The sequence below is a fragment of the Gobio gobio genome, assembly GCF_949357685.1.
Source record: "Gobio gobio genome assembly, chromosome: 5".
Taxonomy (NCBI): Eukaryota; Metazoa; Chordata; class Actinopteri; order Cypriniformes; family Gobionidae; genus Gobio; species Gobio gobio.
This window is the reverse complement of record NC_137101.1, coordinates 14,854,616-14,998,794: the sequence shown is the minus strand read 5'-3', so window position 1 is coordinate 14,998,794 and position 144,179 is coordinate 14,854,616. Positions and strand designations below refer to the sequence as shown.

At 39.0% G+C, this 144,179-nt stretch overlaps 8 protein-coding genes across 18 annotated transcripts in view; 5 read left to right on the top strand and 3 right to left on the bottom strand.

Annotated features, from left to right (window-relative positions):
• The window catches only part of grip1 (glutamate receptor interacting protein 1), a gene marked incomplete at its 5' end in the record, with an annotated part of 312,615 nt that extends 284,048 nt beyond the window's left edge, over nucleotides 1-28,567 (top strand). For 2 of the 11 annotated variants that reach the window (XM_079816494.1, XM_079816493.1), the window contains 10 exons: nucleotides 1-47; nucleotides 4,361-4,505; nucleotides 6,602-6,741; nucleotides 7,402-7,587; nucleotides 13,378-13,546; nucleotides 16,222-16,260; nucleotides 16,549-16,660; nucleotides 25,357-25,590; nucleotides 25,672-25,818; nucleotides 25,919-28,567. The exon at nucleotides 1-47 is cut by the window's left edge and continues 99 nt beyond it. In XM_079816494.1, the coding sequence (XP_079672620.1) occupies nucleotides 1-47; nucleotides 4,361-4,505; nucleotides 6,602-6,741; nucleotides 7,402-7,587; nucleotides 13,378-13,546; nucleotides 16,222-16,260; nucleotides 16,549-16,660; nucleotides 25,357-25,590; nucleotides 25,672-25,818; nucleotides 25,919-26,179 (1,480 nt within the window). In that variant the 3' untranslated portion in view covers nucleotides 26,180-28,567. Of the gene's footprint in view, nucleotides 48-4,300; nucleotides 4,506-6,601; nucleotides 6,742-7,401; nucleotides 7,588-13,377; nucleotides 13,547-16,221; nucleotides 16,261-16,548; nucleotides 16,661-16,825; nucleotides 16,871-25,356; nucleotides 25,591-25,671; nucleotides 25,819-25,918 lie in introns of all 11 variants that reach the window. The other 9 variants (XM_079816502.1, XM_079816496.1, XM_079816499.1 and 6 more) reach the window with 6 other exon arrangements.
• Nucleotides 28,568-34,528: 5,961 nt separating this feature from the next.
• LOC307126174 (uncharacterized protein) lies at nucleotides 34,529-36,901 on the bottom strand. Its single transcript, XM_079816580.1, has 2 exons — nucleotides 36,122-36,901; nucleotides 34,529-35,736 (listed from the first exon to the last, which is right to left on the bottom strand). The coding sequence occupies exons 1-2, from the start codon at nucleotides 36,694-36,696 to the stop codon at nucleotides 35,064-35,066; spliced, it is 1,248 nt and encodes a 415-aa protein (XP_079672706.1). The 5' UTR covers nucleotides 36,697-36,901; the 3' UTR covers nucleotides 34,529-35,063.
• A 12,386-nt stretch (nucleotides 36,902-49,287) lies between these two features.
• Nucleotides 49,288-50,344, top strand: LOC307126100 (paraneoplastic antigen Ma2 homolog; the record flags this gene model as incomplete). The annotated part of the gene is made up of 2 exons (XM_079816475.1): nucleotides 49,288-49,386; nucleotides 49,496-50,344. 2 exons carry the CDS (start codon nucleotides 49,288-49,290, stop codon nucleotides 50,342-50,344), a joined length of 948 nt encoding a protein of 315 aa, XP_079672601.1.
• A 10,984-nt stretch (nucleotides 50,345-61,328) lies between these two features.
• On the top strand, nucleotides 61,329-70,416 carry tmbim4 (transmembrane BAX inhibitor motif containing 4). Its single transcript, XM_079817417.1, has 7 exons — nucleotides 61,329-61,551; nucleotides 62,152-62,260; nucleotides 62,362-62,467; nucleotides 65,355-65,388; nucleotides 65,489-65,606; nucleotides 66,017-66,062; nucleotides 68,851-70,416. Exons 1-7 carry the CDS (start codon nucleotides 61,461-61,463, stop codon nucleotides 69,055-69,057), a joined length of 711 nt encoding a protein of 236 aa, XP_079673543.1. The 5' UTR covers nucleotides 61,329-61,460; the 3' UTR covers nucleotides 69,058-70,416.
• Nucleotides 70,099-71,529, bottom strand: vhll (von Hippel-Lindau tumor suppressor like). The gene is made up of 3 exons (XM_079817418.1): nucleotides 71,320-71,529; nucleotides 71,104-71,238; nucleotides 70,099-71,006 (listed from the first exon to the last, which is right to left on the bottom strand). The coding sequence occupies exons 1-3, from the start codon at nucleotides 71,513-71,515 to the stop codon at nucleotides 70,834-70,836; spliced, it is 504 nt and encodes a 167-aa protein (XP_079673544.1). The 5' UTR covers nucleotides 71,516-71,529; the 3' UTR covers nucleotides 70,099-70,833.
• Nucleotides 71,530-85,601: 14,072 nt separating this feature from the next.
• wif1 (wnt inhibitory factor 1) lies at nucleotides 85,602-101,180 on the bottom strand. Its single transcript, XM_079816695.1, has 10 exons — nucleotides 100,920-101,180; nucleotides 100,636-100,775; nucleotides 98,157-98,265; nucleotides 97,478-97,618; nucleotides 94,856-94,951; nucleotides 93,776-93,871; nucleotides 91,303-91,398; nucleotides 88,301-88,396; nucleotides 87,968-88,063; nucleotides 85,602-86,464 (listed from the first exon to the last, which is right to left on the bottom strand). Exons 1-10 carry the CDS (start codon nucleotides 101,056-101,058, stop codon nucleotides 86,334-86,336), a joined length of 1,140 nt encoding a protein of 379 aa, XP_079672821.1. The 5' UTR covers nucleotides 101,059-101,180; the 3' UTR covers nucleotides 85,602-86,333.
• Nucleotides 101,181-103,008: 1,828 nt separating this feature from the next.
• lemd3 (LEM domain containing 3) lies at nucleotides 103,009-117,714 on the top strand. The gene is made up of 13 exons (XM_079816693.1): nucleotides 103,009-104,293; nucleotides 108,366-108,406; nucleotides 108,521-108,590; nucleotides 108,711-108,787; nucleotides 108,961-109,040; nucleotides 109,277-109,422; nucleotides 109,516-109,617; nucleotides 109,703-109,805; nucleotides 114,710-114,885; nucleotides 115,110-115,191; nucleotides 115,344-115,449; nucleotides 115,759-115,837; nucleotides 115,922-117,714. The coding sequence occupies exons 1-13, from the start codon at nucleotides 103,024-103,026 to the stop codon at nucleotides 116,083-116,085; spliced, it is 2,496 nt and encodes an 831-aa protein (XP_079672819.1). The 5' UTR covers nucleotides 103,009-103,023; the 3' UTR covers nucleotides 116,086-117,714.
• Nucleotides 117,715-118,744: 1,030 nt separating this feature from the next.
• msrb3 (methionine sulfoxide reductase B3) lies at nucleotides 118,745-133,693 on the top strand. Its single transcript, XM_079817226.1, is given in 9 exon segments — nucleotides 118,745-118,856; nucleotides 122,043-122,245; nucleotides 123,663-123,752; nucleotides 127,353-127,461; nucleotides 129,012-129,089; nucleotides 129,224-129,252; nucleotides 133,199-133,296; nucleotides 133,381-133,470; nucleotides 133,473-133,693. Coding segments are annotated over 8 exon segments (696 nt in total). The 5' UTR covers nucleotides 118,745-118,856; nucleotides 122,043-122,127; the 3' UTR covers nucleotides 133,557-133,693.
• Nucleotides 133,694-144,179: the final 10,486 nt, after the last annotated feature.

Genomic DNA, 144,179 nt, shown 5'->3' with positions numbered 1-144,179 from the left:
CGAAGACCTGGTTAAACTCAAGATCCGCAAGGACGAGGACAACTCAGGTACCTCTGAGCCTCTGCAACTACACACTCCACACGGACACAAATGTACACTAAAAACCCCCATGCAAGGACAGAAGAGCCTCAGCAAAGACTTCTAATGTGAACGTATTTTTGCCAGGATCAAGATAAAGAATAAGCTATTAGGACCTGACTGATTAACCTCCTCTAATGTAATATGGTTTCAAACAGATATGGCAAGGACAGAAAAGGACAAGATAAGAGAAAACATGGCAGCATTATTAGCTATGAATCCCTTAAGTACAGAATGCAGATATGTATCAAGTAGAGCTGGGTGATACAACTATATTTTGTTATTTTTCACCTTATATGACCATATAATTCAATATATTTATATTAGTTCATGTATGTGTGTTAAGAAAAAAGGCCAGAATGGGTTTTCATTTACATTTTTGATGAATTGAATTGTTGAATCAAATTAATGAATTGATTCATTGAAATGGACAGCTTGGAATTAATCACAGAAATGAATCGATCTTACCAGCTCTTTCCTGCATTTTTTTCTGGAGTTTAAATCAGAGATGTCTTTTTAATGTGATGTTTGCAAATCACAAGGATAGATCAGGAAATGAGTAATGACACGCTCTTTAGAGAACTTAATGAAGAGTTAAACGCACATTAAAATCGTCGTGATATGCACAGTGTTGCCTAAAGGGTTAGGGTTTTACACATAAGTAAATGAATAGCACTTTAAAAAGATTACCGACTTTCAAAATTGAACATAAAAGTTTTATTTGACAAGATATCGAGATTAAATGGCCTGCTAATGCTACTCATTTATGGGTCAATCCTGTTCATTCTCAGAATAAATTCATCACAGTTTTAAAGGGGTGGTAAACCACGATTTCACTATTCTAACTTTAGCTAGCGTGTAATGTTGCTGCTTGAGCATAAACAACATCTGCAAAGTTACAACGTTCAAAGTTTAAAGCAAAGGGAGATATTTGCTTTTAAAGAAATCAGTTTCTAAGAACTACAGCAAACGGCCAGTAGGCGACTACAGACATTCCTCCAGGGTTGGTGACATCACCAGGCTCAATATTTACATAAACCCCTCCTCAGAGAATATTAAATAAGGGGGGGGGGTGAGGCCATTTTGTATCGCGGCGCTGTTGTGGTATAGTAAGGCTGGAGTGTTGTTGCCGCGATGCCGAGGAAACGCTGTTAGTTTCATCCGGATTGCAGGTCTGGGGTACTTGTTCTGTTCAGCCTTCCTTGGGACGGGGGTGCGTTGCAGAGCGTTTAACATACAGCATGTTGCACGTGTGTTTGAGTCAGCGGGGAATCAGGCACGCGCAGGGCTCCCTGCAGCACATCTAACAGAGGAAAACGTCCACCGTCTTCGCGATTTCAATGCCAGATTTGCACAACGTCAGCTATGTGAAAAAAACACTGCCGGTGCGTGGATGCACGACGCGCGCGCTGCACATTTCACGGAGGACAACACAAACTTCCACAAACTTCGCGAGTTCAATACAGGATATGCACAACGGCTTGTCCTGAAAGCTGGATTTACAAACAGAAGCTGTTTACGGGCCACAACCTGTAAGTCGGATTTATTTTTCATCGATGTGTTTTCCTGTAATAGGTTGTAGCAAGGAAGTAAACAGATGACAACGCTGTTCTGCAAACCAGTCTGTTAAATGCTCATTCATACTTAACGTTATCCGACGAACACCTAACATTTTATAAACACTAACGTTAAAATCTCAACAGCGAACCTGGCATTAGTGTAAATGATTCTTTGATTAGAGCTTTTATGTATTGTTTATCTACAGGCTTGCTAAACATGGTTCTGTGTTTGATTTGGCTAACTTACTAGTTAAAGCCAGTGCTTAGTGTTTTGGGTTAGTTCTTGCGTCAGATATTTGGCTATAATCGTTCTAAAAATACAAAAGTAAAAGTGCCATTCAGTAGCGATCACTATAGATCCGCAGTCTTTACTCTTGAGGACTGAACAGGTTCTGCTCAATCATCTTCACTCAAATGTTCTGGGTCTGATTCGGGCTCATATGGTTTTATTGACGCCGTTGTTTCTACCCAAAGCACAGCCTCCGGTAAGGGGCGTGACGTTTCCGACAAACGTGCACTAGGCGGTTAGCGAATCACAACACACTGGGCCAGCTAACCAATCTGAGCCCACTGCGTATTTTTGAGGGACTGGCTTCATACAACCCGGAAAGCATCAGACCGTTTTACAAGGAGGGACAGAGCAGTGTAGAATAAAGGTCAAATATATGAAAAATAAGGCAATTTTTTTTAAAACGAAGCATGAACACATGTTACAGTGCACCCCACAAACACAGTCAAGCCTTCAAAAGAATGTGTTTTACCACCCCTTTAAGTTGAGGTAGGACATGTTCAGACCCTGAAGATTTGAAGTGGCTCTCCAGTTGGAAATGTCACAGTGAGATCTTTATTATCTCCAAAGGACCTTCTAGGAAACCTTTTGCTTCTTCAGGTGAGCTACAACAACATACGCATCTCTCCTCGCTTCCACAACCTCACATCACCCTTAACACTATTAGCATTGTGCACATAGAAGAAAATGAGGTTTAATCGCTCCAATTTAATGCTCATTTGGTTCAATTATCCGATTAGAAACCCTTGGAGCCCTCACCCAGCTAAGTCAAAAGCATTTACCCTCAATCCTTTGCTTCATAGTCTTCTACAGGGGCGTTACGCTCGTACTACAAAGCAGACCTGCGAATCACTTTTATTTGGCATTCATATTTCATGCAGGACGTCCACTATGTCCGTGAAATGGCACCTCGTGTGTTTCAGATCCCAATGCTGGAGGCTCGTTTAGATCTTTCTGGCTTGGAACATTAAGGTCGACATTCATTTTTCACAAACCGTTTTTTTCCGTGACAACAAATCATCAGTCTGAGAGAGGTCGTGCTAACTGGCATGCTAAATGGGGGTAATTTCCCTCCCCTCTCTCCATTAGTCCATCGTTGAAAAAACGAAGGCGTAATGAGCCGACCTCGTGTTAACGAACGTCCCCAGACCCCCAGAACACACAAACACAAACCTAGAGCTGCTGTGATCTGACAGATATCAGCGCTTCATTAGTATGTGGGATGCGGGTGGGAGATGACAACGATTGCCCTGAGGATCTGCGTGTTTTTCCTCTATTTTTTTTCTTTGGCACATTTCCGTCTCAGCGTAGTCGCGTCAAAATGGCAGGTTGACCTCTAAATTGATGTTGAGCATTATGAATCAGGGCCACAAATATTTTATAAAACACTTTCAAGTGGATTTTGGTGTTGCTATAGCCACGTCTGTTTGTTGAGTGCATGCAAAATGAGTTCAGTCTTATAATTAATTTACATTATGATTCCTGTAGCTCAGCTGGTAGAGCAACTAGCACAGAGAATCCCCTGAGGACTCGCATACTGATATAATATACAGCTTGAATGCACTAAGTCACTTTTGGCAAAAAGAAATGTCTGACATCTGACATTTAGTCTTTTTGAAATGCATTGGGGGTCCAGGCTTAGTTCTCCTTTGGATGATAAAATGTATGATTTGTAGAGGTAGGTGTAGTATCCATTTCTGAAATGGATCACAGAGCCAATATCCCATTTTTTTGTATTATGCATGTGAATATTTCCATTTTGCCACTCCCTTGTATTTATTTATTTATTTTTTTCATTTTACTTTTTTTTTTTCTGGATGCACCACTTCCACTTACATCATTCTTCTCTCAAATTGCCTTTACTTACTTTCCCATTCTTCCTGCTTTTTTATTTATCCAGTTCTCCCGTCATAATCAGACATCACTCTTTTACTTTTAGTTAAGATGTTTTTTGGGGGTTGTCAATCAATACGCAAGTGTAATCGAATTTCACAATGTGCAGATTCACTGTAAAATCCAGTTTTTTTTCCAGAATTACGCATTGCATTGTGTTGTGTTTTTGGGTTATGTCTTGGCAGAAAATCACCAGTATATTTTCCGTTTTTTATTTTTTACAGTGGAAATATGCAATCTGAAAAATATATACAACAGGAAAAAAAGGACGGGACGGGACGGAAGTTCGATTGCATGTTAAATTGACAGCCCTAGTATTTTCATCCCGTTTCTGTTTGTTCCCTTTGGGTTCCTCTTCCTTCATGTTTTCTCTTTATTTTCTGGTCAATCCTCCTCCATCCTCCCTTCACTCCTCCTTACCTCCTCTCTCTGTCCGGTGTTGTGAGGGGTGTCTTCGCTCTGCTCTCTGCCCCTCTGTGAGGTATCCTACGTGATGGCAGTGTTGATAGGGACGCCCGTGTGCTGTTGGCCTGTGTTGCAGACGAGCAGGAGACCTCCGGCGCCATCATTTACACGGTGGAGCTGAAACGCTACGGCGGGCCGCTGGGCATCACAATCTCGGGCACCGAGGAGCCCTTCGACCCCATCATCATCTCCAGCCTCACTAAGGGCGGCCTGGCCGAGAGGTACGGCTCTGTTCGTGCTTTCAAGCCTGTCAACAGTTATGAAATATAACACTTATTAGAGCTTATGTGTGATATCTTAAAGAGGAACTATTATGCTTTTTTTACATGTTCAACTTTCTGCAAAGTTGGCCCATCATGGCCCATTCACACTAAGGACGATAACTATAACGATAAAGATTCTTCTAAATATAAAATAAATAACGACATACAATAACGCCACAGAGAAACTTTGGAATCACATTTAGAGCGATTTTTTTTCCTAGCTGATGAGCGATAGACACATTGACAGCCAATCAGAATCCATTCTGTTTTAAAGAGCATTTAAACAGGCGGACGACAAAACTGCAGCATGCGCTTAGAATAAACAGAACGATATTGTGCGTTGGCTTGGACAGTACTAAAGTTATCGTTATAGTTATAGAGGTGTCAAAAGTATTCACATTCATTACTCAGGTAGAAGTATAGATACTAGGGTTTAAAAAGACTTCTGTAGAAGTTGAACTACACAAAACTCAAGCCTTTTACTCAAGTAAAAGTGTAAAAGTACTGGTTTCAAAACTATAAAAGTAAAAGTAATGTAAGGAAAAAAATGCCATTAAGGACAAAAGCTTAGGCCGCGCCACAGGGGCCTATAGTGCACTTCCCCACCTCCTCAAAAACACATTTTCTAAAGGCCATAATGACTATAGTGTTGTATTAAAATGTTAATGTTTAAAAATTTGGGATGCACTAGGCTACCCGTTTCAGCCGCATATATGCCCATTGAAAATTAACACATTTTAGTACAATGCAAATACAGTTAAGAACCATATATGTGTACTACTGAGCATTAACATGTGTTTCATGGAGCAGAAGATATGATCAGTTGCCTATAAGTATTGTAAGGTGTAAAAATAAAAAGTAGGCTAAAAAATAATTACTTCAGTAAAGTATAGATAATCAAAATTTCTACTTAAAGGGATAGTTCACCCAAAAACAAAATTATGTTTATCTGCTTACCCCCAGGGCATCCAAGATTTAGGTGTCTTTGTTCCTTCAGTAGAACACAAATGAAGATTTTGAACTCCAACCGTTGCAGTGTGATAGTCGTATAATGCATGTCAATGGGGATATTTTAGAGCATGAGAGCTATGAGACATACGAATCCATATTAAACCATGCGGCTCGTGGTGACACATTGATGTCTTAAGACACGAAACGATCGGTTTCTGCAAGAAACCGAACAGTATTGATGTTATTTTTTTTTTACCTCTTATCAGATGAATGTCATCTATTATTTCCAGTGCACATTTTTAATATAACTCCGATTTTATTCGTCTGAAAGAAGAATGTCATATACATCTCGGATGACTTGAGGGTGAGTAAATCATGGGCTAATTTTCAACTATCCCTTTAAGTAAGGTAACGAAGTAGTTGTACTTCGTTACTTGACACCTCTGTATAGTTATCATTTTTGGTGTGAATGGGCCTTTATTCTCTATATCAGTAAGGACTGTTTCTGAATTCCCTGAAATGATGTCTGGTTGCGTTAGCAGTGTGTTGAAGTTATGGTAAGGGCCGTGACATTTCCAAAACACGTGCTTCAACTGCTTCAGTTGATGCATCAGTAAACACTGGTCCAGCCGACCAATCAGAGCACATTGCGCTTTTCGGAAGGAGGGGCTTCATAGAGACCGGAACTAAACAGAGCGTTACTGACAGACTGGGAAGAGAGGTGCTGCAACAATGCGAAAAATTCAAACATGAAAACCTATTTTAGTAGACACCAAGATAAAATCATAATAGATCCTCTTTAATAAGTCATATCTTCAGTAAATATTATAAATAAAACAATATTATATTTTAAATTATAATTATAGCATTACAATAATTTATTAAAATTCTAATTCTAAGGAATATTTCTGTCCTTTTCTCAGAAAGTACTGAATATGTTAACGTGTTGCCTGTAGACATTAATCGCAATTAAATATTTTAATCTATTGACAGCCCTAGTTAATTTGAATGAATGCATGTTTTCAACAAGAAAAAAAGGGCTTTTGAAATGATGCATTGCAGCTGCCCTTAACGAGTGTGCTGCTGTGCTCTTGTTTCCCCAGGACTGGTGCCATCCACATTGGTGACCGCATACTAGCCATTAACAGTAACAGTTTGAAGGGCAAACCTCTCAGTGAGGCCATCCACCTGCTGCAGATGGCAGGAGAGTCCGTCACACTGAAGATCAAGAAGCAGGGAGAATGTGAGTGCTGACACGCATCTGAAGACGCACTTAAGCTTACGACCAAAATGGCTTTTTTTATATGTACAATACAAGTCAAAAGTCCGAACACACTTCTCATGATCCTTAAAATCTTCCAAGCCAAATGCTCATGCTAGTTAATTTTGTGTATGAATATAAATGGTGCGGATGAGTCTTCAAAAAGACAAAAATCTAAATGTGTTTTTTTGGTTTATTTTAATTATTCATTTATAATTATTTTATTTAAATTAATTCTGTCAAATCAATTAACCGTGAGATATATATATATATTGCGATTAATTGATTTCACAGCACTATAATTTGGGGTGGATAGTGAAGGAAAAATATTTTTGTTTGTTTACCATACACCCTTTCTCACACACATTACCTCCCACGGTACTGTACATCTTTGTAGCTCTAAAATGCAATAAAGCTGCCTCGCCGTGAGTCATTAAAGCCTGAGGTCTAATTGGTTTTGTCTCCATTTATCATATACTGTAGACTGACAGTACACAAGGTAAAGTTCCTTATCCAAGAACAAAAGATCAAATGAGCACTGATTTGTGAGCCCATTATCCAGTAAAGTCTGGATCTCTCTGGTCTATTCACTGTGATCCGTGGGCTCAGACAATCACAGTCTTTATTTTGTTCTTTCTATAGTGCCAAGCCCGAAGCAGCCCTCGGTAACGGGGCGCATGAATGATCTGAGCGATATGGAGGACGAGGGTCAGACTGGGCAGAAACCTGGTAAACTCTCAGACATCTATTCCACCACCATCCCCAGTGTGGACAGCGCAGTGGAATCCTGGGACGGTTCTGCCATTGACGCCACCTTCAGCACCCAAGGTAAATTTGAGTGAGTGGTTTAAAAAAAAAAAATGTTTTTGCCACTTTTCATGAAATGCAATTAGCATTTCTAACCCTTCAGCTTTTAAATACGTTTTACTGCAGTAAATAAGTCCCAGTACCCTCTGGGCAAGATATAATTGGAGCTACATTATTTCAGCACAGCGACATGAACCGTCCCATTTGTTGAAAGTTTCGTGCCAAAATTACTTTTGTAAATTGCTTCCGTCATTTAGAGTGTTCCAGCAGGCATTTCGCTTTCTAAATGCAAACGAGATGACATTTGTTTGAAAAGTTTCCAAAATGGTCAGTGACAACGAGGTATCAACGTTGGTTTCCAGTGGATAAGTTAGCGTAGAAATTATTCCAGTGGCCTCTAGTTCAAGGCCAACATTTAAAACATTGTTGCTGTTTTAGCAACATTTACTCCTCCTCATGTCATTCCATGTGTTTTTTTTTTCTTCCACAAAACACGAAGGAGAGGTTTAGCAAAATTGAAAGCTCCGAAAATTCTCCAATCTCATTGGCACTTGCATATATTAAAATGAGCCTCATAATGTCGACTTAATGTATGACTTGCTATAACGCAAAAGTTGTGCGGATCACTTTTTATGTTCTACGGGGTCGGGGAACTCATTTGTTTTGGAATGACATGAGAGTGAGTAAATAATGCCATTTTTTATTTTATCACAATGGCATACAGTAGTCTTTTTTTGACCTGGCATGGGTTCATCACGGTCACCATGGTTACACCACCTGTTCTCGCACATTAGCTACAGCGCCAAGCTGTGTTTGTCCCATTGCATCCTGGGTTGGTTCGGTTGAGTCCCAGCAGGTCTAATGTAGGTTTAATTGAGTTTTCCATTCTCTTTGGACCTGCAGATATGTATTTACTCAAGTAATTATTTCAAGTAATCTGCACTGGGATATGTATCTTTTATTAGGCCAGCTGGTGGTACAGTGCTGGGGCTAATATGGAAAAATGCATTATTTTACTAAGTGGAAAATGAGTCCTAATGAGCACTGGGATACACATGGCCATTTGGATAAATCGTCAGTAATGGATTTGAATTGCAGTCTGCTCTCCTGACACTGAGGCCTCCTGGTCAAAACTAATCGCAATCATTGCTTGCATTGAGAATGCCAAGTAGGCACATCACACATTTGAATGTTTAATTCAGAGAAACGGTTTCATGAATAATACATATAGACATTACTCCCATGCTCACCCGTGTATGTTTATTAGTGAAAATAATTGCTGAAATAACAATTTGTTAATGATCCACAAGGTTTAAAAAGACGGTGTAGTCTTGTATTTGTTGTCGAGTCATAGCCTGTGCATAGAGGTTTAATACCATGAGATTTTTGTCAAATTACAGGAAAAAGGAGCGTCCACATATAGCTACAGTAAACTTTATAACCTGAAAGTGTATGAAAACATAATGAAATGCATTTACTGCCTCAGATGCAGCTGTTCTAATAGACCCTTTTCACATTTCCGGAAGTCGTCATAGTTGGGTTAAATATTATAGCTGTGAACGAGAGAATACATAAAAAAAAAAATGTGTGTGCCCATTTGCTCACATAGCAAAAGAACAACGCCACAGTAGAGATTTCACAACTTTCAAAAAGAGGGAAAAAATAGTGTGAAATTGATAACGGCAGTGAAAAGAGAGAAATATGTCAATTTTTACCATCACTCCCATAGACGCTATTACTAAACACCCTCACAGCAGCGGTAACTTTTTTATTGTAGTTTGATGCAAACGTTGTAAAATATATAAATGTACATATATTTTTTTTAAAGTGAAAATACAAAAAACGTTGCAGGATTTACGGATATTGATGACCGTTAAAACGCGTCATCACAGTCTGTGAAAAGGGTCTATTATGGACAAAACATGTCTGAAATTCTCAGAAATTGGCCATAAACCTTGTAACTCCATTTGAGCTTGATAATGGTAAAATGTTAATAATATAATGACACGTGCTATATCGTCTGACCATATATAAACCCTAAATATCATCTTTGAAAACACACAATGTTCATTTATTTTAACATTTTTCCATTTGTTTCCTTGCATTTTTGGTGATACAAGGTTTCCACCCGTCAGTGGCGATATATATTTTCTTTTGGAAATGCAAATATAGTAGTTACAAAAATGTAATCTGATTCCAAGTAAATGATCGTCTGTCAGTGAGCAAAACTTTTCCCTAATTCCAATTAATATCTGAATTCCATCAGTCATTTTTTATTTATAGACATAATTAATTCATCCCAGTCTTGCTGACATACACCTCCTCAAAACCACCTTTCATCTCATATGTTATTTCCCATGTCCCTCGCTCTGATGGGGTGGAAAGACTCTTTCCGCTCATGTTAACAGGTTCATATGGTTGCTCTCCTCCCCTCAGGCAGCGCTACTCTCTTTCTCTCAGTGCTCCATACATAAATGAATCTCAGATGGCTGCAGAGATACGAAAACCATTCACAGGGAGCAGCAATCTGCCCCTTAAATTATGGATGATGTGGATGGAGCATAAATTCAAGGTTGCTGGCAAACTATTGGCCCTTATGGGATTCAACTAGTACAGCTGTATCCAGAGATAAGGCAAAAGCTGATTCTGAACTTGATACCTGGGATGAAACGTAAAAGAAACCATATGTCTTGCATCTAGTATGATTAATAGTCTACCTGCATGCAATATTCAATCTAATTTCTGTTGAGAGGAGCAGAAAGACTTACCAGACACGCGTGTCATTATTTATTTATTTATATATGTATGTGTGTGTACTCCGATACATTATGAGCACCTTCCTAATATTGTGTTGGTCCTCCCTTTGCTGCCAAAATAGCTCAGGCATGGACTCCACTAGACCCCTGAAGGTGTGCTGTGGTATCTGGCACCAAGATGTTAGCAGCAGATCCTTTCAATCCTGTAAATTACTAAGTAACATCCACATGGATGGCAGGACCCAAGGTTTCCCAGCAGAACATTGCCCAAAGCATCACACTGCCTCCGCCGGCTTGCCTTCTTCCCATAGTGCATCCTGGTGTCATGTGTTCCCCAGGTAAGCAATGTACATGCACCCGGGCATCCATGTGATGTAAAAGAAGATGTGATTCACCAGACCAGGCCACCTTCTTCCATTGTCCCGTGGTCCAGTTCTGATGCTCACTGTTGCCGCTTTCGGGAGTGGACAGCATGGGCACCCTGACTGGTCTGTGGCTATGCAGCCCCATACACAATAAACTGTGATACACTGTGTATTCTGACACCTTTCTATCAGAACCAGCATTAACTTCTTGAGCAGTTTGAGCTACAGTCGCTCGTTTGTTTGACCGGACCACACGGGCCAGCCTTCGCTCTCCACGTGCATCAATGAGCCTTGGCCGCCCATGACCCTGTCGCCGGTTCACCACTGTTCCTTCCTTGGACCACTTTTGATAGATACTGACCACTGCAGACCGGGAACAGCCCACAAGAGCTGCAGTTTTGGAGATGTTCTGACCCAGTCGTCTAGCCATCACAATTTGGCCCTTGTCAAACTCACTTAAATCCTTACGCTTGCCCATGTTTTCTGCTTCTAACGCATCAACTTTGAGGACAAAATGTTCACTTGCTGCCTAATATATCCCACACACTAACAGGTGCCGTGATGAAGAGATAATCAGTGTTAATCACTTCACCTGTCAGTGGTCATAATGTTATGCCTGATCGGTGTGTATGTATATATAAACTAAAAATATAACAATTACATGTATTTATGTAATATGTTTTGTTTAAATATTTATAAATATGTTTTACTTTTATTATTTTTTTATTGAACTTTTATCCCAGACTACATTAAACATGTAGTTTATCTATTACATTTTTCTATTCTACCAATTTAATTTATTTGGCATATTTTATACCCTGTCTACAGTATGTAGTTAGTGGTATTACTAATAAATAATTTATATTGGCTTTTAACAAATTTGACGGAAAAAACAGTTGAGAATCACGTCTTGTTTTTTCAAGGTAACCGGTTTTGTCTTTTTGCTTTGTCGGGACCTTTAGAGCATGGCATCAAAATAACATTGTAATATTATCATATAAAATAACACGCTTCTGTATGTGTACAAGTCATTATTTTTGACATTTGGTGCCACTATGAACTTTACTCATCTTGCGCATTAATTAGCATTGTGCATTTTCCATGCACAAGATTTCTCACAGCTATTGAAAATCAGTGGACCATTTGAATTCCGATTGATGGTTTTGTCTGTCTTTTTTCTGCACATTGCTGTATGCGTAGGAGCAACATCAATAGCACGCAGCTGCGCATGCGCAGATTAGAGGGATGTTAAAGCCTGTATGTATCATCATTCAGCATTTTCAACACTTCTTTCCTTGAAAAAGGGACATAACTCTAAAATATCTATCTAGAGTCTTATTAAGGATTCCTCCACCTTCTCAAGCCCTAAGGGGTGAACAAATCATAAGCAGTTAATCCTCATTGAGTAGCTGGTGAATCTTAAAACCCTGAGGCTATTCAGCGCTTGGTGGTGGTCACCGAGGGAGAATCAGACCAAAGCGTCTGAAACACAATGCTTTGGCTCTCTCCGGAGAGGAGTGTGTGAACACCGCTAGCATGTTGTTCTCCACTCTCCCTATAGTCCTCACCCTGCCCCTCCAGCAGTCTTGAGCCAGATTAATGAGCGGAGCCTGGGAACCCATGCATCCAGGAGCTCCTGCGCCGGTGGTGTGTGTGTGAGAGTGCAGCGTAATGCATAAATGTACTCTTTCTTCTGGGAACAGTTTACCGCCACTGATTTTTTCACTCTCGTTTACAGTCAAATTGATTTTTTCCCCTCATATCAGCAGGCTAATGTTGTGTGCAGGGTACAAAAGCACTTGCCAAATGCGGGTAACATTATGAGCTCGCCAGTTGGCTTGTAACTGTTGCAGGAAACAACATAATGCATTTTGTCAAACGACTTTTATTCATTTTAATAATACTATTTTAGTTATTTTTATTTCCAATGAAATTTATCTAAAATAGCTCATTATTATTGTTTCTGTTGTAGTTATTTAAGTATTTTATCTAAACTGAATTTAGCATTATTTTCTATTGTTGTTTTTAATGTTCATCATCATGGCAACACTTTACAATAAGGTTCCCATTAGTTAAAGGCACAATGTGTAAGGTTTTCTGGATTAAATTATCCAAAAACCACTAGAACAATGTTTTATATTTTCTTGACTTCTGTACGTACATTATCTCAAATGTTTCCAAGAATGTTTAAATCCAGAGAAATAAGCTATTTTTACCAATGACACTATCAATGACATCATATCCATGTTACCCTCGATTTCTGGTTTTATTTTGTACAAACCAAACAAGCCACCCATCATTTATTAATATGATATTCTAATATCGATCTATCTTGCTGTAGTGTGTCTCATAGCATCCACGGAGCGAATGCACAGAATAATGTTATAACATCCTTTTTAACATTCTTTTTGCATTAATAGACCCTTTTTATTTTAGTAATGCATTAGTAAATTATGAAATGAACACTGATTAATAAATGCTTTACAAGTATTTTTCATTGTTAGTTCATTTTAACTAATGTAGTTATTGTTAACAAAGGGAACCTTAAAGTGTTACCATTGTCATTAATAATAAAGTTATTTGTTTTGTTTAAATGGAATCATTTAACTATTTTACCCAAACGGAATTTATTATTATTAGTATTATTTAAATATTAACATGTTTGGACACTGTTTGTGTGTTTGTTTCAGCTCCCACGGGTTTCCAAGCATCGGGCTACAGTTTCCACAGCCATGAGTGGAGGAATGCCAAGCCCAGCCGGGGCAGCCTATCCCCGGTGAACAGCAGCCGGCAGAGGAACAACATCCTGCCCGACTTTGGACTCGGTGTGGATGAATGGGACAGGCCAAGCGCTAGCGGGTACGTCAACACACTGCTTGAAAACTATACTGTGTCGTTAAATACACTTTGCAGCATGTATAATGAATCTTCATTATATTAATTAATTTTATACACTCTCAGAAAAAAAAGGTACAAAAGCTGTCACTGGGACGGTATGGTACCCTTTAAAAGTGTACTAATATGTACCTTTGAGGTACTAATAGGTACTTTAGGTACCAAGGTGTACCTTTTGAAAGAGTACCGCCCCAGTGACAGCTTTTGTAAAAAAATAAATTCTGAGTTTAATAATAGTTCACTATGTACTCACCCTTATGTCGTTCCAAAACCATATGCTGTTATTTTTGTTCATGGAACTTTTTTTTTTACCATGACCATTGTGTTTTCAAGAGCTGCATAAAAGTTCTTCAAAGATTCCTTTGTTCTGTAAGAGAAGAAAAAAAAGTCACAAGTAATGGGGAAATAATGAGAGAATTTTCATTTTTGGCTGAAATATATAAGGCCGTCAGGTTTATTAGATGGTTAATGTGATGTCTTCATTGGATTGGATTATACATTAGCAAAATGCACAAGACTTCTGAGTAAGTGAGCTTCTGCCATTGAAGACATTATTATTCCATAAAAGTTATCTCTTTATTTTCCAAAAAATGAAGTACTGAAGTGTCAATATCCATTGAATCATAGACTAGTTTAGTGCCAGAATATACATGAGGTTAAGGCTGCTTAACCTCATCTATTAAAATGTTTTGTTGACTTCTCAAATTCATTAAATTCAAAAGGCAATTTCAGACGAGTCCATAAGTACAATTTTTAAGAAGTGAACTGACTTTAATATTCACATTAAGAGGCTCTTCAGTGACATTTCTCGGAATTCTGTGTGTAATAGTCTTTGTTTCAACCTAAAATGTGAGACTCGGTCATAATATTAACTCAGCTGTGCGGTACTTTTGCAGCACATTGTATTGTCAAACAGGCCGTTACTGGAGCTTTGATCGATCGTTTTTGGGGAGATTCTACTTTATTCTTTGTTAGCACATGCTGGTGAATATTAGTAATTCAGATTGATTGTGCTGTAGATCAAAAGCGTACAAAGGGCCCCTGTGTGCAGTAATGAAGCCAGCGGCTCTTAAGAAAGAAAGAAAGCCCTTTTAAAGTATTTAGCTGACACTAGAGTTATGATCATCTTTGAGTTTTTGTCTCAGGCTTGTACAGTTTCCATTTAATGGTGACTGTGCGCTGCCTTAAAGTTAACATAACATCAAAGTTGACCTCTTTTACTTGCTTTCTTAATACACATCCCTGGTCTTGGTTTGCAAATGTTTCACATACCAGTTAGAACCTAATGGATCAAATCTGGGGTGTAGGAATGATGTGAAAAGTGGACACATTATAAATCAGCCTGGCTCATGAATATGAATTAGCTGGCATAACTTTCATCTAGTAGTTGTAACTGATTGGCTGAGAAAAGCAAATTGTGGGTACTAACCATGTTAAGAGTAGCACTTATTTTATTAACTATGGATTCAAATTGTTGGCACAGGCTTTGTTTTGGTATTAAAGCTGACGTCAGATTTATTTATATACTATTATAGTATTTATTCATATTTTGTTTTTTTAATTTCTATTTCCGTTTTAGTAATTTTAGTATTTTAACAAACTTTATTTCAGCTTAATTTCAATTACCGAATATTTTTAGTTAACAATAACAACAGTGCTTGAAGTTTTACGCTGCTATTATTTTTTTAAATTCATAGGAAGGAAGGATGGGCGGACAGTAGTGAAGTATTTTTACATTCTACTCAAGTACATTTTTCAAGTAATATATACTTTATTACTGTTTTTCCTTTGGAAAACTTTTACTTCACTACCTTCCAAACCTTTTTTTTACCTTTAATACTTAATTACATAAAAAATGTAGTCCTTTTTTTTTTACTTGTCCTCAAGTAAAATTTTACTGATGATTGAGTAAAAGTATACAGTACAACATTTTGTATGTAAATAAGTATTAAATGATATTCAATATGAAACGTAGTGCAGTAAAAATTACAATATTATGTTTTGGAATGATGTGAAGTGAACGTTTTCCAAAGAAGAACACTGATAAAGTACATATACTTGAAAAATAAAATTACTTGGAAAGTAAAAATACTTCACTACTGTCTGCCTGGATGGAGGGAGATTACTTTTAAAATTTAATGTTTATTACCATTACCCATTTTTTGTAGTTGCGGTGCCTCTATTTTTTGTTTCACTCAGAAATATGTTGTATTATGGAGGAAAAATGGGTTGTGAATGCCATTTCATGTTTGTCAATTTTAGGAACTATAACAAATCTTCTAGAAAACATGTCTATATCTCATACTCTCTAGCAATACAGAATAAAAACTCCTCTAAGGAGAAGAAACTGCCTGTACTTTCATGCATTCAGTCTTTTCAAATATTGTCAGCATTCTGCAGTCTGTATTTAAATCAAATCTGTATAAAGAAAACTTCCCCATCTTCTCCAACACATATTTCTTTGTCGTTTGAGAGTGGTGGTAAAATGCTTTTCAGATGAAGGCGCTCAAAATGTGTTATGTACAAGGTGTAAAGGCTAAAACGGCGCTATTAAAAAGTGACAGACTGTGTGACAGACTGAGTGATCTGGTTTGACTGTATACCCATGTGTGTTGATTGAAGCTGATCTCCCATTACAGGGCATCCACGCTGCCCACCGGTTTAATCTCAGACAGCAGGTGAGGTTCAGTGCTGTGTGCCTGTTAACCTGCACTGCTTCCCCAAACCAATCCGGCCCTTTCACTTCATAACCCAAAGCCCCACAATCCACCAGGACATCACCGCCCATCACAGTGTGTCCGACCGCACGGGATGTGTCTGTATGTGTCTCTCTTCAAGAGCCCCTCCATAGCCTGCACAGATCATTGGTCGTCCCCTGCGTTCATCACTGTTACGCCTGCCTGCTCATTGGTTGCTGTAGTTTTGCCGTACTAGGTGGTTAAAACGTCCCATTGTGTTTCAAACAGGTTCACAGTGGGGCACGATGGGACAGAGCCAGACCAAGAAGAGAACTTTTGGTCCCAAGCGCTTGAAGACCTGGAGACGTGCGGCCAATCCGGGATCCTGCGAGAACTTGAGGTAACTTGGGGGGGGGAGGAAATGCCATCCGTTTGTGTCCATTCCCCTCTCCCCACGTTCATCCTTTAGCTCTTTCCATTCATCAACCCCCCTACACAATCTTTTTTCAGTAGCATGCATGCAGTACCAACCCTTGTTTTGTGTAACAGCTCCTTCTTTTTCCAGGACAAGCCAGACAGGCTTCTGAATAAGAGAAACCTGGCCATCTTGGTACCCCTTTCCTTTCTTTGGGCTTCCTCTTTGCTTGTAGCGCTGGCACCCAAGTGCTCTTGTCGTGCTAATGGGCTCAGTGTCTCTTGCTGGGGGCCTGCTTGAAAGGGCGGGGGGATTTCGCAGACAACCACTATTGGCATCCACTTCAGATCCTGCGGGTGCATTCAAAACACATTATGACGTATCGTTCACCCAGATTCTGTCTTCATTTAGTCACAATTATGTTGTTCCAAATCATAAATCTCTTTTGCATTTATGTTAGGGATAGACATTTTGTGTAATTTTGTACACTCCAAAAAATTAAGCCGTTTTCTAAGATTTACGCATTTCAATTAATAGTGAAGTTCCATCAGATTGAATCGAATAATCCTTACATATTTTAATTGAATAATTGATTAAGGATTGTTCAATTAAAATATATATACGGATTATTCAATTCAATTTGATGGAATTTAACTATTAATTGAAATGTGTAAAAAAAAAAAAAATTTAAAGCCGATTTTGTTTTTTAATTAAATAAATAAATGGTTGATTTTAATTTGAGTAATGCAAGTTAAAATATATTTAGAAACCAGGAAAGTTCAAAACTGTCCTTTCCAGGCCTGGAAAAAAAAATCTTTAACATTATTTAAATGTATTATTTATTTAAAAATATTGTTGTTTTGTGTTCACCCTATGTTGTAAGTTTTGCACTCCTAATTAAAAAAAAATTATAATAAAAATAAAAAAATTTAATATTGCTTAAAAAAATCTGTGAATATATTATTTTTTGTTGTTATGCTCTTTTTGGCCAAAACTTGCTCTTGAGAGTGCGCATATATAGGACATTATTTTTAAAAATCCTTATCCATGCAGTCTCTGCAAACCAGGGTTATTAGGGCCCAAGCCCTGAAAGGGCGCAGAGCCCTATTGTTCTTCCTCAGATTATTCTTTGTTTTTTTTTTTTTTTTTTTTTTTTTTTTTTTTTTGACTTCTCGGGTACTTTTGGGGCACTTAACATGCTCGAAAACTCTTGAAACTTCGCACAGGCATCGGAATGCGCGGCCATCAGAGCCGGGCTGAAGCTGGTACCCGGGCGTGGCAGGGGGGCTCGACAGCGCCCCCTTAAGTGGGGTCTGAAAACTTGGTCCATATATCAAACACACTTGCACGTACATGTATGAAACTCGGTACACATATAGACCTCATCGGGCCAAACAACTTTCGTGCTCGTAGTTATGCGTCAGCCCAACAGGAAGTGAGCTATAATCGGTTGTTCGGAAAACCCATGCTCTGGAATTTAATATACTCCTCCGAGGCCATTGTTTCGATCATCGCCAAACTCGGTCAGCATGAGGAGAACATATCCAGGATGCTAAATTGCGAGCGGATTTTTGATATCTCAAACGGTTTGGCCGTGGCGAAGCAACGAATTTATGGCGAGAAAAGGGAAACAGGAAGTGTGTAATAACTTGTGCAAACATTGACTGATTTGGATGAAACTTCAGCTGTGTGTTCGTTGTAAGAGGCCGATCACATGGATATGACTTTTGTGAGTCAAAGTTATAGCGCCACCAACTGGCAGCAGGAAGTGTGTCACTTTCAAAAATGCTTTGAATCACCATCTTATTTTCACACGATTGACTTCAAACTTCATCAGTATAATGTGAAAACATGACAGATAGAGACATATGAATGAATTCCTGATATTTCAAATAATGCTGCCATGGCAACATGTCAAAGTTTAATAATGTTTTTGACTGTTTGTGTGCCCTCCCCTCTATCACCAAAAGGGGGCAGTGTTGTATTATTTTTGAAACTCCCTTTCTCTCTCTCTCTCTCTCTCTCTCTCTGTGCTTGCTTATGTGATTTATGAGGACACAAATGTGTATGATGACATGGCTATTGGTATTACAACGTAGTGGTTAATGTGGACATGAACTATGACACTATATCACTACAGAACTCATTTTCTAAATCACATTTGAGTTACAATTCTTATCATCTGACAGCCGTGATTTCATGTACTCATTCAGACAGAACTCTTTTTTTAAAACAGAGGAGTGTGAGTGTGTTTTCTATACATGTGCTTTACAGAAGGTCATGTGCTGTGTTTGCAAAGATCACTTTTGACACATTTGTCTTTAAATTCATTATTTACTGACATAGTTCAAATTTATTTTTTAAAAAAATTCACATTATTTTCTACAAGTGTCTGTTTATAAGTGTCTTTTTTCACAGAAAGTTTTTGTTTGAACGTGAATATTTGTATAATTCAGGGTCTGAGTTTTTACGTTCTCCTCGTAGGTGATTTATTCAATCTCCACCAAACTCGGTCAACGTGAAACGGAAGCTTAACGCATTAAAAATATTTAACGCAAATAACACAGCGTCCGTTTTTATATCCATTTTTGCTTAGCGTTACATGATCACGCTCCTATTCATGTACATGCTTCCAAGCGCGACAAGACACAAGAGAGCGCGCTGTATGCCAGTGTCCTGTCTGTGTGTGTGTTAGTGTCCTGTCTGTGTGTGTGTGTGTGTGTGTGTGTGTGTGTGTGTGTGTCCTGTCTGTGTGTGTGTGTATGTGTATGTGTGTGTGTGTCAGTGTCCTATCTGTGTGGATGCGTCTCATGTCAGCTATTCAAGGGACACTGACACACACACACACACACACACACACACACACACACACACACTCGATGCATAGATAGACTCGCGTCAGTTTCCTGCTCACATCGAGTTCTCTTTTGCCTAGGGTTGCCAACTCTCACGCATTTGGCGTGACACTCACGCTTTCAGGCTCTGTCTCACGCTCTCACGCTGCCCAACTTAATCTCACGCCAAATTGCCAAACCTGCTTTTGATATTAAACAATGTCTAAGCTTTTACATTTTTTAAAGTTTTAATGCGAAATTCAAACAATAAATAGCGTTTTGGCGCTAATATGGCATAACAGTTAAAGCCAGAGTGTTGAAAAACCATACGGAGTTGCGACATGCTCTATCATCTCCCGGCGGCGCGCGCAGTCGTGCTTCACAGAAATCTCAATACTTCTAGCGCTGTGTCAATACATTTGAATGGCTTGATACACAACAGCTCCACTTTACAGGGGTTTGCAGCAAGTTTTGGTAAACAGTACAGCATAGTGTGCATTGATTATTACATCAACCATACAGGATCGTTTTATAATGGAGAGTAATGCAACAATGTTAACATTAATGTTAATGTTTTTTATTGTACTTAGCCTTCAGGTATTCCATACTTATTGGTCATACTCATACTAATTGATGGTCAAATGTGACCATACACCTTAACTATTTTTCAATTAAATAAATGTTCTATATTTTAGTTCAATAATATTTATTGAATATTTTGAGGAGATCTTTTGGTACTAAATACTAGTTGTGCAATATTTATTGTCAATAATGACCACTTAAAATATTTTTCTTCTAATATTTGTATTATTTATATTACAATTAGTATAGTAATAAGGTTAAATTAGAGAATTATTTTTCAAAGAGGCAAATTAGAGTCATTTTGTGGAGTCAGCCTGTCATTAATGTTCATCAAAGAACAACGGGAACAGAGAAAATTGTAGCTTTAATGATGATTCATCTATATTTCATTTATTATTTATACAGTTAAGGAAGGTTTGATAACTATTACATTTCTGTATAACAGGGAAGGCCATGGGTAAATATAACATTTATTATTTTCATTTATTATTTATTTATTCCATTTATTATCATTTATTATTACTATACTCTCCTTGAAGTTTACTTCCCGCTACTTTTTCCCTCTTCCTCCCAACCGCGGCTGCAACTGTCTTCTTCTTCTTCGATAGTAGCCTAAGCCAGTGTTTCCCAACCTTTTATCAGTCATTTTATCATACGTTACGCTAGGGGTGTAACGGTACAGATTGCTCACGGTTCGGTTTGTATCACGGTTTAAGGTTCACCGTTTCGGTACGGTTCAGTATTTGCTATGTTCAGGGAAAAAAGGACTACTGTCAAATAAAACAAAAGAAAATAATAAGAACAAATCATTTAAATACAAGCAGCAGCACAAATAAATACTATTGAGCAAAGATACTAATAAAATAAACTATGCTTTTCAGGTTTTTCAGGTACGTCTAACATTAGTTTTCAGGTAGGCCTACAGAAATTGATCAAATGTAAAATAACATTGCATATATGACTGTATAAATTAAAGATTAATCCTATTAAACTTACAAAAGTTATTCAATCAAGAGCAGTGAGTGATGCCCTTGTCTTTTGTTTGACATTAAACAGACAGCAGTAAAGGCTACTGCCCCTTTAAGACCTCGGATATGCGTCATCTTTATCGACTGTATAAAGCTTACTTAAGCCATATACAGACTATGTCTGCTAGAATACTCATCAATATGTTGACATACTTTTTGCGTGAGTTTGTCCATTCAAGAGCAAGACTTGAAAGAGAACTCAATATTTGCGCGCTGAGAGACGTGTGCGCGCTCTCGGATGAGTGCACGGAAAATTTTCTCACAGTGCGCGCGACTTCTCATTCGCGTCTTCTGGCACTAAACCAGATAGTTGCGTGTTCTGAGTTAACACAATCAGAACGTAAAAATACGGGATATTTTACGGGAAAATACTAAAACGGGAAGACAGCGGGAAAAGAGCTAAAATACGTGAGAAACCCGGAAAAAACGGGAGGGTTGACAGCTATGGTGTGTGTGTGTGTGTGCGATATGTAGGCTTAGGGGTAGTGTAGGGGGATAGAATGTACAGTTTGTACAGTATACAAACCATTAAGTCTATGGAATGCCATCTGCCTGTCTTTCCCCTTCCCCCTCTCTATCTGTGTGTGTGTGTGTGTGTGTGGGGGGGGGGGGGTCTCTCTCTCACCCTGTGAGTTTGTGTGTGTGCCTTTCTCTCAGTCCTTCCCCTCCCCCTCACTCTCACTCTATCATTGTGTGTGTGTGTGTGTGTGTGTGTGTGTGTGTGTGTGTGTGTGTGTGTGTGTGTGTGTGTGTGTGTGTGTGTGTGTGTGTGTGTGTGTGTGTGTGTGTGTGTGTGTGTGTGTGTGTGTGTGTGACTTTCTCTCTTGATCATAATTTAACCCTTTCATATAGGCTATCACAAATAACTATCACTTGAAATAAAAACGTCATGTGATGTGTTTGCCAAGATCACGTATGATGCACATGTCTTTAAATTAATTATTTACTGATATAATATAAATGTATTAAAACATAAATTTCACATGATTTTATAAAAGTGGCTATTTATAATAAACTTCCATAAAATGTAGACACGCATCTTACTCTTACCTGACACTGATATTAAAATCATCTTTGCAGTTTCTGTGATTTGGCTCCATTTATACATTTTTTATTAAAAAAATTTTATTGGACCACCCATATTGAAATTAAAGCATGTTTTATGGTGCATAAGATTGGTGCACAAATGGTAGCTAAGGTAGCTCAAAAACACATGAAGAGAAGTGTTAGAATAAAACAACATCAGCATTCGAATGGTATTCTGAACTCATTCCAATTTGACCTTTGACATAATCTGACATGAAATTCATATAAATTTAATTGATCTCATAGATGTGGCTGTTGTGGTTTGTGGTCATAGCAGCACCAACTGCTGCAGTTAATGTGGTGAATTCAGATGACTTTGACATAGTCCTTTTATGTTTTCCCATTTTAAATGCCTATTGCCTGCCGTGCACAGTTAAACTGATGCCACCGGGGTGGCGGTGCCACCGGCTTGGGCCCGTCATCGCTGCTCGCAGCTTTAATTTTTATTATTATTTAAACCCTATTTTTTTTAAATGTGCTTTTTTTATATTTCTGTTTTTGTAGTACTTTTGAAAATATTAATATTCAAACTTATTTTTATTTTAGTAATTTTAGTACTGCGTCAACATATTTTATTTAATTTATTGGCCAAGGCAAGATTAAGTTAAGATTAGGTTTTATATCTAATATTTATATTTTTTTTCAGCTTAGTTACTAAAAGTATTACTAGTTTGTTTTAGTTAGCAATAACAATACTGCAGGAAACAAACATTACATCACCAGTCATTTTTCTTCAAAAGATAACTTCACCAACCTGTTTTTCTTCTGAAAAAAATTAAATGGACATTATGCATCAATACAAACATGTTTTTGTAAAATAACGATTTGAAAAACATTTGCACTCACTCAGAGCTCATAAAGAAACCCATTTGAAAACTAGGTTGTCGTCATTAGACTAATGAACAAACTAGTCTATTTTAAGGCTATCACACTGCTGTTGTTTCACATGTTGTTATTAAGAAACACATGTGGTGAAAGTCTGCGCCTGTTAACAGCAAGGCCTGCTGTGAAGAAAATGTGCTCTGACGGCACAGGGACACACTGATATCGGTCTGAATTTCTCATTGCAGTTTTCTTCCCACCATAAAGCAGATCCTCATCTAGTGGGATGCATGACTCTAACGAGAACTGAATATTCCAATAAGAATCGAAATATTGCCACACTTGACTCTGCCTGAAAGTACACGGCAGCTTCTCTCATCAACCTCGACACATTGTATTCGCACACATGTTCAGCTGTAACTGTGACTCAGGTGATGGATTTCATTAGTGCAAATTTCAACTTGCACTTTTATCATTTGGCCTCATTTTATGATTATTTTGTGTCATTTTACAATATTGTGAATATACAGCTTGACTGTATTCTTCTTTAAAATCCCGTTTTATGTATAAGAAATAAGTCATATGGGTTTGGAACAACATAAGGGGTCTGTAAATAATGGCAGATTCTTTGGGGGGGGGGGGGTGAACTATCCATTTAAATACTATAAAAGACACAACAAAGTGGATAGTCATTAACGATTTAAAAAAAAAACAACTGAAATTTCTTGGAAAACGGCTTTAGTCTGCTGTTAATTACGTTTTTTTTTTTTTGTCAGTCTCATACAGTAGATAATATCTGCTGTCATGTCACACAATGGTGTATTTGACATGCTTTGTGGCCGGCCTTGAAACATTTCATGAAAGCAGATTGATTTTCTTGCCTTTGCTTTATCAGGTACCTCGAGTTAAACCCAGACCACATGTAGCCGACAGCGCAGAGAAGCTTTTAGTAGTCAAAGTTAGGGATTGCTTTGAAAGCTCTTCACTTTCCATCCCACTTGTCTGTGGAAACACGATAAAATCAAAAGCCTTTTACGCTGAATGTACCCTTTGGCCTTAATTGGATTCGATGAAAGTGTTTGCCTTTGGTTTGTGTCAGTAAAATGTACCATTGAGCTCGAAACGGCCCAAAAAACATTGTATGGAAATGACGCGTTTTCCTTTTTCACATGCTGAATTAATTGAATGTGATGTCAAAGTGCATGATTTACATGTCTGATCACCGGTATTTTTTTACACTGCTTACCACAAATGCATCGGCTTAGAAGAGTTTTCTGTGTGGTCACTTGTCATTAACCTGGAATCTCCATTCCGTGCAGTTTGAGTGAGATTCACACAAACTAGCAAATGACGGTGGATTGAAGAGAACGAAGGCATGTGGGGCTCATGCAAAGCATGATGGAAGAGCTCAGCTGCAGCAAGGCTTTTTGTTGTGGAAATATTTCAGTCTTGTGTAGCAAAAGTCCAAACCAGAACCAGGTTCTTTTTGAAGATCATCTTCAAAGGACTCAAGAAACAGCTAAAAAAATGCCCACTGTTCATAATGTTGAATCATTGCCATGGCTTGCCATGGTGGAAGTCAAAGCGGTTCAAACCGCCCATTAGTGTGTAAAACTGCATGTCACTAAGAGTGTGTGTATCGTTGTCCATCGGCATTTTGTTTCTTGTAACACACTAAACAGGAAGTGTTAATTCATAACTGTTAATGAAACGCTTAGATTGTCACCCCCTGTACTGTAACCGTTACACATAATGGGTGTTTCACTGACAATGTCATTTCCACAAATACCGTTCAAAAGTATGGGCTTGGTAAGTGTTTTTGAAACGTCTTATGCTAACCAAGGCTGCATTCAGTTGATCAAAGAACGGTAATACTGTCAAATATTATTACAATTTAAAATAACTGTAAAATGTAATTTATTCCTATGATGGCAAAGCTGCATTTAACATCATTCAGTGTCACATGATCCTTCAGAAATCATTCTATCATGCTATTTTGGTAGAGGAAACATTTCTTAACCTTATCGATGCTGAAAATAGTTGTGCTGATTTGATTTTGGGATTATTTAATGAATAGAACGTTCGAAAGAACAGCATTTATTTTAAATAGAAATCTTTTGTAACATTGTTTACTGTCACTTTTGATCAATTTCATGCATCCTCGCCGAGTTCCTTTCTAAACAAAAAAAAAGTCTAACTGCTCCCAAACTTTTGAATGGTAGTGTATACTAAACTTTATTTATAAAGTGTGTTTTGAGTGCATTTATCTGTATAACCTTTTCAGCCCTTATATTTACTCATACTCCATTCCTCATGGTTTTCCCTGTAGGCCACCATCATGTCGGGTAGCTCTTTAAGTCTAAACCACGACCCTGCGCCCACCCGAAGCCATCTAGGCCGCCAGGCCAGCTTTCAGGAACGTGGCAGCAACAAAACACAATACACACAGGCCAACCGCAGCAACACGCTGCCCACCGACGTCGGCAAAAAAGCTTTCGCCATGAGGAGAATGAAGCAAGAGATCAAAGACATCATGTCGCCTACCCCGGTTGAGCTCCATAAGGTGGGAATACTGGTCATTTCTAGATTCAATTCAGTCTTTATACAGCAGGGTTAATGTGTGTAACTGTTCCCACACTCGCAGGTGAGTCTGTCGAAGGACTCGGACCTTGAGGACTTTGGGTTTAGTGTGTCTGATGGGGTCCTGGAGAAGGGGGTTTATGTTAACAATATCCGTCCGGGTGGCCCTGCTGAAATCGGAGGCCTGAAGCCATACGACAGACTGCTACAGGTGAGCCACTGTGATGCAGTCCCGCCAAATTATGGGACACCAAGTACAGAAGAAATTGTACCTGTAAATGAGATGATTTTTCTCTTGCTTTGTGCCACAGATAAACCACGTCCGAACTAGAGACTTTGACTGCTGCTTAGTGGTTCCTCTCATAGCAGAGTCCGGGAACAAATTGGATCTAGTCATAAGCCGAAATCCAGTTTCCTCACAGACCTCAGAACTGAACCCGTTGTCCAATGATGAGGCAGTGAACTGGACTGACTACGGGGAGTCTCTCGAGCAGCCCGCAGGGCTGGAGCAGGGCCAGCACAACTCCACGCTAGCGGGACTAGAGGACAGAGACCCAAACAAGACTTTATAGCAGAACTCCTCCCAGGTGCCTGCAATGGAGCACTCCTCCTCATGGTGCTAAAGCAACCCCCCCTCCCTAAACGGCTCCCTCTAGTGGAGGAAAACGAGGGGCTTGTTGTCCTATAGCACACACCCAGTCCCTTTCCTAAGTCGGAGCATGAACCACAGTGACTGAGAGGTCCTTTCCTGACACGCTGGGTGTGTTTTTACCCTGTGAAAAAGGCGGCGAAGACCACACTGACCTCTTGGAAAACCAAATTGTGAGGGGGGGGGAAAAAACCTGAAACAGTGCCATCCCTGATTTATATTGCCAATAAACAAGAATAGTTTTAAGGAGAACTCAAAAAAAGAAGCAAAAGATGCATAAAAGCAACACTGAGACTTTTACTTGTGATATCGGACTGGCCACTCTGTGATCGTCCGTGTTTGTGTGAGTTCGAATGCGTGTGTGCGTGCCCCGAGACTTTATTTCGCAAGCCTTCACGGAGTCTGTCAAAGTCCCACATCCAAAACGCAACCGTCGACCCTACTATTTTGTGATACTGAAACACAAAAGTGTGTGTATAGTGTATGTCTGTGTATTTTCCTTCTATCTGATGCCAAGGTCAGAGTTGGTCCCTTTTCTTGCTCAACAAGAGAGAGGACACAGCTGTGTGTGGGGGGAAAAAAATTATCAGCACAATTAATTCGGTAGCCATTTTTCAATTGTGACTGAATGTGGGTTATAGCCTAATGCATGAGACCTTTTAAAAAACTATTTTGTAGTACTTCTGTCCAAAAAAAAAAAAAAAACAAGAGCTTGGCTACACGAAAAACACCATGTTTCGGTTCTCTTCTCGCTATTTCACCGCAAATATCAAATCCAACGTCGCTCGTAAAGAGAGGGTGGCACAAAGGCACCTTATCTTGAAATTGGATAGACGTCTATTTTTATGAATGGAGGCGGATGATTTATAAGGGATGCGTGTGATTTTGAGCGATGGCTGGTTAGCATGAGGTCACTATCGACCATGTACCGGAGCAGATTGATGGCACGGAGAAGGTCATTCGGTTCGGAAACTCTTTGTACTTTGTTAGGTAACCGCCGTAGGTCTGCGGTCTCCAGACTCTCGCCCCACTTTTTGAGGAAATCCATCATTGGCCCAAAGGATAGAACAGCTTATTTATTCCGACATCAATCTCTTAAATGAAAACGACAGCCATTCAAGTAGGTACTCGCATATTGTTTACTCCGCTGTCTTTGATAAATGAGAATATTACGGCGAACAAATTCATCTCATTTGCTTAAATTTGCTGTACCCACTTATGACAAAAACACGAGCATGGGGTTGATGTCCATGAGAAAAAAAAATCCTGAAAAGACTTTTGTATTCCTCCCACCATTGTTTAACTAGTTATAAATCATTATGGTAATTTGTATATGGTACTGTTATGGTTTTATGTCTCATCTGACATTTTTTTTCCAGACTGTGTAAGCCCAAAGGGTGCGCAATCCGTTTGTGAAGAGGGAAAAAAAAACCGAGTGTCAAATCATGAGAATGGATTTCTCCTACCGTATGTGGTAGACCACTGAACATCACATCTGTAGCTCTGTTTGGGGAAAAAATAATGTTAGTAAAGAAAAAAAAATGCCATGGGTAAGCTGCTAATGGCAATGAAGAGCCTCACCCACCTGTGTGAAACTGTGCTTTTGATTGAGTGACGTCACCCTCGTTGTCAATGCTCAAAGATCCTGTCTACTCACTATTTTCAAATGGCACATTGTGGTCCAACTACTGAACCGAACAAAAACCTCATCAAGCCCACTTGATGGAGAACGTTTGACGATGATGAAGAGGTGTTTTTAGTTGTTTTATTTCAGATAAACCTTCAGGTACGGGTTCATTCCCCAAACTCATGCACTGAGCAACTCACGGAGAGGTTTCTCAAATGCATAATCGCTACATGTTGAATTATGGTTTTCAATCCCTGATTCAAGAGTTAGTTGTGTCACTTTCATTACAACGCTTTCCTTGACCCATGTTTGTCACAACACTTCAACTGTGTTACTGCAAATACACTCTGGTCAAGTGAAAAGAAGAAGAAGAAAAAAAACTACTTTTTGTGTTCCATTTGTGGAAACGTTTAGTGAAGTCAAGCACTGCCAGTTAAAATAGTGGTTGTCCATTTTCAGTATACGATGAATTTATGATTCAATGTCACAGTTATGTCCCTGAAATATTGTATTTTTATTTCTAATGGACAGGTATTATGAGCTGTAAAGTATTTTTGTACAAATTTAATACTTTGTTAGCATGATGTTTATCGTCTATGTATAAATTTGGGGATTCCTACAGCTGTAATCCTTTGTATGGCCGACGAACAGAGAAACAATAAAACAACATACCGAGTGGAGAGATGACACAGAAAAAAAACACTCTTGATCTCTTACTTTATACGAGGTGCTATTTGAAGATTCCCTTCCATGCACATTGATATAACAAGAAATACAGCTCTAGGATACGAGGCAAGCAGACGCTACTAAAGGAATAAATATCTGGCTGTATCCAAAAATCACCCCTATATCCTCATTCACTATTCTCTAAATATAGTCCGCTAAATGAGTGAATGAAAACTAGTAAGTGTCCCAGAAAAGCTGCAAACGGCATCTGGCAAGACGTTTGGCCCGACGTTTGGGTAATGGGTAGCATAATGGGCTTGAATGAGTGTACTCGATAATGTCCACTATGACACCACTACAAATGGCTGTGCCTTAAATAGTGCTTTGGGGGTGATTTCGGAGACAGACTCCACCTTTTTTTCCAACACTAGATAAACTGCGTTGTAATTTCCTGTGTAATTGCTTTCCGATTCATTAGCCACTTTAAGTAAATAACTAGAAGAATAAAGTGCAGTAAATGGCAAAACTTTTCACGCTACAAACTAGCATGTTTGATTACGATAATGCACTAAAATGTGATAACAAATATCAGTTTGCAACATCAAGCAGCATAACGGACAGTTACAATATATGGCCGACACTTGAAACCTTTCAATGGTCAAGTCCAGTGCTCGAATTGAAGGGATCCTCAAATATTGTTATAACGATAAAGACAAATCTGATTAAATTCACGCAGTTAGGATATGGTCAATACTGTGAATTCCTTATTTACAATCATGCATATGACTGAAGTCTGTTTTTAGGCTAGTTGTCATGTCTCTTTAAAATGTAAATGCCCCTACTGCCTTACTGCCTGCTAACTTTAACGAAAATGAAGACTGATAAACCTCTACTCAGGAAGAGAAAGCTTCTTAGGCTACTGACTTTTTGAGGGGTAATATTCTCTCTCTCTATCTTTCTACTATATTTATCCACTCCATGTCGGGGCTTTTGTACCCAAACGGTTCGGTACGAATGTGTACCGTTACAGCCCTAGATTTAACAGATTAATTTTTTTACCAATTATCAAAATAATGTATAGTCCTAAAAAGCTATTATCATCAGAGCATGTGAGCAGAGTGGAACTGAAGCAGAGCCGTGAACGAGATTGTAGCATCATTTTACCAGTGTTGCCCAGCACGGCTATACCTATATGTATGGGCCACAGCTATATGTGTGTGTGGGGGGGGGCTGCACACGCATTGGCTCCAGCCCCTGACCAGAGTCCAGTGTCGGCTCCAGCCCAAGAACCCACTCTAGAGTCCACTGCAGCCCTTGAGTTCACTCCAGAGCTAGCATCAACCCAAAAGTCCAGTCCAGAGCCCGTTTCTGCCCCAGAGGCTAGTCCAGTCTGTTCCTATGCTGACGTTGTCATACTCAGATTCTAGTCAGAATATGAGTCTGATACTGCTCCATTGGGCTGTGATTATGGGGCGTGTTTCAACTGAACCCAATTGGATAGACCTACAACCAATCAGAGCAACGGAATAAGTGACGCATGTTGAACGACATGTTGTCAACAGAACTCAACTGCACACACACTGGAAGTAGATGAGTGTAAACGTGTTGTAAAAAGAATTTAAGGATACACGGAGTACTTACCAACTTACCAACACTCTTCATTTTTGAGAGAAATAGTAAAGGTGAATGCATATACAAATACCCTGTTTAGGATTAGAACTCGACAATACAGCAAACAAATCTTAAATCGCATTTGTCTGTCCTGTCAGAACTTTCAACACGGTTGGAACGCGACATGCCTGTGTTTAAAAAAATGGACAGCTTGACGTGGATGATTATGTTACTGCCCATCATCGTATAAAGCCCGCCCTGACAATTTGATTGGTCCAAACAGCTCTGGTTTGAGCATAGTTGCTCCACAACGGATAAAGTCCAAACTGAACTTCCCAACCTCAAATGTTGTGGGCGGGGCTAAGTTCAGCTGGCATCTACTGGCAAGTCAAATCTAAGAATTTATTAGCCAATGGCTAATGATAGATATTGTTTAGTCGCCCAGAGTGAAGAGGGTTGTAGGGTTGTTTATTTTTGGGTGAACTATCCCTTTAAGTCTAGAATATATAAACGGAAACTATGACTAAATGAAACACTTGAAGATAATAAGTAAAGTCTGTTCTTGCTACTTCTATGCCATTTAGATACCAGATGCTTTCCATTCAAAGTGACTATAGCAGCCTTTTCAGCTATAGGTTCAATGCACGTCGAACTTCCGGGTTGGCTTATACCGGCTGACACACTTCCGGTTACACTGACTGCGGCGCGGAATTCTAGCTAAACTCACTTGACTGACAGACAAACCGGCAAACATGGCTCTCTTTTACACTCGCTGTCTTCAAGACCTACCTTGTCTGAATATCAATGATGTGGACCGACTTGTCAAGAAGTCATGTACCACTCCCTCCAGCAAACGGGAAAAGGGATTTAAGATGTATATCGCCAGCTACATCGATAATTACGAGGGTAAGTCGTTACGTTGAAATGTTATTGTAGCAGCTTACGTTAGCATCAATGTTAACGCTAGCTGTTTTGTTCGACTATGACTGACAGACTTAATAGCTATGTTTCGATTGTGACTTTTCTTTTATAGGGATACTGTCAAGATACTATGTAAAAATGTAATGTTACAGTCTAAAATTGTGTGTTCGTCATCCTTTCTCACAGTGTCAATGAAAGACAAGGTGACAGGAGAGGTCAGCGTGAGGGCAGTCTGTCATAGATCCATGAAGAAAAGTGAAAAGCCACACGACTTGAGAGTAGGGTTATTGTTAGGGCAATGGTTAGGCAAGCTAATGAATGGCCTGTCAGCTTAACAAAAGTAACATTATCCAAGCAAATTGTTTAAAAATTGTTACCAATTAATACATTGTCATATTTTGTCTGTGAGCCTCAGAATACAGCATTATTTTTCTAATGAATGCTTTATCTGTTAAGCAATATCTCATCTAAGCTTCTATTTCTCCTTAGATGGTGTTAAAGCACTCAAAACCTGTTGTTTTGGTGAGCAGCCATTGTTCCTGTGTTGCGGGCTGTGCCTTATGCAATCATTTGGTTGCACTTCTTTATCAGACTGCCCATTTTTCACAGCTAAACATTCCTGCTGTTCCCCCGGTGCACAGCTGCACAGACACAGAGCAGATCTGGCATAAACCAAGGACACTGGTAATTCATATAACATGTTAACTGTACTATTACTGGGCATATTGTAGCTATTGTGATGCCATGTTGAATGTGTCTCTGATGTTAGGGTGTTAGGCCAGGCCCAGTTGGAGAAATGGAGTTTCGAAAACCCAGAAATTCAACAACAGACTGTGTAAGGTGAGATTATCTTTACTTTGTATCTCAGTGAATTTTTACATGATGTAACCCATTTTATGTACACTACCAGTCAAAAGTTTGGACACAGTAAAATGTTTAATGTTGTAAAAAGAAGTTTTGTCTGCTCACCAAGGCTGCATTTATTTAATTAACAATAGAGTAATATTGTGAAATATTGTTACAATATATAATTGTTTTCTATTTGAAAATATTTTAAAATGTAATTTATTGTTGTGTTGGCAAAGCTGAATGTTCAGCATCATTACTCCAGTCTTCAGTGTCACATGATCCTTCAGAAATCATTCTAATATGATGATCTGCTGCTACAGAAACATTTATTGTGTACAATTGTACAAAATATCTGTGTACACTTTCTTTTTCAGGATTCTTTGATGAATAGAAAGTTCAAAAGAACAGCATTTATCTGAAATACAAAGCTTTTGTAACATTATACACTGCATTAAATCGATTAAAAGTGACAGTGAAAACATTTATAATGTTACAAAAGATTATATTGCAAATAAATGCTGTTCTTTTGAATTTTCAATTCATCAAGGAATCCTGAAAACTTTTACACAAATATTTGGTTTCTGTAGCAGCAGATCATCATATTAGAATGATTTCTGAAGGATCATGTGACACTGAAGACTGGAGTAATGATGCTGAACATTCAGCTTTGCCAACACAACAATAAATTACATTTTAAAATATTTTCAAATAGAAAACAATTATAAACTGTAATATTTCACAATATTACTGTATTTTTAATTAAATAAATGCAGCCTTGGTGAGCAGACGAAACTTTTTAAAACATTAAAATCTTACCGTGTTCTTACCAAACTTAGCAAACTTTTGACTGGTAGTGTATGTTGTGGCAGAAGTTTGGTGTAGTTTTTTTACTTTTAATATTTTACAGAAGTTCTCTCTACAAGGTGCTGGATGGGGAACTGCCAGATTTTGCCATGTTGCAAGTATCAGAGGTGTACAAAGACTTTCCCCCTTCACTTGCACCCTTGGTAACAACAATGGGCATGTCAGCTGATGTCCCATTAGTCCAGTCTGCTTTTGGAGCTGTCCAGGCAGGGAGCTTGCTGTCATTTCAGCATAAGCCACCAGCAATGAGGGAAGTCATCAACATCCCATCTGCCCCTGCCTCACCCTCCCTTCCCATCCACAGCTACAGGCTCGAACCACCATCCTGTGCCTGTGTTCTATCAGAGCAGGAACATCTGCACCTGAAGTCTCTGGAGGTGTCATTCAACATGGCCCACAGGATAGAAGCTGCAACACAAGGGCAGAGTTCGTGCCAGGAGTGGCATCGTTTAAGAAAGATGAGAGTGACGTCTACTCGCTTCCACAAGGTATGCCATGTTCGTGGACATACGTCTGCAGAGAATCTGGCTGAGAGAATTCTCAGGGGCACTCGTCAGACTACGGACATGAGGAGAGGTATTGATATGGAGCCACTCGCTGTTAAAGAGTATTGCACTCTTAAAAATGTGAACTGCTCACCCTGCGGGTTCATTGTGCATCCTGATGTTCCATGGCTAGGTAGCTCTCCTGATGGAGTCACATTTGATCCCTCTGGGAACCCACCATTTGGTCTCCTTGAGGTCAAATGCCCCAATATCCAGAGCTATGTGGACTGCCCCTATCTAAAAATGTCTGGTGGTGCTTTGAAACTCAAGAGGCAGCACAAGTACTACTGGCAAGTTCAAGGTCAGATGCTCTTGACAGGGCTAGAGTGGTGTGATTTTGTTGTTTGTGCTCAGGAAGACATGTTAGTTGAGCGAATTTATAAAGATCTTGATGTAATGCACACCATTAGAGACAGAGCAGATCATTTTTTCTTTTACCACTACATACAGAAGTGTTTGCAGTAAGTCACTCCAATGGCCTTGGGCATGGTATCTTTCAATAAGTTGAATCCGTTTCAATCAGTTCAGTGAGTTCAGGTGTTAGTTTATTTTTACAAATCTATATAGTATCTGAACTGATCTGTTGTTCATGTTTGCAAGTCTATACAGTATCTGAATTGATGTATTGCCCATTTTTGTGAGTCTATACAAAATGTAAATTGTTACTTAGTATACAGTACACATACTGTTATTGTTTTACTGTTACACTGTATACTACTATTTTTATACTGTTACATAATTGTCAATGTAGACTAGCATACAATAGTACAGCTTTTCCCAAAGTGCCCATGGACCATCAAGTTACTTGACTCTGAAATTGACTTTGTGTACATATTTATTTATCTAATTTATTTATTTATTTATTTATTTATTTATTTATTTATCTAATTTATTTATTTATTTATCTAATTTATTTATTTATTTATCTTATTTATTTATTTGTTTGCTTTAATAATTGCAAAGGAATGTAACTATCATAATAAATGTAATTCATAAATATAACTTATGACTGAACATTCAAATAAATAGAAAAGACACTTGAAAATACTGTATCTTAGTCTTGTCTTTCACCATAGTTGTAAATAAAGATGTGAGCAGGTGGCAGAAGATTGACAGAAGTAGAACTGTGTTGCAATTGCAGGTTTAACTATGGCGGCTCTAACAAAGAAAGGAGGTCAAAAGTTGGATTGTAAAATTCAGTTTTTAATAAACCAACTGGTTAAGAAGAATGTTAATTATCAGGTGTCAATAATGAAAGAATGTTGGTACGAACTATATGTGGTAAGTCAAAAGGCAAGCAAAAAAACAGGCCATTAAAGTAAGAAAATTAGACAGTTTGCAGAAAATATTTACAATATTTCAAACCATGCCTTGACAAGTGGTCCATTCTGACAGTTCACAGAATTATGTGGCACGTCAAAAACATCCCAGATGAGACAAAAGCAACAAGCAAAAAAATCTATAAGGCAATCATAGTAAGAATATGTGAAAGATCATAGTAAGAAAATTTCCAGACCATATTTACAAAAGTATATTTACAAAATTTCAATGTGCCAAATAAAGTAAGAATGACACTGTGTAGACTCACTGGGCCCATGCCTTGACAAGTGGTCCATTCTGATAGTTAATAAGAAGACATGACACTGCAAACAGTTGATTAATGCTACCAGAAATGGACAAGGGGATTACTGCGTCAAACAACTTATGTTCCTTCACCCGCCGGATCAGGCGTTCAACATGCACCCTGAGCCTGACCACAGACTGAGTGTAAAAGCAAAAGCAGGCCTGTGGATTTTGCATGGTACCAGGTTATCAATTAAGAAGCCTTTGTCGACCATTATGGCCATGTCAGGAGTGGGGACGTCGATGATCCCTGATTGCTTGAATAGCTCCCGGTCACTGATTGACCCCGCATACAGTCCAGAGACAAAAGTTACTGCACCATGAGGTGCCATTCCTATCAAAGCCTTGAAGGTGCAGTGAGATTTGTAGCTGGAAAAGACCTCACTCTGTAATAGCAGAGACGAAGGCGTTTGGCAGCGGAGCTCGGTACAGTCCAGGAAAACCTGGGTGTCTCGGAAATTCTCAAATTCCTCTGGCAGGTAAGCTCGTACTCTCTCTTTCGGCAACCAAATTTGCATGGAACCTAAAAGAAAATAGAGGAAGTTCGCCCAAGTGGTTATGCGGCTCACTGTAGTCTGATGGACATGGAAGCGATGAGCCAGATCTTTCTGCTTGAGGCCCAAAGCAAGGTGCATCATAAAGAGGAAGAATTCATCGATTGCAGGAAGTGCCCGAGTCTCCCTGGTGACTTTGGAGCTGGTGACGCGAATCATCCTGTGTGTTGAAGGTTCAATCAGCTCCCAGAAGGCCATCATGTGTTTATAGGTTGCAAATCTGCAAATAAATACATTTTTTATTTTAAAACATTTAAGGCATTACACATGGTACAATAATTAGATTACTACAGTCTTAAACTTATTCTTAAATAATGAAACTACACTGACTTTGCACATGCTCAACACACACACACACACACACACACACACACACACAAGTTCCCCCTGCATTCTACGCACTTTAGTCCCATTTATCACATTTAGTATGAAACTTGATGATTATAAAGACATTCAGAACATGTTCAATGATGGATGATAAAACCCTATTCAGAAATATGAGAGGTATGTGACATAAAAACTAAACAACAATAACTAAAAAAAAAAACACTTTACCATTGTGCTAATGGCTTACATAGCAAATAATGATCACAAAATGGTTTTACCTTGTGTAAAAGCGGATATCCTCATCAGACCCCGCAAATCTCTGGAGATCAAAACGGCTATTCACCTTGGCCTGCTCCAGCTGTTTCCGCAGATCTTCTATCTCGCTCTTCAACTCCTCATTTTCACATACTGATAAGTCCAGAGCTGCAGGCTCCGGAACTGAACAATAATCATGTCCACGATCAATTTCCATTTCGTTTTCCTCCATATCTGAGTCCGGTACCGGTGGTCGATCTCGTCGTTCCCAAACACTTAACCTTGGCGGCTGCATTTGTTGTTCGCGGTTCCACTCAAATACTGAAGGAACAGCATCTTTTTTCAGACGCCTCCTACTTGTTCCTTCCACAAAATCATCAGGTTTAAAATGTACACTGCACACCTTTGTGTGTTTCGTGATTTGGAAGTCGATCCTTCTAATGTTTACTATCCATTTTTTCCTGTTTTCTTCCTTCACCGGAAAGGAATGAAAACTAGCACAGGAGTTGTAACGCGAAGAAACAGAGCACAGCGGGACACTACAGTGCTCCGATGCTGCCTTCATTTGTTTTTGACGTCGGAAAACTGTCTTTTCCATGGTTATGGAGAAGATATAAACTCGTATTACTCTTTAAAACCGTTTAAAACTACGTTGTTTTCTTTATTGTTTTAGTGAGGGGGCGTGTCTCGCACACAGCTGATGGTTTCTCTTGATTACCAAACAAACCGGAAGCGCTCTTGCCGGTATAAAGTATGAGCGGAAATACATCAGAATTCTCGTTGCTTAGAGCCCATTGTCCCCCTGAGTATGCAGGTTGTAAGTGTTATGCTTAAGGTACAGTGCTGATGGAGTCGGATCGATCTCAGTAACTCTTCCTTTAGAAGCTCAGATACATAACCATTAAGATTTCAATTGTTTGAACCTTTTATACTACTTTAAATGAGATAAGTAGCTTATAGCTGGACAAGTAGGGTGACCACTTATTGCTTTTTGCAGGGCACTCAATTTGCCCAGGTGATATAACACAGAAGATATTCAGTCCACTCAATATAATATAAATAAGCAGTCTCTAGGGTCAGACTATACAGAGATCACATGCATTTTTACCATATTCAGTGCATCTTGAACTTGTAGCCTGTTTTTGTCGGATTACTGGGAAGGAAAATAGATGTTATGCAGGTGGACTCCTCCATAATCTCCTGGGTCATGGACTACCTCACAGTTTGTGAGACTGCAGAACTGTGTGTCTGAGCGGGTGGTGAGCAACATGGGTGCTCCTCAGGGAACGGTTTTGTCTCCGTTTCCATTCACCCTATATACCTCAGACTTCAATTACAACTCAAAGTCATGGCACCTCCAGAAATGTTCAGATGACTCAGCTTGTGGTTGGTTGCATTGAGGGCGGGCATGAGACGGAATATAGAGCACTGGTCAACAACTTTGTGAAGTGGTGTGGAGTGAACCATCTACAAATAAATGTAACGAAAACAAAAGAACTGGTAATTGATTTCAGAAGGAAAAAAGATCATCCCTCAAAAAAGACTCCTAACGGTATTTGGGGATCCACATAGATGACAGACTTGACAGAAAACACAGAAGCGATTTACAAAAAAGGCCAGAGCAGACTCTATTTCTTGAGAAGACTCAGGTCCTTCAATGTGTGTAGCAAGATGCTTCACATGTTCTATCAGTCTGTCATCGCTAGTGCCCCGTTTTACGCCGTAGTGTGCTGAGGCACTGGGATTAAAGCTGGAGATGCCAAAAGGCTGAATACGCTTATTAAGAAGGCAGGCTTTGTCATTGGAGTGGATCTGGACATGTTTGGGGTTGTTACAGAGAGGAGAATAATGGCCAAGCTGTTGACTATCACAAACAATACCTCACACCCCCTCCACGACATGCTCGCTGGAATGAGAAGTACATTCAGCAACCGACTGATCCAGCCCCGGTGCAACAGAGGACGCTACAGGAGGTCATTTATGCCTACTGCTGTGAGACTTTACAATTCATATTGTGTATAGCAGGGGTTTTCAAATTGGGTGAATGTGAGCCTCCCCTTAGAGTAGGTAAGGACAGCCGAGCCCCCCCTTCCCCAAAATCCTGTCCGCCTGCTCTAACCCACACACGCCTCGGCAGTAAATGCCATCTTCTGTGTGTTCCTGGCAATGATGAGTTTCAATAACAACTAATAAACTGTAAATATTTTTTCATATTGTATTTTATTTCCTTTTTTTTTTTTTAAGAAGTGCATTCATAAATCTTTGCAACAGCAAATAACTTCCAACTTTATGCAGGCCTATTTGAGGCTACTTTTAAAAATCACAGAACATCAGTAGGCCTAACCATAAGTCAACAAAACATGCTGAATGTTACAAGTGTGAAACTTGTGTCTGGGTCTTAAAGGGATAGTTCACTTTAAAATGAAAATTCTGTCATCATATACTCACCCTCAATTTGTTTCAAGCCTGTATGAATTTCTTCTGCTGCACACAAAGCAAGATATTTTGAAGAATGTCAGTAACCAAACAGTTAACTGGTCCCATTGACTTCCATAGTAAGAAAAAATATATATAATATGGAGGTCAATGAGACCAGTTAACTGTTTGGTTACTGACATTCTTCAAAATATCTTGCTTTGTGTTTAGCAGAAGAAAGAAATTCATACAGGCTTGAAACAAATTGAGGGTGAGTATATGATGACAGAATTTTCATTTTAAAGTAACTATCTCTTTAAGCGCACATTTTAATGCACATCGTCTGAACAAAATCAGCACAATGGACAGCTCTCTGATCAATGAACGACAATGCTTTTTGTTCATGGAGCGCATAACACATAACAGTCAACTGCATTGAAGGCATGTTATCAGATCAAAAAGATTTGCATTACAATTTTTTTTTTCAGCCACATACAAGATTTGTACGGAGCCCCCCTAGTCCCACTTTGTCAAAAAAAAATTATTATAACTATCTTGTGGCCTCAAGATAGTATCTTGTGGCCTCAAGAAACTAACTCGTGGCCTCAAGATACTTATCTCGTGGCCTCAAGATACTAACTTGTGGCCTCAAGATACTAACTCGTGGCCTCAAGATAGTAACTCGTGGCCTCAAGATAGTATCTCGTGGCCTCAAGATAGTAACTCGTGGCCTCAAGATAGTATCTCGTGGCCTCAAGATATTATCTCGAGGCCTCAAGATAGTAACTCGTGGCCTCAAGATACTAACTCGTGGCCTCAAGATACTAACTCGTGGCCTCAAGATACTAACTCGTGGCCTCAAGATACTAACTCGTGGCCTCAAGATACTAACTCGTGGCCTCAAGATACTAACTCGTGGCCTCAAGATACTAACTCGTGGCCTCAAGATACTAACTCGTGGCCTCAAGATACTAACTCGTGGCCTCAAGATACTAACTCGTGGCCTCAAGATACTAACTCGTGGCCTCAAGATACTAACTCGTGGCCTCAAGATACTAACTCGTGGCCTCAAGATACTAACTCGTGGCCTCAAGATACTAACTCGTGGCCTCAAGATACTAACTCGTGGCCTCAAGATACTATCTCGTGGCCTCAAGATAGTAACTCGTGGCCTCAAGATACTAACTTGTGGCCTCAAGATAGTAACTCGTGGCCTCAAGATACTAACTTGTGGCCTCAAGATAGTAACTCGTGGCCTCAAGATAGTAACTCGTGGCCTCAAGATACTAACTCGTGGCCTCAAGATACTAACTCGTGGCCTCAAGATAGTATCTCGTGGCCTCAAGATAGTATCTCGTGGCCTCAAGATAGTATCTCGTGGCCTCAAGATAGTAACTCGTGGCCTCAAGATACTAACTCGTGGCCTCAAGATAGTAACTCGTGGGCTCAAGATACTAACTCGTGGCCTCAAGATAGTATCTCGTGGCCTCAAGATAGTAAAGTGTCTGACACATGGACCCTTTGTTATTAAACTGGACCCTGTAGTGCAATACTTCCCATTCTGTGCAATATTCTCTGTTTTAATATTCAGTGTGCAATATAGTTTGCTGCAGTTCTGCTTCTATTTATTTCCTAGTACTGTTCATCACAATTATGTTAATACAGTAATGTAAATCTTGTAGGCTGCTTATCCATAGTTCTTTATAATTCTTCTTCATATTTTATAGCCTATATTTATACTTTTTACATATATATACTTGTTTATTTACTAACTTCTATTAATATTCCGTTAAATGTCTTTATATGCACATCAACTGTGACACAAGAATTGTTCCCCGGGTTATCAATAGTATCAATAAAGATCAGCAGAGGGCGTTCTAGGCTTAGGTCACGCTACCTCCTTTACTAAATCGAAATTATGACTTTAAAAGTCATAATTTCGATTGAGTAAATCATAATTTAGATTTGTGTCATAATTATGACTTTTAAAGTCATAATTTCGATTTAGTAAAGTAGGTAGCGTGACCTAAGCCTAGAACGCCCTCTGCTGGCGTTTTTTCGTAGGCTACACGGACACATGCTTTTCTTACATTCAAAACTACCACAATATGAAACACTTCAATAATTAATGAACCAGTCTGCACACTCCAATATAGGTTAACTTAAAATCATAATCAAAAATACTTTATTGATCTTTATTGATACTATTGATAACCCGGGGAACAATTCTTGTGTCACAGTTGATGTGCACATAAAGACATTTAACGGAATATTAATAGAAGTTAGTAAATAAACAAGTATATATATGTAAAAAGTATAAATATAGGCTATAAAATATGAAGAAGAATTATAAAGAACTATGGATAAGCAGCCTACAAGATTTACATTACTGTATTAACATAATTGTGATGAACAGTACTAGGAAATAAATAGAAGCAGAACTGCAGCAAACTATATTGCACACTGAATATTAAAACAGAGAATATTGCACAGAATGGGAAGTATTGCACTACAGGGTCCAGTTTAATAACAAAGGGTCCATGTGTCAGACACTTTACTATCTTGAGGCCACAAGTTACTATCTTGAGGCCACGAGATACTATCTTGAGGCCACGAGTTACTATCTTGAGGCCACGAGTTACTATCTTGAGGCCACAAGATAGTATCTTGAGGCCACGAGTTACTATCTTGAGGCCACGAGTTACTATCTTGAGGCCACGAGATACTATCTTGAGGCCACGAGTTACTATCTTGAGGCCACGAGTTACTATCTTGAGGCCACGAGTTACTATCTTGAGGCCACGAGATAGTATCTTGAGGCCACGAGTTACTATCTTGAGGCCACGAGATACTATCTTGAGGCCACGAGATACTATCTTGAGGCCACGAATTACTATCTTGAGGCCACGAGTTACTATCTTGAGGCCACGAATTACTATCTTGAGGCCACGAGTTACTATCTTGAGGCCACGAGTTACTATCTTGAGGCCACGAATTACTATCTTGAGGCCACGAGTTACTATCTTGAGGCCACGAGTTACTATCTTGAGGCCACGAGATAGTATCTTGAGGCCACGAGATACTATCTTGAGGCCACGAGATACTATCTTGAGGCCACGAATTACTATCTTGAGGCCACGAGTTACTATCTTGAGGCCACGAGTTACTATCTTGAGGCCACGAGATAGTATCTTGAGGCCACGAGATACTATCTTGAGGCCACGAGATAGTATCTTGAGGCCACGAGTTACTATCTTGAGGCCACAAGATAGTTATAATAATTTTTTTTTTTTAAAGTGGGACTAGGGGGGCTCCGTAGATTTGTATGTGGCTAAAATTATTTAAAATCATATTCAGATTTAAACAATAAACAAAATGCACCATTCACGTAATTTGCACGTGTCATTCACGTCATTTGAATTTTAATTTTGAACTTTGAATAACCGCCCATATCAGTGGGAACAATGAGGACGCGCTTTTGACGCGCAGAGGTGTTCGACGCGGGGCTGCACTGCAGAGAGAAATAAACGCAAGTCGTCCTCCACCTGCAGCCTTGATCTGTATTTATTTTTAATCATGGTCAGTGCGGAAAACCCACACTCACACAAGTAAGTGGAGGTGAAGGGGATTAGGACTTGCATAGCCTTAGTGGAGATCTGAGGGAACTCGCTCTCCACAGACAACCAGAAACGCGTGATCGGCATTTCTGCCAGTCTCTGCTTCAAGTCCACATTCGAGCTGAATAAAATAAAAATTTAAAATAAAAAAGTTTGATTTCGTGCATTGATTTGTATTAGTAGGCCTACACTAGTCTTTTCTGTCTGTGTCAGCAGCAAAAATTAAATTGAAGATCGCCATCTCCGTATTGAAGACGCCTAGCCTACAGAGAGAAATGCACATCATGGATTACATTGAGTAACGTTAGCTAGCCTATTTCTTTTCGTTTTGAATAGTTTCGTTTAAAGAAATGTGAAGCTTTCTTAAATATTTTTCATGTGTATGAGGCATAAACTGAGTTTCGATTAATTTATAATAAAAAATTAAAGAGATAGCCTATGAGATATGAATTTATGATGCGCTCCAGTTCACGCGTGCAATGCAATTGATCGCGGCTATATTTGCTTCTTATTTATTAAATCCAGGCAATTTGTTGAATAAACATTTCTTAAAATTAATATACAATTTATACAAAACGAAATTCACTTTAAACTAAAGAAAGTCTTTCTACAAAACGAAACTTAATGAAGTGGTCAATCATGTCTGACCCACTCCATGTCCCCGATGTATCCTATCTTACTCATGGTGTTCACTTTTCATAATCAACATATAGATGGAAAAAAATAACATATAATATTTTAACATATGAAACTAAATGTGCTTATTTAATGGCTACAACACATAGGCTATTAGGCACATTCAAGTTAATTCTCCAATTAATTTTAAAATGATAAAAAAAAATAAACATAGCCTACCCCTTAAAAAAATAATTGTATTGCAGTTTTTTCTAAGTACAAGAAACACTCTTTCTGCGTAGAGTGTTTGTGTTGAAAACAGGTGCCATTCATAAAATCCTTCAGTTTTCGAGTAGGCCTATTGTTTGAGCACCTGTGCACACGTTGAGCCAGAAGGAGCCATTGCTTAATCTGTCAGCATTACTACTTGTCAGTAATCAGTCAACTCGTTTGTACCACGACGCGAGTATCCCGCGTAGCTTTTACCCAGTATACCGCGACGCGAGTATATGGTTTATTTTTATTTTTTCTTCACGTCGCGCCTCCCCTGTGGCTCTTTGGCGCCCCCCAGGGGAGGCGCGCCTCACCTATTGAAAACCGCTGGTGTATAGTATGTTTTGTGTACTGTGAGTACTTTACTCTCTTCATGTATTGCTGCTAACGCACTTTAATTTCCCAACTGGGATCAAGTACTACTACTACTTTACTCAAAGTAATAAGAACTAGAGGTCGACCGATTGATCGGTTTTGCCGATTAATCGGCACCGATAGCTGATTGGTGTAACAATCGGTTATCGGCAAAAATCCACACTAGGGCTGCACGATTTGGGGGAAATATCTAATTGCGATTATTCTGGTTAAAATTGCGATTGCGATTTAAAATGTGATTATTATTATTTATTCATTTTTACAAATGAAAAGTGTATCATTTTGTGTTTATATATTAATGAGACTATTAATAATAATGATTATTATTATTGCTAAATAAAAATAAGAAATATTGCTATTACAATAACATTCATTATTAAAAAATTTAAATAGAGCATTTAAGAATAAATATAACAGTATAACAATAATAATATTTATATTTTACAGAAAACTAAAAATTATGGCTTACCTGTTAGTATGCAGACAGCCTATGACTAAAATTCATTAGAAAGGTCTAAGGATTTATTGTAAAAAACAATTATTTTTATACAAATCTGTGCTTTTTATCTGTGATATCAATTTCTTAAAGTCTATGTCTTTAATATGAAATATATTAAAATGGATTGTCATATACATTTATTTAGAGAGAAGTTTTATTTTTCTTATTTTCTACCCAAAAGCTTCATTCATACTGGAGGCCAGAGGGCGCCCTCGAGCTGAAACGGCACATTTGCGCCAGAGAAGTAATCGTTTGGTTTTAGGAAATCCCTATGGGAAATCCCTAATGTGAAGCTTGCACTAGGGTTGGGCGATGTCTCCTAAATTGGCAGTTGATGATGTTTACAGTAAAACATTGTGATGGACGATGATATCGTCGTTTTTTTATTTTTATTAATACAAATATATAATTTACTATATCTGTATTTTACTATCTCTTTACATAAATACTATTTTCTACATAAAAACTATATAATTTCGTTATTTTACTAACCCAAATAATGACTCATCCGCGCTAGGTTGCACGTGAGGGAAAAAAGTAGCTTCCTTTCACTTAAGAAGAGTTGTGCACTTTTTATTATAAATAAATACTATTTGGCCAAATAAAAACTCACTGACGCCTTGTGTTTACATTAACACGTGAGGCTGCTCGCTGCACGGAGAGAGCTGACACATCAGATGCGCGTTTAAAACACAACAGCGAAACGGTATGAATACAGAGCACTACAGTACTTGTTGCCAAATAATTATAAAGTAATTAATTTCTTGACTAGATGCATGTTAATGCATGCTGCATTAACAGGTAAAGAACAGCAGTGTGTATGTTTGTCGACGAGGCTAAGAGGACGCTAACATTAGCAGTAGACTACCTCAAGCAGTTAAATCAATGTGATAATACGCAAGTCCGACCCAAATGTTGCATATATAAAATTAGTGATGTGAGAAAGCAAACTGTATCGCCATGCTGCTGACAGAAATATAAGCAAAGCAGAAACTCATTCGTTTTTTTTTATTAGATAATCTCTTTTTTAAAAAGCAGACTGTTTAGATTTATATGAATTTAAAAATTCACGACCAATTCGTGACCAGTGTTTTGTTTTGATCTGTCCTCTGCGCTTCCACATTCGTCAATACATCATGCCTCGGAATCTTCAGCCGGAACTAGACTCACATACGGCCGTTACCAGAAGCAATTCATTATACCGTAGTTAATAAAGTTTTAATATGTATATTTTTCTTACAAAACACATGCCCTTACAGACAAGCCATGGCTGCTAGTAAGCCTGAAGACCTTTATACTCATTTTCAGGTGTTTGATTAGGGTTAGAACTAAACTCCGGAAATTGGACTTTAAGGGCCAAAGTTGAGAACCACTGCACTAGAACATTAAAACTGTACAAATAGATTTCGTTTTTAATCCAATAATCCCAGTTTGCAATTTATTTATCCATTTTATTTTTTATTGTGGTATTGAAATTTCATGGAAAAGTACAAGCACAATTGAAATGCAGGACACAGCTTATGACATGTAGGACGCTGGGCAAAGCTTCCAATTTTGGGACTGTCCCGAAAAATGCAGAATGAGTCGTCACCCCATTGACAAGCTATACAGTTTCAAAGCAAGCTTTCCCAGCTCTGCTTGTTATGTTTTCTGTTTATAATGAGAGCGCCATCTGGTGGTCACTTAGGGTACAGGCTCACCGGCAATAACGATTACCATTTTTCTAAAGCTTTTGATAGATTTAAATTCTTAAACTACTAAGTGGCTGTTTTTTGTGTAACAAGAATTACACAAGACCAATGGTGCATGTCAGAAATTAAATACAATCTTATTTGAATCACACCAGCTGTTACAAAATTACTTTAAATTATAAATAGGCTACGTTCTTCTGCCTGCAGATGGTTTTAAAGACTTTCTCGGGCTTTCATGCTCTCTTAAGATTGCTGGTACAGTATGTAACATTTTCTATTAGCCTATAATAGCTGAAATGGTATGAAGGGAAATGCATTGGAAATAGAAAATGAGGCAGCGCAATGTGCCACTGCCACATGAAAGAAATGTGATGGAAAGCATCCGCTGAATGCAAGAAGCCAAAAGGTTATTCAGAAACACCTGGAAATGGATGGAGGAGACAGTGTACTTCCAAATGAATTATGTGGCCATATCCTTGAGGCTGGCTTCACACAGGCTTTAAATGAAATGCTGTGTGTGGACTCCACAAAGAGAATGGCTTCCACCTCGAGCTCCTAAGGGGAAAGCAATGGGCAGCGGTGCATTTTGTTAAGCATGCCCAGGAGACTGTGAGCAACTTTTGCAAGAAGTGCTATCCAAATCCCACGGGCATGTCATTACACGCTCGAAGCAATGGGTAAAAACAGCCCACAGAAAAGACAACAGTATTCACTTTGGAGAGGAGGTTGTAATTAAACCTGAAGGAAATTACTTTGCGACCACTGCTGGGCTTATAACATAAGTGGAATATTAAAAATAGCAGAATGAATCATCTGAGAATGAACATGTGTTGGTTAAATATGAGGTGGAGGTCTTGGCGGGGTCTTTTACAGATTTGCCTGAGCTGATTAGCACCAAAAAGGAAGGAAGCAGGTGCAAGAAACCCCTCTGAGAATGGAAAAAAGAGATGACAGAAGACAGCGGTGCGGATTCTTCAACATACCTGTTGGGAAATTAAGGAGTTTGGAATAGAATTATGTGAAGAAGAATTGTGCGGGTGTGCTAATTCATGTCCTCCAAGGTAATTCCCCCGTCATTAGTGCTAGGGCACTGTATATAATAGGGTACAACTCTAGTCTGACAAATGGAGGGACCAAAACTGATTGGTGATGATTGGCATTATCTAAAAAACATGATGCAGAACTAGTGTTCCAAATGTCCTCTTTGTCATATGTCAGGAATTGTATTAATCGAGGGAGAGTTGTCACAAGCATGGGGCGGGGGGCCCAGTATGAGGTAGCAGAAGCGGGGCCCCCCTCAGTCCGTTCGCCGCGGGTCCAATGCGGTCACACTAGTTGCACCGCCCTAAGGGAGACATCTAAAATGTAGATTGTAGTGGAACTGAATATGATGCAATATGTAGAGGTGGACAGTAACAAAGTACATTTACTGTACTTAAGTACACTTTTTGAGTATATGTACTTTACTTGAGTATTATATTTTCTGGAAACTTATGACTTTAACTTCACTACATTTGAAAGAGAAATATAGTACTTTTCACTCCCCTACATTTCGATCAAGGTCCTCGAAGTCGAGAGTCATTTCTGTGTAGCAGCTTTGAAAGTCAGTGGATGATTTTTTCTCCTTTAAAATGTCTTTTTTTTTTTTTTTTTGCAGACAGCCTATCAGTAATCACTCATGTAGGGTCACAAGTTTCCCAGCATTTTTTGAATACTGATCAGTTGATGGAAAAATAGAAGGCTGGTGGCGGTTCCTTGAAGCAGTCCGTGCACCCATAGCCATACTTAGAAAGTATGTTTCAGTTTTCTGAAAAGATTAGTTTCGTTTTAAATGTTTGCCTAAAACGAACCATATCACAGCCTTCAAAAACTCGCCGTCCAACCTGCAGAAGCATATTGTGGCATGTAATTTCCGGTGAAAGCTTGAAATGGTCTGAAATTTTGAAATTGTCTGTGCTTTTAGAGCTGAAGTTTCAGTATGAAGCAGTTTATTTTGTTGACGAACAATTTGTCAACAACATTTTTTCACTGACAAAAATGAGACGACAACTAAATAAAACCAGTTTTGAATGACAAAAACTAAGACAAAAATCTATTGACATTTTCGTCAACGAATAAAAATGAGAAGAAAATGTTAGGGAGGGACGATTAGGGAAGAGATCCAGTCAGAACTGATGTCTGGCGTGAGATGCGCAAATTTGAATTGTGTAACGTGCTGATCTACCCGGCGGGACATAAGTTGACATACACTTGCTGCATGTCTAAGGTTTTAAACGTTCAAAAATTTAAACGTCTGGGAGAAAGAGAAGAGCAGACATATGAATGAATCTGAAAAAGCAAGATGATGCGAAAGAGAGTTCAGTTCAGTCCAGTTTTATGTGCACACAGAAAGCCACCTCTCAGATGCCAGAGCACGAGTACTGAATAGAGCTCTCTTTTGTGTCTTTTTATGTTACAAAATGATGTTAAAATGTCAGTTTTAGTGAGTATTTACGTAAACACAGTTGATTATGTATTAAGTGGACGTAAACAGTTTGGAGAATATCGGATGTGTATCAGTGTGTTGTTTCCATTGGATCCATTTTTCATTTTCCGTCTGTCTTAGTACACAATGTAACTACAGAAGAGTCAAGTTTTAAATAGGAAAAATACTGAAAGTCTTTGGTCATTTTTGAGCGAGATGCTAACGGTCTAATCAGATTCAATGATCTATGCTAAGCTAAAAGTTCTACTGCCAGATCCGGATATCAGCTAAATGGATTCGAAAATGGTAAAATTCAACTGTTTAACTCTAGGGGAGTTGGAAAATCAGCCTCCTTTCAAAAAAAGTGGAGTGTTCCTTTAAAGTGACAGTATCTTTGTAAAGAGCTTTGTAACTTTTTAAACAACTATTGAAATGAATTCAAGGTGGTCATTTGCTAGCACATCAGATGGAGCATCACTGGCTGGCTTAAACCACCATGATGGCAAAGCGTGCATTCATACAACAATGCAAGAACAATAAAAAAAAATGCATTGACATAAAAAAAAGGAAATTTACTTTTGATTAGTGCTGGGCAAAAAAAACGATAACAATAATTATCGCAATATATTTTATATAAGTTTGATATACAAGTTCGATAAGTGTTAGGGTTAGGCCACTATGCAAATGTAACCCTGTTGAAATATATTCATTAGTATAAGATATACACGTTTGAATAAATAATTTCATAGTTTAATAAATACAATTTAAGGTTAAAAAAAAAAAGTTAAGATTCCTTGACCAGCAATAAAGTTATGATTTTGCTCTATGAGAGAAAAACCTATTGGGTAATGTTCATGGTTTACTGAATACAGCATTTAAAATGTTAATTATTTGTTGGGTAATAACATGTTAAAATGCTTTAAATATGCCTGTAAGAATAGGAAGAAAAAGTTACACAAATGTTTTGTGAATTTATTTTATTTCTGAAAGTTTGTGTATGAGCCAATCACAGCGGAGGTCAAGGTACACAGTACGGGAGACGAACGCGGGGGTTTTGCGCAAAAAGAAAAACACGGTTGCGGTGAATGCAAAGCACGCTAGAGAGGCGCTACATAAAATGGAGGCACCGCTGGGATAATTAGTGTGGGTTTCTTGTTTTGTTTTGTTTTTTCTCCCTCGTTTAGTTTACATTGAAAATTAGCATTCTGAAGCTTTAAATAGCGCTAATTGATAAGCTAATATGGCACATATGAAAGAGCTAGTATCAGAATTAAAAGGATGGTGCCGTGGCGAGGCATTAGACGAGGCTCATGCAGTTCTGGTGCTCATGCAAGAAGATGTAGACCCAAGTGCAATAGAAGAGACAATGCAAACTGTGAAGTGTGCGAGTCAGAGGCCGAACTTTCAACAGCCAACTAAACCAATACTTGGTCTTGTGTGAATGTAAGGAGGAAGTAAAAGGTGAAATTGTTCCCATTGAAGTGCTTCCTATTGATGGTGGAAGGCCGTGGCCCGTTATCATAGCAGATCCAGCTACACAAGCCAGTACAGCAGTTTATATGTCCGGAACGCAACAAGCTCCAGGTAAACATGTTGAAGGCCTTCACACATTGTTCCCAGAAGATGAAGCTGCTGCCAAGTCAACAGAGGCCATCCTGCGAGCTGTAAGTGATTTACTTGACAAGACGTCCAAGTCCTCAAATGAGCACGGAAGTTATCGCCGCCTACGAACTTTCTCTGGGTTGCTGCCCACCCCAGCTGGAGAAGAGCAGTTCGACCACTGGTTGGGTCAAGCACGGCTCATCGTGGAAGAGTGTGAATGCTCTCACAAAGAGAAGAGGCGGAGACTGATGGAAAGTCTCAGAGGCCCGGCGCTAGACATTGTAAAAGCAGTCCGAGCCAGTGATCCTGATGTGGGCCCCGAAGACTGCTTAGAGGCCCTAGAGCATGCTTTTGGGACAGCAGAGTCCGGGAAGGAGTTGTATTTTGCATTTCGTTTACTACAGCAACAACCAGGTGAGAAGCTGTCTGACTTCCTCAGACGTCTAGAACAGTCGTTGAATAGGGTGGTGCAAAGAGATGGTCTCCCCCTTGGAAGTGCGGATAGAGTAAGGCTCGACCAATTGTTGCGTGGTGCGATAGCCTCTGATCTGATGTTAGTTAACCTTTGTTTAAGAGAGAGGAGAGCAAAGCCCCCAACCTTTCTTGAGTTGTTAAAAGAGATACGCACAGAAGAGGAATATGAGGCCTCACGAAACAAGATTACTCCTGTCATCCAAGGTGGAAATGTAAGGTAGAATGCTGATGTGAAACAGACTGAAATTCAGAACCTGAAGACTGAGATCAAAGAACTTAAGGCCTTGGTTGCTGCTGTCGTGTCTAAGCCAGCCCACGACACATCAGTTAGCAGTGAGAAAATTCCACCAAATGTAGTGTACAGTGAGTGCAGTTCGGACGGTGAGATAGCAGCTTTGAAAAAACAAATGAAGCGCTTGCAACAGAAAGTAACAAATAAAGTAGCTGAACCTCAAGCTGCCGTTTCAGCTGTGAATACCCCAAAACCAGTAGCCAGCTTCCCACAACGATCGTTCAAAGTATCAGAGGAACACTTCTGTTATCGATGTGGTGAGAATGGGCATTTTGCAAGGAAGTGCCAAAGCCCAGAAAACCAGGCTAAAAGTTATCAAGAGACTTATCCAAGCTTTGAAGCTGTCCAAGAACAACCAGCCGTCAAGTGATGCAACAGCTAATGCAGTTAACTGTTCTGTTGAGAAAAGTACAGCAGACCTGCCTGAGGGTGTGCCAATTCCCGATGGCTTAGTTGGGCCCCCTAGTCTGGTGCCGCTGAAGGTTAATGGACAACCCTGCACTGCTCTGTTAGATAGTGGCTCTCAGGTGACGATCATTTTTGAACCCTGGTACCTGAAGTACTTGTCTGATATCCCCATTCAGCCAGTATCTGGTCTTTCGTTGTGGGGTTTAAGTGAGTCTGGGGCTAGCTACCCTTACCATGGCTATGTGGTAGTTGATGTGGAGTATCCAGCTGAGGTGTTGGGAACCAGTCAGACTGTAACTGTCCTAGCTCTCATATGTCCAAACCCTAGGACTGAAGATAAGAAGTCTGTCATTGTGGGCACCAATGCAAACCATGTTAGACGTTTGGTGAATCAGAGCAAGGATAATGGCATTGATGTCACCAGAGCCGGATTAAATAAATGGACTACACTAGGCAGGCTGCATTTTTTGGGCCCCCCTCCATCGATGTTATTTATGAATTGAAATCTGAAACTTATCAAAGTTACTAATAAAAGTGAATTCACATTTTACATAGCCTAGTCTATGGTTACAAATTGGTTGTGTTGTATATTAAACAGTCTATCAGACTATTTTTTGATATTCATTATTTATACGTCATTACATGGCTCTATTAAATGCTATTAAATTATCCTCATCCATTGGGAGTGTCATTGTTAAGGCAGTAGTACCAGTAAATAACCAATAGGTATCAGTAAACTATGTAAACAGAGCAAATAAGTTTATCTTATTTGCTCTGTTTACATTTAATCAACACATTTAATTAATTTCTGCAAAATGCAATAGCTTACAACATTTATAAATGTTGTAATTAAGAACAAGAAGGCAAACATGACCCCTTCACATTCATCAAGACCATTTAGAAACTGTCTAACAATAAATAATAATAAATATAAGGATGTAGGATTTAAACTATGGAAAACTAAAGGTATTCAGACTATTAAAGACTTGTATATGGATGGTATACTTCTTACATTTCAAGAATTGTGTGATAAACACCAGATTCCCTCAAAAAAAATTTTTTTAAATATTCACAGCTTAAAAGTTTTATGTCTTCCAGGTCTACAGATATTATGTACATTCCCAAACTGTCATTAATTGAGAAAATAATTGAAAAAAGAGGTGAAAAGGGCCAATTGTCAAAATATTATAATGTCTAACTCTAAAGAGTCTGCTGTAGACAAATTAAACGCATGGAGGAAAGCCATTCAAGAATAAATAGAGGAATTTGAATGGACTGAAGCATGTTTAAAGGCGCAAAAACAAATCATAAACACGCGGCTTAAATTATTACAGTATAAATGGTTGACAAGGGTTTATATAACACCTGAAAAACTCAATCATATGTCTAGCAATATTCCTGATATATGTACAAAATGCCAAAATTATAAAGGAACTCTAATATGGGAATGTTCTGATATACAGAAGTTCTGGAAGGATGTCATAAACTGTTTGTCAGAACGGTTTAATCTTAAAATACCACATTGTGCCAAACTTTGTGTACTGGGAATATATCCTACAGGTTTCTCACAAACAAAGAAACACACTAGACTATTGGACTTTGGATTGTTACTTGCCAGAAGAGCCATTGCTGAACTGGAAGAGCATGGAAGCACCTTCTATAAAACAATGGATAAAAGAACTTTCAGAGTGCATTGGACTGGAAAGGCTGACTTATATCTCCAAGAGTAAAATAAAGGACTTTGTACAATTATGGGAGCCATACATGATTATTATATCATATGTAAAGTAGGGCCATGCCATTATTCTCATTATCGATTTATTTATTTTTTTACATTTGTTTTTATCTTTTATTATCATTTAGAATTAGATTTTCTTGTAACTTAATGCTGCGTTCCGCACAAAGCGCGCCTTCCGCGCCGCGGGACCTCCAGACGCGCGTAAACGCGCCTTTCCATTGACTTAACATTGAAATCACTCGCGCCAGACGCTCTATTCGCGTTTGGTGTGAACGCAGCATAAAACTTGACACGGAAATGTTGTTTTACTTATTTTCCGCCGCATCTTCCACCGCGTCTTCGGGCCGTGTCTCCGGGCATGGCTCGGCCTCTGGCTCTGCTGACTCGAGCAGGTTCACAGCTGTCGGACGGCTGCCCGACAGAAACTTCTATAAAGCCCCCGCTGTCTCTTCTTTTGTTCCTCTTCATTTTTTTTATTTTTACGTTTTGCCGCACCCGAAAGCATCTTGAATGTTAGCCTACTCAAAACACCTGCCTGCTAGCTTTGTTGTCCCGCTCTGACCTGATTATAATAAATACAGTCATGGGCTGGCGTTAATGTGACGTAATGTAACAGTCTATGGTTAAGATAAACATCGTCACTATTTTTAGTTAATGCATAAATATTGAAATAAATTGTAGATAGGACATTTGTACATTTTAATTTTATTAAAAAAAAAATTGTCCCTCTGTCTGGGCCCCATCCGGCCAATCGGGCCCTAGGCACGTGCCTAGTTTGCCTTTGCGTTAATCCGGCTCTGGATGTCACCCAAACACTAGGCCTTTGTGTTCATGTCAAGGAAGATCAACCTGCTCTAAAGGGTGTTGCAGTCCCAGTCCAAGAGGAGGAGGCTGGCCGTGTCCGATGGATGGGTCCAGGTCCCTTGGTCTTACCCCCAGAGGGTGACACTCAGGTTGTGTGCAAAGTCGAGCTGAAGAAGCCTGTTGCTCAAGAAATCCTGATGATAGACTCCTCACCTGCAGCTGCCTTACCTGCTGATGTGATTTTTCATCCCATGGTTGTGCCCAGCGGGGCATTGGATGTCAACAGTTTGAGAGTACTACTTAAAAATTACTCCTCAAGAGAAACTTCCATACCTGTGGGAACAGTGATTGAATGTGTGTACCACATTGATTCAGTTGTGACGATTCCCCCTAAGGAGACTGCTTCCTCTGACTTTGATGAGAACATGATCAACTTTGGGGACTCTCCTATCTCAGAACAATGGAAGAACAGATTACGTAAGAAACTGGCTCAGAAGTCTCATGTATTCTCAATGCACGAGTGGGACGTGGGATTAGCAAGAGGAGTAGAGCACAGAATCCGACTTTCTGATTCCCGGCCTTTCCGTCAACGATCACGCCGGCTAGCCCCTGCAGATATCGAAGATGTGAGAAAGCATTTACAAGAACTGCTGCAGGCAGGGATCATAACAGAGTCGCGAAGCCCCTATGCATCCCCAATAGTTGTAGTCAGAAAGAAGACTGGTGCTATTTGGATGTGCATAGATTACCGACTGTTGAATAGCCGAACCATCCCTGACCAGTACACAACACCATGCATTGAAGATGCACTGAATGCATTAACGGGGAGTCAGTGGTTCTCTGTGCTGGATTGTCCTTTAGGATTTTTTCAGTTTGAACGAATGCCTCAAGGCATTACTGGGGCACCAGCAACCTTTCAAAGGTTGATGGAAAAGGCTGTCGATGACATGAACCTCTTACAAGTGCTGGTGTACCTGGACACCGTGATAGTGTTTGGGAAAACTCTCGAGGAACACGAAGAGAGACAGCTCAAGGTCCTGGATCGTCTCGGTGAAGTTGGGCCGAAACTCTCAGTGGACAAGTGTCAGATCTGTCTGCCAAGGGTCAAGTATCTGGGGCACATTGTGTCTGCAGATGGAGTTGCCCCCGATCCAAACAAAATTGAGGCCCCTACTACATGGCCCATGCCCACAAACCTGAAGACGTTACAATCTTTCCTAGGATTTTGCGGTTATTACCGTCGATTCATTCAGAACTATTCTGAAATTGTTAGACCACTGACTGAACTCACAAAGGGATATGCTCCAACTCAGAAGAGAAATAAGTATGTCCACGATGTGAACAAAGTCTACTTGAAAGAATCTGAGCCGTTCGGGGAAAGATGGGACAAATCCTGTACAGATGCGTTTCATCACATAATTCACCGTCTGACAAATGCACCTGTCCTGGCATTTGCCAATCCACAACATCCATACATCCTGCATGTGGATGCCAGCTTGAAGGGTCTTGGTGCTGTTCTTTACCAAGAACATCCTGAAGGTCTGAGACCAGTTGCCTTTGCAAGCAGGAAAGTTAGCTCTGCAGAGAGAAACTACCCCATACATCAGCTGGAATTCTTGTCACTCAAGTGGGCAGTAGTCGACAAATTCCACGACTATTTGTATGGGGCAAGATTCACCGCACATACTGACAACAACCCGCTCACGTATGTGCTGTCCACCGCCAAGCTCAATGCGGTGGGGCATCGCTGGCTAGCTGCCCTATCTACGTACGAGTTTGATGTGCAGTATCGCCCTGGCCGACAGAACATTGATGCCGACCTTTTGTCGAGGAACATGCAAGAGGAGGACGACAATGGGTGGGGGACTATACCTCAGTCTGGAGTGAAAACCATCTGCCAGAGAGTCTGCATCTCAGAGTCTGCACGCAGTACACCTGTCTGTGTTGTTCAGCTTGGAGCATTTCCCCACTCTGTTCCTGACCTGTATGCATTTCCCACACACATGGAGTTAAAGTCTCTGGAACTCATGTCTAAACTGAGCTTCAGGAAGGCTCAGGAAGAGGATGAAGCCATTGGACCGGCCATCCAAGCCGTCAAGCATGGGCGCTGGCAAGAGGAGGGGAACATGAGTCCTGAGTTGTCCAGATTGAAAAGGGAAGCTGGGAAGCTAGCAATGAAAGATGGATTACTGTATCGGTACAGCAAGAGACCATCCGGAGAGGTGATCAGTCAACTCCTCCTGCCGAGCGAGTTCCAGGAGATGGTTATGCGGGCCATGCATGATGACCTGGGGCACCTTGGACAAGAGAGAACTGTTGACCTGCTCCGAAGTAAATTATTTTGGCCTAGGATGTCAATGGAAGTGGAAGAATATATCAAGAACTGTGGGGAGTGTGTCACTCACAAGACCCCTATACAGAGAGCTGCTCCGTTGCACCAGATCGTAAGCCATGGGCCTATGGATTTGGTGTGCATGGACTTTCTTTCCATGGAGCCTGACTCCAAAGGCATAAGTAACGTGTTAGTGGTCACGGATCATTTCACGAGATACACTCAGGCTTTCCCAACTAAAAGCCAGAAGGCCCAGATTGTAGCAAAGGTCCTGGTTGAGAAATATTTCATACATTATGGACTACCTTCAAGGATCGATTCGGATCAAGGAAGAGATTTTGAGAGCCGTTTGATCCGAGAACTGTTGACCTTGATGGGGATACGCAAGTCGCGGACAACGCCGTATCATCCGCAAGGTGAGCCGCAGCCAGAAAGGTTCAACCGAACTCTGCTCCCTATGCTAAGTACGTTAGGCCGGGAGAAGAAGCGTACGTGGAGTCAACATGTGCCTCACCTGGTCCACACGTACAACAGCACCAAGTGTGATGCCACAGGGTACTCTCCTTACCATCTGATGTTTGGCAGAGAGGCGAGACTTCCTGTTGACTTGTGCTTTGGAACATCCCCAGATGGCATAGAAGAGGCGTCTCACACCCGATATGTCACCAAGCTGAAGGAAGACTTGAAGCAAGCCTACAAGTTAGCCTCTGATGCTGCAAACAAACGGCACCAGAGAAACAAGAGGTTGTATGATCGCCGAGTTACCTTTCAGTCCATAGAGATCGGTGACAGAGTACTCCTCCAGAATCTTGGCCTGAGAGGCAAGCACAAACTGGAAAGCAAGTGGAGTCCTGATCCGTATGTTGTCATTGGAAAGATGCCAAACCTACCTGTGTTCAAGATCAAACGGGAGGATGGAAGGTTAGGTACAAAGACTATACACAGGGACCACCTTCTTCCAATTGGACAGCTGGTGAGAATGCCATGCTCTGACCAGGATTCTGATCTGCCTGAGAAACCCAAGACCAGAGCAGACACTCGTAAGAGAAGTCAAAGGGACTCAAGACCAGAGACTCAGGAGTTATTGGAGTTTTCTGATTCATCCTCTGACATGGAGTATTATGTCCCTCACCGTGTCACTCGGAGAGAGCCTGAACCAAGGGTGCTGAATACTGCCAGGCCAGTAGTTGAGTTAGAAGATGACCCTGAAACAGAACATGAAAATGACCCTGAAGTTGAACATGTTCATGAAAATGATTCAGACCCCGAAGAGGTTGATCACAACTCTGAACCGGAATCTGAGGATGAGGAGTATGATCCAGAAGTAGCTCTGGAAGAGACTAGTCAAGCTGGATCGGAGTCTGAACAAGAAGTATCTGAGGTCCAGGGGGATAGAAGGCAGACCAGCTCTGAGCCTAGACCTAAGAGAACTGTCAAGCCAACTATTAGACTTACCTATGATGAGCCTGGTAGATCAAGATATGAGCCTTTGACCATAGTTCACAGAGGGATAGTCATTAAAATAGGAAAACACTAGATTATGGAAAAAATCATAATCACGATTATTTTGGTCAATATTGAAATCACGATTATGTAACAATGTTATTTCACATGACTTTGGGAATGTGTTGCATTTATTAAAAAGACACCTTTCAACGATTCAATTGAAATTGTAACATTTGTTGTACTTTTTGAACTATTAAAATAAATAATATAACATATATTAAAATCCAAGTATAAAAGTATTCAAGTAAAAATGATAACCACAAATAAATAAGATCAACAATATGGTTCGGCTAGATATGCTTTTCAGGTTTTTCAGGTACGTCTAACATTAGTTTTCAGGTACAGAAATGTATCAAATGTAAAATAACATTGCATATTTGAGTGCATAAATTAAAGATTAATCCTATTAAACTTACAAAAGCTATTCAATCAAGAGCAGTGAGTGATGTCCTTGTCTTTTGTTGTTTGACATTAAACAGATAGCAGTAAAGGCTCCTGCCCCTTTGAGACCTAATGCTTGGATATGCGTCGTCTTTCTCGACTGTATAAAGTTTACTTAAGGCATATACAGACTATGTCTGCTAGAATACTCATCAAGATGGACATGTTGACATAAGTTTTATGTGAGTTTGTCCGTTCAAGAGCAAGACTTGAAAGAGAACTCAATATTTGCGCGCTGTGAGACGTGTGCGCGCTCTCGGATGAGTGCACGGAGACAAATTTTCTCACAGCGCGCGCTACTTCTCATTCGTGTCTTCTGTCACTAAACCCGGGTGAAGACGGCGAAAATGACTGGTCATATTCTAATGCTGCGTTCCAGGCAGGTTTTTGAGCCCGTAAATTACAACTTCAAACCACGACTCACAACTTTGTAGTGTTCCAGGCAAAGTCACGCCAAACTGCCTGAGCGCAAGGAATCGTGTGGTAGTTAGATGTAAACAAAGCATGGCGGACCGTGCGGGGTGTATGCTCATTTACAATCATTTCTATCGCCAAAGGTGCTTACTCCTTGCTTGTTTGAGGGAAACGGAGGAGAAAAACAGCGCACACGGCAAGAAAAGCTGTTATACCTTTTATTTTACGTTATTTGTATATTTGTTTCATAAACACTGGGTCATAGGTCACTCTGTGTTTAATTTTCAAGTGGTTAAACAAATTTGTGGTGTTCCCTTGCGTTGCAGCCACTACCATGTAGCAAATCTTGCACGTATACATGTTTCTGCTCGTCGTCTGATTCCTCGAAGCCAAACTGTTCCCAGACAACGGAGTTGGTTTTGCCTTTTTTGCTCACCAAACGCTGCTGTAACTGCCCTCCTTCTGCCATCTTTACTCGCGCCGAGTTTTTAAATTCCAGCAGATGATATGCACACGAGTCACGAGACTCACGACCTAAGAGAGTTTGTGGCTTCGGGAGGGGCGGATGTGCGCGTGCATGTGCACGTTTCATTCCGAACGCAAGACAAAATAAGAGTGTTCTTGCAAAACTGAACATGGCAAAATAATCGTTTTTTCTCGATTGTACTATTTTGGTGATCGTTGGGAGCCGAAATCGAAATTCAATTAATTGCACAGCCCTAGGCGCTACACAAATAATTCTGCGCATGCTTTTTGCAGACCGTCGCATGGTGACAATAACTGATAAACGCTGCCATTTCTGCTGTGTATGAGAAACATTAAACAGCAAAGTGGCAAAAGCAGAGTGAAACAGGGCTGCTCGTTTGAACCACGTGGCACATGGGACATTTATCAGTTCTACTAAAAACACAACGTAGTGTGAGCGACCGTCTCAATCACGCGACCAGTAAACAGTGCTGTGAGATTCAGTGAGAAACACTAACTGAAACCATGGGATTGTGGCAGAAATGTGGGATATTCATATCGAATTATGAGGAGTAATGTAATATAACTGCAGTATTTTTGGTTGTTAAGCTATAGTAGTTTTCGTGCATTTATACTAAATGTCTTTAGGCTGCTGTTTTTCATAACAAATACCATATAAGAAACCATAATGCCTAGTTACTTTTTATGTGTGGTTTTACCTGTGGTTAACATGATCCAAATACTATGGAAGACCAAATGTTACCCTATAAAACTTTAACCTTTAAAATTAGGTTGTTAAAATTTCTACAGATGTTCCGGTTTCTGTTAAAGAACATAAATTGACATCTGCATCCCAACTCAAGCTACTGTCAAGTGTGCCATTTTAAGAGAGAAAATGTCGTTAATTTGAGAAATGTTCATCTGTTTGGAGAGTGTTTGTCATGTTCGTCATGTTCTGATGATAAAACCACAGTTAACTGTCTGGTTTCTGCAACTTTCACTCAGGAGCAAAAGTCTGCCTTTAAACTTGAAAGAAATAAAGATTTGACATTCATCATGATAATATACGATATCGACTGATACTTGATACTTAAGTACTCTTAAAAGCACTTCTATGCTTTTACTTAATTTGTGATTTTAAGAGGGAAAAGTGGAGCTCAAAGCAACTTCAACATGTTCTATTCTATTCCTTCTTAAGTCAAATAACTTTTCAGGGTTACATCGGAAGACTCCTTTATAGTTTGTACTTTTACATGCCTGACTTTCAGTTAAGTAAAAATCTGTTTTTACAACTTTCACTTGTAACAGAGTAATATTTGATCAGTAGTACTTTTACTTTTACTTTTCCTCAAGTAATAGAGTTGTGTACTTTGTACTTTGGCAATATGATTATATTCATGCTTTTTAAATCAATCATGCAGAACAGATAAAAGAGTCAGAGACTTACTCAAGTGCATAGTGGCAACATAGTTGACAAATTCACCAGGGAAAATACAAATTATCCTTTCATTTGTAGCCTAATATCAAAATGGTTCTTTTTTTTAATTGAGAAAGCATATTGCTTTTGTATTTGTGTTGTTTTTGTGAAATGAACCCCCAATTATAGATTTAGCTATTTATAGGTAACAACATTTCATGCAACTGTTATCATGATATTGATAGTAGGCCTAACGTTACTTCAAAGTGGTTCAAAAGATAGGCTAACGTTACATGTAAAAACAAAAATACATTAAGTTAAAGATGATATAGGTTACATTGTTGCATTATTATAATGTTTTGGTAGTAAGTGCTGTTTTGTGTTTTGAATTGGTTTGGAAAAGGTTTTACCAACCTGAGTCGTTCACAAGCTGCAGGTGTTGATCTTAATGAAGACGAACTTTCCTGGTAAACGACAGGACGCAGGCTTCAAGCTTCAGGCTTCTTTTCGATGCAGGTAAATATCCCATTTATCCAGTGTTACTGTGCTTTGTGTTCGTATCGAGTTATAGTTTTTACCGCTTTAATGAGTAAGTGCGTCCGTTAACTGTCCAAAATGACTTAATCGTGATTCGCGAACCGATTCAGACTGTCCGTTTTTCTAACTAGCTTACAGATTCGTTGAATAGAACCGATTCAAATGAATGAATCATTCACCAGTCGGCCATTGCAGTTCACAACCGACAGAAATGTTTGTTTGTTTTTAAGCAAGAAAACCCAAAATCAAATAGTTTTCTATCACTTTTCAATTTTAAAATTCTTATTTACAGAAAATCCAAAATATAATTTCTGAAAAACAGAAAACAAAAGGTTTTGTTTTAAGGCATTTGCATTTATGAATATGACATTTCCCCAAAATAAAAATATTGTTCAGTAAAAATTTAATGTGATTAATTAAATTAATTGTAATTTTAAGCCACCCGACCCGTACATGTCAGCCCAAAATGAACGGACAGAAAATTAATACTACTATTTCAGAAATCTAGAGCTGGGGTTGTTAATCTTTTAAGTTGCATTATTATATTTTTTTCTAGTCACTATAGTAATGTACTGTTGAAAATATTATTCATTATTTTATTTTAATCTATATAATTTCTTTTTTTTTAATGAATGTATTTAATAATATATGTATTTTTTGTAATACATTTGTTATCTATTTATTTTAAGACTATTATTTTTTGTTAATTTATTATTAATTATCAGCAATTTGTGTTCTATTTATTTATTTATTTATTTAACATTTTTTTCCCTAGACTTCCGCGGAGTGGACCCATAGACCGTAGTGGACCCCGTTGCGGCCCACTATGCGTCCCCGGGACGCTAGGTGGCAATAGCACATATTTGAGCTACTGAATGTTTACAACATTAAACCACTGACAGAAGAAGAAAGGCAAACAACGGAAGAGACCGTCGTATTATCGCTTAATTTCAGTAAATGATACTCGTTGAACTCGATCAAACATGAATGAGGAGAAGTATCCGCGATCATCAATTGAGGATGATTTTAATTATGGCACGAACGTCGCGACAGCGAGCGTTCACATCCGGATGGGTAAGTCGCTGTTTACATTTCATTTTGGTGTCAACGTAATCAATAATACAGTCAATATAATATAATGGTCTGTACATTATTAACATGCAATACAGTTGGAGCGGGATCCCTATTTTATTTCAATGTTTTATTTTACTTGGTGTCATCGTGAGGCACATATGGCGCACACGATATAAACCAGCTGTCATGAGTCATTGAATTCCTTATTGATTTCATAATGTCATTATTAGTTTTATTAGAAATGGTACAGTTTCTTAAAATTGTTGCCTATATAGCTGCTATCGATGTTTAGTGTGAATGATAGACACCTTGATTGAGATAAACCCTGTCAAACTGGGCCAAACCAGCTGATATACAGAGAGAGAGAGTTGTCACAATATACTCCATTCCACAAAACCTGTCTGTAACCGTACCCATATGTTTACACATTAAAAGGGTTTTGCAATACAGCATGAACACAATAAGTAAATTGTACTTAAGAGTTTTTTGTAACTACGTAGTAGTTAAAGACACCTAATATGTGTGACCTTAAAATTATTTATTTGCTATGTGTGTATATATGGTAGAGGAGTTGACGCTCAAATTTTAATTTCTCTCTAGATTTCCTCCGCAAGGTCTACACCATCCTTTCACTGCAGATTATCGTCACCACTGCTGTATCTGCCCTTTTCATGCTCTGCGACCCCATTAAAAACTTTGTGCATGCAAGGTAAGACCACATCATCCCTATGGATTCACCACGTCATTGTGGCTGATAGATGATGTAAACTACACTTTAAGTACATTAATGTGATCCACTTCATTTTTCAGTCCCGCTCTGGTGCTGATATCTGCAATCGGGTCCCTTATCCTGCTCCTTGTATTGGCTGTGTACCGTCACCAGCACCCCATCAATCTTTATTTGCTGTTTGGATTTGTGAGTATATACCACAAAAATGATCAAAAGAAGATTTTAAGTATGATATATAATATAAAAGTATATGCGTACATACATGCTCACCGGCCACTTTATTAGGTACACCTGTTCAGCTGCTCATCAAAACAAATATCTAAGCAGCCAATCACGTGACAGCAACTCAATGCATTTAGGCATGTAGACATGGTCAAGATGATCTGCTGAAGTTCAAGCTGAGCATCAGAATGGGGAAGAAAGGTGATTTAAGTGACTTGGTGTGGTTGTAGGTGCCAGACGGGATGGTCGGAGTATTTCAGAAACTTCTGATCTACTGGGATTTTCATGCACAACCATCTCTAGGGTTTACCGAGAATGGTCCAACAAAGAGTAAATATCCAGTGAGCAGCAGTTCTGTGGGCAAAAATGCCTTGCTGATGCCAGGGGTCAGAGGAAAACCGCAAGACGTACAGCTGATAGAAAGGAAACAGTAACTCAAATAAGCACTTGTTACAACTGAGGTCTGCAGAGGAACATCTCTGAACACACAACACATTGAACTTTGAAGCAGGTGCACTAGAGCAGCAGAAGACCATATCGGATGCCACTCCTGTCAGCTAAGAACAGGAAACTGAGGCTACAATTTACACGGGCTCAGGTCAATAGATGATTGGAAAAACGTTGCTTGGCCTTAGGGATGAAACGATTACCGGTTTCACGATAAACCACGATAACATTTAGTGACGGTTAGTAATATCGTAGAAAATTTAATTATCATTAAAACCGCGTGTGATTATCACGATTGTGAAAACTCGCGGTAAATCTTGTCCAGTCAGCGTCAGTCAGGCGCAGCGCACGGTTGTTTTCTGAATGAGGAGAAATGGCAGAAGGCAGTGACAGCACTCTGGGGATTGTTCAGCCTCTAAAAGGACCAAATCTGAGGCGTGTCATATTTTGGCTTTTACAAAAGTCCTGAGGGAAACTTAATCGCAGATGGTCACCTTGTCTGCAGAACATGCCAGAAGAAAGTCACTGTAATGGGGAAAACACTTCAAAACTACGAACGCAAGGCAAGTGGACTTTGACCTCAATACCAAACCTACGTCTGGCAAATAATAACGTGAAGCGAACGAACAAGTTCAGACAAGACTAGGGCGACATTTAAGTGATAATAATCAGGGCTTGACATTAACAACCGCCATTTGCTTGTGTAACGTTATTTCGGCTGCACACTAGTCACTCTGGCTGTTGAACTTATTATTGTCTTCTCAAAAGCCATCTGTTATAATCGCGTTGCGCATTATAACCCCTCACACGTGTTATATTGAGTTTATGAATGCAATGTCTCATAATCAGAGGCGTTCAGAGCGCGCACCGCGCTCACTCGCTGAAATCTGCACTCAAAGCAGAGATAAACGTGCGATGTACGCAGGAGATTCATTCATCATACAGTGTTGGACTGCTTTTGTTCTATTTCAGCAGCGAAAATGGTTTAAAAAAAACACAGCAGAGCCACAGCGCATCTGATATGACCGGCATAACGCTGGTGAATTTAGGGACCGTCTCTAAAGTTACACACAACATTGGTAACGTTATACACGTTTCAGACTTCAATAGCATTTGAAGAGAATGACAGTCATAAAACTGACTGTAAAGTGATCATTTAGGTGTCAGGTATGATGCACACATTTTGATATTTAATAATTAAACTGTCAAATCATATGGAAATATGGATATGCATTATTTCTCTAGGATACTGTTTGGGCTCTAACACAAAACATGCTAGATTTAAATGTGTCTGATAGAACACTGATGAGAATATTGCTTGGGAATATATTTACAGAGATAATATTAGAGATTATATTTACGATAAATTATTATTATTTATGCGTTATGCGTTGCTATTGAGGCCATTAAGGAAGGAAATCCCACAGAATCTAGCTTAAAAAAGTGCATAGAGCTGCTTTAGTTATTTGTTGTTTGTTGAATTTCAAATATAAAACTTGTTGAAATGTTTTAAGTGTGTGCATCTGATCTTTTTGAACACTTTCATTTCGTTTGAACAAAACCGTGATAATATTGATAACCGTGATAATTTGGGTCACTATAATCGTGATGTTAAATTTCCATACCGTTTCATCCCTACTTGGCCTGATGAGTCTCGATTTCTCCTGCTACATTTAGATGGTAGGGCATCAACAACATGAAAGCATGGATCCATCCTTTCTTGCATCAACAGTTTAGGCTGTGTAATGATGTAGGGTATATTTTCTTGGGACCTTGGTACCTGAGTATTGTTGCTGACCATGTCCATCCCTTTATGACCACAGTGTTCACATCTTGGCTACTTCTAGAAGGATAACACGTCATGTCAAATCATCTCAAACTGGTTTCTTGAACATGATACGAGTTCACTAAACTCAAATGACCTCCACAGTCACCAGATCTCAATGTAGTAGAGTACCTCTGGGATGTGGTGGAACGGGAGATTCGGATCATGGATGTGCAGCCGACAAATCTGCAGGAACTACATGATACTATCATGTCAATATGGACCAAAATCTTTGAGGAATGTCTCCAGCATCTTGTTGAATCTCTGCCATGAATAATTAAGGCAGTTCTGAAGGCAAAAGGCAAGGTGTACCTAATAAAGTGTGTGTGTGTGTGTGTGTGTGTGTGTGTGTGTGTGTGTGTGTGTGTGTGTGTGTGTGTGTGTGTGTGTGTGTGTGTGTGTGTGTGTGTGTGTGTGTGTGTGTGTGTGTGTGTGTGTGTGTGTGTGTGTGTGTGTGTGTGTGTGTGTGTGTGTGTGTGTGTGTGTGTGTGTGTGTGTGGGCGCGCGTGGGCGCGCAGATTATTAAAATATGACACATTTTGAAGTATTATAATGTAATGGCTGTACATGTTTATGCAGACTCTGCTGGAGTCTCTGTCTGTAGCCACTGCTGGTAAGTTAATGCATTTTCCTAATTGATAAACATCCAGTCCCATAATATTAATGGCCACCTCCATGATGGATCATCTGATACCGTTTTTTTCTGCTTTCAGTGTCGTTTTATGAGTACACCGTAGTGCTTCAGGCCTTTGTGCTCACGTCTGCCGTGTTCCTGGGTCTCACTGCCTACACTTTCCAGTCTAAAAGAGACTTCAGCAAGCTTGGAGCCAGGTAATTCTCTCTTTTTCATCCGCTCAAGGTCCAGATCTGTCACATTCATCATGGTAACTGAGTGCAAGAATGATTGTTTTAAGCCATTTACTCCTGAATCCACGTGGAATGATGTTCGTTCTTTGCGGCAGAAATTGTCTCAGGAGAAACATTCTTCTTTTCAGTCATTAAAATGAAATGTAACAAAAATAATGGGGCTCCCTGAGTCATAACTCTGTTATATGATGTGATGCATGGTCCACTCGTCGGCAGGGGAGGATAAATGAATGTCTTTTGTGAGGAGAATTGAAGATTTTCTTTTTTTCGTTCATATTAATGTTTAATGCAATGGTTCTTGCTCTGTCCTTAGTGTTTTTTGTTATTAATAATGCACTTGTAGAAAAATCCTAATTGAACATTTTTATCTTTAGTCTGTTTGCTGGCCTGTGGATCTTGATCATTGCAAGCTTTATGAGGGTGAGTCTGAGGCCTTTCTATATTTTAACTGAATGCTCTGAGTTCAATACAAGTTAAAATAGAGTGGTGCAGTATGATGTCACTTTGTAGACCAACCGATATTTAGCATCACATTGGTTCCCTCAATTAAAAACCAAATAGGATTTTCCCATAGGCTTTTGGACTATCAACAGTCCAACAGTCCAGACTTCACTGTGAAACCGAACGCAATCTTTAACAGTGGGCATGTTTTAAGCGCGGTACACACTTAAATCTGGCGGCGGCGCGCGCGCGTGAACGCGATCATCTGTGAGCGCGATCGATCATCTCTAAACATGAATGAACATCTAAGGTGTGTTGAGGATACATTACAACTTACTGTCACGTATCATATGTGGTGTAATCGCTAAATCAGTGTCTCAACGGCGGAAAGACCCTCAAAATAACTGCTGTAAACTAAACAGTCATGTAGCATCACATTTACCTCAGGCTGACTCAGTGTCCACATCTGTTAGTTCACTAGAGAAATCATAGCAACTGAATTTAAGCTGATAGTTTGGGCTCTTTTGTTAACCTTTAATATTAATGTGCAAGTAAGCAATATATTCAATAAACTTTTAGTTATAATTTAATTCATTTAAGGACAGATACTTTTTTTTTCAGTAAACCAATAAAAATAAATAAAAAGCCATTTTGTAAAACTGCTGTACCGAAACCGTCAGTTTTGTGTACCGTTATACCCCTATTCTACAGTTAACATATGGGCTATGGCAGTCTTTGTTTTGATACACTATTATGTTGAAGGCCTACAGAGAAAATAGTTGTATCTTTAAGCAGTTGCACTTGTTCTGAATGCACTTTCTTGTAGTAGTCCTACAGAGAAAAATTTTAAATGCACTAGACCTAAATGCACTTTGTTTTTATGAGAGAACATTTAATTTTATAACCTTTCTGTAGGCCTGTACATTATTATTTAATGTACAAATAAGTGGGGTCAAGTTAAACATTTTAGTTTGAATTTTATTTTATACTGTGCATTGTTGCAATGTGCTAAATAAATATTGGCATAATTTGTAATTGATTTATTCTTTGAAACTTTAATATTAATTTATGTAATTGCAATGCCTTGATTTTAGTAAAGTTAGTACACAGTCATAGCCATAAATGCAATGGTACTAATAATTGGCATAATTTCTTTCGGTGTTTCGGCTTTCAGCCTTGGTTTCCTCTTTTTCGGTTTCGGCCAGGAATTTTCATTTTGGTGCATCCCTAGTTCAAATAGGCACTCTTTATATAAATAAACCACAGATTTGAGCTTTAAACAACTACATTATCGACAGAAAAAGTCTTAAAATTACGTTTTGTCATACATTAACAGTAGATTTTAACAAAAAAAGAAGTATAAACACAGCCCATGTCAGCCATTTCTCAACGAGACGAGCCGGCTGGCAGAAGCCCCTCCCATGACGCGAATTTGCGTCTGTTGTGCAGTGAATGTCACACGAGAATGAAGCGAATTTCACGAGCGAATGAAGCGAGTAAACTCAAAATGTTCAAGCGCCCACCTTCGCGCGAATCGCGTCCGGTGTGAACGCACCATTAGAGATTACATTCGGAAAAGCGGTTCAGTACACGCGTGCACCGAACCGAAAGCCCTGTACCGAAACGGTTCGGTACGAATTAGGGATGTTAATCGATGACCGTTTGACCGATGGTTGACCGTATCAACGTTAACCGATCAAAGTTGTCGGTTTAAAAAAAAAAATGTGATCTCTAAATTAGGCTATTATAGACAGTGGACTAAACGCTACTACAGTTAGCCATCTCATTCCAAAATCTTTTTGTGTGAAGTGAACAAATCCCTCACACTCAATTTTTTAATAACTTGCCTGTTTGTACTTAATAAACCAATAAAAACATTTGGCGCGAGGTCACAGCGTTTGGGTTTGCACGCTCACAAGGTTTGCAAAAAGTAAACAGGCTAAAACCCTCGAGGTTAGAGCCAGGGCAGACGACAGTATGAAGCGTGCAAAGAAAAGTAGTGTGTGGGACCATTTCACCAAAAAGAACGACACAGATGTAAGTTGCAACTTGTGTGATACAGTGCTTAATTAGAAGGCACACAGTGAGTTAGACCTGCCTTGGCCGGTGCGTCTTTTACGCATTCTGAAGGTGCCTGTTTTATCCATTGGTTTTATCGTGTTGCAGTCTATTAGACAACATTCCGCATAAGATGGGCTTACATTTGGAAATATATTACATCTACATTTCAGTGGTAACACATAAGGTGTTGATCATCATCTTTCTGTATTATTGTTAGCACTACCTCGAACTAAAGCGGCGTCTCTTCGGAGCTGTCAGTTTCTTAAATGAGCCGCGGCAATGTTTCAAATGAGCTTCTAACGCTAGACAAATGCCTTTATTTTCAACGCGATCACCTTGTACCCAAACCCCCCTAATACTAATGTATTTTATGTTGTAGGATAAAACATGAAATGGTCTTGAGCTTGTGTTCACCACAGACCTTATTTCAGCCATTTAACCAAAACCCCATTCAAAAAACCTATTGACTTTGGGACGAGGGAACCAGAAATGCTAAAATGAGATAAATATATAATTTATTCCTTATGTTATTTAATTTATTCCTTATGTTATTTAATTTTTTTATATTTATTCTATGGAACGATTAATTTTTTTCAATTGTAATCAACATTATCTAATTGATTTACCCCTTAGCTTTCCTTTAAGAGCCATGCAGTCAACTCGCACAATTTGATTATAGTCAAATTTTCTCAACTCTGTCCTACAGCTTTTCTTCTACAACGACACAGTGGAGTTGGTCTTCGCCGGAGCTGGAGCTCTGCTGTTCTGCGGGTTCATTATTTTCGATACCCACTTGCTGATGCATAAGCTATCCCCCGAGGAACACGTCCTGGCATCCATCAATCTGTACCTGGACATAGTCAACCTGTTCCTGTACATCCTGCGCATTCTCGACTCCATGAAGAAACACTGAATGTTGTGATGCTCTTTTTCGATTTCAGAGGTGAATTCTGGGTGCAGTGCTGGGTGGGAGTGATACTAAAATATTCATCTTTAATTCTTTGATTTACTTTAATTTATATTTTGTCACAGTTTGAACCAATCAAATAATAACGTGAATAATAATCCAAAATGAAGTGCAGATCTCTGCAAAAAAAAAAAAACATTTTCGATCCGATAATATGAAAAATTTAAATGAGTAAAAGTATTTAAAAATACATGCGCTGAATGTAAATCATATTCTTTGCTGTTTTTTTTTTTTTTTTTTTGTGGCAATGTTTAGATTTATTGGAGTATGTGATATTCGTCTATGTGGGCATTAACAGCAAACTCCTCAGATTTTACTTCATTTTTTGGCATTAGTTAAGATGATGCTCCTCATGACACTCCTAGTGTATTGTAATTTCCCCTTATTTCCAAACCAGCTGCATACTTTCAACTTGCAATTGAATGGCCAAATGTGATTGTACAAACATGATTGTACTTAACTTGATCTGTTAACTGTGTTGTTGATTGGATTCCTCTGTTTTTGACTTTAGTGTGACCTGTAATCCATGATGATTTTTCATATTTATTTAGGTGTTGTAATAAGTGTTAAAAAGGACAGTTGACCCAAAAATTAAAATGCTGTCATTTACTCGCCCTCATGTTGCTCCTAACCTAGAGTTTCTTTCTTCTATTGGACACAAAAGAAGATATTTTGAAGAATGTTGGGAACCAGAAAGTTGATGGAAGTCAATGGAGTCTGGTTACTGACATTCTTCAAAATATCATATTTTATTTTCAAGATTTGGAACAACTTGAGAGTAAGTAAATGATGGAATTTTTCCTTTTTTAGATGAACTTCTCCCTTTAATGGTTTGGGAACAAACTTTACGTGAAGCCTGCAATATTTTGTTTAGTTTGGGTGTGTAAATTGAATGTTTATGATATAAAGTAACTAGACACTTACTAAAAAGGCCTGAATTACATGAAGGTTAAAAGAGCTGCAAAGAAACCACAACACAAACATCTTGAAGTGTAATAAAATACATTTTTATTTGCAGCGTTCTTTGGTGTCACAATATAATGTTCATTAAATAAATATGATTTTAAGCAGCATGCTGTCAGTTTCAAAAGCTTCAATAAATATAAGGTTTGAAATAATTGTGAAACAATATTCAGGGACGCCTGTACCCAAAGTGCAATATTCATCATGATAGAAAATATTAATAGTTATAATATAGAAAAATATTGCTTGTTGAGGGCAAAGTGGTCACATATAAAACTTGAGATGTTATATAATTTAATATTTGATGTAAAAATTAAAAAACTAATAAACTATTTTACCCTGTATGCGTTGTCTTCATATACAAGTTAGTTATTATCCTCAAATCTGATTGGTTGAGTGGCATTCCAAGAGTGATGATATCTAGTCCAAAAGCACTGGGACTTTTTTTACTATATAATTCCAATCACTCCATCTTACTTTGTTCACAGTGTTCCAGACCAGAGTAAGCCTAAGTGATATTTGTGTATTTATTGCCAGAAAATACCTGTGATTGTTCTGTTTAATAGGAAGAACATAATACTACAGCGCTTTTATTAGCAAATAAAAACGAAAGTGCCGATGAACAGTCGTTGCATAAGATAACATTTTGTCCACGTTCAAAGAAAGTGAAAGTATGAGCTTCCGCATACTTTCACACTTTGAACATCTGATATAATAAATTATTTCTGCTTTCTGTTTGACCTGGAAGAGGGAAATATGTCAGTCGGATCCATGTATTGATCTCTTGGCAGATAAAATCTTAATGTCTCTCAGTAGGTCGGGTTCACGACTGATGTCCTTTCTCAAATCGTTGGGGATTTCCAGCTTGCAGATGTCTTCTTTTCTCACCAAACTCTGGATCAACCGTGCACAATATTCTTGTAATGAGTACACTGTCAAAAACAAAGCATAAATACCCAATTCAAATGAAACTATTGTGCATGTTAGTGCATATGGAGCATCAGTTTAAGACTATGGATGGATTCGCACCTGGTGTAGTCACATAAACAGGCTGGTACCGCGGGTATCCGTACTCCTCATACTCCACTTGAGTTGGAAAGTAAACTTCACTGAGGTTAGCCAGCAGTTTAGCTCCATCAGATGCTCTGAAGATCCACGGATGAGCTGTAAAAAAAAAAAAAAAAACTTGCTTTAGTACAAAGGGGAGTGACAAATCGGATTTGTTGCTAGTTCTACGGTACTTACTCAGATACGTCTTCATCTCAAGTGTATTCCCCGGTTCTATGTAGCCGTAAGACACCGGGTTCCCCAAGAAGTTTAGCCACCATGCTTCGGCATTCCGGCTGGATTTATTAATAAATGAGATAAATGTAGGATCATCCGAGTTGAGAGATTGCAGGGGTGCGGGCGCTTCCTGTTCAGCCATAGTGTGACAACACATAGATGCAGTGACACTGTATCACTGATAGGTGGCAGGATTACACCCTCATTGTACATAAACCTTATTCAGAGCAGCGCCACGACAGGTATGAAGCCTATGGAATGAAGTGAAAGCGAGGCTGTGAGGGATAGACTTGCCATGTTTTCAATGGCACCCTCTGTATAAAGCTCCTAGGTTAGGTCAGTTTTTTGACGACTGAAATTTCTTGGAAATATATTTCTTGCAGTGTTTCGTTAGCAGAACAATACAAAAACACATTAAATAACAGTACAACCCACTAGAGTAGCCTCCAGGGCTTAAAACGAACTTTTTGCCACACCTGCCAATGGTCATGAAACAGGCCGTACAAAAAGAGGCAGTTATGACATCAACAATTTTGATACCAGTGAAAATTCGCAACCCTCTATTTCAATTTTCGATTCCACAGCTAAAATTATTAACCGATAGTCTAACTAATGTAAATTTAAAACATTATTAAAGAAAAGTAAACAGTATATTAAAATAAAAACAAATGATCAAATTACAAGCGAAAGCACAAAAAAATACAATATAACAAAGATACAAATGAAATAAACAATGCTTTTCAGGTTTTTCAGCTATAGGTCATGTACAGCAATTTACCAAAGTAAGCACTGCACAAAAATACCAAATACAAAATACCACAATACTTATTCAGTCTAAAGTGAGTTATTTCTTTCCCCCTTTGTTTTTTGATTAACATAAAGTCTGTAGCCTAATCAAGTCTTGAACATTCGGGGGATCAATGGTCGGGGATCTTTTTATTTTAAGAAATTAAATAATTACAGGGAATAAAGAAGAAATAAGAATGTTAAAAGAAGTTCTAGGTCTAATTATAGCCGATAGTTGTGTAGTATCACAACTCAAGAGACGACTCAACGCCAGCGTTGTTATGGCCTAAATTAATACACGATTGATTAACTTTTTCGAACATTATTCTTTAACATTGTCTTTCTAACATTTTTACTGTACATCTATGAAATGCACTTTCTGTAAAGCTGCTTTGAAACAATGTGTATTGTGAAAAGCGCTATACAAATAAATTTGAATTGAATTGAATTGAATAGTAATCCGTTTAAATAATATTGTATTTAAAAATATGCAAACATTCATTCTTGTTTGTATGTCTAATATGTCAAAATTGTAAAAAAAAAAAATATTTTGCAAGTTCTCCCACTTAGAAATCATGGAGGGGTCTGAAATTGTCATCGTAGGTGCATGTCCACTGTAAGAGACATCTAAAAAAAAAAAATCCAGAAATCACAATGTATAGTAGTATATATTTTTTAACTATTTATTTGTATGATACAGCTGCAAATAAGTATTTGAACACCTGTCTATCAGCTAGAATTCTGACCCTCAAAGACTTTAAAATGTCCACCTCCTCTCCATTTATTATCCTAAATTAGATGCACCTGTTTGAGGTCGTTAGCTGCATAAAGACACCTGTCCACCCCATACAATCATTAAGAATCCAACTACTAACATGGCCAAGACCAAAGAGCTGTCCAAAGACACTAGAGACAAAATTGTACACCTCCCCAAGGCTGGAAAGGGCTACGGGGAAATTGCCAAGCAGCTTGGTGAAAAAAGGTCCATTGTTGGAGCAATCATTAGAAAATGGAAGAAGCTAAACATGACTGTCAATCTCCCTCGGACTGGGGCTCCATGCAAGATCTCACCTCGTGGGGTCTCAATGATCCTAAGAAAGGTGAGAAATCAGCCCAGAACTACACAGGAGGAGCTGGTCAATGACCTGAAAAGAGCTGGGACCACCGTTTCCAAGGTTACTGTTAGTAATACACTAAGACGTCATGGTTTGAAATCATGCATGGCACGAAAGGTTTCCCTGCTTAAATCAGCACATGTCCAGGCCCGTCTTAAGTTTGCCAATGACCATTTGGATGATCCAGAGGAGTCATGGGAGAAAGTCATGTGGTCAGATGAGACCAAAATAAAACTTTTTGGTCATAATTCCACTAAACGTGTTTGGAGGAAGAAGAATGATGAGTACCATCCCAAGAACACCATCCCTACTGTGAAGCATGGGGGTGGTAGCATCATGCTTTGGGGGTGTTTTTCTGCACATGGGACAGGGCGACTGCACTGTATTAAGGAGAGGATGACCGGGGCCATGTATTGCGAGATTTTGGGGAACAACCTCCTTCCCTCAGTTAGAGCATTGAAGATGGGTCGAGGCTGGGTCTTCCAACATGACAATGACCCGAAGCACACAGCCAGGATAACCAAGGAGTGGCTCTGTAAGAAGCATATCAAGGTTCTGGCGTGGCCTAGCCAGTCTCCAGACCTAAATCCAATAGAGAATCTTTGGAGGGAGCTCAAACTCCGTGTTTCTCAGCGACAGGCCAGAAACCTGACTGATCTAGAGAAGATCTGTGTGGAGGAGTGGGCCAAAATTCCTCCTGCAGTGTGTGCAAACCTGGTGAAAAACTACAGGAAATATTTTACCTCTGTAATTGCAAACAAAGGCTACTGTACCAAATATTAACATTGATTTTCTCAGGTGTTCAAATACTTATTTGCAGCTGTATCATACAAATAAATAGTTAAAAAAAATCATACATTGTGATTTCTGGATTATTTTTTTTAGATTATGTCTCTCACAGTGGACATGCACCTACGATTTTCCTCACTGTATATTCTCGTTACATTCAGTTATGAATGACATTTAAAATATATTTTTAATTCAAAATGGCGAAATTACATTTTAAAAAGTTGCATCATTGTATGTTACTGTGGGTTGTTCATATACATCGTAAAACATTTGTTAAATATAAAATGTTTAGTTACTGGTCGGCTATTTTACCACGCATGCACTCTTTCACTGTAAAAACTAAAAGCGTTACGTTGGAATTCGCACTCATCTTCAGTTAACATTAAGCCCGCCTTCTTTGATCTGATTGGCCATCATTTTGACATTGACGAGCGCTGTTTAAACGGTTTTTCAACAGTCTGCCACCCTAACAACAAATGTGTGTAATGGAGAGCAGCATTAAGAAATATCAAATATTTGGGGGGGACAATTTGGCCATTTCCAGTTATTGGGGGGAACTTGCCTCCCTCAATGCCTATGGTGGTTACGGCCTTAATTAACATTAAAAACACAAACAGCAGCAGAAATATTAGGCACGGATCTAATATACTGATACTGTACACATGCGTTTACTTTCGCAACTGTTTACATTCACTTAAGACATAATCGACTATGTTTACTGTGATGCTCGCTATTTTCTTTTACATAAATTTGTGTGAATTTGTCTGCTCAAGTGCAAGAAGACCTGAACGAGAGCTTAGTTTAGTATTTGTATGCTGTCCGAGACGCAGCTTTTTGGGCACGCTTCAGATGTGTGCGCACACTCCCCACGATTAACGAAATGAGCGTTGTTTGAATCGCTTGAATAAATTGTCAAGGCTTAAACTTTCGTGAAGATGCAGCACTAACTGTCATGAGCGTCGTTCACATTCATGCATTCATAAAAGTTGTATTGTCAACTGGCGAATGACACAGTTTCATATGCTCAGCAACACCAATTGTTACTCGCATGGCACTTGGCGAGTGTTCGTTTAAGGTCCTGTGTATGTCTATCTCTCACAGCCAAAAACAACAACAAAGATGGCGCTGCTGTGAATAAGGTCTATTGACTGGAAGTGATTTTCAACCTGTACAGACCCAAGAACCCCAACCCCCGTTTTAAAAGTTTAATAACTTTAATAATTTTAAATTGATTACAGTGTGTAATTTTTGCCTTGTCAATAATGTTGGAAATGTTACCAAGTAGTTTATAAAGCAGGGCTCATTTCGGTCATTAGCTTCTCAAAGCATTAATCTCCACTGCCACAGACCCTTCATTTCTGGATGTCTGCATAAGAGAGTTGGGATTGAAAACCAAGTGAGAGGAGTTTCATTTTCTCTCAGTTTTAGAAGTCAAATGATTTGCCAGCCATACTACTGGATCCCCCCTCACCCGTTCTGTTCAGAAAGACCCAGAGAGAGATGGGATGGCGAAATCCACTTAAAATTCCAGGGTGGCTGGTTCTTGAAGGATGGGGGCACTCAGAAATTCTTGCGTGATGACAGCGAGGCTTTGATGTCAGTGTTTTTGTCTCTGGAGAAGCAGGGCAGGGCTGTCTTGAGACAAGAGCGAAAGATCCTATTCTCTAGAGACACTGATTCACTTTACAGCTAAGACTATACACACAATCATATAGGCTGGGAGTTTTAAAGCACACTATCCATGTAAATGTGATTGCATTTCAAAGTCTTAGTGAAGTGATTTATTTAGTTAAGAGTCTTATGACGGCACTTTGTCCCACGCGTCTGGAAGATGCTCTGCTAATATATTTTCCTATACTTCTTTTTTTTTTTTGTAATTCCTGTATAATTTTCCTAACCTTTATTCATAGCATTTCACCATATTATAAGAAGGTGGCACAGCAGGATTCCCTCTGATGTTTCTTGGCAGGTTTAGTTTGATGGAGTGGGTGGTTTGGCATTCTCTCTAAAGCATTCAGAGGTGTTTTCATTTAGCCCTTTTTGCCTATTTGCGCTGTTTGCTGTTTATTGTTAACAATAAAAGTCCTGCCACACACGTTTATAGACAAACCCCTTTATGCGATTTTAAAGAACAGATTAATCAATGTTTAAATAAAAAAAAAATGTATGGGTGTGTGCAGTTCAAAAGAAGCAAAAAGTCTGTTTCAAAATTAACCCACATAGCCATACATCAGAGTTCCCATACAAAACTTTGATATATCAGGGAAAATATGGATTGTTCAAGCCTAGTTGAGTAGCAACACATGCATACAATTTTAAAAATAAAGGTTATTTACCGGAATTCATGGAATCTTTCCATTGCACAAATGTTTCTTTATAGTGGGAAAAAGGTTATTTAGATAATAAAAATGTTATTCACTCTATAAGAAGAAAGGGTTCTTTTAAGAACTGTTTAGTGAAAGGTTCTTTGGGGAACCAAAATTGTGAAAAGCCCCTTTTGGAACCTTTATTTCAATCTATTAATTAATGTAGTTCCAAGTCAAATACCTTGAAAACCTAAAAAGGTCCTGGAAATTGATTGAACCCTGATAGATACAGGTGTTTTGGCCTTAAAGGGTTAGTTCACCCAAAGATGAAAATTCTGCCATTAAAGGGATAGTTCACCCAAAAATTAAAATTAGCCCATAATTTACTCACCCTCAAGTCATCTTAGTATATGACATTCTTCTTTCAGACGAATAAAATCAGAATTATATTACAAAAGTCCAGGCTAATCCAAGCATTAGAATTTGATTCATAATTGCTCTGTTTTTGAAGTCCATAAAAAGTGCATCTGCCCATCAAATAACGTGCTCCACGTGGCTCTGGGGTGTTAATAAAGGCCTTCTGAAGCGAATCGATGCGTTTGTAAGAAAAATATCCATATTTAAAACTTTATCAAGTAAACTTTTGACCGACCGCCTTCCCTGTTCAATTTATGGAAAAATTGTTGAAAGTTCCCCTGCCGACCGAAAGACTAACACGACCAGGTACACTCGTCATGACGTCACGTACGCATCTTGAGTTTCACTTTCAACATTCAACACTTTTCCATGGAAGGCGGTCGGTCGAAAGTTTACTTGATACATTTTTAAATATGAATATGTTTCTTACACAAACGTGTCGATTCGCTTCAGAAGGCCTTTATTAACACCCCGGAGCCCCGTGGAGCACGTTATTTGACGGACAGATGCACTTTTTATGGACTTCAAGAACAGAGCAACTATGAATCAAATTCTAATGGTTGGATTAGCCTGGACTTTTGTAATATAACTATGATTTTATTCGTCTGAAAGAAGAATGTCATATAAACCTAAGATGACTTGGGGGTGAGTAAATTATGGGCTAATTTTCATTTTTGGGTGAACTATCCCTTTAATTATTCTCCCTCATGATGTTCCAAACTCGTAAGACCTTCGTTCGTCTCCGGAACATATCTTTTTGATGAAATTGAAGAGCTCTCTGATCCCTCCATAGGCAGCAATGTCACTGCAACTTTCAAGGCCCAGAAAGGCCACTAAAAACCAACAAAAATAACATCAATTTCTTCTCGCCTGTGTCATTCTCCTACGCTGTTGATGTTGTAAATACAGTGCAGCACTTCCGAGTTGTACGTCAGAACGCCAGCTTATTGTTCGACGCTGTTCACTTGACGCATGTGTGTGATGCTGACGCAGGAGCTGGCCAATGGGGAGCCGCCGTTCTGCTGTAGAACTCGGAAATGCTGCACTGTATTTACTATGGGAATATCATAGGAGAATGATACAGACGAGAATAAATTGACGTTATTTTTGCGCACAAAAAGTGAAAAAAGATTGAAGTCTGTTGCTTCATAAAATTAAGGTTGAACCTCTGAAGTCACATGGACTATTTTAACGATGCCTTTACTACCTTTCTGGGCCTTAAAAGTTGCAATGACGTTGTTGCCACAGGATGGTTCAGAAACCTCTCGAATTTCATCAAAAACATCTTAATTTGTGTTCCAAAGATTAACGAAAGTCTTACACGTTTGGAACGACTTGAGGGTGAGTAATTAATGACAGAATTGTCATTTTTGGGTGAACTAACCATTTAAATCTTAGTTTACTTTTTAGTATAAAGCTTTTTTTTGGATCCAGAAATTCAATGTTCATTAAAAAAAATGACACCTTGTCAGGAAACTTGAGAATACAAGTTGGCAAGACATTGTTAGGATTCAGTCTAAATGTTTATCTATCTGTATACTCAAAGTCTTTGCGTTATTGAAGCGCAGAGTGTCTATAACAATGGCACTTGCATTAAGAGTCAGTGCCCATCCCCAGTAACCGTGCTGCAGTGTTCTCGACCTCTACCTGTAAGCCTACTGTATTTTCCGGCGGGGTGATTATGTATGGGGGGCAGAGCAGATCTAAAGCTCTTGGCTCAGACAGCCCATTCTCCTGCTCGCCCTTTGATGTCCTGCTTTCATTGCTTCTCTTTTGCCGGGACAATGACGAGAACCTTTCGCCACAGTGGGCATAATGCGCTTGTTGCTTTTGTTGGTTCTGTCTTTCTCCTCCACACCACAGGGGAATTTTCCTGACTGGCACAAACATACTCATACTACCCCACCAGACTGACTTCTCTTGCTTCTCTCTTCTTTGCCAGACTCTTCACAACATCTTCACATCCTTAAAGTGCCGTGAAGCTCTCTGGTGTAAATTTCAGGCATGTGTTCACACTTGGCAGGTTTGGATCAATTAAAACGAACTGGGATTGCTCCAAGACCCCTGAAAAGGTTCTTGGTCTGCTTCCAAATGAACTCTGGTGCGGTTCAACAGAAATATGAATGCAACATGTACCAAAGATATATTTTTTAAACACTGGTCGTAATGTCAAGTCCTGTTTTTTTCTCGTCACATAGGAGCTACGTTGCCCATTACAGTTCGGCATAGGCATCAGAAATGCCACCTCCTTACAGCAGATCTTCGTTTGTGTGCAATGGAGTAATTCCTGGCACTGTTTTGACTCCTCTACACATTTTATAAGCACTTTATGAGTTCTAAGCTGGTCAAAATGCAATGTCTGCACATATAACAAGCACATTTATCCCAACACAGCATTGTTTTGGATGTTCGATAAGTTCCAGAAAACTTTTTTTTTTGGTTTAGGTTCAGTCTTAAAAATGAATGCTAAGCAAACCAGGACTAAATGTAATATTTTCTTCTTTTTTTTGTTGGTCCAGACCAAAAGAACCAAGAGAACCGAACTAAAAGTGTGAACACACCAAATTGGCTTGGACCCGGAAACATTATTCAATAATTGGCAATTAACATGCGGATAGTGTGACAATATTAGCCCCCACGCCAACGGACAATGACATTCTGTTTATTATAAGCGTATTGCATTTATGTTGTCTAGATGCTCTTTAAAGTCTCTGGGGGATTCTGATTGGTTGTCTGTGTTCATAGTTCTTCAGCTGGGAGAAAAAGTTCAGAAAGATTACAACAATATCATTCCTCTGTGTCATTATCGTCATAGCTGTTGTGTGGATTTCTCTTTTCTCGAATTACAATGTTTATTGCTTTATAGTTAAGGCCCGTTCACACCAAGATGATAACTTTATTAGCCTCCACACCAACAGGCAATAACATTTGTAATTAGAATGATTATTACTTTATACTACTTTATAATTTATAGTAAGGATAGTTCACCCGAAATGAAAATTCTGTCATCACTTACTCACCCTCAAGTTGTTCCAAACCTGAGTATCATTCTTCCGTTGAACACAAAAGAAGATATTCTGAAGAATGTTGGTAATCTAACAGTTGACGGTAGCCATTGACTTCCATAGTAGGCAAAAAAAATACAACTGTCAACTGTCTGGTAACCAACATTCTTTAAAATATATTTTGTGTTCAACAGAAGAAAGAAACTCTAGGTTTGGAACAACATGAAGGTGAATAAATGACAACATTTTGGGAAGAACTGTCCCTTTAAGGCCCATCAAACCAAGAATGCTAACTAGCGTCCACACCAACGGATGATAACTTTGTTTATTATAAGCGCACGGTGCACTTTTGTCGTCTGCCACATTAAATGCTCATCATCTTTAAATTTGGGTGGATTCTGATTGGCTGTCAATGTTTTTATCATTCATCTGCTGGAAAAAAAAACATGAAACAATGTTGCTATCATGTTGTTATAATTTGTGGTGTGGACTTCACTATTCTCATTCTCATCCCAGAATTAGAAAGATTAATAATTTATGCTAGTTATACTTTATAATTAAACAGTAGTCATCGGTAACGTCCTTGGTGTCAACAGGCCTTAACCTCAATGTTTTCTTTTTCCTTAAAGGGTTAGTTCACCCAAAAATGAAAATTGTGTCATTAATTACTTACCCTCATGTCGTTCGACACCCGTCAGACCTCCGTTCATCTTCGGAACAGAAATGAAGATATTTTAGTTGAAATCTGATGGCTCTGAAAGTCCTCCATTGGCTCAATGGCACCGTTCACTCTCAAGACCCTTAAAAGGTACTAAAGACGTCGTTACAAAGTCCATCTCACTACAGTGGTTCTAAAATAATTTTATGAATCGGCGAGAATAGTTTTTGTGCGCAAAAAAACCCTAAATAACGACTTACATAGTGATGACGATTTCAAAACAAGGCATCATGAAGCTTCGAAGTGTTATGAATCAGCGAGTCGATTCAGCAGTTTGAATCGCCAAATTTCAGCAGTTTGGCGGTTTAACCTGCGATCCGAATCATGAATTGGCTCGCTGAATTATAACGCTTCGAAGCTTCATGATGCCTTGTTTTGAAATCGTCATCACTAAGTCGTTATTTAGGGGTTTTTTGCGCACAAAAACTATTATCGCCGATTCATAAAATTATTTTAGAACCACTGTAGTGAGATGGACTTTGTAACGACGTCTTTAGTACCTTTTAAGGGTCTTGAGAGTGAACCGTGCCATTGTGCCAATGGAGGCCTTTCAGAGCCATCAGATTTCAACAAAAATATCTTCATTTCTGTTCCGAAGATGAACGGAGGTCTTACGGGTGTCGAACGACATGAGGGTAAGTAATTAATGACAGAATTTTCATTTTTGGGTGAACTAACCCTTTAAGTAGAGGAGAGAAAAGTCAAAATACATTTTTGTGGTAATTATGCCAAGTGCTGTCAACTGAGCTTAACTATCTGGAATATCCCTGTAAGTATGTCCTGTAAGTATATTCTTTTTGCCCTTCGTTCCGTCCTACATAGTCAGAAGGTGAATCTTCTAATGTTATGATTCTCAGAAGAGCCATTATATGAGGTGTAATGGAGAGAACATTTCAATTGATTCTCAACAGACCGAATCGTTCTGATGTGCCTGCTTCGGCGCCCAGAGGCAGATACAAATGGAACATACCTGTTCCTGCACCTGCTTAATGCAAGTTACCAGATGTTTGGAGAATTCACAGGCACGAAATGACTCCATGATTTCCATGGTTACCGCCATTTCATTTGCCTGCTACATTTTTGACATTCCACATAGTGTGTTTTGTTATTGTTGTATTTCCTCCATGAAAGGTGACCTGACAGGGCAACTTTGCGTGGCTCCCATGGGCACCGCAGGGCAATCATGGTGGGCCGAGCTGCTATGTGATGTGGAACAGTACAAATAATCACCCGGCCAGCTGTTTATTTTCACCTGTCCTCTCTGGCCACCACACCAGCTTCCTCTGGACCGCGGCGGGAAGCACGGCTGATCGAGCGGCGCCCCCCATAGAGGTTAATTGGTGTAATGTGTGAATGATCCTCCTAGTCTGCATGTGTGTGTATGCTCGTATGCACATTGCCATCATTCTTCTTTACCAAGACCTTTTCAACCTTGAAACCAAAGATTGCTTTTTGAGTGATTAGCTCAAAGGATGAGTGCTCTTCCAGGTGGCTGTTGCACAAGGCTTTATGTATTTGGTAAGTAGACATCAACATTCCAGTTGCATGATGCTACTTTTACCGAAACCAACATCTGACAATTCATCTCATGATGGTGGAGCTAGTAAACATCTGCACCCATTCTATCAGCTTTGCTTTTTCCCCCACTATACTTGAGGCAAGGAATATGTGGATACTTGGATTTTTTTTTAAAGAAAGCATCACTTATTCTGCACAGGAGAGCAACAAGCAACGTATTCGCCTGCCAGCGCACACAGAGTTAGACCCACCACAGTGTAGTCCCTCCGCAATTGCACAGAAGCCGCAAGACTGGCCCGTAAAACTCTTTTTATTTTACAATCCTCCCTTATAGAAACCCTGTGGAACAAATGACGGAATAACATTGCACTGTGCCACATAGGATCATTAAATGGATCTAAAGTCATTTATAATGCCTCAAAACATTTCTATTTCAAATAAATGATTAAACATAAATTCAACTTTATCTTCATCACTGAATCCTATAAGGTCAAAGTTTCCACAAAAGTATTAAGCGGCACAGCTCAACATTGATAATAATATGTTTCTTGAGCACCAAATATTAGAATGAATTCTAAAGGATCATGTGACACTGAAGACTGAAAAAATGGCTGCAGAAAATTCAGCTTTTCAAACAAAGGAATAAAATTACTTTAAAATGGATAGTTCACCCAAAAATTAAAATTCTGTCATTAATTACTCACCCTTATGTCGTTCCAGACCCATAAGACTTTCGTTCATCTTCAGGACACAAATGAAGATTTTTTTTTAATGAAATCTGAGAGATTTCTGTCGCTCCATTGACAGCAGTTATCAACTGCCATTTTGATGCTTCAGAAAGTTCATAAAGTGACCGTAAAACTAATCCATATGAATTGAGTGGTTTAGTCCAAATTTTCTGAAGAGACATGATCGCTTTATGATGAACAGATTGAATTTAGGCTTTTATTCACATAAACATTCATCAACACACACATCAGTTGTGGTAAATGGAAGCTCAAGCATGTTCGCTTGACGTGCGAGAACCAATGAGGTTCATTCTTGTGTTACACAGCATGTCTGAGATTCCTCAAGAACCAATGAGGTTCATTCTTGTGTTACACAGCACGTCTGAGATTCCTCAAGAACCAATGAGGTTCATTCTTGTGTTACACAGCATGTCTGGGCTTCCTCAAGAACCAATGAGGTTTATTCTTGTGTAACGCAGCATGTCTGAGCTTCCTCAAGAACCAATGAGGTTCATTCTTGTGTAACACAGCACGTCTGAGCTTCCTCAAGAACCAATGAGGTTCATTCTTGTGTTACACAGCACGTCTGAGCTTCCTCAAGAACCAGTGAGGTTCATTCTTGTGTAACACAGCATGTCTGGGCTTCCTCAAGAACCAGTGAGGTTCATTCTTGTGTAACACAGCACGTCTGAGCTTCCTCAAGAACCAATGAGGATCATTCTTGTGTAACACAGCACGTCTGAGCTTCCTCAAGAACCAATGAGGTTCATTCTTGTGTTACACAGCACGTCTGAGATTCCTCAAGAACCAATGAGGTTCATTCTTGTGTAACACAGCACGTCTGAGCTTCCTCAAGAACCAATGAGGATCATTCTTGTGTAACACAGCACGTCTGAGCTTCCTCAAGAACCAATGAGGTTCATTCTTGTGTAACACAGCACGTCTGAGCTTCCTCAAGAACCAATGAGGTTCATTCTTGTGTTACACAGCACGTCTGAGCTTCCTCAAGAACCAATGAGGTTCATTCTTGTGTTACACAGCACGTCTGAGCTTCCTCAAGAACCAATGAGGTTCATTCTTGTGTTACACAGCACGTCTGAGATTCCTCAAGAACCAATGAGGTTCATTCTTGTGTTACACAGCACGTCTGAGATTCCTCAAGAACCAGTGTGGTTCATTCTTGTGTAACGCAGCATGTCTGAGCTTCCTCAAGAACCAATGAGGTTCATTCTTGTGTTACACAGCACGTCTGAGTTTCCTCAAGAACCAATGAGGTTCATTCTTATGTAACACAGCACGTCTGAGTTTCCTCAAGAACCAATGAGGTTTATTCTTGTGTTACACAGCATGTCTGGGCTTCCTCAAGAACCAATGAGGTTCATTCTTGTGTAACACAGCACGTCTGAGCTTCCTCAAGAACCAATGAGGTTCATTCTTGTGTAACACAGCACGTCTGAGCTTCCTCAAGAACCAATGAGGTTTATTCTTGTGTAACACAGCACGTCTGAGCTTCCTCAAGAACCAATGAGGTTCATTCTTGTGTAACGCAGCATGTCTGAGCTTCCACAAGAGGTTTGTCAAGCAGTTTCGGTTGAGCTTCTGTTTATGTTCGCTGATCAATGTTTATTTGTGAACAAAAGCCTAAATTCAATATGTTCATCATATAAAGCGATCATGTCTCTTCAGAAATGTTTGACTAAACCGTTCAATTCATATGGATTCATTTTACAATCTCTTTATGAACTTTTTGAAGCGTCAAAGTGGTAGTTGCATGGACTGTCAATGGAGGGATAGAAATCTCTCAGATATCATAAAAAATAACGAAAGTCTCACGGGTTTGGAACTACATGAGGGTGAGTAATTAATTAATTTCATTATTTGGTGAACTATTCCTTCAAATATTACACAATAAAGTATTTATTGTATTTTTGATTAAATAAATGTAGCCTTGGTGAGTGTAAGATACTTCTTTCAAAAACATTCGAAAAACCCAATTTGAATGTTAGTGTATATATAATTTACTCTCTGAGCTTTGGCCCTTTCCAATAAATAGTGCCTTTGTAGTTTGCGTTCATATTTTTAAGCCTTGAAGGAAAAAACATAAATTTGCTGTTATTTACCATCATGCTTTCAAGCTTCAAAAACAACTCAAACACAACATAAGAGTATTATAGAAGTACTCAATATAACTTGTGTGCTATATTTCAACTCCTCCTAAGTGAGGAAAGTCCCAAAATTTAAGTGCACTCTAAAACAAACAGGTTCTATATGGCACCAAAAATGGTTCTTGGCTTGTAATTATAGGGGAACCTTTTTTAGTGCTATATAGCAACAATTTTGGTGCTTCAGCGGTTCTTCAGAGGTTCTTCACCGTTTTTTTGACTAAGGTGCTATATACCACCTCTGAAGAACCGCTGAAGAACCACTGAAGCACCAAAATTGGTGCTATATAGCACTAAAAAAGGTTCCCCTATGATTACGAGGCAAAAACCATTTTTGGTGCCATATAGAACCTTTTTTTTTTTAGAGTGTGGTTACTCACCAATAATAACCTCCAGGGAGCTGATAACTTGACAGCCATTGAGTGAGTTGAACAGAAAAAGGGAACTGGATTATCCAATTCAAAGATCTGATTCAAATGAATGATTCATTCGTGAATTTGTTCTTATGAACATGCCAAGGAAAGCAAGGACAGATTTTCAGTGAGTTTCATGGATAATTTTTATGGTTCTTTTGTGTCTTTTTTGGAGCTTGACAGACTTCCAATCCAAGACCCTTTGTGTTCTACATACATAAGTTAGTCGTACAGGTTTGGAAAGACATGAGGTTGAGTAAATTATGACACTTAATCTTCACAGGCTCCAAGAAAACATGTTTTATTTGTGTAATGAAGTCACATGAAAAATGAAGACTTTTTTTGGCTTAATGTTTATGACATCACAAGCAGCTTATGTGCATTGTTATACATAAGTATGAAAACTTCAAGCATACACTTAAAGACTATCTACCCATATCTAAATATATACCTATATATTTAAATTTTCCATAACATGAATAGGATACATATTACTTATACAAGTACTTGTTGGAGAAGTTACTACACAAGTGTGATTTGCATGAAAAAGAATGTTAGTGACAATAATGGCGACAATATGCTTAGCAGGTCAATCAGAAGAACCTCGAGCACAAGCCAAACACAGCAATTACCATCCCAAGAAAAGCTGGATCCACCCCCGGAAGTTCTCGGATCGTAACGTACACTTCTCAAAGTGATTCAGCGCCACATCTGAAGCTAAACCGCAGGGCTATGCACAAACATCACAGACGCTCGCCACAACCATGTGACTCACTCCCTTCTCGGTTGACGCAGGACAGGAGCTCGATGAAGGGTGACTGTGGGAGATATTATATCAAAGGCGCTAGTGTGGTAAAATAAGACACTGTGACTGTCCTACAAAAACAAGTCTCGCTCTGAGAAAACAGCAGTCCAGCTTGGGAGTGTCCAGATGTGGAGCGGAAGAGGATGATGAAAGCTTTGTTCCGGGGAAGGCGATGTTGAAATGGAGGGGCCGTTAGCCCAAAGTTTGGAGGGTTTAAACCACGTAGTTGGTCTCAGAGGGTTGACTGGATTCGGGTGCTTCTTTTGTGTCCTTCGTTGCCACAGGCTGTGACTTGAGCTTGGTACCAGAGACCCGCTGACTGTTGGAGACTCCTCCACGAAATCCTGGAGGAAGAGAGCATTCAGCAGCGTGTTGAATCGATCAGAACAGCATTTATGACTATGAATCAGGGTTTCAGTTCAAATTGTGCAAACAGTAGTAGCATTTGCTATAAAACTGTTCAAAACTACTTGGGGTGTGTTGTGTTCACACTTTGGGTTGGGACAATAAAAATAACATTTAGTCCTGGTCCGCTTAGTATTCATATTGGCATTTTAGCACCAAACCTAAAGATACCGATCCTAAAGGTAAAAGGATATATTCACTACTTGATTTGTCGGCTTTTTTTACGTATATTTCGTGACTGAACTTATGGGCATTGTATGTGCGTAGCCTACATATGATGCTATTTCTACCCGCTGAGAACTTGTGAAGAGCTTATAAAATGTGAAAAGGAGTCAAAACAGCGGCAGGACTCCCTCCGTCTCACACACACAAACGGAGATCTGCTGCGAGGAGACGCGGTTCTGATGCCTGTACCGAACTGTGATGGGCAATAAAACGAGAAAAAAACAAGTATGCGTGAGCATTCTGTCCTTTTTAGGGTCGCATCTTGTACCATCACCTCCTGTTTCTTGTTCGTTTACATGTCTTTGGTCCGTGTTGCGTTCATATATCATTCAAACCACATCAGAGTTTGTTTGGAAGCAGACTGAGACCCATCTTTTCAGTGGTCTCGGTTCGTTTGGTTGGTACGCACTAGGGTTCGGATGGCACCGTTCACACTTATTCAAATGAACCACACTAACAGAGCAATCGTGCCAGGGTTCGTTTTAATCTAACCAAACATGCCAAGTGTGAACACACTTATTGAGCTTTGTAGGGAAAATAAGAAAAGAATAAGTGGTTAAAAAATGTTTTACCAATGGTTAAATGGCATTATAAACTAAATGCAAGAGGGTAACACAAACACTGTTTCAGTACCATGGTCTATATAAATAACAAAATATTAAAATAATGAATAAAAATAAGACATTTTAACTGTACTACAAAAATAAGTATTTTACCAGGGTTTTGGTTCAAATGGTGCAAACTGTGGTATGATATAAAACTGTTCAGTACTACTTATTGGCCTTTGTCTAGGAAAAATAGTTTTTTTTAAAAAATAGTTTATTTTGCTTAGCCAGAAAAAAATGCAATATTTAATATAGACAATTACTTCCGCATGGCACCAAGATGATTATGATTTAATGAATTTTATTTTCAATTTGTCTATTGTCTTTTTCCTACATTTGCATATTTAGTAATTATGTTTAGTAATAAATGTTTTAGTAAATTTAGGCCTGCAAAAGAAAATTTCGAATTTTTTCAGTTAACAAAGCTTTCTTTTTAGTTTGTGTAAACAACAACATTTGTGCATGTCCAGAAATCTATGGTATTATTATGGTAATATGTCTAAATATCCATGGTAATACCCAGACATTACAGCGGATTTCTTGCTCTAATCCATTCCCATGTGGCAATTAGTAACTTGGCCTTGGTAAAAGGGATGTGGGATGTTGTCTTACTCTTATTGCAGTGACGTCCATGCCAGCCGTCCCTGCACTGGCACCTGTTGGGCTCCACACAGGTCCCGTGTGCTCCACAGCTGGGCTCGCAGACAGCTGCACACACGTATACACATGCACTTTCAGCCGTACACAGAGACGCAGTGTTTAGTCTTACAAATGTATCATGTGCTGTTCAGAAAGCCTGCAGCCCGAGTGGAAAATTTAAGGTGCAATCAAGCACCGGCGGTTCATTTTTGCAGTGCGTGAGCAAAGCGCATAGAGCAATGCTGCAGTGGAACATGTGCTTTTGATCAAATATGTCCACTTCTGCCAAGTTTGAGATAATCTCACCTTTGGAGCACAGATCGCCATGGTAGCCTTTGCTGCACTTGCATTTGTTCTTCCCCGTGCATTTGCCTCCATTTCTGCAAGGCTGTCGACATTTACCTGCAGACAACAAATCGCAAACTGCATTATCGCAATCCCAAAATGCAAAACCAATAACATAGACTGCAAAATAGAGGGTTTCACAATTAATTAGTGTCTTATGAGAAACCGTGCTCTACAGAAATATCTGTTCAGATAATATATTATGCGGAGATCATCTTGTCAAAGAACTCTTATTTAATTTATAACATTTCAAAGCAGTAAATCAAAATTGTCGACGCACATATAGCAACAACAAATTGATAATTACACTAAATTCATTTCTCCTTTCAGTTTTAATGAAAGTATGGGCACATTTTTAAACATTATATACATAACGTACTTATATATAAAAATTTACATTTTTGAGACAGGAAGATGTTAAATATACTTCTCACCAGTGTAAACAATTTGGAGAACCTTAATGTTATATATTTAACAGTTCCAAACTGTACCAAAAAGGTTATTTATTTTTCCATTTACAAGCTTTATTGTATTATTTTTGCCATTGGGGTTTTATTCAAATGTTAACAAGCTGCAGTAATTGATCTTGCTTTAAGGTTGTTTAGAAATTTGTTGCTGGAAATTGCGACAAAAAAATGGAGAATGTGGAAAAACAGCCAGCAGAGGATGTAAAGTGAATAAAATGTAACGCTTTTAAAAAACAAAAAGCGGTATGCATAGGAGAACAGATCCTCTTACACCTGCGTATTTTATCAAGTTTGACTGAATTTCAGCGGCTTCTTTGTTCCTTGACAAATCAGCGAAATCCATACCCATGAATCTAGACAAAGAGGGGGGCGTCTTTACACAACATGACCTCAACGTTTATGTCACAGCCCGTTTTGACAGAGAACATGATACTGTAGTGGATCAGACGGCAACAACTGGCTTAATGCTGTTAAAATGTTACGGAAATGTTACTTCAATATTTTCTCTTCCCTCCCTTTTCAGAGCAAACACCTCTGAATACTGCAATACTTCCTGCCTTTGAACAGGAAAGGATGACATTTGGGGTCAAAGTAGAGTTGTTTAAACAGCGATGAACTAGACTACAGACCTTTGAGGCAAAGCAGGTGTGCATATATACATATATATATATATATATATATATATATATATATATATATATATATATATATATATATATATATATATATACACACTGCCATTCAAAAGTTTGGGATCGGTAAGTCTCTTCTGCTTACAAAGGCTGCATTTATTTGATTAAAAATACAAAACAAACAGTAATATTGTGAAATATTATTACAATTTCAAATGTTTAAATATATTTTAAAATGTAATTCATTTTTATGATGTAAAGCTGTATTTCCAGCATCATTACTCCAGTCTTCAGTGTCACATGATCCTTGAGAAATCATTCTAATATGCTGATTTGCTGCTCAAGAAACATTTCTGATTATTTTCAATGTTGAAAACTGTACATTTTTTTCAGGATTCTCTGATGAATAGAAAGTTCAAAAGAACAGTATTTATCTATATTGGAAACCTATTGTAAAATTATAAATGTCTTTACTGTCACTTTTGATCAATTGAATGCATTCTTGCTGAATAAAAGGATTAATTTCTTTAATTTATTTCCAAAAAAAAACGTTCCTACTGACCCGAACTTTTAAACGGTAGTGTATAATGTTACAAAAGCTTTCTATTTCAGATAAATGCTGTTCTTGAACGTTCTATTCATGAGAGAATCCTGAAATTGCAGCAAATCAGCATATGGGACTGATTTCTGAAGGGTCATGTGACAGTGAAGACTGGAGTAATGATGCTGAAAATTCAGATTTGCATCACAGGAAATAATAGTAACAACCTCATGAGCTCTCAAACAGAAAACAGTTATTCTACATTGTAATAATATTTCACAATATTACAGTTTTTTTTGTATTTTTAATTAAACAAATGCAGCCTTGGTGAGCAGAAAAGACTTGTTTTAAAAGCATAACAATTCTTACAGATCCCAAACTTTTGAACGGCAGTATGGAAGGGAAATAAGCTTAATTTCTGTTTCAGAGAACAGTGCCTGAGATAAAATGCCGCACTGCTTGAGTGCATGCGAGCTCATGAGGTTGTTATTAGTGATTAGGGTGACAACACAACTGCATTACATCCTGTGTTTGCCCAAGTAGGTGCCGGCCCATTTAACACTAATGTGAGAACACACTTCACTTAGGAAGTTTACTTGGAGACCTGCTCTGAGGGCAATTTGTGGAAGTGAGCCTATTACTACCAAAAAAAACAACACAGCTTTCCCTTTGAAAGATGATGATAAAAATGTAACTGCCAGTTAACACCTTAGGTTATAAGTTAATAGAGCTGTTTAGTTAGTAGTCCTTTTTAAGTTAAGAGTTCAGGAATATGTTTTTCGAATGGTACTTTTTAGTTTATGGGCAAAACAAAATCTGTAGTTTTCTATTTGAAAAAAAAAAAATTATAATTTATTCCTGTGACATGATCCTTACTTCTAGCTTGATATTTTTGTGGAAACCATGACATGTTTTTCAGTATTCTTTGATGAATATAAAGTTTAAAAACAGCATTTATTTGAAATGGAAATCTTTTGTAACATTATTAATGTATTTACTGTCACTTTTGATCAATTTAATGCATCCTTGCTAAATAAAAATGTTAATTTACTTCTTAAAAATCATACAGACCCGAAACCTTTGAGTTTAAAGACTGGTACCATGATTCATCAAGCACATAAAACCACACCCTTTAGTAGTTGCAGACCTTATTTTTACAACTTTATTTCTTCTAAAAACCCATCTGAAAATCCTTAGGGTTGGCCAACAAGTTGGCATTTGTTTGTTTTTGTTTGGATCGTTTTTAATTTGTGTTGTTACTGGGGTCTGACTGTAGTTTGTTCCTTTCGCAGTGTTGATGAAGAAGCGTGTATCTGAACTCACTGAGCTCACAGCGGCTCCCCTCAAAGCCGACGGCACAGACGCATTTGCCAGGATGGAAACACGTCCCTCCATTCAAACAGGTGGTGCTGCAGTTAGCTGTTAATGCAGAAAAAACAAGGCAATGAACATGTCACAAACTACTAAGAGAAATAACACGCAAACAATTTGTGCTTTTATTTATTTATCTAACGGTTTGGTTGATCATGTTTCATGGTTTTGGCCTTTTGTTCTTAATATGTAGACACCGTGATCAGAATTCCTTACCAAAAATAACAAGTCTAGACAATTTCCTGTCTGGTTATTGGTTAATTAGTCAGGTTAAGTCATTGACCCATATGTATTTAAAGCCTTCATGTGTACCTTGTTCTTTTTTGTGTACTGTTATAGCATGTTATAATCCATTTAGCATGTTCCTGTCCTGTCAAGTTTTCAGTCCTGTTGAGTATTGATTTATGGCTTGTTTCATTATGTTTAATTTTATGATTTAAAGTGTCCCTTTTTCAGATATTACCTTTCATGTAGTGTGTAATAGAGTTGTTTGTGAATGTAAAAGGTCTGCAAAGTTTCAAAGATCAAAGTTCATGATAAATGGAGTTCAATCATGACAACTCTCAATTAGATTTAGCATGTTATTGAATATTTTACTAACAGCTTGCGCCAGCGCCCTCTTTTGGCATTAAAAAACTACCGTCAGGATTTATTAAAGACATGCAGTGAAAAAAAAACAGCTTAAAAGGAGTGGACACGGTTATTTTTGCGGCTAACCTTTGTAGCATTTGTAGGAGTTTCCCTTTCAGATGCAAAATGTTTCATCATGCGAGGTGGTTTACTAAGGTTTGCACAAGTTAAATTACTGGTATTTGCGCCATTATTACCGCCCAAAAAAGCACGTCTTAAACCAGAAGCTAACTGGTACATTGCATTGGTCATTATGGAAATTATCCGGCTGCGTCTGTGTTCTTTAATTTGTGCGTCGTCAGTAGATCACGCGCAGAACTTTCTACTCCAATTGGCGCTTTTTTTAAGTTGCGCTCTCACGCCAATTTTCCCTGTTTAATAAATCTGGCCCAATATCTGCTACGCTGCTGCTGCTGCAGAGCAAGTTTGGACTTTCTATTGACAATAGATACACAGACACGCTGCTATTTATTGTGTAACACAATAAATAGACATACATAAATCCCCTAGCAGATCTAGGCAGGTGGAGCTGGGGGAGGTGGAGGGTTTCAGAGGAACTGCAACTTGCCAACACTGAACCAGACTATATAAATGTTGAACAAGCAATCTCATTGGCTGCAGCAGAGGCTGATCAGCTTTTGCCATTTGTTAATGAATGATATGATACCAGCCTATGCTCTTCATTGGCTGTCTGTAAACTACATCTACTTTAACTCGCCCTCAAACACTGTAGTTGTAGCTAAGGCCTGGAAGAGTTTGTGTTGTCGACATTGTGCTGCAAAAGCATATTCACTTTGCATGCACTTCCAAGGATAAGGACTCAGGCTTGAATTGATAAGCCATTGTTACCATTAGCCTGGATGCCAGCCGAACTTAGCCCCGCCCACAACATTTGAGTCAGTTCGTTCTGGACTTGATCCGTTGTGGAGCAACTATGCCCGAACAGGAGCTGTTCGGACCAATGAAATTGTCAGGGCGGGCTTTATACGATGATGGACAGATGATAAACAGTATAATAGCTTACCGGGGGGGTTCTCCGGAAAAAATGGCGTTTGGGGGGGTAAAATATGTATTTTTTTGGCAGGGTTGCCTGCTAAAATTCGCATTCCTGGGTCTAAATAGCACATAATTGGGGTCACTTCAACCCACAGACATGGAAAAAAACAACCCGCGGAAAAACCGCAGACTTGGTAACACTGTGTGCAGTTGAGTTCTGTTGACATTTGACAACTAACGTTATGCGTTGCTCCGTTGCTCTGATTGGTTGTAGGTCTATCCAATTGAGGTCTTTCCTGGTTTCCATGGTTGAAACATGCCCCATAAATCACAGCCCAACGAAGCAGTATCAGACTCATATTCTGACTAGAACTGAGTATGACAACGTCAGGCTAACTGTCCGTATCACTGTGTATACAAGCACTGAGAAAGCCTTTGGAGAAGAAAGTCAGATATGGTCATGGTTGTTTCGTGTCCTACAAACACTGTAAGTAGTGGTCCAATCAGAACAGACCAATAAGAGCAAAGTAGGCTCTCGGAAAGGAGGGGTTTAGGGAGGCTGAATCCTTGATCAAACCGTTTCAGACACTGAGAGAAAAGAGGTGATGCTGCTATTTATATTATGACAAAATTAAAATGTTTTTTGACCTTGGATGCAAGTAAACCTATTGTAGGAGACATCCGAAACAAAATTAGGAGTCTTTAAAATAGCATAATAGGAGCACTTTAATATGATAATTAAAGGTGGCATAATATAGCACACTAATGGATGATATGCCATAACAGGAAGGAAACCAACCTCTCTCACAGCTGGGTCCAAAGTAGCCTGGAGGACATATACACACACCTGGGCTCATACACAGGCCACCGTTCAGACATCTTGGGGAGCACAGGGCTAAAAAGGAGGAAAAGAGGATTTTGTTAGTTTGTATTATACCTAATAGACCTTCAAATGTGCTTTATGATTTGTAGCTCAGTCCACATGATGCAAATTATCTTAATGCAAAATGTAACTTAATATTTCACAGAGCTTCCAGGCTGAAACATTAACGTTTTAGTTTTAAATGATAAACTAACAAGTAAAAATTCTTGCTGCTGCTGTTGTTCGGGCTGCAGGTTTTCTTGATATGCAAAGCACAAATCGTTGTGGTTTTGGCAGCGATGCAGACAAAAACAAATCAGCCAAAAGCTGTTGGATGAAAGTTGTTTTGTGGAAGCGGTTTAGGTACAAACACAGCAGAGCTACAATGAGGATATTGAACACTTTTTCAGCGTCTAATGGAAGCCTTTTTTTTTTTTTTTGGTAAACCGCTCTTTAAAGTTGTAAATAGATGAAAAACACATGTTTGTGCCTCCCAACCTGCTGGGTAATTCATATTTTTTTTCAGAAACCTTCTAGAATACATGCATGCTCCATCCTCTCATATAAACTAGTACATAGCAGGCTTAACCGCGCTTTGTAATTTGCACAAGGCATTTTGGGAAGTGATGCCCTGAGGTTGAGTATAATCATCATCATAATAAACTATATGCACTCGTTTGTTTCCAAAGGAAGCTTGTCTTTCTGAGAAAAGAGTCTAGTAGTATACACTTCTCTTTATTATTTTTTTATAAATCTATTTGGCTTAGTCAGTGGACATTTTATGACAAGGTTCTACACGTTTTGTTGCAGGTAGCCTTTGAGACACTTTGGATTTATATTTGTATTTAAATTAATATAAATATCATATTACAAATTATGTTTAAATATATAATTACGCTTTATTGATTTTTAATGTTTATATTATACATTTAAAAAAATAATAATGTAGTAAACTACACTGTCAGTAACCTGCATACTGACTTTGGCTTGATGGTGGGCCTATATAAATATGGTTACCTTTCTCACAGTGCACCCCATAAAACCCATCCTGACACTCGCAGACCTGCCTTTCATTGCAGTATCCTCCATTGCGACAACCACCAGGGCACTTTGCTTCAGAAAGAGGAGACAAGACATAAATGGTGAGAACATTTCCTTTCTTTTCTTTTTTTTTTTTAATCTTCACCAAACTCTCCATAACTTACTCCCTTCCTACGCCACTTCAAGGACATCAGATTCCGAGAGAAGTTGAAAGGCCAGTGAATTCAATAACAGTACTGACACCAGCATATAAAAGGAGGGAAATAGCTTTGAGGTGAAACCACAATGTCAACAACTCTGTCAAACACAATGTGGCCCCATATGCTGTTGCAGAAATCTCACAACCATCTTTAAGGATCTTTAAGTATTATGTAGTTTAGTGTACTTCCTGTCATCATTTACTCACTGTGTGCGTTTTGAGACACATGACTTTCTTTTTTCTGTGAAAAACCAAATGAGAAGTTTAGCAGAATGCCCAAGCTGCTCTTTTCCTTCCAATGAAAGTGAATGGGGAGGCTGTCAAGCAGGATTTTCAGTGGATAATGTCTTAAATTTGGGTCTGTTCTTCATACAATGACTCAAAACGACTTGGAATATAGCACACAGTACATCATACTTTTTTATCATTTTGGAATTTGACAGCTCTTAGGTCAAGTTTTACATTTGTTGTATTTTTTCAACTCCATTGTTGATTCGAATAGCAAACGACTCTTACTGCACGCACCGCAACAGACTTAAAAAATGGTGGTTGAAATAAAATGCTGCGTGAACTCAACCAATCAGCAAGTCCCACCACCGAAAGTTCCTGAACTTTTAAAAAGTACTACCTCATGAGCAGGGACTTTCTGAGGGTGACATTTTTACCCAAAACGTCATTTAGACCCTGGTTCTTGTGGTCAAAACCCACCGAGCACCACCCCAAAGTCCCTAGTTCCTGGGGAAAGTTCCTGCGGTGGAAACACAGCTAGTGATAAACAGGAAATGATGCAAAGAGACCTTAATCCTCCTGTAAAGCAGCTCTAAAAAGACAGTAGTAAACAGTAATTATTCAGGTGAAATCAGTTCAGTGTTCATTCATCCTGGCTCAATAACTGTGTAAAGTTCATCAATATGTAATGAGTTTAAATCAGCGGTGATGTCATCATCCAGCTCAGATCAGTTCTCATCCAATAGAGTCAGTGCATTCAAATCAATAATGCTGGAAATAAACAGTTCCCAAGAGCAGCTTGGACATTCTGCTTAACATCTCCTTTCGTATTCCACGGGGGGATGGGGGGGGGGGGGGGGCATCATACAAGTTTGAAATGACACGATGGTGGATAAACCATGACAAAATATTAATTATTGGTTCAACTAACCTTTTTAAGGTTCGTTCAATGCAACATCCATGCATACGTTTACGTCAGCTTTAAGAAACATGAAACGAAACGTCCAATATTGTTAATAATGGTCCTCAAAATGAGGATAAACTTGAGTCTTAAGCTATATCAACTTTGTCAATGTCATTTTGTCCTGTGGGTGAAATTCAAGCAGCCAGACTTTTAAAAAAACAACTCGTGAGTACTAGTCATTAAGGCACCCTCAGCTGTCACTAGGAAACACTTTGCTTCCTCCCTGCGGGGTGGCTTCAGACAGATGGACCATTTGATCTGTGAAGTCTACACGCCGAATGGAGAGGGGTGGAGAAGGGTGTGTAGGGGAATGCAACACCGCGAGGTTAGTGTGTGTGAGAAGGGAGGGGGGATCAGAGAAAAACATAACACGCTCATTCTAAAGGGCTGCAGCTGGTAGGATTCACATGACCTCATGAGCCAGCGATGGCTTTGTGGGTGAGGTTGAGAATCACCCTTACCATGATCTCTGCTTCTCTTACCAAATACACTTAAAGAGGGGTGAGAGGAAGAGGAGACAAATCCTGCTCAAAATCATAAATAAGCTCTCTTTAATAATTGTTTATACCAGCGCAAATGTAAACTTTCTCCAGGTTGCTCTCTTGAGAAAAACTTTAATCTCACATAGACTACCGTTCAAAAGTTTTAGGTCAGTAAGATTATTTTAATGTTCACCAAGGCTGTAATATTATCTATGGATATAATCTTCATTGATCCTTCAGGAATCACACTAATATGCTGATTTAGTGCTCAAGAAACATGTCTTATTAATACCAATGATGAAAACCGTTGTGCTGCTTAACATTTTTGTGGAAATTTTTTTTTTCTTTCTTTTTCAGAATTCTCTGATGAATTGAAATTTAAAAAAGCAGCATTTATTTGAAATAGAGAGCTTTTGTAACATTGTCTTTACTATGTATTTTGTACTTATTACTTGTTTCAGATGTCAATAATGTCTCACATTGTATCAGGATACCATTTTGTTATATACAAAACACCATATTCATCTTACAGCTCTATACTCTGTTTAAAAGTCTGTTTATATTCTATTTTAAAAGAAATTAAGCTGAGCAGGATGAACTTGAAAACTCTTCTGAGTAATACATTTGCTTCAAGGCTTTGAACATCAAAGTTTCAATATCTGATCACATTCCCATAATCTCTCAATCATTTAGTGCATTACCAACAACAAAGTTTGAAAGCTCACCTCTCTGGCACGTTTTGAAGAAGATGGCATTGTGTGGCGTCCTCAGGATGATGTTTCCTCCAGCATCCATCACCAGGATGGTCACCTCAAATGCTGCCACGCCATCCTGGTCACCTAGGCATGGGAAGCCCACCTGGATCACTGAGTACACAAAACCGCTTTTGAATAATTAACCTTAAAGGGATAGTTCACCCAAAAATGTAACTTACTCACCCTCAAGTTGTTCCAAACCTGTATGAGTTTCTTTGTTCTGCTGAACACAAAAGAAGATATTTTGAAGAATGTTTGTAACCAAGAAGATAGAGCAACCATTGACTACCATGGTATTTTGTTCCCTACTATGGTAGTCAATGGTTGCTCTATCTGCTTTGTTACAAACATTCTTCTAAATATCTTCTTTTGTGTTCAGCAGAACAAAGAAACTCATACAGGTTTGGAACAACTTGAGGGTGAGTAAATGATGACAAAATTTTCATTTTTGGGCGAACTATCCCTTTAAGCATCCAGGTACCATAAGTCTCATTGGTTATGATGTTCATCTTCAAAATATGATTTTAAGAATCAAGATTATTCTACTATGGCACCAGTTTATCATCAAAACTTTTGCTAAGAGGGAAAACTACAATCACAACAACAGTGAAATAAATAAATAAATATATATATTAAAATTAAATCACACCAGAAGCTTTGTGTGGCACTGATCCCAAGAGAGGAACGTTGACAGTAGGGTCATCCATAATGTCTTTATCCAATGAACGCAGAGTCTGAAACTCATAGAAGTACTCTGCCTGAAGAAAAAAAGAAGATAAACAGAGGTGAACTTTGTTTTAGACTTCAAAACCATTAAAAGAAGTAGCGTAGATTTGCATAAAGAGGGGCGTTCGGGACAATAGCACAAAAAAGGTTGCATGTGGTTCATGACAGGAGCACATATACATCTGTAAAGACTAAAAAGAGTTTTTCCGGGTATCCTTAAGTTTGCAAGGCAATCAATTTCCTCCACTCTCTGACTAATGACCTCAACTCTTTGAGAATTACACACTTGTGAGGACAGCCGTGATGGCGAGGCCAAACATGCGCTACAACAAAAAAAAAAAAGGAGATGAAAGCGAGGTAGACGGCTCTTTTTTCCCTTTCTTTTTTTTTCCTGGTCTCTAGATTTCGGAGTGTAAAAGCTGGGCAGCGTTTGATGAAGGCAAAAGTACACAAGCTGTGTGGAGAGCTTAGCTAATCCTACAGCTGAATGGTAATAACCAACACAGATAACTCTCGCCGCCAGCCTTTTATGCCGGAGACCTTTGTTCTAAAGCCTCAGCGGCCGTCTTTGAAGCTAACAGGGGCCAGGACAGAGTGGGCCCTCTCTTTTTCCTCCATATCCCTCCCCTTGCTATTTTAATTTCTCCCTCTTGCTGCTCTTTCGTCAAGTCAACATGCCATTCACAGATTATGATCCCGGTGTGCAAAGATAGATCATTCGTGAAAAGAGATTCCTGCCCCCAAAGGCTGTTTAGGTACATACATACAAAGTTGTGAATGAAGCTGTGGTGAATGCAAGAGCATCTGGTTTTACACTTACATTTTTACTTTTATTCATTTAGCAGGCGCTTTCATTCAAACGCGGAATGAAACATATTAGATGATTCATATTAGAGGCAAGTGCTAGTCATTTTAATAAACTGACATTCAAATGGAAATTTGGCAAATGCGCTATGTTAGCCTAATGTTATTCATGCTATTACAATACATTTTTGCTTTGATTTTTAAAGTTGCAATGTTTATGCAAATTGTATATTACTTTTTGCATTGCTGTTGTCACCTTATTAGGATTTGTAAGGCAATATTCTTAGTAAAACTGCTCTGGAAAGCTGCGAAAAGTCAAGTGTGATACAAATAAATTTGAATTGAATCAAAAAATTATTTTAGTGTGTAGAAAAAGGTTCATTAAAATAAATGCAATCAAAAATAAATGTTCATTCAAAAGCTAGTGTTTTCATTTAATTATGTTGGCCTATTATGTTTTAGTGCAATTATGTTGCTTGTATTATTATGCCTTAAATTGCTATAAATAAAAAATAAAATATACATGAAAACATATTACGTGTTCAGATTTACATATTAAATCTGATCTGATGAGATTTCCTTACTGATTAGTCACGTAATTTGTAATCAATACCAGCTTGATATATTGTTATTATTATTAAACCTTTGGGGGAAAAGCTCTGCGGAGTAAAAAATCATTTGCCACTGTTTCTGCCAAAACCATAACGAATTACAAAGAGGATCAAAAAGCAATAACAACGCAACAAAGTGATTCCAAATGGAAGTTTCGTTGTGAAATAAAGCGCGGGATCTGGCACGCGTGCTCTCAGTGCACTGATGACGACCCAGATGTTTGGCACATGCATGAGGAGGCGCGCACACGCGTCGGGCCCGCGCTTTGATCCGCGTGCAACACCAACATGCAAAATACCACAAGAATTGAACTGACCTTTTTCCTTTCAAATGTGCTCAATATGTCACAGATTCACTTTACAAGATTAAAGTGCAAAAATATGTTTTATTACTCAAAACAAATTTCCAATAAAACTCTTTAACACAATAAATAGCCTACAGTTGAGAAGCAAAAAACTACACAAGACTAGCTTTCAAAGAAAATGAATGAATTGAGATTAGCCTATTATTAACTCATCTACGAATTCATTTTTCTACAAAGTTAGTTTGTAGGATTGTTTCGTTTTTTATACACGTAAACAGGAAAATAAACAGGAAAATACTAATACATTTAACAGTAATAAATATACTAATATAGACTAGCCTACTACTAATAACAATAATACTTCACATTGTAGATAAATAAAATAATGTTTCAAAAGTTATCTACTTCATGAATGTAAAATAGCTTATTTACACGTTAATTATGCAAATCAATAAACGTGAAAGCTTGCACTCCACGTACATGTAAACGAAAAACAAACTTAATTCAGTAATTCTGTTTATCAAGTCAAATCAATTTGTTTTAAAGATGTTTACATATTTTAATGGGGGGGGGGGGGGGGGGACAAGGCACCAATATCAGGATTTGGCAGTGTAATGTGTCACTGGTTAATATCAATGTCAGACCTAGAATACAAACGTTTGAGAATGAAGGTGTACAGTACCTGATCAGTGGCTTGCCAGGTGAAGTTCACGTGGTGGATATTGACAGGTATTGCTGGCATTCGCTGCTGTGCTTTCCTGAAGTCGTGTGTGAATGGGGCCATTTTACCCTCGGAAACTATTAAAATATCCTCCTCAAAACCTGTTGGATAAAGCATTGAGCATTCACAAGCTTCTCATATCTTGAAAAAAACTTCCAGCTCAATTAGTATACACTTGCTTGGTTTACAATTGGGCTCTAATAACATTGATGTGCCGGTACAGAAACCACGCAAAACACTATTACCAATTAATATTCTTGCTTGATTGGCATCAATCCACATGTACATGCTTCCTTGCTCCTGGGCAGCTTCCATTAGACCCCCTAAAAGCAGAAGAAAACACGTTTTAAGGTGTAGCTGAACAGCAGGCGTCCTGAAAGCCATCCCTTGGTTTATTTAAAGTGAATTGCCCGGTTTGCTGGCTCTCCCCTCTCGCTCCAATCCAGTGCACTAAATGTGTCTCGAGCGAGTCTTCAATTGACAGAATGATTCCCGCGGACTGTTCCGCGAGCTACTTGTACGCAGCAGGAGTTGCAAATCACAGATGTCGCCACGAGGTGGCGTAGTGTAATACATGCTTTTTTTTATTCAATTTTCCAAAAAACAAACAAACATACAATGGCATTTAACATCAAACAGAAATTGGGGGATACACATAACAGATTAAGCATACAATTTTGCAAATTATGTGTTGATGTTTTAATACACTTATTATGTTTAGTAATTGAGTTAAATGATTCATAAACTATTTTAAGATATTTATAGAAAAACTCAAATGCAGGTGTGATAGACATTAATTTAGCTTTATGAATATGAAACTTCCCAAGAAGAAGAATTAACTTTAATGTGTTATATCAATTATATCAGATCCAGTATTACAGTCTTGAAGAGGATCATAGTCGCTTCTATTTTGCAAAATGTATCAAAAACCATCCTGCTTCCAAAAGCCTTCTGAATATTTACAATTACAAAATAAATGTGGTTCAGATTCAAGATTACAAAAAGAACATTGCGGTGAGAAGTCGTCTTTAAGCTTGTTTATAAACGCATTACATGGACAATACATGTGCAGTATTTTAAAATGAATTTCCTTTACCCTATTTGGCAGTAAAAACTTATCACTTTACTGACCAAATTTTCTCAATTGAAAGTATAGAGAAAAATTGTGTCCATTTCAAAAGTACTTTTGGGTAACAACCGATATCTTGAGTAATACAGTTTCTGTTGTAAGAGTTATTACACTTCATTTCCAAGATATTAACACATCCAATAACAATTTTTGGAGTCTGCCGGCACACTGAATGCCACCACATTTTTCAAAAAACAGATTGGGGATTTAAAACCACATAGAATTATTCTGGGTCAAGCAATGTTTTATAAAAAATATATATATATATATATATATATATATATATATATATATATATATATATATATATATATATATATATATATATATATATATATATATATATGTGTGTGTGTGTGTGTGTGTGTGTGTGTGTGTGTGTGTGTGTGTGTGTGTGTGTGTGTGTGTGTGTGTGTAAAATACATGTTTATTAATGTTTTGAAGTGTAAGCTTGATAATGAAGTGTTTTCTTCCATATCATCAAAAAGGCATTTAATCAAATTCAGTATGGATATTTGTCTCGACATCTTTATTTGTAGTCTTAATCCTTAAGTACAATCTTATATGTATATTCTCTCCTTTCAATAAGATATCTCGACACCAACACTAAATTGAAATTCCCTGTATGCAAATCAAATAAAGGTTAATATACCACTTATGAGTTGAAACTGCTTTGTTAGAAAAAATATATATTTTTATTTACATTCATAATAAGAAATAATAATAATTCGTATTATTATTATAAATAATTGAAAGGCAAATCAAATAAAAGTTAATATAACATATATCTCCTTTATGAGTGGAAACTGCTTTGTTACAGTTTTCTACCTCCTTATTTCTGAAATAAGAGGTGTTATAATTATGTAAATGTACTATTCTTTACTGAAAGAAATGTGACTGTCAATTTAAGCCAAAACTTTACCAAAGACTTTATATATTGACTTTACAAAACATTAGCTTTTTTTTAGGCCTAAATATGGTTATATTTAATTTATATTTAAATACTTTATTTTGATTTGTGTCTTTTTGTGTATCCCACCCGATAACCGCCGGTTTTCCGCACTTTATTCTGAACTGTCATTCATAGTGTTGTATAATGTTTATTTAATAGCAATATTTTAAAAAAAGTTTCCCATTTCTTTCCTTTCAAGTTGGCCGTCTGTCCGCTTACTTCCACGTCACTTCCGCCGTGTCTCGCTGTGTGCGTTTTTTCGTGCAAGATGGCGTCTGCACAGTTAACGGATGAGGAGCTTGTGTCTGAATTAAAACGGCTCGGCTTCACCCCGGGCCCGGTGACGGAGAGCACGCGGCCCGTGTACTTGAAGAAACTGAAAAAGCTGCGGGAGGAGCAGCCACAGCCGCGGGGCTTCCGGAGCGGGAAAGGGCTCAGCAGCACCGGGAGTATCAACAACAACGGCAGCAGTAGCGTTAGTAATAGCAACGCCGCCGCGCGAGCTTCGGGATTCAGCGCCAGGCCACCGGGCAGTGACGTCACGCGCCGGAGCGAAAAGCGCAGACCCGGAAAGTTCGTGCTGGGTTTCAGCTCGGACGAGTCGGACGCGGAGGCGCCGCAGAAGAAAGGAGGCCCGAATCACGGCGGCAGCAGGAGAGACCGAGGATCCGCGCAGCAGACACCCACCATCAGGCCTGCGGGAACACCCGCCGCCTCCATCGGGTTATCCGCGGACAGGAAAGGCATTTCTGGGTCTCCGTGGTGGGCAGACAGGGGTAAATCCAGCGGTTTGGAGGAAACGGAAAGAGACAGTCGCGTTTTGAACGGGAAGAAGGCTTTTTACGAGTCGAACAGCAGTAATTTAGCCAGGGATTATTCCGATTCCGACGAGGAGGAGGAAGAGGAGGGTGTGCGAGACCGTCCCCGCGAACGCCGTCTGACTTTCAGACACAGTCCACCCGCCTCCTCTCCCCCGTACCGGAGCGTCTGGAGCTCGGAGACGACGCATGATACTCCCGACTTCAACCTAGATATGGTCGGGGAACGGAGGGACGACGATGGCAAGAAACCGAGGGAGTTCAGCGGAAGCTACGTGAGCCGCAGCTACCCGAAACTCTCCGGGACTGACGGGGATGACAACAGCAGCAGCAGAAGCATCCCGTCCGGTTCTTTTAACAAGAACCACCTCGACAACGGAGACGGCGAGTCCGCCTGCAGCAGCAACAGCCGATTTAGTATCGGGCTCAGACCGCGCTTTCCCTCCTACACCGCGACATACCGAGCGAACCACTCGAACCACACCGGGTCCAACCACTCCTACAGCCATGCCTCAGCCCCCAAGTCCAAGCAGCACAACACGGTCCCGGAGGACGAGCTATTGCAGCAGTTTAAACGGGAGGAGGTGTCCTCCACCGGCGGCTTCAGCGCTCACTACCTGTCCATGTTCCTCCTGACAGCCGCCTGCCTGTTCTTCGTGCTGCTGGGCCTCATGTACCTGCGGATGAGGGGCTCCAGCACCGCCGTGGGGGATGCAGTCAGTAAGTATGAAGTGCTGAAGGTGGCCTGGTTTTTAAAACCTAGTGAACTGTTTACTTGCCCCATGGTAAATGATGCTACTGAATGATAACCACATAAATACCATACTATAAAATGAATGTATTACTTCCACCCAGTTCCCAAGAATACTATAATGGATACCAGGTGACACTTTTAGTGCTATGGCAATACCATGGTGCGATGAAGAAAAGTGCATCTGTCATAGTTTCAATAGTCTGTGAGCCATCATATTCAATAATATTAGTGGTAGTTGCACTAGTGTTGCATCTCTTTTAAGATCTGGTTTATATGGTAAAAATGTCATATTGACATCTGTGTTGATTCAACTAAGCAACATTTATTTATGAAATGACATATTTAACGCTTTAGAATGTTCCTCAAAGTTTTTCGAATTGTTTCTGCAACTGCATGAGTCAAACGTGCCCAATTCACACAGCAGTTATCACCCCAGACTATTTGCACCTCCTCAGACAGGAAATGCACTTCCCACTGGTGCTTTATGGGACAGAGAGAAGTATTTGCATTAGAAATATGTGCGCTCCATGCTGTCACAGATGACTGTTCCAGCCCTGGTGGATTTCAGGTAGCTGATCGCACCGTCACCCTAAATGCTGCAACACCATGTTTGTGACACACTTTTAGTCAAATTACTCCCAACGTCTTAGCGCTCCATAACTCTCACCATATTTGTGATTGTATGACGTCTTCATTAATTCCAGTTCTCTATTTTCTCTTACTAAAAGTATGTTTAAATAATAAATATGCATGATTGCATATGAATGAATGAACAGTTTGCTAATTATGCCCTGTGCAAAACATTTTATTTGGCAAAATATTTCTCTTTTTGTAGACTAAAACTAGCTTTGATATTCAAATTGATGTAAATGATTCATTAGGCAGTTAATATTTCTGTTTTACTTAATTATTTTAAATAATGAATTCAATTGAAGGATTTTTAAAACTCCTTATCCAGCAATTATAAATGAGTAGAATGGTGATGGAAAGTCGGGGGAAATTCACTTTTCAAAAGTGTGGGAACCCTCTGACTGTCTGTTATTGGTGAATAATCATGGCTAGTCTGGTAGTCCCCACGTTTTGACATGTTGACATCATTCATGGTCATAATGTGATAGCGAGCATTAATCTTTTGATACATTTTCCCAGATGAGAGAAAGTCTGTTCTTGGATGTGCGTTCAATGCCACTCAGTTTAAATAGCTTGAGTAGCATCAGAGTAAAGTGCTCTGGAGGCAGAGACGACTCTTGAGAGGAAGGCGACTGATGAATTACTATGTATATTTGTGGCATGGCCGGCCTCTCGGGGAGAGGAGCTTTGACTGGAGAGTGTGCTGCAGACATCTAGGTCACAGACAAGCTAAAGCGGCCTAATTGTCTGTCTCTCATGGGACTCTGGGAGTTTGTGGCCAGCTAGAGTGACTGACTTCTCTGGCCGGCTAAATGCCGGATTCTCACTTTGAGGGATTATATATGTGTATCAGTTTTTTTACTTGCTCAGATAAGACATGCTTCTTGTTTCTGTAGTGTGCACTAAAATGTTCTGTATGAAATATATCCTACAGCATTCAGTACCATTTCCCACTGAGCAGTGCGGATGACTTGATATTCCAGTATGACGACTGTCATATTTTCCACGACTTTTAACATCCTCCTATCAGACTGACATAAGATGTTTTAACATTTCTTGAAGTAAAAATGCAAAATATTGACTTTTGTTTCTGCGTTGATAACCGCATGCTACTGTGTGAACTCAAACTGCTATGTAACAAGGTCATTTGGCATCGGTGTAGCATAGTATTGTTTGGAACATTTATCATTGAATTGTATGTTGTTTCACATGCTTTTTTTTTTTTTTTTTTTTTTTTTTTTTAAGGGTTAGTTCACCCAAAAATGACATTTCTGTCATTAATTACTCACCCTCATGTCGTTCCAAACCCATAACCTTCGTTCATCTTCGGAACACGAATTAAGATATTTGTGATGAAATCCGAGAGCTTTCTGACCCCTCCATATACAGCTATTTAATTAACACTTTCAAGGCCCAGAAAGGTAGTAAAGACATCGTTAAAATCATAAATGTGACTACAGTGGTTGAACCTTAATTTTATGAAGAGCCAAGAATACTTTTTGTGTGCAAAAATAACCACTTTATTCAACAATTTCTTCTAGACTGTGTCAGACTTTTACGCTTTTGACGTAGTGTAAAGAGGGGTCAGAGATCGGGTTGGGTACCGAACTCTGTACTTTTAAGGGCACTGAACGAATTACGTCGGTACTACCTAGTACGATTCACTTTAAATCAATCGGTACCAAATTTCGGTACCTTAGAACGCATCTGGTGATATAGACTAGTGTCTGTGAATATTAAACCGCAAAAAGACTATTTAAATACGAATCCTACGTGTCTCTGTGCGAATGAATGCCGTATATGCGCGGTTTACCTCACACACAGAATCGCGCGTGACGGTCGCATGTTACCATCTCTGCCGTCTCATATGAGGACATGAACGCACAAACGTCATCTCCAGAGCCACTGAGAGTCACTTTATGAGCATTTTACAGTTTTATTTGAGAAAAACTACCGTCAAATCATAAACACACAGAAACTCAAAGGTCTTCACTGCAACCCGTCAAAATAAGTTTCACTTGACAAATACATCACTGTACAGTAGAATTTAGATACGTCTCAATGTAATAATAATACTAACACTAATGTAATAATAATAAATGATCTCAACTTTATTTTTTAAGTAATAAAAACATTTCTTCATGTTTTAATTTTAACCATATAAAGCTCAGTTGTGCAGCACTTGTTTGACAAAAAAAAGTTTAATTAAATTAAAAGATAAATTAAATTAATGTGTTTTGTCTTCATTTGATTACCAGAAAATACACAACACATCATTTGTGGGAAATCTTTTCATAGAAATGAAATTAAAAAGAAAAAAATAACTGGTTGTTTTTATGAATTAAATTAAGTACCTAGTAGCCTACTATTTACTAGTAAATATTACAGTATACAAACATCAGAGACAATGGCAGACAGCGACCAGGGCAGCTCTGGCATAATGTCAATAACACTTCTATAAATGACTTGCAGGTTCTTTAGTTATTGATGTAAACATCTCTAAATTACTGAAAAAGGTACCGTTACTGAATTTCAGGTACCGATACCCATAAAAATGTGAATGGTACCCAACCCTAGTCAGAGAGCTATCAGATTTCATCAAAAATCTTAACTTAAATCTTAATTTGTGCTCGGAAGATGAACGAAGGTCTTACGGGTTTGGAACGACACACGGTTGAGTAATTAATGACAGAATTTAAATTTTTGCGTGAGCTAACCCTTTAATAGTATGCTGGTATTCAATTCCGAGCAGCTAAAGTTTCAAACGACTGGAAGGTCAAGTATGGGATATGATTTATCTGTAATGTTTATCAACGAAACAAGTGTGACTTAGTTATTATAAAAGTGATATCCTTTATTTTATTGCTGATTCCATTATAAAAATGAGCCGCTGTATTTCAGTGGTTTTACCATGGTTAAGGCGGTTTAAGCCACTCACAGCTGTAGCTCAAACACAGAACAAGCAAAATGTGTCCTTGAACATCCCATTGCCTGAAATCTAGGTCAAACTTTGGCAAGAAATCTTAAAAGCTGTTGTTTTGTCAGTTTAAATGGTTTGCGTCTTCAGACGGCTTACGTGTGATATGCCAGATGAATGTTATCTATGATTGAGACATGCAGGGAAGGGCAGTTGCTGTGCTAAATCTGGGCCCGGGCCAGAACGAGGACAGAAACACAATGTTCAGACAATGACTCAAGTGCGAGACGACGAAAGGCTCTCGCTCGTAGTCACACCCTCAAGTGTGAGACGATGAGCAGCCCTCCTCCATGGTCACTCCCTCTGTCTGTCCTCGGCATTGGTTGGGAAACACCATCCAGCCATAATACTTTAATATAATTGGACTGTGAAAGATTTTTGCTAATGCAGTGTAATGCCGTTTGTCATCCTAATTTTCTTTTCTTTTTCAGTCTTGCAGCACCCGTTTGGACCAGAGTTTGATAAGCAGTATGTAAGTATCTGTCTTCTCACCTTTCGTCAAGTAATTTCCCTTTTTTCACCAAGAAGATGTTTGTACCGTCCTCAAACGTGTACTTACTACTTGTACTTGTGTTTGATTCAACAGGAGGTCCAAGACCGAGACCTCATCCTTAACCTTCTCATGTCACTACATGAGCACCTGGCCAATGTTGCAGGTGAGCATACAGTTGCAGCTCATATTTTAACCTCTAAACATTGTACAGATTGGAAATTGGTGTATTTGGATGTTTATATTTGCAGCATTTACAATGTGAAACATTTTGATTGCCTTTCAGGAGAGCATGATTGTGGAGACCTTAAAAATCCTTTAAACAGAAGTGTCTCTTTTAGGGACGCCTCCACGTACCTCAAGGTTTGTTTTGCTTTTTGAAGGGGTTGGAGCTATATTTTATATTCATTTAAGTCAAATAAGGTTGTTTATTTAATTGACATGGACTTATGTCGTATTTAATTGTATAATTTGGGAAACAGTTGCTCTGCCAACATGAAGTTGCACATTATAATAAAGTGTCTTTCTCTTTCAAGCTCCAAAATGAAGCATTTGAAAACTTGATTGAAACGTCTTTAGAATGGATCATGAAAACCAAAGATGTTGTCGGAATAAGGTAACTGATATCCGTCCATATGTCTGTCTGCTGGCCTGTTTGTCTGTTTTCTTGTCTGTTGGCCTCTCTTTCTGTCTGTATTGGCCTTTCTGTTGGCCTGTCAGCCTGTGTCTTTGTCTATCGGCTTCTCTATCTATCTGTTAATAAGGTGTAGCGTTCATATCTTTAATATCTCTCGGCCTGTGTGTGTGCCATTTTCCTGTGTTCACTGGGTGTGTGCGCTGTTTTCTGGGCAGGTTGATTGGTGCCGACCCTGCTCAAACCATTGAGTACGTATCGGAAATCTCACGGCTTGAGTCCATCCACCCCCGCATGTCCTTCTTCTGCCGCTTCAGACGCGCCTTCTTCACTGTGATCCACAGAGTTCTCCTCATTCTCGCAGGTGGGCATACTCTGTTTTTATAATTTGTCGATCTTCCCTTTGGTAAAAGCGTCATCATTTCACAAATGTTCTCCTTTTACACTTTTTCTGTAGGCATTGGTATTATTTTGGGTTTGGTGTATTACATGAAATACAGATGGCGCAGAGAAGAGGAGGAAACGAGACAAATGTATGACATGGTGGAGCGAATCATTGGTAAGACTGCCTCATCACTATAAGCTAAATTTTAGCTAGAAGTTACACAGTGTATCTTAAATGCCTTTTCTTTGTGTTTTTACAGATGTAATGAGGAGCCACAATGAGGCCTCTCAGGAGAATAAGGACTTGCAGGCATACTTGCCCATCCCTCACGTCCGTGACACTCTTGTCCAGCCTCAAGAAAGGTATTCTATTGTTGCTGAACAAATTTGCCTTTAATTTGGGTTGCGTTCTTGTTAGGGATGCTCATTTCGGTTAATTTTCCCGACCGACAACCGCCGCTCATTATCCGATTATTAACCGTTAACTGATAAGATTATACTATTGAATTGGTATTAAATAAAAATACAATTGACGAGTGTCTGTGACCCGTTAAAAAGACACTTTTTTTCACGGGTTTATTTTACCGTGCAAACAGCAGCATACAGAACGGATCAACAACAGAACCTGGGTTCACACATCATCAAATTTTCACGCACATGCAGCGTTTCTGACAACAGAATAAAATATAAATAAAAAGCATAAAATAAATTAGGGATGAAACAATTACCGGTTTCACGATAAACCACGATAAAATTTAGTGACGGTTAGTAATATCGTATAAAATTTAGTTATCATTAAAACCGCGTGTGATTATCACGATTGTGAAAACTCGCGGTAAATATTGTCCAGTCAGCGTCAGTCTGACGCAGCGCACCGCTGTTTTTGAATGAGAAGAAATGGCAGAAGGCAGTGACAGCACTCTGGGGATTGTTCAGCCTCTAAAAGGACCAAATCTGAGGTGTGGTCATATTTTGGCTTTTACAAAAGTCCTGAGGGAAACTTAATCGAAGATGGCCACCCTGTCTGCAGAACATGCCAGAGGAAAGTCGCTGTAATAGGGGGAACACTTCAAAACTACGAACGCAAGGCAAGTGGACTTTGACCTCAATACCAAACGTCTGGCAAATTATAACGTGAAGCGAACGAACAAATTCAGACAAGACTAGGGTGACATTTTAAGGGATAATAATCAGGGCTTGACATTAACAACCGCCATTTGCGGGTGTAACGCATAGACTGTAAAAAAATAACGTGTAACGTTATTTCGGCTGCACACTAGTCACTCTGGCTGTTGAACTTATTATAGTCTTCTCAAAAGCCGTCTGTTATAATCGCGTTGCGCATTATAACCACTCACACGTGTTTATATTGAGTTTATGAATGCAATGTCTCATAATCAGAGGCGTTCAGATTAGCCGGAGTTATGTTCGCGCCGCTCTCTCTCTTGCTGTAATCTACACTCAGAGCAGATTTAAATGTGCGATGTATGCAGGAGATTCACTCATAGAGTGGATGACTGTTTTTGTTCTATTTCAGCAGCGACAATAGTTTAAACAAACACAGCAGAACCACAGCGCATCTGATATGGCTGGCGAATTTAGGGACCGTCTCTAAAGTTACACACAACATTGGTAACGTTATACACGTTTCAAACTTTAATAGCATTTGAAAAGAATGACAGTCATAAAACTGACTGTAAAGTGATCATCTAGGTGTCAGGTATGATGCACACATTGTGATATTTAATAAAATAAACTGTCAAATCATATGGAAATATGGATATGCATTATTTCACTAGGATACTGTTTGGGCTCTAACACAAAACATGCTAGATTTAAATGCATCATTGCTGAACACTGATGCGAAATATTGCCTGAGAATATATTTACAGAGACAATATTAGAGATTATTTTTTACGACAAATTATTATTATTTATGCATTATGCGTTGCTATTGACGACGGCCATTAAGGAAGGAAATCCCACAGAATCTAGCTTAAAAAAGTGCATAGAGCTGCTTTAGTTATTTGTTGAATTTCAAATATAAAACTTGTTGAAATGTTTTAAGTGTGTGCATCTGTTCTTTTTGAATACTTTCATCTCATTTGAACAAAACCGTGATAATATTGATAATAGTGCTGTCAGTTAAACGCGTTATTAACGACGTTAACGCAAACCTATTTTAACGGCGTCAATTTTTTTATCGCGAGATTATCGTTCTTTTTGGTCTAACAAACTTTGTAGTTTTTTCACATGCTGTTGCAGCAACTAGTAACGTTAGAAAAACTACAACACCACTCCGGATGTAGCTAGACCGGAAACAAAACATCAGGCACGCTGCGGCTGCCCACACTTGTGGGCCATTAAAAGAGTAGACGTGGATGGCAAGCGTGAGACGCCGAAATGAGAAACGTATTATGCCATGGTTTAACTCAGGGGTCTTCAACTAAAAGTGCTTGTCTTGAGCGCTGCTTTCTGCTCTGGTGGTGCATTCACACCGGACGCGAATGAAGCGTTTTGCGCGAGTGATTTAAGTCAATGCAAAGACGCAAATAGACATTCTGCGGCGCGAATTAAGCGGCGTGCATGTCGCGTCATTCGCGTCCGGTGTGAACGCACCTGCATGCTTGACCGCGCGTCTGGGTCTGAACGTAACAGTGAGCATTGCAACGTTAACTGTTTCATTAGCCTACGTCAAAAGGCTTCGCGGTCCGGATTTGGACCGGAGTCCGCTAGTTGGCGACCCCTGGTTTAACTGCACTATAGGCGGAGTCCTAGTTTACCTTGCATGTGCACTTTGTAATTTTATTTTGTATCACCCTGTTTTGATCCCTTAGAAAGGGCTGTTGAAGGGGCTGTTTGTGCAACAAAGTATTTTTTTTCACCCTTTTATTGATGGACAGTGTTACATTGTGTGAGCGATTATTTGCTCCAAGTGTGAATGACTGCTTCAAGTGAGAATGTTGGTGTGAAATCGAACACTACAGTATGCCAATGTTGTTTTCAATAAAACAAACATTTGAACAAAGCAAGCCGATCCACTTTTCTATGTTGATAAGAGCATTAAAATAAGAAAAAATAATGGGACAAAAAGAAATCAAGGGACATTTAGAATAAAAAAAAATGTGCGATTAATTGTGAGTTAACTATGGCATTAATGCGATTAATCGCGATTAAATATTTTAATCGTTTGACAGCACTAATTGATAACCGTGATAATTTGGGTCACTATAATCGTGATGTTAAATTTCCATACCGTTTCATCCCTAAAATAAATAGGCCTATACTAAATATTTTTCACTTAAATAATTACCAAATTAAGATGACAAAACGAAAATACACTGAATCCGTTTGAAAAACCGGAATAGTTTTTTTGTCAAATAAAAATAGTAGGCCTACCTCAATCCACACCTTGTATGGTTTTTACTATTTTTTTAGTAACATGTCTAAGTGATGTGGGTTAGTCTGGAGCACAGCCTTGTGACAGTTTGATCCACGGCAGAAAACACCCTCTCAAGCCTTGTTTATACTTTTGTCTGGCTCCGCAACGTGAGCCTCCGCTGACTGCGTGCGCCTAGTTCGTTCGGGGACGTGTATATACTCGACGCACTCGCCGTTGTGCTATTCTTTGAAACGACATCTCTTTGTTTGTTCTATAAACCATCAGGACACAGCGGCGAGAAGAACATGCGTGACAATGTTTACTTTAGGAAACTTTACCAAAACCACACTACGAAAAGCCTTAAACAAGGCTTCGGATGGCACTGATGCCCTGGGAATACAGAGAAAACGCCTTGCTAGAGTGGCCAGCCTCGGGAAGCGCCTTTCATTTGCTTTCCACGAGTCTAGAGCTTGTACTACTGCTGTATTTTAATACCGCGGAGCATATTTTGCAAGTAACTTCGTCGCCCTTTCTGTCTAAATGGTCCCACACTGTAGGCCTACTACTTTTCCATTGCTTCATTTTGCGAAATATTTCTGTTACCCCTTTTCCACCAGAATGAACCGGGTGCTAGTTCAGAGTCAGTGCTAGTCCCAGTTCATAGTTGGTTCGACTGAGGAGCCTTCTAAGAACCGTTTGCTTTACCACATGCTGAGAGCCACAACAGAGCCATGTCTTACGTCACTGTATACGTCTCATCTTTCTCAGCAACGCTAGCGAGGCAGCGGCAGTGTTGCCAAGTCTGCGGTTTTCCCGCGGAATTAGGCTACTTCATAACTGTTGCCGCGGGCTATTAATGTCTGCGGGTTGAAGTGACCCCAATTATGTGATATTTAGCCCTGGGAATGCAAATTTTAGTAGGCAATAATGCCAAAAAAACACATTTTACCCCCAAATGTGATTATTACCGGGGAAGCCCCCCCTGAAACGCGATTGGGCTTGTTTTGAGTAGCAATTGGGCGGGTTTTGTTGTGAAAACCTGGCAACCCTGGGCAGCGGGAAACACAAACACACCAGGCTTGTTCGAGATGCATCAGCGCTGCGCAGACCGATCCACGTATGATATAAAAAAAACGCATGAGTGAATCGAAAGCATAAGGAGTCATATGCTCTCGCTGGACTCGTTATCATACGGCGATCGGTCTCTGCACAGCAACGCTGCGAATAAGCCTTACATCAACAATGCAAACGTTGCGTTACTATTGATTCACATGGCTTTACGATCCTACATCGGCATCAAAACACTACGAAAACACAGCGAATCCAACGCATTCATGCAGTTCGCCATAATTTGTATAGACGGAGATTACAAACGAGCAGCAGCTGTTAGAGCCATTAGCTGCTATTTCAAACATGGCGGATCTCAAGTTTGTGTTCGTCCTGTTGACCCCGCCCCAGCGCCTGACGTAATCAGTTCTTACTTCTAGCCCTGTTCTAGCCCAGCAATGTTTTGGTGCTACTTAAGAACCACTTTTTCTGGCTCGGAGCTGGGGCTTTGGCTGTGGTAACACAAAGAACCGATTTGAAACTAGGCTCTGGCTCCGAACTAGCACCGGCACTGCCTTGGTGGAAAAGTGGTATGTGTAGACACGTGTGGTTGCACATGTCGACGAATCCCGTGAGTTAACAAATACAGCATTTTTTTTTTAACCATGCAGCAAACAAAACAAAGATAAAAAAAAAAAAAACATTTAACTGATAGTATTAATCGGTCAAAATTCTTACTTTTGGTTAACTGTTAAACGGTCAATGAGCATCCCTAGTTCTTGTATGAAACGCCCTCTTTTCACGAGTCCTGAGTTGTATGTTTGTGTTGTTCTCTCAGAAAGAAGATGAAGAAAGTGTGGGACAGAGCAGTTGCGTTCCTCTCGGCTAACGAGTCTCGCATCCGGACAGAAAAGCAGAGGATTGGAGGGGCGGACTTCATGGTGTGGCGGTGGATTCAGCCCTCAATGTCACCTGATAAGATGCATATGCCCTCCAAAGTCTGGCAAGGCCAAGGTAACTCTTACTTTGTGTGCGATCAACCATCAACATTTTAAGTCCAAGCTTGTTCCAAATAAATTTTTCAGATTCATACATGGCATAAGTATGTGGATACCTCCTTCTGATTGACTTGTTTGAAAGGCCTTACTTGACGTTTTTGGTGTTAACACATGCATTCATGTGTAGACTTTCATGAATAGAGTGTGTACATGGACTTCATGGCTTGTTTTGTTTTTTAGCATTTCCATTGGACCGAAGAAATTCACCACCAAACAGCTTAACGCCATGCTTGAAGATTCGCAACATGTTCGATCCTGTAATGTAAGTTTCCTAAGGACTTGAACACGTGACCTCACGTTGAATTCAAGCAGGCTAGCGAAGTTAAATGTATTTACTTGCATAAGACTATATAGGTTTGCCTGATATTAGTGTTTTTTTGAAAAAAGTAATCTCAGTATTTTCCTTTTGAACAGGGAAGTGGGGGAAAACTGGCACCTCGCCATTCAAGAAGCCATTTTGGAGAAGTGCAGTGATAACGAGGGAATCGTTCACATAGCTGTTGACAAAAACTCAAGAGAGGTGAGTATCCTGAGCCTGTGTGGGTCATTACAAAATGTACAGCATGGATTTATACGTTTTTTTGTCCAAAAGCTAATGAGTTGCCTGCCGCCTACAAAGAGAATTTTGGAAGAGAACACAAATATTGGGTAAAATGATTTATAATCCGTGTTATTAATGTTAAACGTCTTCGAAAAATGAAAATAAACTGAAAATACAAATTGACTTATAATTGATTCTAATAGAGCATGTTGCTGCCTTCGAATTTCCTTAGAATATTCCTAGAACCGTTTAACTAATGGTTTGCTATATGGTCTTCTTCACGTTTAGGGCTGCGTTTATGTGAAGTGCCTTTCAGCAGAGCATTCTGGGAAAGCCTTCAAAGCGCTTCATGGCTCCTGGTTTGATGGTAAATGAATGTCGTGTTTATTCTAGACTAATCCGAGCCACTGCAGTTTTCAGTGCGTTTCAACCTGTCGCCCATTTCCTACAGGTAAGCTGGTGACGGTCAAGTACCTACGTCTGGATCGCTACCACCAGCGTTTCCCACAAGCCCTGGGCAGCAGCACGCCCCTCAAGCCCTCCAGCTCCAGCATGAACAGCATGTCTCGACTGAACCAGCGATCCAGCACGTCCAGCTCACTGGGTTTCTCTTGAGGGACGTGCTAACGGCCACCACCATCCTCTCTGCTCTCTCTTTCGCTATATACGAGGCTCCCTCCTCCTGCGTCCTCCTTACCAGAGAGAACCGCGTTCAGGAGCTTTTACTGTTGGGCGACCTGGGACGCCCAATCAGTTTTGTCAGCCATATGCAAGCAATGGTGTTTAAACCTGTGAGCTGCTGTGTTTTTTTTTTTCTTCTTCTTTTATTTTTCCCTGTCCTTCGGTATCAAGGAAAGCAAGGGAGATGTACACACTGGCGTGAAACTGGTGCAGAGAGAGTTGCTCAGTCCGGTGAGAACTTTTAGGAGAGGTGGACGACACAATCCTCTGTCCTTCCCATATCTGGTGCAAGTGGACACAAATTTCTGTTTCTCTTATGTATTTTCTTTGTTTTTGATATACCGTCTTTATGGATTCAATGACAAAATGGCTTCCAACTTCAAATCTTACAACAAGAATGAGAGTTTTCCGGCCTCTGCTTATTTTTTATGTAACTAACTCCCCTCCTTTATTCCAAGGAGCTGTGTTGGGCTATACATAGCTGCATGTGCTGGTTAAAGTATGCCTATATTTAAGCTTTGAATTGTATCATATATTGTGGATGTTTATTTCCCTGAGGATGTTTTAGCTGATGTATTCCCTTTATTATTTGTTTCCTTTTTTTTTGTGTAGTTTTTAGTCCAAGAACGGCATGCACACACTCTAGAAAGGGGTGCTGTAAATATCTCATTGAATGGTGGTGGTTGAAATCATCTGTATGAAAATGAAATTGTCATAAGCTCTCGTTTATTTCTTGCCAACAGAATAACTACACTGCTGCTTTCAGAGACGTGTCATGTGGAGGGTCTACATGGCTTTACGAGAGAAGCGAACAGTCGTGTTCCCCCTCAATGCCATGTTTCTGAACACTAGTCTTAATTGTCACAGCCTGATTATATTCAAGTATATAATTATTTACTGTTGTTTTTGTTTCTATTTTAAAAGGTATGCTTTTCCCATTATAATTGGTGCAGATGGATTCCCTCACCCGTCACTTGGCAAATTTTAAATGCCACCCTGTTGCTGTTTTTAATCTGTCCCTGACCCTTCTAAATTTTCAAGAGACGTTTTTGATGGAGGTTGTTTTCTGACTTTCATGTACACACTTGTGCTACAGTCGCAGCCTGATCCGGTGATCTGATTCTAATTTGTATCGGGACACATTCATAAATGGAGCATGTCATGCTGCGGCCATGTCTATTTTGGATCACAGAAAGATTTATCAGCTTTTGTTTAGATGCAGTTCGGGTTGATATGAGGTAAATAAAATGTACTTGTTTATTACTAATTGTTGAATTTCATTACATATTCTGTTGAGCACATTTTAACTTGACTGGCATCTACATTTCTATAAAAAAAAAAATGCTGGCGATGACATTTTAGGTAAATGTAATAATTAATGATGGAAAATGTATCTGTAATTGCCCACTCCAGGTGCATAGGTGAATATATTAGTATTACGATAGAAGTCTTAGGACAGTTCATTATTTATAATCTCAGATCATTCATATAGCCATGGGATATTGTTTCGTCACTTTTTTATGTTAGTATATATTTATGAATATAAAATCTTGTTCTTAATTCACATCTCGTCTCTTTCAGATGCAAAACTGCAACACCAGCAAGTTCAATTAATTTACTAGTCATAGAAAAAGTGGAGGCTATTCAAAATCCACCCAACTGGCAACGTGATATTCACTTTAAATTGTTGTATTGTTTAATTTTTTGCATCATTCACAGTTTCTAACCCATCGACAAGGATCCTTGGACTGAAAAAGTGTACTGTTCATTTAGACATTACCAAGTACAAAAAGTGAGATAAACAGTTCCACTAAAATAACCTTAGAAGCCGACATGTATTCCTTAACGTTCAATGGCAGAAGCTACCGTATTATAGGGACTTTTTGACCATGTTCACTACATGAAAATGAACAGTATGATGACTAATAAAGACGCTAAACAAATAGGCTTACCCTTCCCACACTGATTCATTTATGTGATGCTACTTTTGAATATTTATTAGTTTATATATAGGACTGGTTTCACAGACAGGGCTTAGCTAAAACCAGGATTAGGCATTAGTTCAATTGGGACATTAAAGTAACATTCATAAACATGCCTTTGTTTATGAATGCCTAAAACACTACTGGTGTGCAACTTGAGACAAAACAATGGCACTGACTTAATTTACGATATGTCAGTGCAAGTTGCTTTCAGTTAAAACAGCTCAAACTTGCATTTTAGTCTGGGACTAGCTTAAACCTCGTCTGTGAAACCGGGGGATAATAGTCTTTTGAGAAATTAATACACCTAATAAAGTTGTCTGAATCCACTGATATAGTGAGCTGTTCACATTTCCCTCCCTGCTAGTTAATATTTGTAGTTATCTGATCTCAGACCTGAAGGTACTGGCAGCTTTACCCCGAAGCAGCAGTAGGAATTATGCATATAATCAAATTAACAATATTTTGCCATAGCCCAATGACGTAATTAAGTTGCCAAAGCACACAAACTGCTTCGCGCTGAGTAACTACGCGCGTAAATTACGCATTGCTCATATTTGGAGCTTGTCTGCCCAGCGAGAGGAATTTCCCAGAATGCACTTGTCATTACCTAAGAAGTACACGGTCGTGTCGCTGTTTGACAAATGCGCTGCTCTCACATCGGCCCCCCTTCATTCTCTCGTCTGCTGTCCTACTCGGTTTTAACGCTATTTCTGCTGTTAGGTACGTGCAACTACTTGTTATATGTTTATATTCTGTATTGTGCACTTTTAAGTGACTTTAATGCAGGCAGCAGGGTTTCTATGACTACGCGTTGAACATGTAACGTCACACAACACCGTTATACTTTACTGTCATTTCAAAATTGACGCAGTTGAAATATATCTCCAGTGTAACGTTAAGGCTATTCGTTCGTTCCATCTGCTTATTAGTTTTTATGCCTATAGTTTACAATGTCAAAATATTACGTAGTCACAGGGATTTTGGTCTCCTGTGAGAGGCATATCAGTTACACTTTGTATACAATATAATGTATCCTCCCACACGTGATGTCACGGTAGCGAGGCATTATTACATAACGTTTTGTTTATGTAAACCACAACCTTTCAAAAAGTGGCACTACCATGTTAGAGTGATGTAAACACCGTGGTATTAACATGACACTCCCATTTCAAGTAGACTATGGTACTTTTTTTGTAAGTGCAGACTTTTCAAAGATATGTGTCATGTTTATATCATTTTCATCTAAAGTACTGGCATCTATTTAATGAACTTCCAAAAGCCTGTCAGGATGATTAGTCATCCATCCGATGGACATTTAATGTAATGGCCTATAGATGAAATTGTATAATGTTTGGGGTTTTGAATCACGAAATTGGCAGGTGCTTCTAGTTTCTCTCTGCAGTGAGTTTGTAAATGTCCTATTCAATATCATTCACTGTATCGGCAAGCTTTTTACCTTAGTCGGTTTGGGTGTTGCCAAACAAAATGCGCAGATCAGTTGCCAAAAGTTTCACATGCTTGAGGTATTCATACACTCCTAAAGCTGTTTCATTTGCCAGCATTCACTCGGGCTAATCTTTTCACAATGGCCATTCAACCATCAAAACCAGTTTGGTTAAATAGCAGGCATTCATTAAACAAAGCTGACCTGCTTTTTAAACATTTCAGATCTCATCTGTCGCTTTACTACCATATATAGTTATGCCTCTACCCCAAGTATCAAGCATGCTGTATTTATAAACTGCATTGATACTCGGAGCACTTGGTATTTCTGGTGCATAGAGGCTTCAAATGCACTTATTTTGCCTGATCATTTTATAGTTGTCAAAATAACGAGTCACTCTCATTAAGCTTCAGCTTTACACAAACTGGAGTTGTTCATTAAAGAGTACTGCTTAACAACATTTTAAAATAAATGCATCAATACAATGCACAAGCACCGGATCATTGTTCATTTTGTAAAAGAATTTTCCGGAATGCAAAACGTCAAACTGTAGACAGTCACAGGCCTGGTGTGATTTGGCAGATCTGCAATTGAGTTCTATTTATAGTCCTCTCTGGAAGTGAGTGCTGGGTATTTTTAAAATGTGGCCTTGCTCGTGTCTGTAACTGTGCCTGTGTTAAACCACTCCTGCCAGACAGACCAGCCCTGAGTCACTGGAGTACCAACAAGTGTCTGAATGCTGTTGCATTCATTTTCTACAACAATTCTGACTTTAGATAAAGAATAACATGTTTATTCATTACTTTTACACAAATTGCTGCATAGTAAAAAAAAAAATAATAATTTAATTATAAATTGAATGTATACCAGGCCCCAAAAAGTATTTGTACAATTAATATATAGTATATAAAATGTTTTATTGGAGTGTCAACAGAGGAGCATTTTAGTGAAAATACGTTTATATCAAACCGAGTTGCATTTATTTTTAATATATATTTCATATTTAATATATATCAGAACTAATTTTGAGCTAATTGATTTCTACCACTTATGTATACATATACACACATGCAGTCAAACCAAAAATTATTCAGACACCAGATATATATTTTTTTACTAGTGAGGATAGCAAAATAAAGTAAAATATTTCGAATAAAATAAATAAAGATTTGGGGACAAAATTAATCAGACACTTTGACCTGACCATGTTTTGCTTCTGTGTTTTTTCTTTAATCGCTAATGTAACTTTTTACACCACAGACTGAACAAAATGAAGCATTGCTTTGTAATTGGTTGACCTAAATTGGTTTTTATCTAATTGTGTACATAAATTGAACAGCTGATTGGTTGATTGTAATCCATTACATACCTTTCTATCAAAGTTATCTGACATTATCAAGATGAATTTGTTCTGACACAGTTTAACTCTAGTCATATTTTATAACATTTTTCTAAACTATAGTGAATAAACTATAATAATGTTGAAGGTTTCTGATATATACATTATACATGTATTAGTGCTGACAAATCGATTAATCACAATTAATCACATCCGAAATAAAAGTTTGTTTTTACATAATATATGTGTGTGTACTGTGTATAATTATCATGTATATATAAATACACACTCATTCATGTATATATTTAAGAAATATTTGCATGTGTATATATATTTATATCATTTATGTTATATAAATATAAAAAAGTTCTTAAATATATACATGCATGTGTGTATTTATATATATATATATATATATATATTACATATATATACATAATAATTATACATAGTACACACATATGTAAACACAAACTTTTATTTTGGATGCAATTAATCGATTTGACAGCACTAATATATATATATATATATATATACACACACATTAGTATAGAAAAATTTGCTCAAAATGTGACATTAGTTCTGAGCAAAGCTTGTTTGGTGGCAGATGCCACATATTATGCATAAGAATATTTGGTAACACTTTATTTTACAGTGTCCTTTTTACACGTTATATGTAGTTACTGAATGCAACTAACCGTAATCCTAACCTTAACCCTATAGTAAGTACATGTAGTTAATTCATAATTACACTGTAACACGGACACCTCAAATAAAGTGTATCTGAATATTCTATATTCTATATATCCTTCTCTTTCAGAATAAATGCTAAATGGGGAAAAAAACATTCCATAATAAATTGATATTTGCATTATAATTTGTCATTTATACCCTTCTCTTCCCTATTTGTTGCAGTAAATGAAAAGATCTCTCCCTTTTCCTCACACACCTGCACAACCACTAGATGGACCTCATTCCTTATAAACCGCAGCTTCACCCTCTCGCTCAGCAGCGCTCTGTGGCTTTTCCTGTTATTGCTCCTGTAGCTCAGCTGTAATTTCACACAATCTTTGACCTCTAACAGTTTTAGAGCTACCTTTTTCATAGGTCTTTATCTTTATAGTTGCAAGAAGTTTGGAGAAGGTCTTAAAAGCGTTCCCGCTCTCTTCCTCAAGTCTCCATCCCACTCGAGTTTGCCGTAGGCCAGGATGGCTGCCCGTCTTCTCCGATCCATGGCCCCGTTCGCATCCATGGCCCTGCTCCAAAGCAGGCGCTCCCGTATATACGCAGGGCCGCTCCTAACACTGACTCCGCCCACTGCGCTAGGTACTGTAACCCATGTGGTTAGCTTCTATAATGTATCGATATGTCTATTAGGCAAGTTTAATTAACTGAGAAATAGACAGCCGTGCATTGTTTTACAGCAAATGCGTGTTCTGTGTAGTACATTTGAAGGTATATTAGTGAAGTTGCAGACGTGTATTGGTGTAAATTGAATTGTGAGCTTTAGTTTTCTCTTTATTGACACACAATTGACGTGCTACAGCCATAGAAACCGCCGATAAGCTCGGTCTCAGCAGCTTTTATATCTGTTTCCTATGCAAAATGCTTCTGCACTTTGTTCTGTTTCTCCTCAATAACCCAGCTCATTAGAATTGACATAAAATATATGTTGGATCCACTAATGAGTTTCTCAGACATTTTAATCGCTTCTCAAACTGGTCAAATAATCATGTTTTTTCCCCTATTAATCGCTCTCCTTTGCTTGAAATGTATTAGACTGTCAGCATATATATATATACACACCGATCAGGCATAACAATATGACCATTAGCCCCATACGCAACAAACTTCTTGAGCAATTTGAGCTACAGTAACTCGTCTATTTGATCGAACCACACAAGCCAGCCTTCGTTTCCCACATGCATCAATGACCCTGTGGCCGGTTCACCACTGTTCCTTCTTGGACCACTTTTGATAGATACTGACCACTGCAGACCGGGAACAGCCCACAAGAGCTGCAGTTTTGGAGATGCTCTGACCCAGTCGTCTAGCCGTCACAATTTGGCCCTTGTCAGACTCGCTCAAATCCTTACGCTTGCCCATTTTTCCTGCTTCTAACACATCGACTTTGAGGACAAAATGTTCACTTGCTGCCTAATATATCCCACCCACTAACAGGTGCTGTGATGAAGAGATAATCAGTGTTATTCACTTCACCTGTCATAATGTTATGCCTGATCGTTGTATATAGATATATGGAAGCAAGAAACTGTTTCAAGGTCATTGGTTTTAACATCTGATTTATAAGCCACTGTGCGGTATAATATTAAAGAGCCTTTATTGAAATAAAAAATCAAGACGCCCCTGTTTTAATTGAAGCTTTTCAATATGATACCATGTTTAACTGTCATTTATATAAGTAAATATGTCACAAGGCTACAAGGTTTCCATTGTGAATATTATCTTTAAACCTCTTTATCGTTCCTGTTCACCTCTCTCTCTTTACACAGTGACGTTAATCAATCTTTCCTTGCATGAGAAGTGTCAGGCGTCCCATGATTGGCCGCTCTAATTGTCCATCTCTGTAACTGACATCTGTGTTGACCTATGTTGTGTTTTTTTTCTCCTTCCTCTCCCTCCTCGCCTATGTTTGTCTTTATAATTTTTTTTAGCCTGAGTGGTTGGAGGGTGTTTTTAGCAGGCGACTCCTGTCTCGCCGCTGTTTCTGTTCTCCCAGCAGCATCGGCAGCAGCCATGTCCGGGTTCAATCTACTGCATCTGGTCAGCCAAGGCCAACCTGTAAAACTCAAGGCCTGCGGGCTCCCCTCAGGTCACCTGGATGCTGTGTGTGTGTGTGCAGTGTGCTTTGCTTCCTTGACGCTTTCATATGTCCGCACACGCGTGTGAGAGCGTTTGGCAAGGGGTGCGTGTTTGGTTGATGATAAGGTCACTTGTGGAGAAACCAACTTCTGGATTTATCTAAAGGCAGCCTGACGGTGAGCTTTATGCGTGGCGAATGTTTTTTTTCCGCTTTGACAGTGTCTGCGTAAATGCATGGAAGTTTATAGATAGAACTTTTGTTTTCATTTCAAAATACCAGATATCAGGTTCCCCCTGATGCTTGGGTTGGTTTTTCTACATTTGATGACCCCTTGCCCTGAAATGTCACTTTTTGCTTTGCTCTTTTTCTCTGTTTAGATCTTCAGTTGCTCATGGAATAATGCCTAACTCACTGTTTTACCTTCTTTTACGCCTGCATGCTTCAACATTTAACTTAATTTCTACTAATGATTGATTTTGTATTTGCATTTTAGGAATTTAAATGACACTTACATTTGAATCACAGAAACAGGGTGTCTTCTGAGGGCATTAGTTGTATCTAATTGCATTTTGTAAAATAATCGTTGCATTTTAAAACGTTTCATCGGTTCATCAAGATTTATCAATAGATTATTTTTGATTACTGGACAATTCAATGTCGGAAATAACAGTGCTTGCAAGGTAGCGAATTTTTTTGTTGTTGAAATTTTAGACCGCTTTAGTTTTTTAGTCTATGTAAATGAACTGCAATTTTCTCTGAATGATAAGTAACACACGGTTATATGATTAAATAATTCTCTGAAGGAAGAACAGTTGCGATTCAGTATGCAAATGTTATGGTGAAGTCATCACTGTCAGGTACATTTTGAATGCTGAATATTCTCTAAATGTCAGTTAACCCTCTGGTGCTCTTTGGGGATTTTTAATTGAAAAATGTTGCTTTTGATTTTATTTTCAAAATGATACGAAACTTGGTAAAGCTTTTGCCACTTGCTATGTGAACACCAAAAATTCATGGACAGATTCGAAAAAGTTAAATTCTCACAATAGTCACACTTTTACTCCTCACAAAATAAATAGGGAAATCAATTTCATCTATTTGGTACTGCACCCAATCAAAATTCTTACTGAAAGCTTGTTTTTTGAGAAATCAACCTCAAATTTGTAACGCAACTTGTTTAGATTTATGGCTTTGATTTTCTAGCAGTTTCAGAGTAAAACATGTTTTGTAAAATATAGTTCATATGAAAATTGAAAATAGTATTTTTAATCAAGCATTGTTTAATCTGCCAAGTGTCTTCTTTAAAAAGAGACCAAACTTAAGTCTGTTCTACAAAACATTCAAGATTTATGAGTTTAATTTTCAGAATGTGGTTACTGCATAATTATAATTTAGAACCATTAAATCCCCTAAAATGTAAAATATTAAATAAAAAAAACTAAAATATAATACATTAATTTCATTGAAAGAAAAACAATTTGGTCATTTTTGACTGCCATTCAAGAAGCACCAGAGGGTTAAAAAGTCCTTTTAAAATGTCTTAATGTATAAAGCTTAAAAAAAAGTAGTACTCCTAATAAGGTTGACATTATATTCAAGATATATGATATCATTTTATTATTCGTTTATTTAGTTATTTATTTTTGAGGATAGGTTTGTTGGTTGGGTTTATTCAGATTAATGTGGATTTAAAATGAGCCTCTGCTCATGTAAATTTTCTGTGGAGAGACGTTTCAGTGCTATTATGCAAAAAAAAATACATTGATAGCGTGAGAGTACAACTCGTGCCTTCTGTTGCACTTATGCTATTGCTACTGCTTTGTGCGCTGTCGGAAACAGGCCTGAGCATTTAAAACAAAGCAAAAACCATACCAGAGTGTTTAAGGAATCAATACAGCGCTGCCTTGCAAGCACTATCAAGCGATGAGTTGAGAATAGCTACGAAAAAGCGTGAAGAATGTCTGGGGGAAGACGTGATATGTTTGGTTTGAAGCAGAAGGCCTGTGCTAAAAACAAATCTTGCTTCCAATTAGGAAATAACTTTCACTTGAGGTTATGGCGGAGGGGATGTTGGAACAACGTGCTGATTTGTAGCGTGACTTCTCGGTGCACCAAAACTAAATCATTTGCAGGGGGTGACACAGACCGAATTCCTGAATTTCTTTAAATGCCTCCTTAGAGGCTTTTCTAGACAAACCAAGAAATAAAACACTTTTTTTACCCTTTCCCCCCCTCCTTCTCTCTCACAGTATAAATAGTGTTCAGAGCCCTCCATACACAAAAAACTAGGAATTCTCTCTCTCTGTCTCACTAATAGGATCCAGAAGACCCCTCTCACAGAGTCGAGAGGAATACAGGAGAGTCCTGCAGGGAGGCGACCCCCTCCTCTTTGCGCTCTCCTCCCCTCTTCCCCATGTTTGTCAGAAGTAACTTTGTACTCGCTGGACAGAGCAGGGCCCATCAATGGAGCCCATTCACCAGAGGGACCTTTAAAGACCCCATTATTTCCTCCATTCACATGGTTTCAATCTTGTCGAGAGGAATTCTCCACATAGTCTAAGTGAAGGGAGTCCCGCTCTCACCAGAACACAAGCCGTAAAACTGGCCGAACAATACAGGAGCAAGACAGACCCCACAGGAACACGAGTGAAAAAATCGTTATTAGCTGGAAAAAAGGTGGAAAGGAGGGAGAAAGCACTCTGTAATGGGAAATTGCAGTAGAATTGTATGTAATTTAAAACTGCTGCGTGTCCCGGTGAATAAATGGCGTGCAGATGGACATCTGGCCCCCTTTAAAAACATGGCTACAGCGCTTGTCTTCTTCTGAGGACCTTTCGGTTGCCAGAATGGATATTTCGGGCTGCAAGATATCTGATTTTTTTTTTTCCCAGGCTGATGTTTTAAAGTTTATATTCAATGGAAGTTGTATCATTGTTTGATCAATTAAAGCATGGCTGTCTGGAGGGTCACACTCCAGCAGAGTTTAGTTTCAACCCTAATTTAACACACCTGAACCAGCTGATCAAGGTCTTCAGGATTACTAGAAACATCCAGGCAGGTGTTTTGGAGCTAAACTCTGCAGGACAGTGGCCCTCCAGAAGCGGAATTTGTCATGTGAATTAGACTAGAGTTTGGAAGTCCTTCTGGTGGCATTTATTCACTCCTCGGGTTGACCTCTAGAGGTCAGCATTGTTGTAAAGCTAGGAGCCAAGTGTAGACTTCAAGATCCCTGCCTTCTGTACGAACAGCCAACTTGAGCGCTCATCTAGAATGTCATAACTCACTGCGTATGTTATGCAGGGAAAATCAAATTTGCCTCGGCGTAATACTTTGGCTGTAGCACATCACTGACGGAGCGCTTGGATTGTGTGTGTGTGTGTGTGTCACTGACATTGTGATTTTTCCAGAGTCAAGTCAGGAATTAAAGTAGACATCCTTTGTTATCGGCCAAACCAAATAACTTGCAACCAAAGAAGTCACGTAGGAACCTAGATTAGAGTGACAACTGTTTTGTTTTTAATAATACTGGTGGTTTAGCACTACTTAGACGTTGTATTTTGGCGATTACGAACACTTATGTCTGTCTCACCTCACTTGTCTCTCCTGTAGGAACGTGCCGAAGCAAGAAGACATGGCCCAAAACGTTCCCCGAGGAGGAGCTGAGGAAGCGATTGACCCCCATGCAATACCATGTTACTCAGGAGAAGGGTACAGAGAGGTGGGTGACTAACCCTAACTAAAAACCACCCTAAAATACACTTTCAGACTGGATTAGTTTGTCATCAACTTAAAGTCCCCCTGTAGTTTGATGATCAAAATGACATATTTAAGCATTTTTCCTGTGAAAATGATGTCTTCATGCCTTAAAATAGCTTGAATGTAACTCTACACCCTTGCTTTATTTAGTATACGTGGATCAATGCATATGCAAATTAGTCTTCAGACAGCTGCCTTCAAAAAATCAGCATCCTTAGAAATGCTTTGAACATCATAGAAAGTCAGTGGAGATATAGTTTATCATAATATACATCATATGCATAATTAACCCGCTATATTGCTATATGTACCCGATTTTTCCTGTCCCTTCTTAAAGGTGTTCTTGTGCTCAATGATATGAAAAGCCCTATCCCATACTTTGATGGGATTGGTTACTTGTTTGTGATGGTAGGAAACAGGGGCGGTTTCAAACTGCATTTTTGAGAGACTTGTCTTTGGTTTACTGCAGTTTTAAAGAGAAAATACTCAGCAAAGTTGCTGATTGGTGAATTTGTACATAGTTTGTCTCAAAGCATATTAAAAACACCAGTTAGACATATAAACTACATTTAAAAACTTTAATTTTTACCACTGGGGGTGTATAAAAACTGAAAAATATATTTATATGCATGAATTATTCGTAAATTGTTATTCAATTATTAAAATAAAATATAAAAAATGTGAACAGTTAGTTTAAAAACAAAATAAATGTGTATTCCATGTATTTTACATTCAATAATAATAATAATAATTTCATTTATATAATTTTTATTTATTAAATATATCAATAATTAATTCATTTATAATAATAATGGAATACTTTATAATACATTTTTAAATTAATTTAAATAATTGTTTTTGAAAGGGTTAATTTGGACTGATTGTGAAGCAAATGCAAGTTTAAATACTTTATATTCTAAAAAGTGGAGAATATTAGTGGGTGTGTCAAAACAGTTGCAATAAGGAATATTGGATTTGTCTGAATTTTTTCCAACTTGAAGCACTTTGTTGTAGTCGATCATGGCAGTAAAACATCAATGGACTGAATGTTCTTTGTACAGATTTCTTTATGCTTGGCTGATAAAAACGTATGGCACTTTTTCTCCTGGACAACCCAAGGCCATGAGATAGATGTCGAGTAAAAGGAGGATGTAGCGCATAAGAGAAAACACGGACACTTCCCTTCTTTCCCTTCATCCCTCAGTGGTAAAACACGTGGGGAAAGTATTTTTCGGCCCATTGGCAGTAGGAATGTGAAAAATGCCTGTGAAAGGAAAGCAAGGAAGGTGCAGTTTGAGGCCTGTTGCTCTGTTCATCCACAAATCCTCCTCAACTTATCTAGATTAGAAATGCTCAGTCAATTGGTTTAATTTACAGGCTTTTTTCACAAACAAACAGAGCATGGGAAATTGAAGTGCACTTTGACACAAGCAGGTGTGAGGAATGTTGCTTAGCATTTATTGTAGATCATATAAAGGTATGAAGTCACAGTTTGTGTTTTGTTATCCCTAGTGCTTTCACAGGACAATTAGCTGATAATAAAGAGGAAGGAACCTACCACTGTGTCGTTTGTGGTGCTTCTCTTTTCACGTGAGTGTCCATAATGACCCATCTTTAACATGCCCACCTTATCTAATCTGCTTTGCCATTTAGAAATCAAAAGGGCTATTTGCTAGTCAATATTTTTTTTCTATTTTGTTATTGACTCTTTATTGTCCTTGCAGGTCTGATAAGAAGTTTGACTCAGGATCAGGTATGGTTTTGCATTCACCTATAATTAGATGAAACAAAATAATCAGAATAGACAAGACACATGGGTATATTTTTGTAAAAGTGCTTGATTTCCTTCTCAGAAGAACTACCGCGGTATTATTATCTTTTGGTAATGTGCTTAATATTACAAGATTAAGCCTAATTGTTTCACTGTCTCACTAAGGAAGAGTTTGACCTTTTCAGCCTCCTTTATGGTTGATTTCAAGGACGAATGTGAGTCCAGTCAGCTGGCTAATAAGCTCTAAGTGTGCGGCATGAAACCTCACATGGTCCTTTATATATGCATTACAGCACCTACAGGAAACAACACCATGACTTAAAGATCTTATAAAATATCTAAAATATTTCAATGGACGCTCTCTGTTCTATATGAGATTAATGATATTGACTCTAAACATTCAGCTACTGTCATCTGTAATCTTTTGGAATTCTCCAGTTCTCAATAAAACATTCACAATCCATCTTCCTTCGGAATTAGAGAACCACTATTGAATTAATTTCATTAAAAAAATGATCACAAATAATTAATTCAAACAATATTTGCTGAGAAAGTCAAATGAAGATAATAATAAAGCTGTGACATGTTGGGGAACGACAACTTTTGACTAGACATGACAAAAAGTTGTGCAAAATGGGGCCCTAACTGTTAAAAATGCAACATTCATCGTAAAAGATGCAAGAAGCAATTTGCGACTGGAAAGGCTGAACGCTTCTCCAGAGAGGAATCCCTTTATTTTTTATATTTAAATATGTTTGTGAGCTGTGTGAGTAATAAGCTGAGTGTATGCACGTTGTGCACCCGCCTATAGGAACATAATACTAACGCGCCTTTTAAATAACACAAGAAATACTGCGCTATTGACTTTAGACCAGGTTTTTGTTGGTCAATGGCACAGTCGATTTCAGTTGCTCAAAATGGCTGCCTGCCAACAATGTGCCTGAACACACCTCGTTTTCAGACCAGCAGGCCCATGGGCGAACAGATGGGCTGAGTGCATTTGCCATTTAAACATGGCGCTGGACATGAAAATGTTAACTGCGTCAGGCTGAAACTTCCAAAAAACACTTCCGTTGCGCCTGGCGTCACATTGCGCCGGGTGTATGATAGGGCCCTTAAAGTTCAACTTTAAAAAATGCGACTGTTGTTTGCTTCCCCAGGCTAATAATAAAGTGTTTAATAATCACTTTGATTTCAATGCAGCTGTGCAAATACGCATTAGATGCAGATTATAGTTCTTATGAATTTCATCGTATGTTAGTTTCCCGGAAGTGCTTCTCCTAACATGGCCTAAATGACTTTAGTTGTTGCAATAGCATATACATTCTGTTATGAGTTTAAGATTTAAGATTTTAAGAAGGCTTTTAAAAGACTCATCAGCTCCGACTAAATGAATGTTGAGTTCGCGCTGAGTGCATACAATGCCATTATATACCTCAGCAACGGTTTGTTGATCCCTTACAGATCTGAACTCCAAACCGCATACTTCTGCAGCATTACACATGCTATTTTTATTCGCTCTCCGAACAAAGTATATGTGTATGCACAAATTCTCTACAGAAAACAGGCCGAAATGAGAAACATCTGTGCGCCGTGTTGAAAAATCGGATTTTTGCTCGAGTTGAATCTTTTCTGTCTTAGACATGGAGATGGGAGCCAAACGGCCTGCATTGCATGCAGGCAATGCTGCAGCCTGGACTCATATAGACTCAATTTCCTGTTTTGTTAGAGCGCCGCTACACTGCTCCATTCACTGGGCTGCTCGCCCTGGCGATAAAGCTCCATTAGATCAGCTCTGCGACGATCCGCCGGGATTCTCCTGGTCTGAGTCATAGGATTCCTATATTCCCTCTAGAGCTTCCTGTGTCTGAGTGGAATTTCGTGGCTTTGTAGTTGCGGCCAAGCATCTCCTCCCTAAGAGGGAGGAGAGAGAGGGGGGTCCGTATAGAGGGCGATTGAGGGGTGTTCGAGGGGTTGTGAAGGGAACGTATACAATGAGCGGGTGGACGTTTGACTGACTTCTGTTTCTCAACACCCGTAGTATCACAGCAGTGAGCCGACTCCTACTTCCTCAGGCCTGACCCGAATTCATTATGAAAGGTTAAGTCAGATAGTTACTAAGATGTGCTTGGTAATAATTGGGGTTGCAAGCTAGAATAAAGGGCATGAATGAAGCCAAATCTCCCACAGTGACCGTCGAACAATTCTTTCCATGTATTTGTGGGTCCTTAAATTTAAAGGTCTTAAAAAAAGGGGAAGACAGAGAGTGAAAAGTCTTATTTAGGTCCTTTTTAAGTTTTTATTATATTTTAATGCTCATGTTTCACCATTCAGTGCAGATCATTTGCATTGTGAAAACCGTGATGCATTGTTTTTCAGGATTCTTGGATGAATGATCAATTCAATGTGTCCTTGCTTATTAAAAGTATTAATTTCTTTCAATCTTACTGACCCCAAACTTATGCTTGGTAATGTAATTTAAGTAGTCTTTAAATACTGTGCATTCATGTTTGGGTGGTTGGAGTGTTTAAACCTTAAAAACAGTCAATAATTTAACTCTGGTGTTGCAGAAATTGCACACTTCATCTCTGATGTTTTGACTAATAATTGGATATGGTATACTCCACAGTGCCAGCAGTCTTTTACTGCTCATTCATTTCGCTTTGCAGTGTTTAACTTAAAGTTTTTCCCTCTACCAGTAATCAGGAGGTTGTACTTTAAAGTTTGTAGGGGTTTTTGTCAAAAACCTAAACAAATATATGCCGGCAGAATCTGTGTAGTAGAAAGCTCCCAAGGTTCCTCTCCTCCAGACGTTCCACCTTCCCAGAGAGCCATGAGCAGGACCACCCATGAGCAGCCATTCTTTCCATTTGCACCCCTGTTACTGGGTAGAAATTTTCCAGATGAAAGAAACAGGATTGCGAGAGAGCCGTAACTCTGCCGATAACGCTGACAATTTTCAGTGAGGTTCGTTTCACTTCCTGATCTTATAAAATGCCGTCCAACCATGCACCAGACACTCAAGAATTGTGGTGAATTTTGCATCTGCAAAACATATCATTTGCCACAATTCAGTGGAAGGACCAAGCTTTTCCTAAATGTTCTGTTGTTCTTCTCAAAATAATCATAAGAAACTCGGTACTGATTTACACCTGAACAAAATTAATAGCCGCATTTCCACTGTCAGGCCAAATGCGAGCATGCAAGTGCGTTCCGGTTGCATTTCTATTATCACTTCCGTGGCTTGATTGGGCCTCAACGGGGCTTTCTCTGGACCAACGACCAGGGGTTTTTAGCCCGGCGAATACCTTGGTCCAAAGTCAGGAGAGTGTAAACACCGCTGCTCATTTTCCATGTTTTCATACCAGGCTACCAACTTAAACATTTAAAGGATTAGTTCACCCAAAAATGAAAATTATCCCATAATTTACTCACCCTCAAGCCATCCTAAGTGTATATGACTTTCTTCTTTCAGTCAAACACAATTTAAGTTATATTAAAAAAAATCCTGGCTCTGCTTTATAATGGGAGTGAATGGTAACTTGGATTTTGAAGCCCAAAAAAGCACATCCATCCATTATAAAAGTAATCCATATGGCTCCAGGGGGATGTGTTTTTGTAAGAAAAATATCCATATTTAAAACTTTATAAATTATAATCACTAGCTTCCGGTAACGACAGTCCGTGAGTCTGACACAAGTGAACTTTGAACTATCCCTATTCCTATCCTAAGGTTGCAAAAGTAGCGAAATACAGGTAAATGTGAGGATTTCACCCGAAAATGAGCTTCAATATCAAGGCAGGCCAGGAAGAGGAAAAAACACTAAACTTACCCAGCACGAGATAGAAACACACACCAAAATTTAAGCTTCATAGGCTTGTGGATCACATAAAGATTCACTTAACCCTCAATGTTGTACTTTTGCAGGGTGGCCATCCTTTTTCGATTTGATCAATAAGGACTCTATAACATTAACGGACGACTTTTCCTACGGGATCCACAGAGTGGAGACAACCTGCAGTCAGGTACAAAAGCAGAATAATTTTTTATTGATTTTTTTACACAGCTATGAAAGCACCTTGTTGATTTTTTTTCTTTTCTTTTTGTAGTGTGGTGCTCACCTGGGCCACCTCTTTGATGATGGACCTCGACCAACAAAGAAACGCTACTGCATAAACTCCGCCTCCCTCAATTTCCAGTCGAAAAAAACAGTGCCTCTAAGGAGGTGGAGGCATCTGGGGGAGCAGGTCAATCTCCATCTTCTAGTAAGAATGAAGAACTTTAATAGGACTTGAAATAGACCAAACAGATGTCACGCTACTCCAAAGTCACTCCTGTACTATAAATTCTAAATCAAGTGCATCGTGCAATCAGACAAATACATGCTTAGCAACATTCGTCTGAATGATCGGTCATTAAAATCACAATATGCAATGATATCAGTGTCCAGATAACAGATTAGAATGGCCTTATATTTGCGCCTCAACTCCACTTGAATTGAGTCATCTGAAGAGCTCACATCGCTTCCAAGAACATACATTGGATACAAAGGTCTGAGACCACATCGGAAACCTGTGATTTTCAGTTCTTCGTTTTTTTATTTACTTTTATTTTCTTCCATTGAAGCTCAAGATGCTCATGATGAAAAATGCATTTTTCACTAGTGGTCTCTGACTTTCTGGATCCCATTGTATATTGAATGTCCAATGATTGGAAACAAATTATATATGTATACTTTCTCAGAGTGCTGTGTTGTTTTTGAAGTGACGTGATACAGGGAGGTTTGAACAAGAAGTTTGAGGAAAATGCTATGCAAGTGCTCCTGTGAGCAGTAAAATAAGCACTGAGTGGAGAACAAAGCATTCTTTGAAATAAAATGGAACAGTTGACAAATGTTTAGTCTGAACACAAATGTAGCCTGACTTTTAAGGGTGCTTTTTTTGTCTCTCTGCTTGCAGTGCCTATTTTTGTCCTGAGTTGATTTTTTTGAGAGATATTGATTCACAGAATTTAATTCATATTGACCAGTGTGATTAAAGAGATATTAAGAGTAATATGTCGTTGTGAATTTTGTTCACATATGTAAGGAACACATATTCTGAAGAACACGTTTCTCAGTCAAAGCAATCATATGATGTGTATATGGCACACTACCCAGCAAACATTGGTCCTTGGCCAAAAATAGTCGCGGTAGGACGGAACACAGAACATTCCCTAAAAATGCATTCCGATACGTCCGTTAATTTTTTATTTTGGAACTATTTTTCAACCATGATGGGACATTTCGGAGGGATGTCTTTTCAATGGGCATTAAACGTCCAAATGTTTGCTGGGTAGTTGTGTGTATGGTGGCTTGTTTTTGTCCTTAATATGCTTTGATTGTATGGAAAATCTGCTAAATTGTTCCTGTGGATTACCCACATGAGGGTGAGTAAATGTTAATGTAGGAATTAATAGAGATTGTTTTTGTTCTGACAACATTTGCATATATACCAAAATTACAGTTTTTGCTCATCTTAACCACAACTCTGTTGCGGCAGATCGCCACATTGGAGGAAATCCAGACCCCCTTTATGTCGTCTTTGGGTTGACTAGGCGGTGGTGTGCTTGGTGAGATGCTGGAAGTCCTCCAAGCCTGAAGAGGTGACGTCAACCTCGCCATCCTCTTTGGAGTGCTGTTGTTTAGAGAACAAAGTGGTTGGCCTTACTCTTAGAGTGTGGGAAAAATCGTCCAACGGGCCTGTCGCTGAGAGCGTTTATGTTACCGATGCAATAAAGAATATTTACAAGTCAGGTGTGTTTAGACTGAGGGACGCTGGTAGGGGGGCTTTCGACAGAGGATGGAGGTTTTTGGGGGGCCTGGCAGCTGGAGTGTTTCAAACCAGCTTTCAACCCCATATCGTCTCCCACCCGGAAGTCAAACAATTTTGTCATTTATAGAGCAAAAATGAACGAGCGAGACACTCTCTGTAGGTAGCGTGACTACTCAAACTGTTACAAGCCTTTCTTTTGTGGCTGGAATTCCAAAACATCCCGTTGAAATGAGTCGTGCCTTGTCTCTGGCCCAGACATTAACGCTTCAATCACAGAGTGTAGGTAAACCTCGTCCGTAAGTCTGTTTTCACATTCAGACTGTCCGCCTCACTTCCTACCACCGAAGTGTCACCCCGAGTAAGTCATACTATATCTTGTCCCACTGGCCCCATTAGTCTGCTCTATGAAAGCATTAAACCAAACAAAAGATCCCCTGGCAGCAGCCGTACAACCCAAACACAGAGTCCATGATCCACAAAGTCATCCAACACATAAACACCTCCCTCGAATCCTGGAACAAACACTATACTCTCCATATAGACTGGGAATGTATGTGTGCAAGCATCCTTCTTTCCTGCTTCAAGGCCTGCCATTAACTGTAGCTCTGTGCTGACTTTGAGGGATTACAGGGGCTTTGCACAGACCTGCCTCTGTGTTCACCCGAAAATGCTTGCTTGTTTAAGACCGCAGCTTTGTTGCAGGCGCAGGAAACCTTGAATTTAACAGGGTTAATGAATTATTAGTGTTCGTTTTCTCCTTACTTCCTTCCTTCAATCTGTGGAGGACTTAAAATTTAAGTTGATAATAAATCAGACTCCTTTACCAATCATACATTCAGGCTTTTTAACTCGCGTTGTCGCTTTCGTATTCAAAGATTATGGAACATTTGTGCAAACCAAACTGAAATGAGGTGCTTGGAAAGCAGTGGAAGTGGTTTCTGTTTAGCTTTCCAAGCGCCGGTGCAATCTCCTGGTCTGTGTAAAGAAGCTCTATATCCACACAAATCCAACATTGACCAAGTTCTCTCTCATACATGTGGCACTTTTCCATGCAATTATGGGGACTGAAGCTTTCACCTTTCAAAAGTACCATAAATGTATTCTAAATAGGGGTGGGATAATATATCGATAGGACAATATATCGTTGTTCTTCTCCGTGCGATACAAAAATCGATACGCTGATGCCAAATATCGAGTGCTCTAAATAGACTTCCCTGCTCCCAGCATCGCTACTTCATGGCTCCAAGAGGTGGCGCTCAACACATGAGTCAGGGAAACGTGAACTTAAGTTAACTAGCCTAAGAAAAAGAGATTTTAACGGGATGCAGACAGCAGTGTGAGTAAAATAATAGATGCCCCAGCCGCATTTAAGTCCAAAGTCTGTACCCTCATGGCTTTTATACCATTGATGGGACAAACAAAATTGCCAAAGAGTATGCAATATGCAAGAACTGGCCGTTAAAAGTAAAGTACACGGGTAATACCACAAACATGCAAAGCCACTTGCAACATCATCACCCTGATCTCATTGAGAAAGTGGCTAATGCTAAGTCAACCAGCAGTCGTGAATGCACTGTTTAAAGCAAACCTTCTTTTCTCAAGCTTAAATATAAAATATAATTTGCTTAAAATGTTCAATTTAATTTACAGACTGAAAAACTTTTTGTGCTGTTTTCCAACAGTTTGGACTTTTTTTTTCCGTAGTTAGACAGATATCGGTATCATTATAGGATTGTCTAGCAATATATCAATTATTGCAGATTTGCCGTATCGTGAAATTATCGATATCGTGAGCCGTGTATCGTATCGTGATTCCCAGCCCTAATTATAAACATCCATATTCCAAGGCGATATGCTTTTTGAACATAGAAATCTTTCTTCCCAATTAATTGCAACCTGGACAGTCTTCAGGATTTGAGGGTGGAACAATATGAGGGTGAGTAAATGATGACATAATTTCCATTTTTGGTCAAATTATCTCTTTAGGTCAATAGAGCTCCGGACGTCACGTGACCCATTCTGTTTACAACGCCATATTGGCAGGCAGGAACAGCCAGGAGTTTCAAGGCAACAGAGTTCACTTCGCACTTTAATTCAAAAGACATAGACTTGTACATAGCAAAACTTAATAGATTAAACAAAACATCCCTATAATGCCCCCGGGGTGCTTTTCACGTGTATCGATAAAGGAACGTATAGCTTTCCTATCAGGACACCTGTTGCACCATCTGTGCGCAAGTTACAACTAGCCTAGTTTTGCCGTAAATGGGCACTAAGTTAACTTATGCACTACTAAATATTTTTGCGTTGCATCATTGAACTTAGTTGAAGCCTAAATCTACGTATAAACAAATTATTTATGGAAGCTTCCGATCAGGAGTAACGTTAACGGATAGCATAAATATAACTTTTTTTCTCTCTTACATTTTAAGAGAGAAAACATGTAAATAGATTACTATGTTAGCGGTCCAACTATTTTACTATGTTACACGAACCCGTCCAAAACAGCACAATAAATTGTAATTTCTTATTTTTTTGTTTCAGTATTTATTTATTGATCCTTAATTTAGTTTCAAATAGCCTACGGTTACGGTTTATTTATATATAAAAGCACTTGAATAAGTATCACATGTAATGGGAACGTATTTTTATCATTAGTTACGTGAGGCAAAAGTAGTTAGAATGAAGAATAAACTGAAATTCACGGCATTTTGACAACTTGCTACGATAAAAGGATTTCCCCTTTGCTTAATTTCCCCCGCCTGTTCTGGCATCCTGGCGCACATCAGTTGTCCACCATGTTCAAATAGTACGTTTTAAACAGTCTGGTTTTAAATCGTTTTTCCAACCACTATAGATACCAATGCTACAGCCGCTCTAACACTCCCCTGATTGCCTGCCAAAATGGTGGAGTTTAGGCTGCGTGACGTCAACCTCCGGAGCTCTATTCAATGCATATGTTTACTCTTTGAAATTCTTGTACCTTTTCCATAGTTAGACACACCTCAAGGACCAGGAGTTAAATTGGATAAGTCTTTGGAGGCCCTTTCCAACTTATCACAGAGTCCTGATTATCCTAAAAGAATTGCTTCATCCCAATCTCTAGCAGACTTGTTAAAGCCAGAATCACCTTTCCCCTGCATTCGGGATGCTTCGTATGTCATAATCTGGTCAGTTGCAGAAGCCAAGAAGAAAGGGAGGACAAATCACTAAAGTGAGTGTAAAAAAAGATTTTGTGGAATAGCGTAGCTCTGCCAGCTCTATCAGGCATTCGTCTGATGGATGTGTTGTGACTCCTTTCCTGGAGAAAAGTCAATGATCTCATTTCAGCTCTGTTAACTTCTGCCAAGTATTTGCTTTTTTCAATGAGCAGTGTGGGGGCAGAGGGACAGAGTCTGCCTGTGGCCTCGCTCCAAATGATGCAATTTGACAGAAACCACATGAAGGGCCGAGGGTAAGCAGTATGGCCAGGGTCTTGGAGCTTGAAGGCAACACTCAGCGTCTACCAGGCCTCGCTTGTACCAAGTGTGCCTTTCTCCTGATTGGTTCCAAATGCACTCGGCTACATTTTACCCGAGGTTGTACCAATAACAAAAATAATCATTAGGTCAGATACAAGGTCAAGATACAAACTGGCATTCGTTTCAATCCTAAACTAAATGAAACCACTGGTTTATTTTTTAAAGTAACCCCAGTTGTGCAGGATTTCTTTCCCTCTTCTTTTTCTGAACTGGAGTTGGGCGTCTAAGTGAGACATCACAGCTTTGGAATGCCACCAGGCGATCACCACACCACCTCTACGGCATGCCGAACATAAATAAACCCTAGGATTTAGCTGCTTTGTTATTCCTTGCATTACTATCAGGAAGTGTCCGCCGGTGATCTATGCTCTTCAAATAGTTCATTTGCAGCCTCGGTAAGACATTCTTTTCCCAGGATGGGGAATTAAAAAGCAGCTCTGTGTTTTGAAGTTGGTCAAGGGGATGAGGCTCTCCATGACCCCTGTGTTTGGTTTAGGAGTATGTGCTGTTATTGGGGACGTGTGTGTCCGTCTGCAGCTGGTGCATGGGAACGAAGAGTCCGCATCTCTCGAGTCGGGAAAACGTAATTTCTGTCCATGTTTGTTTTGAATCTGCCAGGTTGTTTTGACTGAGTAAGTTTGCGTCTTGAGCACACATCCTGATGAACCCAGTGAATGTGTCCTGTGCGTGACCCCGCAGCTGTCCCGAGGGCTGAGCGGATGCTTTGGGAGAGCTTTAATAGGTGATGAATGCAGAAGCGTAACTTTTGTGGACAAGCGGGATTGGGCTCGCTGTTGTAAAGTGAAAGCTTCTGCATGGAGTCGGGAGAGCGAGGGAAAGCTCGGATCTGATGTCTCCCTTTTAGAGCTTTGGGACAACAACCTGTGGGTGCCTTTATTGTACAGGCGAAGGAACAGAGCCGTGCCATATTGACACCATGAAATGTGGCGAAAGGTCATTTATTTTTTAAGTAGAGGATGTATGGAACATGTTAGCCATGATTAATTAATAGGTAGAGGTGTGTGTTTGTGAGAAAGGAAGTTCAGAATGGCATCCGAAGGTTCTGGGATCAATTATGCCTTGAAAAGAAAGTGGAGTGAAATTGTGGCCTCTTGTTTCGTTGCCGAGTTCTGCGGTTCATACTGCTGAGCGAAAATTAGCTTTTATAAGAGCGTATTCAAGAGCTGACACCATAAAACTGACAGAGGGCATTTGTGTCTGTGTAGTTTTAGCCTGTGCAGAACTTGCATCTGGAGGAAAAGACAAGATTAAGGTTCTTAGCTGGCCCCTTCTCTCCCAAAGCCCATGGGAGGAAAAGCAGTATCTCTGAGCCCAGAGTTAAATATAGAATGGTTACAAAGCACTCATGATTTGCATACCTGAGAATAAAATGGTCCTGTTCTGGAACAACTTAGCCAAACTGTGGAGGAAGCCATGGGAATTTCCCTCCGCTCTGCAGCCCAGAAATGTGGAAAATCTTCTGGAGAATTGAGCTGCTCGGAACAACTGCTCTTTGAGTTAAACTCTGAAATGAAAATGTGAATCCATGCCTTCAGCCAAACAACTTCATTCACCATTTGCCATAGAAAGAATCAGACTAGTTCCATGAGGTCTTTTTTTTCACGGGGAATAACAGTCAAGCAGAAAGACGAGACGTATTGATTTATGTGCACTAACAGGGACGTTGTCATCACATACTCACCCTCAAGTTGTTCCAAACCCGTATGAATTTCTTTCTTCTGCTGAACACAAAAGATGATATTTTGAAGAACGTTGGTTACCAGATAGTTGATCGACCACATTGACTTCCATAGTAGAAAAACAAATATTATGGAATATTATGTATTTTGTGTTCAACAGAAGAAAGAAACTCATTGGAACAACATGAGGGTGAGTAAATGGTGGTAAAATTCAAATTTTGGGGAGAACTATCCCTTTAAGGTGCAAAGTTGAGATGACCATGCACTGTAAAAAAAGAAAAGCTGACATAACTTAAAATTGTAAGGCAACTTGCTGCACAGCGTTTTTGAGGTTACTCAACTTTTACATAACTCAACTGAATTAACTGAGTAAGGTCACATGTCTCCCAATTTAAGATCTTTTGTTCAGCTGATTGAGTTTTTATCGGGGGTTTTTTATTTTGTGTTGAAAATTGTTAATGATTTCATGTCACCATCATGGTGATCAGTGTTTTATTTAGTTGGGCAGTTTGACGACTTTTTAATGTTAGTGTTTCTCTGGCTCCTGAATAACAATATAATCATTGTGTAGTGGTTTAATTCACTGATTTTAATATGAGCAATATACTATTAACTTTTTTTTATTGTGATTATATAAAAGATACAGCATGGTTTTAATCAGAAAAGCTGAATAAGGTTTAAAACCGATTGTACATTAAGCATTTTGACCTCCTGTGAGATTTACTCCCACAGATATCAAGAATCAGCCTATGAATCTCAACAATGGTGACATGCTTCATGCCGCAATGCATATTGGGAGCCATGGATGAGTTTTGCATGATGCACCCAGAATGCATTGTTAACACGCTGCAATTTGTATGCTTGTTAACTTGCAATTACAAATCGAATTTACAATTAATACTAGGTTGGTCCAACAATTGTTGAACCAACTTATTTTCAGTGGTTAAGCCAACTTTTTTGCATTTAATTGTCCAGTTAACTAAAACATAATCATTAGCCTAAATTTTTGTGAGTTGGATTTTTTACAGTGTGATGGTTTTAAAATCATATTCCAGTGTTTTGGTTTATATCCATGAAATAAATTTTTTTTTTTGCTGAATATCAGCCAATTTTCAGCGCCAATTTTTTGTCTATGCCAGCGAAAAATTACACTTGTTTAAATTAACCAAATATTTTTAAAATGCATAAACATCATAGTTAAATGACTGAATATTTTATCTAAATTTAAAGGACGTTATCAAAAGCAAAAAAAAAAAAAGACGGAAAGTTGCGTAAAACTGAACAAAGGTCCATGACATGTGGTTGCTAAGGCGCACCAAGTAAACACTTATCAGCTCACAAAAACATTTTTTCTTCAATCACGCTTTTTACTCACTTTCTTTTTTTTTCTTCCTTCTCTAAAGCAAGTAAACTTGCCTCTGGCTCCCTGGGCGGCGGGGAGCATTGAGCGAACGCCAGATCTTTAGGATGTCACCGCTGCTCAGTTGCTTCCACTTAGCCTTCCAGACTTTCCCCTGGCTTCTTTTCAAAACAAATCTTGGAGCGGGCCCACAGAAAGTGCATTCTTTCAGGGTCCCTGCAAGCAGTGCTCACGCGCTCCGCTGCTGCCAGAGGTCGCCTAGACAATCACACTGAGACGTCATTTAGTTACACAATCCAAATCAGAAAGTCCAAATATATGTACATACTAGATACATATTGTGTATATTAACATGTATACATTTGCATAATTGTATTCTTAGTTTTCTTCTTCTGATGGAAGTGAAAATGTCACCAAATACCATTGACAAACTACTGTGTTAATGTTAATGTTTGTTCTCATTGAGGTACAACACACTGAGAGCTCAAATTAGAAATCCAATTGCAAAAGACTAAACCTTGTTGTCACCTTCCGCCACTCAAGCAAATGAGTTAAACTAACTTTGCTTTAATCTGCTGTTCTCCTGTTGGCCTTGGCAGGTGTTTAATAGCGGCCCAGTGTTGTTTTACTTCCTATGTTTGCTTAGGCTAATGGCGAATGGGCTTTTGGCAAATTCTTCAGGTTGCCTATTTGAGTAGTGAGATTAGGCAGCTGTTAGCATTTGGTCCAATCAGCAAAGCCCCGAACCTTTTCTACAGGATCAATATGTAAACAGAAACCAGAAGAATCCCAATCTATGTTCAAATTGTGAGTCAAATTCTATACTGATGCTTCAATTTTTTAGATTATATTAGTTTGGAATCAGTTTCAAAGCATCACATTTTATTGGCAGTGGTGCTATTTTTGCAAAATTTTGACGTGTCAATCGCGTCAACCTAGATTCTTGAGCCTTACGGTTTACTGACTTCGCCACTGAGACTTTGAAATACACGCGTCTTTTTTTATCTTGTTTGGCCCAACCAGGCATTGTTAGGCTGGGCTAGTGTGAATAGCACTGGCCAACAAGGCATGCTATTTGCACTTGGTGTAAATAGACACTCCGCACAAATGGCTTGGGTTTCTCAATTATGTCTCATTTGAGTATTAACTTTGTCTGTGTCCAGCGCCCACATTGTTTAAATGGCAAATGCACTCACGCCCATCTGTTGGCCCATGGGCGTGCTGGTGTGAAAACGAGGTGTGTTCAGGCGCATTGTTGGCGTGTTGCTATTTTGAGGCAACTGAAAACTGACTGCGCCATTGACCAACAAAAACCTGGTCTAAAGTCAATAGCGCAGCATTTTTGTGTTATTTAAAGGGCGCGTTATTAATATGTGCCTATATGCGGGTACACTCTGCTTATTACACACACAGGTAGCAGCAGCACAAACATTTTTAAATATTAAAAATAAAGGGATTCCTCTCTGGAGAAGGGTTCAGTCTTCCATGTAAATAGTGAATCCTAGAAGCGCAACTGGCTTTTAAAGGGAATGTGAGATGAGACTCTGATTGGTTTACTGCACGTTACGCCTAAAACACACCCATGACTCATTAAGAGACTAGGTAAAACCTTTTTCGACCATGCGCCTGGTGCGCGAAAATTTTTTCTGTCATTTAAACTAGTAAAAGTTGATTCACACACACCCTTAGTGCAACTACATCATGCACTTCAGACCATGCACTCAGATTGTTAAAATAGGGCCCATTGTTTTTGTTTTTGAAACTGGCGACATGTTATTTTTACTTTTTACTTTGAGAAACAATGTTAATAGAGATATTTTAATTAATTCTTACAGGAATTTGCAGATTGCTTATGAGTGAGTATTTACACCCTAGTTATTTTAGAATCGTAATATACTCATATGTGTATTTTAGGTCTTATAAAATAGTTGTTTTGTTTTTACATAAATGCAAGATAAATGGACATATTGTAAGTCTTTTATTCCCTTCATTTTCCCATTTCCTTTTTATTAATAAGCACAAATAGCAAGGTCTTTCTCTAAATTGGCCTCAATACAAAATGAGTGCAAATGACCAAGAAACTTTCTATGAATTGTTCAGGTATTGACAGTATTGACCTTTGCTGGCCCCTCTCTCACTTCTTTTATATCATCTCACATTCCAAACATTCCTATTGGAACAGGACTCACCAATCATCCCACTCACCCAGCCCCGAAACCAAACAAAGGTCACGGGGACTGACCTTTACTCCAGGCGTCCAACCAAACTACAAGCGACGACGGAGCGGTTTTCCAAAGGTATGTAGCATTAGCTGAAAATTGTGTCCTTATCTCAAATGTCTAAATACTCATTTACTTAAAAAGAAACTGATCAATAACTCAGGTCGATGACCCACAAAACCCTTGTCTTCAAGGAGCATAAGTGTAAGACACTCTGAATGAATCAATGAAGATTCAAAGGCTACACAAGTTATACAAATTCATTACAGAAACATATTTTAGATGCTTCATCTAT

What these genes read in the sequence shown, in the direction of transcription:
- LOC307126174 (XM_079816580.1), bottom strand. Translation starts at nt 36,696, where the DNA reads ATGGAAAAGACAGTTTTCCGACGTCAAAAACAAATGAAGGCAGCATCG. An exon ending in GATATCCGCTTTTACACAAG is followed by an intron (nt 35,737 to 36,121) that starts GTAAAACCATTT and finishes ATTTATTTGCAG; the next exon opens with ATTTGCAACCTATAAACACA.
- tmbim4 (XM_079817417.1), top strand. Translation starts at nt 61,461, where the DNA reads ATGAATGAGGAGAAGTATCCGCGATCATCAATTGAGGATGATTTTAAT. An exon ending in GAGCGTTCACATCCGGATGG is followed by an intron (nt 61,552 to 62,151) that starts GTAAGTCGCTGT and finishes ATTTCTCTCTAG; the next exon opens with ATTTCCTCCGCAAGGTCTAC. An exon ending in TTCAGCAAGCTTGGAGCCAG is followed by an intron (nt 65,607 to 66,016) that starts GTAATTCTCTCT and finishes TTTTATCTTTAG; the next exon opens with TCTGTTTGCTGGCCTGTGGA.
- vhll (XM_079817418.1), bottom strand. Translation starts at nt 71,515, where the DNA reads ATGTGTTGTCACACTATGGCTGAACAGGAAGCGCCCGCACCCCTGCAA. An exon ending in TGAGATGAAGACGTATCTGA is followed by an intron (nt 71,239 to 71,319) that starts GTAAGTACCGTA and finishes TTTTTTTTACAG; the next exon opens with CTCATCCGTGGATCTTCAGA. An exon ending in TGTTTATGTGACTACACCAG is followed by an intron (nt 71,007 to 71,103) that starts GTGCGAATCCAT and finishes TGTTTTTGACAG; the next exon opens with TGTACTCATTACAAGAATAT.
- wif1 (XM_079816695.1), bottom strand. Translation starts at nt 101,058, where the DNA reads ATGGCTTTCAGGACGCCTGCTGTTCAGCTACACCTTAAAACGTGTTTT. An exon ending in AGTGCCACACAAAGCTTCTG is followed by an intron (nt 97,619 to 98,156) that starts GTGTGATTTAAT and finishes TTGTGTACTCAG; the next exon opens with TGATCCAGGTGGGCTTCCCA. An exon ending in CTTCAAAACGTGCCAGAGAG is followed by an intron (nt 94,952 to 97,477) that starts GTGAGCTTTCAA and finishes CTCTTTCTGAAG; the next exon opens with CAAAGTGCCCTGGTGGTTGT.
- lemd3 (XM_079816693.1), top strand. Translation starts at nt 103,024, where the DNA reads ATGGCGTCTGCACAGTTAACGGATGAGGAGCTTGTGTCTGAATTAAAA. An exon ending in AGTTCTCCTCATTCTCGCAG is followed by an intron (nt 109,423 to 109,515) that starts GTGGGCATACTC and finishes CTTTTTCTGTAG; the next exon opens with GCATTGGTATTATTTTGGGT. An exon ending in CATGGTGGAGCGAATCATTG is followed by an intron (nt 109,618 to 109,702) that starts GTAAGACTGCCT and finishes GTGTTTTTACAG; the next exon opens with ATGTAATGAGGAGCCACAAT.